At 43.9% G+C, this 144,179-nt stretch overlaps 1 protein-coding gene across 3 annotated transcripts; it reads right to left on the bottom strand.

Annotated features, from left to right (window-relative positions):
• Window positions 1-59,140: 59,140 nt before the first annotated feature.
• LOC121535969 (E3 ubiquitin-protein ligase Midline-1) lies at window positions 59,141-115,069 on the bottom strand. 3 transcript variants are annotated; one of them, XM_041843213.2, is made up of 10 exons: window positions 114,843-115,069; window positions 94,193-94,964; window positions 76,110-76,205; window positions 73,196-73,303; window positions 66,175-66,323; window positions 65,876-66,003; window positions 64,934-65,077; window positions 61,714-61,875; window positions 61,245-61,452; window positions 59,141-60,997 (listed from the first exon to the last, which is right to left on the bottom strand). In XM_041843213.2, exons 2-10 carry the CDS (start codon window positions 94,904-94,906, stop codon window positions 60,649-60,651), a joined length of 2,058 nt encoding a protein of 685 aa, XP_041699147.1. In that variant the 5' UTR covers window positions 94,907-94,964; window positions 114,843-115,069; the 3' UTR covers window positions 59,141-60,648. The 3 variants fall into 3 exon arrangements, with proteins under 3 accessions (XP_041699147.1, XP_041699146.1, XP_041699148.1); XM_041843212.2 differs by lacking the exon at window positions 114,843-115,069 and adding an exon at window positions 103,212-103,496; XM_041843214.2 differs by lacking the exon at window positions 114,843-115,069 and adding an exon at window positions 96,547-96,919.
• Between the last annotated feature and the right edge of the window lie 29,110 nt (window positions 115,070-144,179).

Here is a 144,179-nt window from a genome sequence, read left to right as displayed (position 1 = left end):
TGGAATCCTGGCTCTGCTGCAGTGACTCCTCTATTCTCATTTTCTACTCCCTATTAGTTTGAGGTTTTAAGCTTTAATGTCATCTGCACAAGTACATTGAAAGGCCTTTCTTGCGTGCTCTAAATAATTGTTAGTGAATTGTTTACCTCGGTCTACTTCTTCCTTCAGAGTGGGCTGATGTGCAGTTACAAAGTGCTTAGTTGTCCACTGTTACTTGCATTAAAGAGTGACAGTCAGTTGATTGAAAACATTGTAGACCTCCACAAGTCTGGTTCATCCTTGGGAGCAATTTCCAAACGCCTGAAGGTACCACGTTCATCTGTACAAACAATAGTACGCAAGTATAAACACCATGGGACCACGCAGCCGTCATACCGCTCAGGAAGGAGACGCGTTCTGTCTCCTAGAGATTAACGTACTTGCAAATAAATCCCAGAACAACAGCAAAGGACCTTGTGAAGATGCTGGAGGAAACTGGTACAAAAGTATCTATATCAACAGTAAAACGAGTCCTATATCAACACAACCTGAAAGGCCACTCAGCAAGGAAGAAGCCACTGCTCCAAAACCGTCATAAAAAAGCCAGACTACGGTTTGCAACTGCACATGGGGACAAAGATCGTACTTTTTGGAGCAATGTCCTCTGGTCTGATGAACCAAAAATAGATCTGTTTTTGCCATAATGACCATTGTTATGTTTGGAGGAAAAAGGGGAAGGCTTGCAAGCCGAAGAACACCATCCCAACCATGAAGCACGGGGGTGGCAGCATCATGCTGTGGGGGTGCTTTGCTACAGGAGCGCCTGGTGCACTTCACAAAATAGATGGCATCATGAGGAAGGAAAATCATGTGGATATATTGAAGCAACATCTCAAGACATCAGTCAGGAAGTTAAAGCTTGGTCGCAAATCAGTCTTCCAAATGGACAATGACCCCAAGCATACTTCCAAAGTTGTGGCAAAATGGCTTAAGGATAACAAAGTCAAGGTATCGGAGTGGCCATCACAAAGCCCTGACCTCAATCATATAGAACATTTGTGGGCAGAACTGAAAAAGCGTGTGCGAGCAAGGAGGCCTACAAACCTGACTCAGTTACACCAGCTCTGTCAGGAGGAATGGGCCAAAATTCACCCAACTTATTGTGGGAAGCTTGCAGAAGGCTTCCCAAACTGTTTGACCCTAAGTTAAACAATTTAAAGGCAATGCTACCAAATACTAATTGAGTGTATGTAAACTTCTGACCCACTGGGAATGTGATGAAAGAAATAAAAGCAGAAATAAATCATTCTCTCTGCAATTATTCTGACATTACACAGTCTTAAAATAATGTGGGGATCCTAACTGACCTAAGAGAGGGAATTTTTACTAGGATTAAATGTCAGGAATTGTGAAAAACGGAGTTAAAGTGTATTATACAAATTTTAAAACTAGCATAATTTAAATGTTTCTCCTATAGACAGTGAAGCGTTAATGCATTGTACTTGCCAGGAAGACAACAAATCAACAAGTCTAGCAATATCAGAATGCAGCGTTCATGCAGCCCATAGACGCCACCCTAACTCAGAGCTGTGGCTGTACTCCTTTAGTTCCAATTCCAGTGCATCCTCATTCCTCAGGTCCTGCAGTCTGGTCCTCAGTGCAATTTCCACCTCTGCCTCCAGGGTCGTGACCCTGTCTCTCCCAGCGGATTCTGCCATGGAATTATAAGAGCCAAAATGCCCCCCCCACACACACACTCCCTTATGCTCCTGGCCACCGGGAATATTAGTCTGACCTCAAACAAAATGCCGGTTGCCCCTAGCAGCTGGGTAAACAGGTAATATCCCCAGTTAAACAGACCATAATATCCCTCCCTTTAAACAGAGAGACGTGTGTGAGATTGCCTGATGCAAATGCCACACTCTCCTCTCCCTTTCCACTCAGGGCTCCCATTACACAGTGCAAAGATTGGTACGCTGGTTGGAATAGGGGCTTTAATCATTAATGACGGTTCATGTCTAAGTCGGGCATGCCCCTAAGTGCTATGTTTGGTTTGGAGTTCGCTCCAGAGGGAGGGAGACTAAAAAAAGGATTATCCGTCCCAAATGTGAAAACGAATCTCATCACTAATCTGACTGTTCGCGAGTTAATCTTCTAAATGTTTTGACTTAAACTCTGCATTATTTTTTTGTTATGTGCACTCGTGAACCATGGATTCTGACATGTTGCATAGTTGAATATAGTATTAAAGTGAGTGCTGTATCACTCTCTGTTCCTGTAAGTGAAGCCTGTGGATGTTCTGTTATTGTTGCATGACTGTGCTTTCCTCTCAAGCTGGAAATCAAAAGCGTACAAGAGCCTAGAACAGGTCTGCAGGTTTGGATAGCAAGTCTACCTTGTAGATACTGTATGTGTCTTCCTTTAAACCACCAAAGCAGGTGGGAACAAAACTCACTGAGTGAAGTTTTTTGCAGTTTACTTCTAAGTCCTCGGGTTACATTTTCTCATTTTGTTTAGGCCATGTGTTGAATACAACTGACAGTACTTTTTATCCCATTTGTTTAAGTATTGACTTCTTGTTTGCTTCCTGTCTACGTAAAAAAAAAAAAAACAGGCCAAGACATTTTCATTATTGTTTTAATCTCCCTCCCTCAGCAGTGACATTGCCACAACACGTCCCCCATAATTGAGATCATTGCAAGGCTGGACCGGTGCGATACAGACACATTATAATTGGTGCCGTCTTAAATGATTTCCCCAGTTTAGTATTAATTAGTCCGTATAAGTGTCTCGCTGAGCAACCGCACAGACTTCCTTACGCCTTTGTTTTGGCATTAGCAACTAGACTCCGGTCCTGAGGGATGGGTTGATCTGGTTGAAGATTTTATGGGGAACGGTGGGACGGTGGGGGATTCTTGCTAGGTCAGGGGCAGAGTCCTGATGCAGTTTTTATGAGATGTCCTGCTGTTCGCCCAGGGTGGCCTATCAAAAAAAAATTATAACATCAATAATTGAAGAGAGCAGTAAACAGAATGTGCATGCACTTTCTAGAGATACTGTATCCCTACTTGCCCGGCTGGTGTAAAAGGTAAAATTGTTGATGTGAACCGAGAGTGACGCTTGACTTGGAAGTGCAGTCATGATGTCTTTACACCATTTCCTTAGAAGTATATAACACTTGTTTAAACATGTAATGAAACGTTTCCATGACAACCCACTGCTCACTTTCGAAACGACTGTTTGAACGGCAGGTAGGTAGTTTGGAGGGCGGCAGGTAGCTTAGTGGGTAAGAGCGTTGTGCCAGTAACCGAAAGGTCGCTGGTTCTAATCCCCGAGCCGACTAGGTGAAAAGTCTGTCGATGTGCCCTTAAGCAAGGCACTTAACCCTAAATGCTCCTGTAAGTCGCTCTGGATAAGAGCGTCTGCTAAATGACTAAAATGTAAATTAAATGTAAATGAACGGTTTCACAGGCAGCGAGTGATTCTTCTGAGAATGGCATGGAGAAAGTATGTCAGCTCATGTCAAAGTGTTAGCCTTGGACATTTGATAAAAAATCCCACCGGCCTACTATCTGAAGAGCATAGCATTTAGAAATGGGATAGAATAGCAGTAATTAAAATATGGTAGAATTACGAACATTCAAGGTCGACGTGAACCTTTATCTTCCAACAGCTCAAATGCTGTGTTTGCTGATTTATTTACACATCAGACAGAGGAACACACAGTGGAAGATAAATCAGCAAAACAGGACAGTGAAATTAACTGTCGCTTTTACAGGCATTTGTGATAAGCGTCGTCAAAGGTGTTGCCAATAATTACATAAGAAATAAATAACTAGGAATAACAGCGTCTAACAATAGCTTAATATTTGCTGCTCTAAACTGCAGGGCCTAAATTACCAGATTAATACCAGACACGTTTATAGGTTAAATTTATACACATTGATTTAAAAAAGTGTTTCATATTCCAGTCATTCCTGAGTGGCACACAGCCAAAAGTTTTAGTTATTCTGAGAAACTTTCTCCCGAAACTGTTACTCTGGGAGTGGAAATGTCTATTAACAGATGGACTTGGGGTTTAACGTATTTAAATAACGTCTCAGTGTCTGGGTTTGACCATTCTCCCTCTAAAATATTCAGCACTGTGGTAAATTTCAACTTTACTGTCATCAGGAAATGAAAATTATTGAAAATTATTTTTAAAGAAATCACTCCGGGAAATGTCATAGGTGGACAGAATGTTAACATCACTACAATGACTTTTTGGCAGACTCACTGTGTGGAATACAGATGTGAAAAGTAGTTTTTCACAAATATAATGTGCCACTACCGTGTTGAGAAATGACTGCTTGTTCTGCTGCTGAGTGTATTAGGTATTGAGTTTACACCTTAGGGCCTTTTGGCAAAGTCATGACTAATGGGTCTTTTGTTAAAGGCACCTTGTTGTTCAGTCACACAACAACCATTGTTTTTTGTGCCATCTTCTTAGAATATGGAGAAAAACATTTTGGTGATATACTTTATATACACTGAGTGTACAAAACATTAGGAACACCTTCCAAATATTGAGTTCCACCCACTTTTGCCCTCAGAACAGTTTCAAGGTGTTGAAAGCGTTCCACATGTTGACTCCAATGCTTCCCACAGTTGTGACAAGTTGGCTGCATGTCCTTTGGGTGATGGACCATTCTTGATATGGGAAACTGTTGAGCATGAAAAACCCAGCAGCGTTGCAGTTCTTGACACACTCAAACCGGTGCACCTGGCACCTACTATCATACCCCGTTCAAAGGCACTTAAACCTTTTGTCCAGCCCATTCACCCTCTGAATGGCATACATACACAATCCATGTCTCAAATGTTTCAAGGCTTAAAAATCCTTCTTTAACCTGTCTCCTCCCCTTCATCTACACTGATTGAAGTGGATATAACAAGTGACATCAATAAGGGATCATAGCTTTCACCTGGATTGTATACCAGGTCAGTCCATGTCATGGAAAGAGCAGTTGTTTTGTAAACTCAGTGTATATCTGGAATTGTTTAATTTCTACCAGTGGAGGCTGCTGAGGGAAGGACAGTTGATAATAATGGCTGAAACGGAGCCAATGGAATGGCAACAAACCATGTGTTTGATGTATTTGATACCATTCCACTGATTCCGCTCCAGTCACTACCCCAATTAAGGTGTCACCAAGCTCCTGTTCTACACTGAACAAAAATATAAACGCAACATGTAACAATTTAAAAGATTTTACTGAGTTGCAGTTCATAGAAGGAAATTAGTCAATTGAAAGAAATTCATTAGTCTACGGAATTTACATTACTGGGAATACAGATATGCATCTGTTGGTCACAAAGGTAGGGGCGTGGATCAGAAAACCAGTCAGTATCTGGTGTGACCACCAGTTGCCTCATGCAGCGCAACACGTCTCCTTCACATAGAGTCGATCAGGCTGTTGATTGTGGCCTGTGGAATGTTGTCCCACTCTTCTCCAGTGGTCTATGCATTCAAATTGCCATCGATAAAATGCAATTGTGTTCGTTGCCCGTAGTTTATGTCTGCTCATACCATAATCCCACCACCACCGTGTTCACAATGTTCACATCAGTAAACCACTCGCCCACACGACGCTATACACGTCTGCCGTCTTCCCGGTACAGTTGAAACTGGGATTCATCCGTGAGGAGCACATAAATCGATGGTGAGCATTTGCCCACTGAAGTTGGTACGATGCCGAACTGCAGTTAGGTCAAGACCCTGGTGAGGACGACAAGCTCGCAGATGAGCTTCTCTGAGATGGTTTCTGACAGTTTGTGCAGAAATTCTTCAGTTGTGCAAACCCACAGTTTCATCAGCTGTCCGGGTGGCTGGTCTCAGACGATCCTGCAGGTGAAGAAGCCGGATGTGGAGGTCCTGGGCAAGCGTGGTTACACGTGGTCTGCAGTTGTGAGGCCGGTTGGACGTACTGCCAAATTCTCAAAAACGATGTTGGAGGTGGCTTATGGTACAGAAATTAACATAAAATTATCTGGCAACAGCTCTGGTGGTCATTTCTGCAGTCAGCATGCCAATTGCATGTTCCCTCATAACCTGAGACATCTGTGGCATTGTGTTGTGTGACAAAAATGCACATTTTAGAGTGGCCTTTTATTGTCCCCACAAGGTGCACCTGTGTAATAATCATGCTGTTTAATCAGCTTCTTCATATGCCACACCTTTCAGGTGGATGGGTTATCTTTGCAAAGGATAAATGCTCACTAACAGGGATATAAATACATTTGTGCACAAACATTTCTAGGATATTTTATTTCAGCTCATGAAACATGGGACCAACACTTTACATGTTGCGTTTATACTTTTGTTCAGTATAGATTAATTAATCACGTTAATGATGACTATAGTGTTTTTATGAGAAATATGAATATGAATAAAGTGCCTGCTTTATTAAGTATTGTATATAAATGAGCAAAGAAAAAAATCACTCTTTAATTAGCAAATTCCTTCTAGAAACCCTGCCGTGCCAAACTAACCTTTTGTTTTCCTCTCTCGGCACTCAGAGTCATATCAATGAATCAGGCAAGACAATACTTTAGCGTCTTGGTTGGTTTGGTACCTAAGAAGGTGGACAATGACAAACTGAGCTGAATGATTGGTTCACTGGGTATTCAAATAATGCACAAGTGGTATACAAAATTGCTCATTAATGATTGATATACAGTATGTGACTTGACTGACAAAGTATGTGGATATCAAATCAATTGGACATGTAAACCAAACCTGCAAGCTGTACACAGAGTAGCCTTGGGACTGATCAAAACCCATTGTTTTCATTGTTGAGAATATAGTTTGATAGTGGCATGCACATGAAGGATGGGTCGAACATGTACATCCTTTTCAAAGATATGCATAACACAGAACTATATTAACACAGCATACTATAACATCTGACCAAACCCAATCCCTCCAATGCATACCAGGGGCTGTGGGTGTGACCTAGTGGGTCAGATCCACATGCATAAGTCTGGCTTATCAAGTCTGACTTGACCCGGTTAGTCTGGGGAGTCCCAGTGTAGACCGGGGGACCTGTCCCCTGCATGTCCCTCTGAGCATTGCTCTACTGTGCCGGTCGGCAAGATTACACCGAGGTCATCAACAGTGTGTCTATGGAGGAGCCACCAGCCACTCTCAGAGGTGAGAGGTCAAAGGCGTGTCATAAAGTACTGCGGACCTGTCATTATAGGCCTAGTATAACTCCTCATGGGGGGTTTGATGGAGTTCAGCCGTGTATGTGTTGAGGCCAATAGTAGCTGCCCTGTGAAGTTTTTATATAAACCCCTCACAGGTAGAATCAGCTATGTGATATCATATAAGGTGGGGCAACTTCCGTCTACAAAAAATATATAAATAAAGTATCTTCCCAATATGGCCATATGCACTTCCTGATTTCACCAAGTAGAACATGTTCCTTGATCATCTTTGTTATGTTGTACCTGGACAAAACTTGCTTCAACCAAGGTCGCAAATTGTCAAGAGTCTATAGAGGCAGTCTTAGCAGATTTGAAATATTTTGTTGTTAAGGTCTGTAAGTAGGAAGTCGGCCCGCTGTGTAGCATGATGTCAGGAAGAGGGCTCTGTGCAGGCCAGTCAAGTTCTTCCACACAGATCTCGACAAACCATTTCTGTATGGACCTCGCTTTGTGCACGGGGACGTTGTCATGCTGAAACAGGAAAGGGCCTTTCCTAAACTGGTTCCACAAAGTTGTAAGCACAGAATTGTCTAGAATGACATTGTATAATGTATTGTTAAGATTTCCCTTCACTGGAACTAAGGGGCCTATCCCAAACCATGAAAAACATCCCCAGACCATTATTCCTCCTCCACCAAACTTTACAGTTGGCACTATGCATTCGGGCAGCTAGCGTTCTCCTGGCATCCGCCAAACCGAGATTCATCCGTCGGACAGCCAGATGGTGAAGCGTGATTCATCCCTCCAGAGAACGCGTTTATACTGCTCCAGAGTCCAATGGCGGCGAGCTTTACACCACTCCAGCCGACGCTTGGCATTGCGCATGGTGATCTTAGGCTTGTGTGCAGCTGCTCGGCCATGGGAAGAGTTACATGCTGACCAGATCGCTCGGGCGCGTGCGTCCGCCTGTGCCATAGCGCGCATGTTGATTTTGTCCACTCACACAAGACGCGATCAGGACACGCAGGTTGAAATATCAAAATGAACTCTGAACCAAATACATTAATTTGGGGACAGGTCGAAAAGCATTAAACATTTATGGCAATTTAGCTAGCTAGCTTGCTGTTGCTAGCTAATTTGACCTGAGGTATAAACAGTGGGTTGTTATTTTACCTGAAATGCACAAGGTCTTCTACTCCGACAATTAATCTACAGATAAAAGGGTAAACCGAGTTTGTTTCTAGTAATCTCTCGTCCTTCAGACTTCATCTTCTTTGGACTTCATATGGCGGTTGGCAACCAACTTTAAGGTGCATTACCACCACCAACTGGACTGGAGTGTGGACCTCAGTTCATCTTTCGATCACCCACGTGGGTATATGCTCCTAAAAACCAATGAGGAGATGGGAGAGGCGGGACTTGCAGTGTGTCAAGCTTCACAAATAGAACCAAGTTCTATTTTAGCACCTGGCTACGCAGACACGCGCGAGCAGTGTGGGTGCAATGAATGAAGAACATGTATGTGTACATTTATTTTGCAACGGTCGCGCATGCGATTCAGGTGATGTGGTCAGCATGTTAGAAACTTACCCTGATAGACTCACAGCTTTAATCACTGCCAAAGTTGATTATAATACTGTATGTATTGACTCAGGCGTGTAAATACTTATGTAAATGAGATATTTCACACGACGCGAGCAGTGTGGTCAGCATGTTATTGTGCTGACGTTGCTTCCAGAGGCAGTTTGGAACTCGGTAGTGAGCGTTGCAACCGAGGACAGACGACTTTTACGCTCTACAGCACTCGGCAGACCATTCTGTGAGCTTGTGTGGCCTACCACTTCGCGGCTGGGCAGTTGTTGCTCCTAGACGTTTCCACTCCACAATAACAGCACTTATAGTTGACTGGGGCAGCAGACGAACTGACTTGTTGGAAAGGTGGCATCCTATGACGGTGCCACGTTGTTTGTCACTGAGCTCTTCAGCACAGGCCAATCTACTGCCAATGTTTGTCTACTGGTGTGGCTGAAATATCCAAATTCACTAGTTTGAAGGGGTGTCCACATACTTTGATGATGTAGTATACATTAGAACACAATCATGTTGAAGTAAAGACCCATTTCAACCAATAACAACATCAATATTTAGTTTAGCATAAATTATTTTGCCTTCTGTAAGTTTAAGAAATATTGTCTAGCGTCTTGTCATTCTGTCACCAAAAACCCACATAAGATATTTTCTAATTTCTCTCCCTCATAAGGAGGAAGAAAAATGAAAGTTCCCAGAAGTAACAAGTAAAGGTAGACCTACCAATTAGTTAGTGTTTTTACTGATAACAATTTGGTTTATGATTTATTAAGTGATTAAAACGCATCATTCTATTACAAAATTGGTAACAGAATTACCAAAAAATCTGTAATAGAATGACTGCAATTGAATCGGCTACAATGGGAATTTATAGTAGTCACAAACCACAGCTGAGTCACCTGCTACTGTCCTCCCTTCCTTTGGCATACTGTTATGTTCAGCTCATAACTGTTTCCTTTCTCTTTCTGTCACAAGGTGGTCAAAGCAAGAGTGTGAAAACAGTCTGGACAATCCCTCCCTCTCTTTCTCTCTTTCTCCCTGTCTCTCATCTCGCGCTCTCCAGTTAATGTTACCTCTCCCGGCGCTTACTGACACCTACCAATGAGCCCCCTCTCTTACCATTTACTGTAATCAGCATCCTCACCCACTGAGCACTAACTGACCACGGACTTCCATGGACATTGAAAAGTCTGAACCAATCATAGACGTCTGTTTCACAAGTTTGGACAAAACAGTACAACACAGTATAGTTTAGTAGAGCACAGTACAGTACATTAAATAAAAAGTAGAGTATACCGTAGGTCAGTACAATAGAGTAGAGTTTAGTACAGTACAGTAGAGTATAATTGACTGTATTGTACTGTACTCTGCTGTACTGTACCCTTACTCTACTCTGCTCTGCTCTACTGTGCTCTACTGTGTTCTACTGAGCTCTACTGAGCTCTACTCTGATGTCCAAACTTGTGAAACCATAGACGTCTATAATTGGTACAGATTTAGTTAGGTCCGGACCAACCAAATTTGGTCTTGTTTGGCGGCAGAGCTCATTAGAATAGTAGCCAGTGTGTAGAATAATAACCAAACATGCGGACATTACATGTTTCTACCTTTGTGTACCTATTCAGGATACATCACCATGAATAGAATGACATTCATAATTATGCATTTCTGTATAGTACAGATCAGGGACCCATGATGTCATTCTGTTACCATCACTCTGTTACCGGGTGTTAATCCGCTTCACTTACTGTAGTTCCATAACCAAGAGAGATTATTTTCAAACTCAAGGTGTCATATCATAGCTGACACCCCATTCTTTCTGCAGATATATTTGAATCTTCATTTGGAGTAGATATTTAAGAGTTGTTGGAAAATGTGGTCAAAAAAAAAAAACGGAGGGAGATTTTACCATCATTCTGTTTTCAAACTTTACATCTGCACTGTTATTTTTTAGTAAATGTGTTTTAGTAAAACAAATTGTGGAAATTATTAAATGTAGTCTGGGAGAATCTCAATTGCATACTCCTCGCCTCCTTCTCAAAACCCATTGGAGAAGACGGTCAGAGGGGAGGGACTTCTGGCGTTCTCATCCAATGAGATTCTCGCCTTGTGTAAAGAGTTGTGTGGTTTGTTTAACTTTGCAATCAATGTTTTTTGTTTGGCATAGTTTTAAAGTGAAAAATCAGAGTGTCATCGTTATACTGTGACCGTGGAATCGCCCATACTGTATGTTTGCATAGAGCATTACCTCTGCTTATTAAGCACATATGGAGGATGCATGATATGGCTGTTCCCTTTATTTCTCTCCTTTAACAGTGATTAATGGTGCACTTGAAGACACCTTTGGAAGTCTAGGATTTTTGCCACCTCTCAATCCATCCATCCACCTCTCTCACACTCCCTCTCTCCTTGACTCCCTCTCTCTGTGTTTGATTAAACCACCAGATGCTGCTGTGAATGGGGTGGGGGATGAATTAGATGTGTATACAAATCAGCCAGGTCACCCATGATACAATTCAGTATTCAACGTCCATCCATGTCTGAGGATGTCAGGAGATGACGTGGAAACGGCCACTAGGGACAACAGTGAGAGCTGTTACCTTCAAGTAGATTTAGGTTTTGCTAGGGTGTTGTGGACAGAGGTGGAGAATTTGGATGGTGGAATGGTGTAAGCATCTGCCTCAGGTGCCAAAGATTGCATGTTCAAGTCCAGAGATAGAAAGTTGTTTTTTAGATTTTTGTTTTAAGCCTATCCCAAACCTTAACCCTTACCTTAACCATTCAAAGTTAATGCCTAAACTTCGAAATTTGACGTTTGAGAAACATGGTTGAACGTCTAATTCTGACGTGAGACTGTGAGAGCTTGTTGATACAAATTGAGGTATTTCCACTAAAACCTGGAATCAGGGGGGCAGTTCGTGATGACCGTGGAAGTGGATCGCAACCAAAATAATCCATTACGGCTAGGTTGCCAGACATATTTAATTGCCCTATTTGAGGCGAAAATTACTTTCTAATCTAAACAACAACCATGGCTTCAGATCAGTCTCGCTTTTTTTTTTCTTGCAGCAGTGGTCAAGAGCACAATTTTGTTAATGTGGCGGCCATAAATCTGTGACGTGAGACTGAAGCATAAAACATAATATTCCTATAGGTTCTCTGCTTGGATACTATGAGAGATGGAGGAATAAAACTACAACAACCCCCCCTCTCTTTTGGTAAACAGTTCCAGTCTTAACACACATGGAGAGAAAGGCTATCTAGCCTGGACGGGTCCCTGTAGGAGGGCTAATTGTTGGTTGCCTGCATCGCCGAGAGGATGCTGCATGAAATATTAAGCGAAGCTATTGGGTCGCGAGTCGCCCACGACAGTCGGGCAGATTTATAATTAAGCAGGGGAGGATGAAAGACACAGTGAGAAGGAAGATTAATAAGCAGCGGGCTGGGCCGGCGCCGACTACGCCAAACCAGAGAGACGAGAGTCATTAACCCCTTCCCCCAAGAGCCCCACAATGCACCACTGCTGGGCCGCTAAGAAGCATCGAGAGGGGTTGAGGGGCCATGGGTCATAAAGTCCCAGGATGTTGTCTTCACAGACTATTAAATGTGCCTACTGTCCTTCGTAGTATGTTTCAGGTCATTTCACGTGCTGAGAGATGTGGCGGTTAGCCTTGTTCAACGGGTTGATACAATGGTGCTTATGGTGGTTGAGTTGTTGTCTGGGCTTTGCAGAGCAGTTATGAAAGGGAAACATTTCCAGAAGAGAGAAATGAATACATGGCACTGTAGGCTAGAGGGCATGAGGCTGAGAAACATAAAATATTAACTTGTCAAAATTGATGGGGTAATTTGTTTTCTTTCATTACTGAATTAGTACTGTTTGTGTGTGTGTGTGTGTGTGCGCATGGGTGCACCAAATGTGTGTGTGTGTCTGTGTGTGTGTTTGTTTGATTGATGTCATACTTTCAACAGAGAGACTAGGTCGGGAAATGTATTTTTACTCATTATGCAATCATAATGAAAGTATTTCTCCAAAGAGTCTGCAAAGTTTGCTCCGACATCTCCAAAATTGTATGCACAGCAAAAAAATGACGGCCTGATGCACTCCGTGGAACTCAGCAGTATTTCACCATGTTCCAAACGAAATATATGAAGCCTGAAGCTCTGAGTAAATTTCCAAATCCGTGAAGAAAAAAAAAGAAATTGTAATATACTCCTCTAGTTTGCCAAGTATTTATCTCCTTCTTCACTTTTTTTCTCTCTGGTTGACATCGCAGGCAGCGTCTGCCTGGGCAAAGTGTATGCTTGAAAGACATCCTAAATGGGGGAGGATATAGAGTGTGGCACACCTGCTGAAAGTTATTACACCAGTGACACTAATGTGTAGTGCAAAACTAACATTTCTCTTTGCCGTGTGCCACAGGGAAGCGTTGCCGGGTGTTAATGCGTGCATCAGGGTACAAAGAGGTCTGACTCTGACAACTCCCCTGGGACACCTTGAACGGTAACGCGCCGCCTCTGCCTGACACCTGCCCTGCCACCCCGTGCCAAAAAAGGAAAGTGGAACTACTTTCTGTCCCCGTCCCTGTCCCTGTTTCATTCCAGTAGCATGGCATGCCGGTAATGGGTGCGTTGGAGTGTGCATCCACTGTGATGTTGACATGGTGTAAATGCACAGTCACAGGATGTGGCGCGAAGAGGCAAGTAGGAGCAGGGAAGATCCCCCCCGCTGCTATCTGGTACACTGTATTTGTATTCTGAATTATTTATGCATAAGTAAGCATAATTCGCCCTCAACCGTCAACTTGAGTTTGTGGGTGGGAGTCTCTGTGTGTCTTTCTTTCTGTCTGTCTGTCTGTCTGTCTGTCTGTCTGTCTGTCTGTCTGTCTGTCTGTCTGTGTTCTTTTCTATGAACTTTTTGGAAGTTTGCACTTCTGCCAAGGCTTTGAAAGGGAAATTAAACAACCCTAGTTGGCGTTGACCTTATTCCTAAAGTGATGTGTGTGTGTGTGTGGTGTGTTTGTGTGGCTGCGTGTGTTTACTGCATACACAGTCCTGTCCTGTTATGCTTCATGCTCTACAAAGGAGAGGGAAAAGGACAGAGTACAAAGGAGTCTGTGTACAGGGCCTTCTGTGTCAGCCTTGGACCAGAAACACGCAATTTGCATTCTCTAATTAATGTCTGAGTCCTCTGTGATAGTAATTCCAACTTGGACCGCGGTTAGCTCAGAATTACAAAGACAAACAACCTCAAAGGACAGTGATATTTTCCTGAAAATTTTCTGTTCCATCTCTGATACTATGCATTCTGTAATTGGGAGGCAAAACTTGGGAGACCTTTTTGGCGACAAATATACTCCAATATGGAACTTGTCTTTTGGTGGACTCAACGCAGGTATATTGAGTGTGAGGAATCAGTGTGAAAAAGTGTGACATTTCTTCCGTGTAAGTGAAGATGTAAGGTGGCATTGAACCTCAACTGTAAGGTTAGATGCCAGACTGTGTCTAGATTAAGGCAGGGATTCAATGCAAGGCGTGTTATGGCACAGCACACTATAAAAGACTTTTAAAGGTTATTTACGCTTGAACCGACATGCACAGCGTTTACAATGAATCTGATCTCTGTTAACGTCAAAAAAGCCTTTAAAAGGCCAATTGTCGGCTGTCTAGTGTGTTGTGATATAACATGTCTTGCATTGAATCCCGCCTCTCTTGGTACTGGTATGGTCAATCAGTGTGGTTGAGTACGGTTCCAATGTGTTAAAGCAAAAGAAGGTCGATTTAGTTATTCAATGACCAGAGGGTAATCGAATTGTCCATTGGAGTTCTTTACCACAGACCAATACAACTGAAGAGAAAGACAGAACTGATACAGTCTCCTTTTCGTCCAAGCTATAATATATATGACACTCCTAAGATGAATCACAAACTTCTACTTAAGGAACAATTTCCAATGGTTATCATCTCATTTATCGTAGGATCAAGCTCGGATGCCAGTCATCCCTTTCTTCAACACCTGTGACTGGTTTAGACTGATGGTGATGGGCACATGAGGATTTGCCTGTGAACTGATTGCAGGTGATTGTGTTGAACGAGGAAAGCATTTCATGCAATCACAAACCCTGGAAGAGAAATCATTAGAAGGGAATGATGAGATGATGTCATAGAGTGCAACATATTTGGTTCTCGTGGTCAATGGTATTGGGAGAGACTCTTCACAAAAATGATTTTTTTTCTATCACAGCTGCATATAAAGAGATGTGTTGGGCATTTCCATCTAGAAAGGACCCATGAGCACCAACATGTGACGTTCGATCTCCAGCTGTCCCACAGTAATGAATGTGTCGGAGTCGGGATGAGGCAGCTTTTATATCCTCCAAACACCGGCTTCTTGGGCATTATCACTTAATTAGTATCAGCCAATAATATTACCATGCTAGCACCGCTAACATTACTAAATCAAATCAAATTTTATTTGTCACATGCGCCGAATACAACAGGTGTAGATCTTACAGTGAAATGCTTACTTCCAAACCCTTAACCAACAATGCAGTTTAAAGAAAGAATACCCACAAAAAATCACACAAAAAATACAATATAAAATAATACGAAATAAAAGTAACAAATAATTAAAGAGCAGCAGTAAAAATAACAATAGCGAGGCTATATACAGGGGGTATGGGTACCGAGTCAATGTGCGGGGGACCGGTTAGTCGAGGTAATTGAGGTAATATGTACATTTAGATAGAGTTATTAAAGTGACAATGCATAGATAATAAACAGAGAGTGGCAGCAGCGTAAAAGAGGGGGGGTAGCCATTTGATTAGATGTTCAGGGGTCTTATGACTTGGGGGTAGAAGCTGTTTAGAAGCCTCTTGGACCTAGACTTGGCACTCCGGTACCGCTTAGCAGAGAGAACAGTCTATGACTAGAGTGGATGGAATGTTTGACCATTTTAAGGGCTTTCCTCTGACACCGCCAAGTATAGAGGTCCTGGATGGCAGGAAGCTTGGCCCCAGTGATGTACTGGGCCGTACGCACTACCCTCTGTAGTGCCTTGCGGTCGGAGGCCGAGCAGTTGCCATACCAGGCAGTGATGCAACCAGTCAGGTTGCTCTCGATGGTGCAGCTGTAGAACCTTTTGACGATCTGAGGACCCATGCCACATTTTTTCAGTCTCCTTAGGGGGAATAGGTTTTGTTGTGCCCTCTTCATGACTGTCTTGGTGTGCTTGGACCATGTTAGTTTGTTGGTGAAGTGGACACCAAGGAACTTGAAGCTCTCAACCTTCTCCACTACAGCCCCATCGATAAGATTGGGGGCGTGCTCGGTTCTCTTCTTTTTCCTGTAGTCCACATTCATCTCCTTTGTCTTGATCACGTTGAGGGAGAGGTTGTTGTCCTGGAACCACACGGCCAGGTTTCTGACCTCCTCCCTATAGGCTGTCTCGTCGTTGTCGGTGATCAGGCCTGCCACTGTTGTGTCATCAGCAAACTTAATGATGGTGATGGAGTCGTGCCTGGCCATGCAGTCATGAGTGAACAGGAAGTACAGGAGGGGACACGCACCCCTGAGGGGCCCCCGTGTTGAGGATCAGCATGGTGAATGTGATGTTATTTACCCTTACCACCTGGGGGCGGCCCGTCAGGAAGTCCAGGATCCAGTTGCACAGGGAGGTGTTTAGATCCTCCCTCCCCCACCACCCCATCAAAATAAAAAATAAAAAGTGGTTGTCCCACTGGCTATCATAAGTTGAATGCACCAATTTGTAAGTCGCTCTGGATAAGAGCGTCTGCTAAATGATGTAAATGTCAATGTAAATATAAAATATTTTAGGCCCTCTGTAGCTCACTTGGTAGAGCATGGCGTTTGCAATGCCAGGGTTGTGGGTTCATTTCCCACGGGGGCCATTATGAAAATGTATGCACTCACTAACTGTAAGTCGCTCTGGATAAGAGTGTGTGCTAAATGACTAAAATGTAGTCCCAGGGTCCTTACCTTAGTGATTAGCTTTTTTTAGGGCACTATGGTGTTGAACGCTGAGCTGTAGTCAATGAATAGCATTCTCACATACAGTGAGGGAAATAAGTATTTGATCCCCTGCTGATTGTGTACGTTTGCCCACTGACAAAGACATGATCAGTCTATAATTGTAATGGTAGGTTTATTTGAACAGTGAGAGACAGAATAACAACAACAAAATCCAGAAAAACACATGTCAAAAATGTTATAAATTGATTTGCATTTTAATGAGGGAAATAAGTATTTGACCCCTCTGCAAAACATTACTTAGTACTTGGTGGCAAAACCCTTGTTCTCAATCACAGAGGTCAGACGTTTCTTGTAGTTGGCCACCAGGTTTGCACACATCTCAGGAGGGTATTTTGTCCCACTCCTCTTTGCAGATCTTCTCCAAGTCATTAAGGTTTCGAGGCTGACGTTTGGCAACTCGAACCTTCAGCTCCCTCCACAGATTTTCTATGGGATTAAGGTCTGGAGACTGGCTAGGCCACTCCAGGACCTTAATGTCCTTCTTCTTGAGCCACTCCTTTGTTGCCTTGGCCATGTGTTTTGGGTCACTGTCATGCTGGAATACCCATCCACGACCCATGTTCAATGCCCTGGATGAGGGAAGGAGGTTCTCACCCAAGATTTGACGGTACATGGCCCCGTCCATCGTCCCTTTGTTGCGGTGAAGTTGTCCTGTCCCCTTAGCAGAAAAACACCCCCAAAGCATAATGTTTCCACCTCCATGTTTGACGGTGGGGATGGTGTTCTTGGGGTAATAGACAGCATTCCTCTTCCTCCAAACACGGCGAGTTGAGTTGATGCCAAGAGCTCCATTTTGGTCTCATCTGACCACAACACGTTCACCCAGTTCTCCTCTGAATCATTCAGATGTTCATTGGCAAACTTCAGACGGGCCTGTTTATGTGCTTTCTTGAGCAGGGGGACCTTGCGGGTGCTGCAGGATTTCAGTCCTTCACGGCGTAGTGTGTTACCAATTGTTTTCTTGGTGACTATGGTCCCAGCTGCCTTGAGATCATTGACAAGATCCTGCCGTGTAGTTCTGGGCTGATTCCTCACCGTTCTCATGATCATTGCAACTCCATGAGGTGAGATCTTGCATGGAGCCCCAGGCCGAGGGAGATAGACAGGTATTTTGTGTTTCTTCCATTTGCGAATAATCGCACCAACTGTTGTCACCTTCTCACCAAGCTGCTTGGCGATGGTCTTGTAGCCCATTCTAGCCTTGTGTAGGTCTACAATCTTGTCCCTGACATCCTTGGAGAGCTCTTTGGTCTTGGCCATGGTGGAGAGTTTGGAATCTGATTGATTGATTGCTTCTGTGGACAGGTGTCTTTTATAAAGGTATCAAGCTGAGATTAGGAGCACTCCCTTTAAGAGTGTGCTCCTAATCTCAGCTCGTTACCCGAATAAAAGACACCTGGGAGCCATAAATCTTTCTGATTGTGTCACGTTCGTTGATTAAGTAGTCAGACCAAGGTGCAGCGTGGTATGCATACATGTTTTATTACGAATAAACACTTGACAAAATAACAAACAACAAACCGTGAAGTTCTATGGACGATAACGAAACTAGCCAAACAGAAACAAGATCCCACAACCCAGGCAGGCAAACTGGCTGCCAAAGTATGAACCCCAATCAGAGACAACAAGCGACAGCTGCCTCTGATTGGGAACCACACCCGGCCAGACATAGATATACAATACATAGAACTTCACACCCTGACCAAACTACCTAGAGAATAACAGTCTCTCCAGGTCAGGGCTTGACAGATTGAGAGGGGGTCAAATACTTATTTCCCTCATTAAAATGCAAATCAATTCATAACATTTTTGACATGCGTTTTTCTTGATGTTTTTGTTGTTATTTTGTCTCTCACTGTTCAAATAAACCTACCATTAAACTTATACATTGATAATCTCTTTGTCAGTGGGCAAACGTACAAAATCAGCAGGGGATCAAATACTTTTTTCCCTCACTGTAATTGTTCCTTTCGTCCAGGTGTGAAAGGGCAGTGTGGAGCACAATAGAGATTGCATCATCTGTGGATCTGTTGGGGTTTGCAAATTGGAGTGGGTCTAGGGTTTCTGGGATAATGGTGTTGATGTGAGCCATGAACAGCCTTTCAAAACACTTCATGGCTACAGACGTGAGTGCTACGGGTCGGTAGTCATTCAGGCAGGTTACCTTAGTGTTCTTGGGCACAGGGACTATGGTGGTCTGCTTGAAACATGTTGGTATTACAGACTCAGACAGGGAGAAGTTGAAAATGTCAGTGAAGACACTTGCCAGTTGGTCAGCGCATGCTCGGAGTACACGTCCTGGTAATCCGTCTGGCCCAGCGGCCTTGTGAATGTTGACCTTTTTAAAGGTCTTACTCACATCGGCTACGGTGAGCGTGATCACACAGTCGTCCGGAACAGCTGATGCTCTCATGCATGTTTCAGTGTTACTTGCCTCGAAGCGAGCATAGAAGTAATTTAGCTCGTCTGGTTGGCTCGTGTCACTGGGCAGCTCGCGGCTGTGATTCCCTTTGTAGTCTGTAATAGTTTGCAAGCCCTGCCACGTCCGACGAGCGTCGGAGCCGGTGTAGTACGATTCGATCTTAGTCCTGTATTGACGCTTTGCCTGTTTGATGGTTCGTTGGAGGGCATAGCGGGATTACTTATAAGCTTCCGGGTTAGAGTCCCGCTCCTTGAAAGCGGCAGCTCTACCCTTTAGTTCAGTTCGGATGTTGCCTGTAATACATGGCTTCTGGTTGGGGTATGTACGTACAGTCACTGTGGGGACGACGTCATCGATGCACTTATTGATGAAGCCAGTGACTGATGTGGTGTACTCGTCAATGCCATCGAAAGAATCCAGGAACATATTCCAGTCTGTGCTAGCAAAACAGTCCTGTAGCTTAGCATCTGCTTCATCTGACCACTTTTGTATTGACCGAGTCACTGGTGCTTCCTGCTTTAGTTTTTGCTTGTAAGCAGGAATCAGGAGGATAGAATTATGGTCAGATTTGCCAAATGGAGGGCGAGGGAGAGTGTTTCGAACCCCGTGGCTTTAAAAGTCTAGGGTGGATGGAAAAGAGACCCGTAACATAACTCATGCGAATTAGAATATTGACAAGGAACAGTGAGAACAAAATACACCGACAACCATATGCTACCGTCAAACACAAAATGTTTATTATTAACATACGGTAAACGGTTTGGGAAAAAGGGGCTGAGCTGGACCCAAGGAATGAAACAATAAAGTAAAAAAAATAACTAAACTGATCTTGCCTGCCTCAAGAACCGCTAAGCTTCTACTGCTAACCATACAAAAATACAGTGGGTGGTCCGCTCAGGTCTAACTAGTGTGTTTAGACAAGGTTTTCCTACGGGTAGTGTATGCCCAAGAGCGACTTGCTAAACCCCCCTTTTCCCAGGCACAAACAAACAACATAGGTCCAATATGGACAAGACAGCAAACGAGTGAGTACACAAAAACAAGACACCACAGTATCCATACTCACAAAGAAAAAGAGTCTCTGTCAGAAAACACAACTGACTGGCTTTTAAAACCAGGGGATTTGATATGGTAATGTAAAACCAGAAACAGGTGGTGCAATACAGAGAAATGTCCACTGATTGGTCCACCTCAGCAATCAGCAGACGAACGGATGTCGGACAGGTGGGACACCCCGACGACCACCAATCAGGAAAACAAGGGACACCTGTGATTAGGGCTGAAGCAGAGGGAAAACAAAATACACATACAGGATGCCTATATCCGTAACATAGAGCTTTGTACGCATCTCTGTGTGTGGAGTAAAGGTGGTCTAGAATTTTTTTCCCTCTGGTTGCACATTTAACATGCTGGTAGAAATGAGGTAAAACGGATTTAAGTTTCCCTGCATTAAAGTCCCCAGCCACTAGGAGCGCCACCTCTGGATGAGCGTTTACCTGTTTGCTTATGGCCGTATACAGTTCATTGAGTGCGGTCTTAGTGCCAGCATCGGTTTGTAGTGGTAAATAGACAGCTACGAAGAATATAGATGAAAACTCTTTAGGTAGATAGTGTGGTCTACAGTTTATCATGAGATACTCTACCTCAGGCGAGCAAAACCTTGAGACTTCCTTAGATATCGTGCGCCAGCTGTTGTTTACAGAGGCTGCTGTTCTATCCTGCCGATACAGCATATAACCCGCCAGCTGTATGTTATTCATGTCTTCTTTCAGCCACGATTCGGTGAAACATAAGATATTACAGTTTTTAATGTCCCGTTGGTAGGATATCCGTGCCTGTAGTTCGTCCACTTTATTATCAAGCGATTGTAAATTGGCCAATAGTATCGATGGCAAAGGCAGATTAGCCACTCGTCACCGGCTCCTTACCAAGCACCCCAATCTCCTTCCGCGATATCTCCTTTTCTTTCTGCTGCGAATGACGGGGATGAGGGCCCTGTCGGGTGTCTGGAGCAAATCCCTCTCATCCGACTCATTAAAGAAAAATGATTTGTCCAGTTCAAGGTGAGTAATCGCTGTTCTGATGTCCAGAAGCTCTTTTCGGTCATAAGAGATGGTAGCAAAATAAGTTACAAACAATGCGAAAAAACACACAAAATAGCACGGTTGGTTAAAAGTCCATAAAACGGCAGCCATCCCCTCCGTCGCCATTAAAGTCAAGGGGTCTGAATACTTAGTAATGGCACACGATAGCCATTACTATCGTGTGCTAGCCCATTGCTATGCCATTGCTGCTTTGTATATATTACATCACTGCTATTACTACTGTATATCCAACACTGCCGTCACACTGTTGTAATATATATCCCCTGTTCCATCTTTACTACAGAAAACCACTAACACTATCACTACAACATTTCCACCTAGTCCACTTCCTGTTTGCCATGTGTGTGTGTGCCTGTCTTGAGTGTGGCAAAAAAGTGTGAATTGTAACCCCGTCTCCTACTGGTCCTTTCTGTCCTCTTACCAGGACGCCGAGACAGTTGGACCTTTGGACCTTTATATAAACCGGCACTTCTATTGGTGACCACCACCAGGCGGCGCTCCTTTTCAACTAGGATTTCTGGTCAAAGGGTCTTAGAAAACATCTACCAGAAAGTCCTAAAAGGTATTAGAAATACATGAAAACACAATAATGTTGAATTCATTAATTAATTAATTGCCTTTTGTAGGTTTAAGAAATATTGCCTAGAGACTTGTAATTCCATTACCAAAAATCCACATATCTTTAAAATATTTTCTAATTTCTCTCCCTCATGAGGGAGGAAAATGAAAGTTCACAGAAGTAACAAGTAAAGGTAGACCTACCAATTAGTGTTTTTACTGATATCAACTTTGTTTATGAATTATGAAGTGACTAAAACTCGTAACTCTGTTACCAAATAGGTAATTATTGAAAAAAAACAGCAACCTAATTACTGCTATTGAATTGGCTACAATGGTATTTCATAGTAGTCACAAACCACAGTTGGGTCACCTTCTACTGTCCTCCCTTCCACTGGCATACTGTTAGGTTCAGCTCATAACTGTTTTCTTTCTCTTGTCTGGTGGTCAATGCAAGACTGAAAACAGTCTGGACAACCCCTCACTCTCCCTCTCGCTCTAGTTAATGTCACCTCTCCCGGCTCTTACCGACACCTACCATCACACCTACCCTCTTTCCATTTACTGTAATCAGCATCCTCACCCACTGAGCATCAACTGACACCGGACGTCCATGGATTTTGAAAAGTAGTTGAAATTTGGTCAGTCCGCCCTGGCCGGACCATATCTGAACCAATCATAGATGACTATGGTTCACAGGTTTGGAGAGCACAGTACAGTACAGCACACTAGAGTAGAGTACAATATAACGTACTGTATTATATTGTACTGTACTGAACATATCAACTTTACTGTAGTGTACTAACTTTACTGTGCTGTGCTGTCCAAACTTGTGAAACATAGACGTCTATGATTGGTTTAGATTTGGTCTGGTCCGGACCAACCAAATGTGGTCTTGTTTGTAGGCAGAGCTCATTAGAATAATAGCCAGTGTGTAGAATAATACCCAACAGTGGAGGCTCCTCAGAGGAGGAAGAGGAGGACCATCCTCCTCAGTGAATTTCATACAAATCTAAATAGTGAAACATTACAAAAGTTATCCTTTTTATATAAAACTATACTAAATACTGTATATTCACGTCACTAAATAACTGATTAAAACACACTGTTTTGCAATGAAGGTCTACAGTAGCCTCAGAAGCACTCTGTAGGGTAGCACCATGGTGTAGTCAGAGGACAGCTAGCTTCTGTCCTCCTCTGACTATATTGACTTCAATACAAACCTAGGAGGCTCATGGTTCTCACCCCTTTCCATAGACTTACACAGTAATTATGACAACTTCCAGAGGACATCCTCCAACCTATCAGAGCTCTTGCAGCATGTACTGACATCTTGTCCACCCAATCAAAGGATCAGAGTATGAATTTAGTACTGAAAGCATATGCTACAGCTAGCTAGCACTGCAGTGCATAAAATGTGGTGATTAGTTGACTCAAAGAGAGAGAAAGAATAGTTTAACAGTTTAACAAATGTACTTCTTCCAAAATTAAGGAGAAGTGAGAGAGAGAGAGAGAGAGAGAGAGAGAGAGAGAGAGAGAGAGAGAGAGAGAGAGAGAGATATTTGGTTGTATTTTAATTTTTTTTACTTTCACTTAGCTAGCAAATGCAGCCAGATAGTTTAGCCTACTCAAACACCTGGCTCAAACAGAGAGAGATGCTACGTTAGCTAGCTGGCTATGGCTAGCCAACACTGGAACTGTTCCAAGTCAACGTAATCTTTTGGTTGTATTAATTGTTTTGACATCTGGGCCCGCCGTTGTTACTGCTAAACAGTTTTCTGTCTGTACACTGCACTGCATGATTGTAGCGGGTGTACTAACATGTTAGTTCTTGTAGTTCTAGTTGACTATGACGTGACAATGATGTAGGCTGTGGGTAGCAGTTAGCGGTCATGATATGAAGATTTGGCTTCGAAAGGTTTTTTCGCCTGGTCACAGACAGCTGATGTGTTGTGCACTGAAGTCCACGAGCAAAGGGAAAAGGTGAGGGGAGGAGAGCGCATACAGTGAGGGAAAAATACTTATTTCCCTCAGTATAAAAATACTTATTTCCCTCATTAAAATGCAAATCAATTTCTAACATTTTTGACATGCGTTTTTCTTGATATTTTTGTTGTTGTTCTGTCTCTCACTGTTCAAATAAACCTACCATTAAAATTATAGACTGATCATTTCTTTGTCAGTGGGCAAACATACAAAATCAGTAGGGGATCAAATACTTTTTTCCCCTCACTGTAGATAGTTGCGAGAAGGAATGATATATACAACGAGAAAGTGATCATGCTGTTTTTATGTGGCTGCTATGAAAGTGAACTGTGTTTGCGTGTGATCAGGGGTGTATTCATTCTGCCGATTCTGTTGAAAAATGTTTCTTAAATGGAAGCAAACGGAACAAAAAAGGGGATAAACATACCTGAATTTGTCAAATAGAAACTCTCATTTGCAACTGTTGGACTAATGATTACACCCTAGGTCCTCTAAATGCAGGCAAGAGTGTGCAAGGCGTATTGAATGTGTCACTGTCTGTCACGTTGATTACTACGCTGCACCTACGCTGTAAACTTTCATTCATAGGCTACGTTGTAGCAACCTCAGGGAAAATGTGAGTATCATGTAGTAGCCTAAACCTATCGATGTTACATTGAGCTGGGTGAATGGAATATGAATGACAGTCATCCAATATGCTGTTATAGAAATAAGGCCATGCTCATAAAAAAATAAATATCATCCTCCGTCATCTTAAAACGTCACCGACCGCCACTGAAACATAAATATTCAAAAAAAAAGGATATTGCATATTTCTAACTTTGTGTACCTATTCAGGATACATCACCATGAAGAAGATTATATATAATCATATCCATAATTATATATTTTTGTAAAGTATAGATCAGGGACCAATGATGTAATTCCAATACTGTAATTCAGGATTTAAATCCACTTCACCTACTGTAGTTAAATAACCAATATAAATGTTTTCAAATTCAAAGTGTTATGTCATGGCTGACCCCCTATTCTTTCTGCAGACATCTTTGAATCTTAATTCGGAGCCAGTATTTAATTAACAGAGTTTTTGGGAAATGTGGTCGCATAAAAAACGTAGGGACATTTTACCATAATTGTGTTGCCAAACCCTGCATCTGCACAGTTCTTCCGGTAAATGTGTAGTCATAGCGGAATTCCGTTACCATGGAATTGCCCTGTTGCCATCCTGCAGACGTGTGCATGGAATGTAGTTATCATCACAAAGATTTTGCAAATCCACAAAAGCAGATCTAGGATGAGAAACTTTGTCTAAAAAGATGCAAGAGTGGTTACTCTTCCTTGGCAACAGAAGAGCTCCTAATTATATAATGTATTTTGTTGATTAAGAAACAACCACCCAAACTGGCACCACCTTTGGGCAACAACAAACAACCTTTTGTAGTAAGTCTCTCTTTCTCTCATACCTCTTTATCTGTGGAACTCACTAACTACCACAGCCATTTCTTTCGGTGTGCCTATATCAACACCTTTGAGGTCGTCTCTATCAAGGTGGGGGAGAGAGCAGAGACAAAACTGAACGAACAAGAGTGCAGGAGAGGGAGGAGGTAGGAATGAAAAAAACAGGCACTGTGTGCTCAGGAAAACATTGCATTTTTCAAGCACCTTGCCATCGATTCAGGAAACGCAACGTTCGATTCCCCTGCTGTAGAAAGGCAAGGGGACTCTTGTACAAAACGTGCCTGAGAGAGAAAGAGAAACAGAGAGGTGAAGGGAGAGAAATGGAGATGGAGGAGGATAGATTGGGAGCGGGAGGAAATGTGCCACCCCAAGAGTGCCATCTAGTGGAGCATCCCTCCATCCATCCCTCCATCATCCTCCCTGCACAACAGGACCTCCCAAATCTCTTCTCCTCTCACAAAACACAACTCTCCCCCTCTTGGTGGTCCTCTGGTGGTCCTCTGTAGCTCAGCTGGTAGAGCACGGCGCTTGTAACGCCAAGGTAGTGGGTTCGATCCCCGGGACCACCCATACACAAAAAAAAAATGTATGCACGCATGACTGTAAGTCGCTTTGGATAAAAGCGTCTGCTAAATGGCATATTATATTATATTATTTTGCCTCCCCCCTTCTCTACACATGACAGAATTGGCATGCTTGCGGTGCCCTCTCCTCTGTGATTCACACCCATGTAATGTGATGCATGCCTGGTCCCGTGTTGCTCATTTGGTAGAGCATGGCACTTGCAACACCAAGGTTGTGGGTTCGATTCCCATGGGGGACCAGTATGAACATGTATGCATTCACTACAGTAAGTTGCTCTGGATAAGAGCCTATGCGAAACAAAACAACAGCAGGAGTGAAGGAATAGTTCAGAATGCAGGGCGGTCTGTTGGTTGGTAGGCAGGTAGGTGAAAAGTAGGCGGCTCTGTGGACATATTTACGCCTCATTGTCTTTGTTAGACTTCTCTCTGTGTCTATCTCACACACATTCTCTTGCTTTGCTAGGGATTTGACCTTGGTCTCTCCGTTATCACATGCAAACACAGGCATATTGTCTGTGATATTATTGTGTTGCCTGCCTGTTGGTAACCTGCTGAAGGAGGTTAAGGTCCTCTCCTCCAGCCCTTTCCACCAGAGAACCCCCAGAATATTAACTGATAGGTACCAATAGGCTTAGTAACACTATTAGTATATTATTAGTAATAGGCCTGCTTGGGATGCAATGGGGCAGGCCAGCCAGTGTGAGTATGTGGGTGTGTGGGGTGGGGTGTGTGTTGGGGGAGGGAGGGTGTGAGTTTGTGGGTGGGTTGTGGATAGGCACAAATACACACATGCACCCACACAAACTCACACACGTACACACGCAAACTCACCCTAACACAAACTCAAAAACAGAATAACAGCAGGCAAGCATAGATTATTTTACCCCAAAAAGAATTCAGCCTTTGAGTATTGAATAATGACCTTACATTATATTTTCCCTGAATCCAATAGTAATGAACGCCCATGATGGGACACATAAAGAGAATCCATTCATTCTAGTCCATCGACTGAGTCCGCAACTTCTAAGCTGAAGACTTTCGACCAGACAATCCAGCAGCATCCCCCTCCCACCTTATTCCAGCCCTCTCTGGTGAGATCACACATCAGTCAAACAGATATCAGCAAATGGAGACATTATCTGTCTGTTTTGGCTATGCAACGAGGACGAGAGCATGAGTCGATAGCCATAATGACACATCCATTATTTATGGACAGCTAGCAGAATACCTTTAGACCTGTCACGCCCTGACATAGAGTTTGCTAGTTGGTTTAGTCAGGGTGTGAGTATCTATGTAATGTGAATATCTATGTGTAGATCTAGTATGTTTAGATCTATGTTGGCCGGGTGTGGTTCCCAATCAGAGGCAGCTGTAGATCGTTGTCTCTGATTGGGGATCATACTTAGGTAGCCATTTTGCCTACCTATGTTGTGGGATCTTGACTCTTGTTTGGCTTGTTTGTTTGTGTGTAGCCATTGTGAGCGTCACGTTGCGTTGCTTTTGTTGTTTTGTCATGTGTTAACTTAGTTAATAAACATGTATGCATTCCACGCTGCTCCTTGGTCCAATCCTGTACTCAACGAACGTGACAAGACCAGAGCCTTTCTATAAATAAACTGTGTCATTTTCCCAGATAAACAAGGTATCATGTCCTCACACTTCACACTTCTTTGTAATTTTGGACTATTTCTGTTTCTACGCATTGATTCTGCCCTTGCTAGTTGCTATCTTTGAGTTATCCACATCTCCCCTCCCCCCTCCCTCATTTTGTGGTGAGGCGGGTTTCATTATTCCCAACGAGGAGACATCACAAACGAGGGCTTTCATCTCTAGTGCCGAGTAATTAACTGTTATTTAAAGCGCGGCACCTACGCGTTTCGCCCCATTATCGACCAACCGTACTGAGCTCAATCTGCGTTTCAATGGGAGGCTGGTGAGGTGAATCAGAGAGAGGGAGAGGGGGGGATAAATATATAGAGAGAGAGGGGCGGTGGTAAAGAGAGGGAGAAAACGGACACAGGCAGAGAGTGAGTAAAAGAGAAAAGAGAGAGACAATGAGAGGGAAAGCGAGCGAGAGAGCTACAGGCAAAGCTACCTCAGACCTACTCTGTGTATAGCTTTGCATACAGTAACAGCACAAGGAAGATTACCTCTGTAAGAGGAGCGTTGTTTGGTTTCTAAAGCGTAGCCGTGTTTAGGAAAAGCACGAGGTGTCATCGTGCTCTCTCTCGTCCTCCCTTCCCCCCACGCCTCCCTTTCTCTCTGTCTCTTTCTCTCACCATCTCCTCCTTTCTCTTGCTCTCTCTTTCTCTCCCTCGCTTTGCTTTCTCCAACACCTTGTCTAGCAGGTCTTCTCCTTCTCTCTCTCTCCCCCTCTCTCTGTACAGAGTTGCCTGTAGAATGTTAACACACTCTCACATTGCGATGTCCCTGAAGCGGTTGGTCTTGAGAGTGAGGGTGAGTGGAATGTTAAATGGGCCGCTGCACAATCACTGACGTGTTCCACCTACTGCCTGTTCAATACATAGTGTGTGTTCATGCCTATGGAGTTTGTGTGTGTGTGTGTGTGTGTGTGTGTGTGTGTGGAGAGGAGAAGGATGTATGTGTATGTGCTGCAAGTGCTGGTGGGTGGTGAGTTAAATAGGGTTACAAGAGGGTGGGCAAATGAGGCATCGCCACAGCCTCTTCACTAAGCAGTGTTAATAATGATGAGTGCGGATGAACGCTCGCTCCAACTGAGCTAGGGGCCCAGTGTTCGTGTGTGTCCCTGTGTGTGTGTGTCCTAGTGTATGTGTGTGTGTGTGTGTGTGTGTTGACGCTTCCAATCTCTGACTCAGACTTTATTTCAGCCAGCAACAAGAGACCTCTATTCCCCCTCCCTCCAGTACCTAGCCAAGGGAATCACAGAGAACCAGAGAATCAGTTCAGCTAACAGCTCAGCTGTTGTGTTACCCCCATCATGGATGTTTGTTCAGATGGGTTCATTTTTTATTCTTAAAGTTGGTATCCCAAAAATGCATAGTTTGGTACCTGGGGGGGGGGTACTTTCCAGATTGTGGGGCTTTAATGAAACAGATTTTTGTTTCAGATTCTCCCCCCCATCTGCCCACCCTATCACACCCTTACACACACTCCTTTCCTTTCCCTTACCCCACCTTTCTCAGTTCATCACTATCACAGTAGAATCAGGGTGTGCTCGCCAAGAACGGAATTGTTCTCCGCTTGGCTATAGCTTGTCAGCACTTGTGTCGAGAGGGTTCCAAACAAATACGCGATTACACATCCAATAAAGCTCTCTTGTGGGATAGTGATGAGATAGGCCTAATCCTCTTTGGATCAAAACTCTTTACCGTTAGGTGAGACAAACCGTCTGCGTGGCTGCCGGTGAATATTTGTCACCCTTTTCCCCAAAAAAAGCGTAATCATTTTCCCTATACAGACAAGGTGAGGACTTTTGAATTAATGGGTCTGGGTTGTCACAGAGGCATATGATCGGAACGAGAGAGAGAGCGAGAGAGAGAGAGAGAGAGGATGAAGAAACAGTTCAAGGCAACAGTTTCAGTAGCAGCTCGGCTGATGAGCAAACATCAAAGTAAAACAGCGCTGGTGAGAATGTCTCTGACAGGAACACGACTTTGAGAGAGGCCTTGGAAGACTCTAGCTGCTCGGAACACAGGCCTCATTTAGGTTAGCAGAGGATTAGCTCCAGCGACGAGCACAAGCACAGGAATTAAAATGCAAATGAAGAGGGGAAGATTGCTGAGCGAGGAGAGGAAAACGCAAAAAAATGCTAAGATGGGGACGGGGATACATGCCCTTTAATTGGGACTATTGTTGTTGTCACGCTCGTTGATAGACAAGGTGCAGCATGGTAGGCGAACATTTTAATTCAAATAAATGAACACAGACCAAACAACAAAATACACACAAACGTAAAGTACTGCAGGCTACAAAGCCACTACACAAAACCAAGATCCCACAAACTAAGGTGGGAAAACGGCTGCCTAAGTATGATCCCCAATCAGAGACAATGATAGACAGCTGCCTCTGATTGGGAACCATACCCAGCCAACAAAGAAATAGACAAACTAGAATGCCCACCCAAATCACACCCTGACCTAACCAAATAGAGAATAAAAGGGATCTCTAAGGTCAGGGCGTGACAATTGTCTTCTTGTCCACCCACACCCCCTCATCCCACCCCCGCCCCTTTAAAAAGTGCCTATCACCAAAACGAGTCCCCTTGATTTGCAGGCATATTCTAACACGGCGGTACGCTTTGACTTAAAGAAGTTATGTTTGTTTCAACTTAATGGGAGAACTGAACATCAAGTTTTCTATGCCCTTTCTCCGCACTGTCCCGGAAAAGCAATTATAAAAGTTTCTCTTCTGTTCGCATCTAACCCCGGGCGAAAACACAGCCGCAAATTAATCATCATAAATTGGGTCAAATGAAAGGTCAGAAACATTGCTATCACATCCTATCCTCAGACACACACTCCCCCTTCTAATGTTTCCCTTTTAGAGGATACAGTAGAGGTTAATGAATAAATCGATTGTTTTCATAAAAAGAACCGGCCTCCAACAAGAAGACAAAAAGGCAGTTCTCTCCAAAAACTGGATTTGCATGGGTCAGTAGTATTTGCCTGGTTTGGTAGGAGGGAAATAAGATGTCATGCTTATGCAGCAGTTTGCTTGTTTGGATCAGTGGCCATTGAAGTTAAATGCTCAACCAAAGACATGTACAATATGTTACATCATACACATTGGCCTCTAACAGCTTGGTTTGTCTCTCGGTGTAATCGTTCATGTTTGCTAATGATATATTATGCTAATACTGTATATGTAGTGAACGTACTTCAACTTGTGATGATTGGGTTGGAAAGAGATCATTTTACAGCACAGGTTATCCATGTATCTGTATTTCAGCCCAGTCGTCAAGCCAAAGCCCTGGGTGTCTCAGTCTAAAACACATTCAGAGATTTTCTGTTTCACAAAATGATGGCTCCATCTTTGATCTGATGTGTGTTTCCTCATGCAGCGTAACCGTTGATGTGCAGCGCAGGGTGACAGTATCTGGCCTAATACATGATTGAAGGATTGAGTCAGGGACAGGAAGGGGGTTGTCATCATGTCTGACTGACGGAGGAGAGCTGGCTGACAGGTGTGTTTATGACAGGCAGGCCTCTCGCTCACTCGTTTTCTCTCTCTAACTCAATCTCTCTCTCCATCTTTCTCTCTCCTTCTCCCTTTCTCTCTCCCCATCACTCTCTCCCTCGCTCTCCCTGTCTGGATAAAAGGTGGATCAATTTCACCCCACCTTGGGAATGACAAAAAAACAAATCAACAAAATCAACGGGGCTGTAAATAGAGTGTGAACATACATGCACCCAATTTTCCTTGACATACGGGGACTTAAGTTATGACAGCAGCTTCAAATGAAGTGGAAGACCTCAAGTATTGACTGACATCGGGAACATGGGTCTCAAGCTTCTCTGAATATTGTGCCGATCATATATCAAAAGTATATCACATGCCTATACAGTGCATTCGGAAAGTATTCAGACCCCTTGACTTTTTCCACATTTTGTTACATTACAGCGATTCAATTTTCCCCCCTCATCAATCTACACACAATACCCCATAACGACAAAGCAAAAACAGGTTTTTAGAAATGTTTGAAATAATATTACATTATTCAGACCCTTTAATCAGCACTTTGCTGAAGCACCTTTGGCAGCGATTACAGCCTTGAGTCTTCTTGGGTATGACGCTACAAGCTTGGCGCACCTGAATTTGGGGAGTTTCTGTCATTTTTCTCTGCAGATCCTCTCAAGCTCTGTCAGGTTGGATGGGGAGTGACGCTGCACAGCTATTTTCAGGACTCTCCAGAGATTTTTGATTGGGTTCAAGTCCGTACATATTTTCCTTGATCCTGACTAATCTCCCAGTCCCTGCCACTAAAAAACATCCCCACAGCATGATGCTGCCACCACCATGCTTCACCGTAGGGATGGTGCCTGGATTCCTCCAGACGTGACGCTTTGCATTCAGGCCAAAGAGTTCTATCTTGGTTTCACCTCCAAGCGGCTGTCATGTGCCTTTTACTGAGGAATGGCCACTCTACCATAAAACCCCGATTGGTGGAGTGCTGCAGAGATGGTTGTCCTTCTGGAAGGTTCTGCCATCTCCATAGAGGAACGTTGGAGCTCTGTCAGAGTGACCATCGGATTCTTGGTCACCTCCCTCACCAATGCCCTTCTCCCCCGATTGCTCAGTTTGGCCAGGCGGCCAGCTCTAGGAAGAGTCTTGGTGGTTCCAAACTTCTTCCATTTAAGAATGATGGAGGCCACTGTGTTCTTGGGGACCTTCAAAGCTGCATACATGTTTTGGTACCCTTCCCCAAATCTGTGCCTCAACACAATACTGTCTCTGAGCTCTACGGACAAGTCCTTTGACCTCATGGCATGGTTTTTGCTCTGACATGCACTGTCTACTGTGGGACCTTATATAGACAGGTCTGTGCCTTTTTCAAATCATGTCCAATCAATTGAATTTACCACAGATGGACTCCAATCAAGTTGTAGAAACATCTCAAGGATGATCAATGAAAACAGGATGCACCTGAGCTCAATTTCGAGTCTCATAGCAAAGGGTCTGAATACTCATGTAAATAAGGTATTTCTGTTGTTTAAAAAATAAAAACATTGCAAAGATTTCGAAAATCCTGTTCTCGCTTTGTCATAATGGGGTATTGTGTGTAGATTGATGAGGGGAAAAAAATTTTCATCCATTTTATAATAAGGCTGTAATGTAACAAAATGTGGAAAAAGGGAAGGGTTCTGAATACTTTCTGAATGCACTTTATATCGAGTAACTTTGACTGCCCCACGTTCTTTGATCAAAACATCCAATATACAGTATGTCCAATTCCCCTTTACTCCCTTACCTTGACTACTGCTTTAGAGTCCAGACCATCACCTATATGTAAAGTGTATTGTAAAGTCAACTGGGGCTGTAAGGACATTAACATTCCACTCAATAAATATTGATTTTGACCTTGCATGTGTTCCCAGAATACAGGCATGTGGTCTATCAATAATGCCCATAAAACTGGGCTAATGCACATTAGTAATGGAAGATGTCAATCAGACCCCGAGATCCCCACTGCCAAGTTAACAGCAGGTGTTATCAGTTATTCTGTAGAATGTACCGTTCATGTCAACTAGCTGTCCAGGTGTCCAGGAGCATTGCAAAGGGCTGCCGTGTGTATCACACACCACACATCCCTCCATGCTCGAACAATGGGAAGTGTGTGATGAGGTTATTCTTCTGTGACAATCGAGGGCAGACAGCTTTTCCTCTAAGTGTTTGGATATGCCTGGACATGACTCCACTTACATTCCTTTGTTGTCCTCCTTAGTACTTTATATTGTACGTTAAATGAAGTGTCAGTTGCTGACCCTTGACATAAATACCCCTCATTAGACTTGAGAATGTCCATTGACTAAATTCTCCAAATGACTCCTGGTGGCCATGCTAATTGGTTTGGTGTGCGCTCGTCGCGTTTGCTGCCAACTGCTTTCTGTCGAGTCGTGGAACTTGGCGTCGCTGCACGCGAGTTGGACAACAGGCCCGCGGAGTACGCCAACAACATTTGATTCATTGGCAAGACTTGCTATGGAAATGCAGAGAAAGGGAAAGGGAAAACTGTGAAGCTGAGGAGAATCTGAGGAAACAGCTCAAATAGGATCCATTTAACTGTCATACTTTTAGCTTCGGACTTTAAAGAATCGATGACCGAGAGCTGCTCCTTTGGAATCTACATGAAAATCAATAGCTATCGACTTGAATTAATTCCCACATCTCTTTCCCCTATTTTCTTCTCTAATAATTTCTACTGATTGGCTTTCCCTCAGAGGGAAAAGCTTTGAAACCTTAATACGTCAATTTCTGGATGATTTACATGAGCCTTCCCATAGCTTAAAAAATGCCCCACCATTTTCCCATAAACTGGCGAAGATGCGTTCTTAAGTGGCAGCATATCAAATACCAATCTTCCAACTGGTCTGCTGGATAGAAAGCCATGAATGGGAAATCCTCAAATAGCCCTGGCATACTAATTCGGGTTGATTTGTATGTATTCTTCATCTGTGTAATAGCTTTCGCTTTGAGCCATGGCATTGTGGCCGCCATTGTTCTAAAGCCCTGATGTTAGGTCAATCTCCAATGTAAGCCGTATTAAGCTACAGAAAATTAAGGTTTGTGGGCGATGTTATGATGGGTGCAACACTCCTCAGAGAGAAGACAATGTACAGGAACATAGCTTTTCATCTCCAACGTTTAAAAGATAATCTAGGTGGGTGCCATTTTTGGAAAGTGGTCTAGGCATTTGTCAGGTCATTCGGTACAATTCTAAACAGACAAATGACTCATCTCTAGCAAAGCATCTCCAACACAAATCAGTCTTCCAAAATATAAATCACTCTCAATTGATAAAATGGGCACTTACTGGAAAGTCAGCACCTTTTCAGACGAGAGGCAGGATGCTTTACTAGATGCAGCTGTAACAGGGTGAAGATTACCCAGTTACTAGGAAGCCATTTTAAAGGGGAACAGTGCCCACTGATTTCGGCAGATTTTTTGGCTTGCTCCTCAAGAAATGCTGGCGGTCATGACAGAAGCCAAACAAGAGTTGGGTTTGGTGTGTGGTTTGATGGGGGTGTTTCGTGGGTGTGTCCTTGCCACCACCAAGACACACCCATCTGTCAGAACCTTGCCCGCAACGGTTTTCCCCCACTCAATCACAACAAAGAAACCTCCTGCAGGTTGAGTTCAATAACTACAGGCAGATGTATGGTGAGATGCCAGAGGAAGCTTTGAATAGGTCAGTAGCCTACAGAGTGATATGAGTAGAACGCAATTGCTGAATTTGTACAGATATTCTAAACCAAGTGTTTTGATAACTTTCAAATGTAGTAACAGGTCCATGTAGAATATACAACCTTTACATAATACCATAAAAGCACTGTTCTGATAATATATCAATGTGCACCTTTCACCTTTCATTGTCATTCCCAGCTGATACAGATACTGATGCCTATCTGCATTTTGTCTGGTGGTAATGGGGCTACCTTGGCAAACATGTCAGATTGGTCATACTGTCATGTGTGGTGTCCCGTATACAACAGGAGTTCCCTGATCCTGATGCAGAATACACTGGGTTTCTCCCTTCCCATATTGACTGATACCATTCACTTCAATAATTAAAAAAAGACAATACAAGTGAAAGTTCTGTGTAGTAAAATGTTTATGCTCTCTCCATTCAGAGATGTCAGTATCAATCCTGTCTGTCAGTCAGGACTCCATCACATCATCTTGCAAGTCTCCAACTGCTGGCTCCATAGATTAATCTGTGAACACATACACACATAGTCACTGTTCTATTACCAATGGCAGCTAGGATAGCTGATGTCTGACAAACAAACATATACTATGTTGAAGTTTGAACAGGTCAGACTAAACCTAACTAATTCTGGTCTCCCCATCGACAACCGTTGGTGAACAGGAAAGAGGTGAGGCTGGAGGTAAGGTCTTTGCCAGCGCCCCATTGATGGGCATGGCAGCGTCGATAAGCTCCTGGCCCCTCATCAAAGATACTGGTCGGTCATACACAAAGACACACACAGAGCACTGATTACATTGTCAGTGATGGTTATGATTAGCATGGTGGAACCAACCTGGTCGCTGCATTCACCTTTCTATTTCACTTCAGATATCATGATATGTGAAGTGAAATAAAATGGTAAATGCAGCAATCAGGCTGGTTCCACCAGGCTAGGTTCTGAATGTGAATTGGGACAAAACTCTAAACTGTTTTGACCTTTGACAAGGTCAAATGTCACCAAGCAAGTGTCCTTCCTGTTCCATTTATAGCCAAGTGGCAAAATATAAGTCAATTGATTGAACTATATAATTATAGTAGCCTATATAGGCCCATGTAGCCTCTGCATGTTTTAATGCAGTCATCTTGGTTTTCATTTGAAGCATAATTTTATCCTTCACTTGTTTGTAACAGTTGCAAATACTTTTCAACTTTGTATTTGTAGTTAACTTCATTCTGAAGTTATCAGCAGTCACAGTCAGACAGCCTAAATAAAGGGGGGGAAAGCATCTAGCGATGCACTTTCACTGCTCTACGAGTAGTCTGGATCACTCCTAGATGTGCAAAGGTTTTTAAGAGCCATGTTTTTAAGAGCCACGTTGCTAACGAAGGCTCTGGGAAACTACTTGGCTAATAAAGATGCATCGTAAGAAGGTTCTAACGATGATCTTAACGCTACGTAGGCTCTGGGAAACAAGGCCCAGGTCAGGGAGAGGTAGCCAGCGGTCAGACTCCAAGCTGCCATGCCTCGCTCCTGGAAAGGTGATTATTATTAATTTTTTATTTTTTTAGTTATTGAGCTTCGTTGTTAAAGTGATATTAAGGTAAAGAGTATTAGTTGTTGATTGGCAACTTGGAGACCAACCAGGTGAAGCAAACTTTGTTTATATTGTATTTCATGCTGTGTACTCTTAAAGCGGAAGGCTACAGTTTACATTTGTCTAGAGCCTTACTGTTTAGTACTTGTAATTATTGTGATTTAACTTTGCAACTTCTGTGGCTTCCTCGCGTTTGCTGTGCTAGTTTGCTGTGTAGCCACTGAACCTGAGTGCTGTCTATTCACTAGAAATCTACCGTGTTCTGTGGTATACCTATAAACTTCGGCATGTATCTAACCCACATAACTTAAATTCAATATGTCTACTAGATTTTGTGAACCACTCAAGCTTTGTTCCTTTTTATTGAAACTGTAATGACCGTGGAATAAACAACCTATTTTGTAATTCTGTGGTTGTGATGTGTTTCTGTGGCTTTGTACCCAGTTCATGTCTACATTGGCCCTGCCCTATCCTTGCAACCTGTGGGCGTTATGCAGCTTTTCTCATTCAGAGGTGAGGGTTTCCCAAACTTGGTCCTGGGGCCAATTTTAATAGTGGGATGAAGTGAGGGCAGTACAAGTACCTCTGACACAGTGAGTCACCCATTTTTAAAGATGGCGCAAGTACTTTATAAGAGAATAATACATTTACACAAGAAACACAAGAGCCATATTTTTCCAAAAGGCCAAATTTGAACAGAAAAGAAAGACTGGGTATATACCATTCTGTATGGCTAGGGCATTTACAGAATGCAACGATGCAACTGCTTTTTATTGGATAAACTGTGGTTGCCAAGGTGACAAACTATGATTACGGCAATTTGACCTCACTTGGTCAAGCACTGGGATTTTGCGGTTCAATCCAACAGCCATCGACAAGGGTGACAGTTAAAATCCTAGATACAAGGTCAATTACAAAATCACTGGGTTAGGTTGGATGTTCGGAAGCTGTCCTTCTCAGCAATAAGGCCTTGATGCTGAATACACTTTTTCTGAGCTTTTCCATTATATCCTCTGCCCTGTGCTTGGAGGCTCTCTGCAAGCCTTTGTTTGGTTCTGTTCATTCTGTAGTCAATGGTCCACAAAGTGTATTCATTAGCAGTATGACGTGTGCAGTTTGGTAGAACTCTTCCAGTCTGCAGTTCAAAGCTTGTGAATAGATTCATGAGGTACAGGCCTTCATTGAAAGCATGTAATATTGGCCTTGTTGTGATACAAGGTGTATGAAAATGTATTTATTGGCAGTGTGATATTTGGTGCCATTTGGTAGAATTCTTCTAGTATATAATTCGAAACTGGTAAAAAGACTGCTGCGGTATAGTCCTTCATTGAGATCAATTAGTATTAAATGGTCCACATTAAGGGCAACACCAGCTGGACCGAGAGCACTATGATTCAGTGTTTTACCAGAGACACACTGCACAAATTCTCCAATTCATCTACTCTCATGCTAACTGTTCCCTAATTGATCCGTTAGATGCGAAGTGGTGGCAAGCAGGTGGATGGACCCATTCCAGAGAAAGTTAAAACCACCGAAAATAAATAAATGAATCTGTAGCAATAAGCACTATATGGACAAAACGCAAATCCATCATTGTAACATGACATTTTTGTGGTACATAATGGTTAACAGGGAGTGACAGAATTATAAATCACATACACCATTTGAGATATCTCGCCTGGCATGACAGTAAGTCCTGAGAATCAGCGAATCATTGTCCTGCCTCTCCCTTGGCATACCAGAAGCCTCAGTAATTATAATCTTACTGGACACATTTTTTTTCTCCACGCCACAGAATCTGCAGCGACAAGATAAGTGTAGGGCCTTGTAATTGTGCGATGCCCTCGTCTTTCCAACCCTCAGATAATGGGTTTGCGAAAGCCTTTTGCTCATTAAGCCGCTTTTGTTTTTTTATTGGTGTGGGTGGGTTGATTCTTTTTCAAGAGAATCCCAGGGGTTTAATGTCATTCTATAAACAGAGCAGTGGCAACTCTTTCCGAGCCCTTGTCCTTAGATATCAAGGGTTATGTATGTGGCCATAAAAGGCTGCCATATTTACCACAGCCCAATCTCACGCACTTACGATAACGGCCCAAAGTACTCATTGGAAACTCTACTCAATTCTTAAAGTAGACAGTCCAAGTGGTGCTCAATAACGATGATTTCCAGACATATTAATAATACTAACACAAAGAGAAAATAACACAAAGTCCCTCAATAGTCTGGCAAACAGAACTCATTAGTTTTTGTCCTAAATTGGGCAGTTGAGAAATTGTGTCTGCGAAGCCTATTCATTTATGAGCGTTATGAATCTGTGATATTACCTAGAAGTAAAGAAGATAAAATGACTCTTTGGTGGAAAGCAGAATGACTTCAGAGAATGTGAGCTATTTGCAGTTATTTCTAATCCTCCTGGTTTGGGATGATATGTCGTAACAAGTCCAGCAGGCTTGGAATACTAAATGAAAGGATTTCTAAAAGGGATCTGTGGAGAAAAAACTGATTTGCAGCACATCTGTTATAGGTGTAATGCTGAAAGCAACGTCCTGCCAAGAGTTCATGACAGGAAAGCTACATCATCACTTCCTGTTTGAAACGGCGCCCTCATCTTTTAGAGAGACCCTGACTGTCTTTTGTCCTTCGTTAGCTGCACGTCTCTTTCTTCCTCTTCCTGTTATGTGGTAGGCCCATGCTCCAGTCTGCAATGTGGAGTGGCTACGGCAGCTAGTGTAGAAACTCAGGCTACAGCAGCATCAATCCCGAGCAAACAAGATTAAAGCCATGAGTCATCATTTGGGCCACGGGGTGCGGTGACCAAAGACCCAGGCCCCCAGTCTATTTCTCTATCCGGGGGAAGAGAATAGCCTATCCCATTTCTCTCATCTCTCAGTCTCTTTGAGGTTCAGTAGAGAGGGTAAGCATGACCAATCACACACAGCTAACCCCCTCCATCCCCCTTCTCTCTCCCCTCTCCGCCTGCCTCCAATCCTATCCCTTGCCCTGGGCTTCGAATGTAATTGCAGCTACTTTTGGGAGGGCTCATCTGCAGAAAGTGCAGGGGATTTTGAGAAGTGGGGTACATTTGATAGAGAGAGTGAAGGGAGCAGTGGAAAATAAAGTTATGCCTGAAAGGTTTGGAGTTTTTCAAAATGTCAAGCTGAATTTCTCAGTTGACGCAATGGATGTAATGGCTTCGGCAGGAAATGACTCCCAATTAATTTATTTCAGACAGATGCACTTATAGTGGTCATTTAAGCCTCAGCTCTTATGCTGCCTGTCAAAAGCTGAAAACAACACATCCTTTCACTATGGACTGGAATACTGCCACTGTGTCCTGCAGATAATGATAGCTGCTGGAATAATCTGATAAATACTGTATAAATGCAATATGAGTGACTGATCATATTTTCGTCCACGGACAAACGGAACTTGTGCACAGCTAAAAGTGGAGGGAAATGTTTCCTGTAATGTCTTATTAAAATTGTATGTTAAAATGTGTGCATAAACATTTGGTCTCATATCTCAATCTAGCTCATCAGTAAACAAAACTGAAGTAGTTTAATAATTCCACTGTCTGATCTCTTCTAAATTAAACCAAACCCACTGACCTGTAGTCAGCTAAACAACCCCACCCACCCTGCCCAAATAAACAGCATACACACATTGAGAGGCTTACTTTGAAATAAAATGCATTGTCTGTAGGAAATGGTTTGATCAGCCATGTCAAATACTGATCTGAGATCTGAAGGGCGCCAGGCCTGGGGACTGGAGCTGATTCATCTTTGCTCCACTTCAAATAGCGGACTCTTTCCTCAGAGGTTCCACTGCGCATACAGTTCACAGATCTGTGGACTGTGTCGCTGAAATCAGCACATATTAAAGGAGCTCTGTTGACTTTGATGCCCAGTTCCAGACCTGTTTTTGGTGTGTTTGTGTGTGCATTTGAGAAGAGGTGCTGTAATGAGGGCTCGTCACAAGGACATTTTTGCCTGGTTGAGGAGAAAGTGAGTTACAAAGAAATGAGAGAATCTAGTAAAAAAAACTGTGCAGAATCTTCCCATGTTCAAAAGCGTGTGTGTGTACAGTGTGTGTGTGTCTTCTGGTACCCCCTCTATTTAGACTGCTTTTCAAAGGTGGATGTGTTCTTTATTCTGTCTTTGCCCGTGCCCCGGCCACAAACTGGTCATTCCAATTACTGAGTAACTGCAGATCATCTCACCGGATATATAATGATAACAAATGGATGAGAAAGAAATCAAATGGTCATATATTAAAGTTTACCCTCTAGAAGTTCCAATGACACTCATCTTATTGTATATCCTATTCAATCCCTACCTCTTTATGTTAACTGCTCTTAGTGGTTTGCCCATTTGAGACTTGTATTGCATACAGATGTAGCATTCGATCACCCTGTTCCAGGAGAACTTTCCTGCAGTGCAGGAAATGTAAAACGTGTACTCTATTTGAGGTTTTAAAAAAGCTTCTGAAGTTCTTAATTACCACTTTAGAAATTTGACTTGATTTCCCCTTATGAAAAATGTATCAACCCCTACAAAATCTACATTTCCTGTTGCTGCAGGATTATTTTCCTGCTGTAGAAAACTGGCTCAAATTGTGATCCTACATCTGTAGTAGGTGCTTCTGGATACATGTGTGTGATTGACAAGCTCTCCTCTGACTTGACATGAGTGAACCAATGCAGGGCCCTGGCTAGTTCAATAGTACTTCATAAAAATCAACCAACATGCTGATCCATACATGCATATACATGCATATTACAAAAATAGGCCTTATTTTACTTAGCTGTGGATGTCAGTCGGTGGCTCATTGAAATATAATCTCCATTTTCAGGCAGAGTTAAAACATGTTCAAACCATATTCAAGATTTACATTATGGAGATGTTTGGCTTCAGTTATTTGCCAGTGGAGGGTTTTGTTGAACTCAGTGACGGGGGAGGTTCAGAACCACGGACAGCACCACACAAGCCTGACTGCCGATTCTCAATGTTCAAGGCCCCTTTTCACAAAGAATCTCAGAGTAGGAGTGCTGATCTAGGATCAGGTCCCCTCTGTCCATCTAATATTATTCCTTATTATCTAAAAGGCCAAACTGATCCTAGAATACAGTCATTAAGTTTCCTGTCATCACCTGCTTCAAAAGAGTAAAGTCATGTCTGATGACTTCTCAACTACTTTCCATATACTCAAGGCGTATTAGCCATGCTGGATCTCTTATGTCAAATGTCTTTGAAATAGAGAGCCATTTACCATCATTAATTTCAACAGTCACTCATCAAGACATGGATATGTATTGCAGCAACAGGTATCTTGTTCTCTGCAAAGTCCTGAAGAGTCACCGTAATAAGAGTCTCTTGCTTTTACCAAAGTTACACATCAGTACAGCATCTCAAATCCATAGAGGGTTTCCCTCCCTAGGTTGTTATGATTCATAATTCATCTGAAAGTTGCTCAACACCTTCATTTTGGGCCCTTCCTCCCATAGCTCTACCTTCTCTCCCCCTATCCCTCTCTCCCACTTCATTTCTCTATTTCTATCCTAGACTCACATTTCTTTTACTACACTCGGTCTCACTCTTCTCCCTCTCCTCCGTGTTTGATTGGGGCATATTTGCATTTTACAAATAGTACTGGTGTTGCCATACACACACACACACACATACTTACGTACACACACAGCCCATCCTCCCTTGCCTGCGTCAGATGCCCCAGTTCCCCTTCTCACCTACACAGGGATCTTCTCACGTCGACTTCCTTTCCCTCCGCTGGCGGCCTACTTCCCGGTTCCCTCCAGTCATGTTTGACGTATTAAGGCTTGTGGAAATATTTGCACATTCCCTGCTTTAACTGTCAAGGATTATTCTCCAACGATGTTCATTTTGTAATAAGAATTAACGTTACATTTTTAAAAGGACCCGAGTCCCACTTTGCTATTTACATTTTTCTTTTGAATTCGGTAGTCCTATTTGACTCTGAAGCGCGTGCCAAATTAAAAAATGTCTTGAGAAAAAAGTCCCAAATAAAATACCTACGAAGCAAATGAAAGCTCTGAACTCTTAAGAGGTGTGTTGTGTTAGAACAGGCTGTTCTGACAGGAAAACGTAGCAACTGTATCATGCTGATAGGAAAGACCCGGGGTTTTGGTACTACATAGACAGTTCCCAGAAGACAGAAGAAGAGAGCACGTCCTCAGCCCAATTAACACTCACATCATTTCCAAACAGCTTCTTTTGAAAGACTACTACAGCTAATGTTCACCCCTGATCTGCCATGGTTAAACAGAAAAGAACAGGATGTTTCGTTAGTGCCAAGTTCTGGTGACGTTTGCCTGCTAATGAATACCAATTAGCTGGTGAGGAGGAGGACGTGACGTCGAGTACCCACATGTTCAACTCCAATTTAAGACACATCGTTACAGATACTGAGTGCCGTAGTTCTTTTACTCAGTGTTGCCCATTTACAGTGAGGGAAAAAGTATTTGATCCCCTGCTGATTTTGTAAGTTTGCCCACTGACAAAGAAATGATCAGTCTATAATTTTAATGGTAGGTTTATTTGAACCGTGAGAGACAGAATAACAACAAAAAAATCCAGAAAAACGCATGTCAAAAATGTTATAAATTGATTTGCATTTTAATGAGGGAAATAAGTATTTGACCCCCTCTCAATCAGAAAGATTTCTGGCTCCCAGGTGTCTTTTATACAGGTAACATCTCAGTGCTTGAGGCGTCACTTCAGACCACCTGGTTCGATTCCAGGCTGTATCACAACCGGCCTTGATTGGGAGTCCCATAGGGCAGCGCACAATTGGCCCAGCTTCGTCCGGGTTTTGCCGGTGTAGGCCGTCATTGTAAATAAGAATTTGTTCTTAACTGACTTGCCTAGTTAAATAAAGGTAATATAAAAAATTAAAAATAAAGATTAGGAGCACACTCTTAAAGGGAGTGCTCGGCCTGGGGCTCCATGCAAGATCTCACCTCGTGGAGTTGCAATGATAATGAGAAGGGAGAGGAATCAGCCCAGAACTACACGGGAGGATCTTGTCAATGATCTCAAGGCAGCTGGGACCATAGTCACCAAGAAAACAATTGGTAACACACTACACCGCGAAGGACTGAAATCCTGCAGCGCCCGCAAGGTCCCCCTGCTCAAGAAAGCACATATACAGGCCCGTCTGAAGTTTGCCAATGAACATCTGAATGATTCAGAGGAGAAGTGGGTGAAAGTGTTGTGGTCAGATGAGACCAAAATCGAGCTCTTTGGCATCAACTCAACTCGCCGTGTTTGGAGGAGGAGGAATGCTGCCTATGACCCCAAGAACACCATCCCCACCGTCAAACAAGGAGGTGTTTTGGGGGTGTTTTTCTGCTAAGAGGACAGGACAACTTCACCGCATCAAAGGGACGATGGACGGGGCCATGTACCGTCAAATCTTGGGTGAGAACCTCCTTCCCTCAGCCAGGGCATTGAAAATGGGTCGTGGATGGGTATTCCAGCATGACAATGACCCAAAACACACGGCCAAGGCAACAAAGGAGTGGCTCAAGAAGAAGCACATTAAGGTCCTGGAGTGGCCTAGCCAGTCTCCAGACCTTAATCCCATAGAAAATCTGTGGAGGGAGCTGAAGGTTCGAGCTGCCAAACGTCAGCCTCGAAACCTTAATGACTTGGAGAAGATCTGCAAAGAGGAGTGGGACAAAATCCCTCCTGAGATGTGTGCAAACCTGGTGGCCAACTACAAGAAACGTCAGACCTCTGTGATTGCCAACAAGGGTTTTGCCACTAAGTACTAAGTCATGTTTTGCAGAGGGGTCAAATACTTATTTCCCTCATTAAAATGCAAAGAAATTTATAACATTTTTGACATGCGTTTTTTTTATTTTTTTTATTCTGTCTCTCACTGTTCAAATAAACCTACCATTAAAATTATAGACTGATCATGTCTTTGTCAGTGGGCAAACATACAAAATCAGCAGAGGATCAAATACTTTTTTCCCTCACTGTAAAACCCATTTGTGCCTATAATTGCATAGAAAGTGGACACTTTGCGTTGAAAGTGCATAGAAATGAGAAAAACAATATAGCAAAACATTCCCTGGGTAGTGGTTGCACTTCCTCATTTCAGGTCATTTTAATTTTAACATCACTTGAAAATGCAGAACCACAAACTATACTTTCACTTTCATCTTAGACTCTCCTTACTACTTTTAACTTTCTCCCCAAGCAAATGCTTCTCCCTTTCAGGTCACTGTGCATAGGATGCATACCCAGACATAAAATAAGTGAATTTCACCATGCCACAGACGGACGGATGGATGGACAGACTTGCCATGCTCCACAGTCTACAGAGACTGAGATATTTATTTTATTTTTTATTTCACCTTTATTTAACTAGGCAAGTCAGTTAAAAACAAATTCTTATTTACAATGACGGCCTACACACACTGACAATGTGATGATTTACCACCACCACACTGTGAGAGCCAGTGTGGGCTCTTTGTTGAATTTTTTCACTCACTCCCCTGTTTCTCTTTCATTCTTTTGTCTCTTTTCTACTAGCTGGATGACCTACAGAGCTGGCAGGCGTTGAGCAAGAGGGAAGTCAGTCAGGATTGGAACAGAGAGAATCCTGGAACATGGAGACAGCGGTGTGGTGTATAGAGTGGGGAGCCAGATACTTTTTACTCCAGCAGGGCGTTGTCAACACAGGTTGGCCCGACACAGGAGTCAGTTTCAGAGGTTGCCTAGGCAATGAGGCGGAAGCAATTTTTGCAAACTCCGTTGTAAAGAAAGACAGCGAAAGTGACTTTGGGTTGTTGACAAGCTCACGCAAAGAGTGGAGGAGGAGAAATCTGCCAGGGTCTCAAGAGTCACAACATTTTAAATTGACCTACTACCAGGACTGACAATATTTATAATCACCTTGGGAACGTTTAAAAATTTTTTAGGCGCAGTGTGCCAGAACAAAGTTATCTAAAAAATGAATTATAGTCTACCAGTCATGGGGGAATAAATAAAAAAATGCATGGAAGAGTGTGTTGTCATTCGACATTAAAGAGAGAGGTTCCACTGAAATGGAAAATTACAAATAAGTGAAGAACATTCAGAGACACATGAAGAGAGCAGGAATGAAGGAGGGATAGCAGATAGAAAGTAAAGGAAGCGGGGTGCGTGTAGATGAGGAAGGAGGAATATTTTCACCCCGATGGGTTATTTCTTGTCTGATGAACCATTATCCTCCTCCCCATGTCTTTAGCTGCCGGAGAGGAGGCTACTATGAGCTCCAGAGAGAGGCAGTGATTCAGAAAGTGCTATGTGATCTAAATGCCCGGGCTTATGTCACAGAGGGAGGAGGGATGAACATGGCAGCGAGTAGTGTTTAATCGGGAGTTCACCTCTCACTCATAGAGACTCATGCAGTAAACATCCACGGGTGTTGGGAGATTGGGAGAGCCTTGTGTGTGTGTTGTCACTCTATATCTTTACCAGCTGTGAGGAATGGCGACGGCTTGGCCATCCTTCCTCATCAGATCAAATGAGGACGCGGCCTGGGTAGTGCAGGCTGACTGAGGGGAGGACGGCTCATAATACTGGCTGGAATGGAGTCAATGGAATGGTATCCAACACGTGTTGGACACCATTCCATTGACTCCATTCCAGCCATTATTACAAGCTGTCCTCCCCTCAGCAGCCTCCACTGGGCCTGGGGTATGTCCTAATACTCTAGAATGGCCTCTTATAACTGTGTTGTAAACTGTTATTATGAAATCAAGTGAAGTGATAACTAATTTATAGATGCCGTACTAAATGTAGGATCTTATATATTTTGTTGCTATGACGTGGACTAAAATGTAGAAAAACTCAACTTTCTGCATGGAATGTACACCATGTACAGTACATAGATATTTTCCAACACATCATATCAAATAGCAATACCAGATGAATGGTCACTAGTCAACATTAACAACAGTCCATTTTTATTTTTTGTCCCCTCATGCAAAAACTTTCTCAGTCTTCATTATGAGTCTTCGAAGTGCCCACACAAGTTGAGTGGGTGCAGTTAACTTATAATTATGGGGACATCGCAGAAACATTTCCACTGATAAAGTGTCACTCAACAACCGTGTGTGTGTGGGTGGTCAGGTTATTAGAACACAATAGTCTTCCGACCATCCGCACCACTCCTCCAGACAACAATGTAATGCAGGTAGAAGCTCCTTGAACCTTCAAGAGGAGAGTGACTGAGAATCCTGAAAGTACTGGAAGAAGCACGGTGTTGTGGTGATCAAACGACTCAATTCAATCCTGGAGATCAGTACTCTAAGAGTTCCTGTCACCTAAACTGCTGACGCGGACAAACAAAGCTTTGTCAGCTATTGTAGAAGAACACAGAGTTCTTCCAGACAGACTTACAGCTGCTGATGGTGCTGCTGCTGCTGTTGTTGTTGTTATTGGGCTGCAATAGAAATAAGGAGAAAGAGATGCCTTTTTATTTCAGGGCTCCATAATATGAGAGATGGAACTAGCTATTCCATGTTTCGGCCTACAGGCACTTTATAACTATTAAATGAAGTAGTTATCTTTCATGTATGCACGCATGACTGTAAGTCGCTTTGGATAAAAGTGTCTGCTAATTGGCATGTATTACATTATATATTATGCTGGAAGATAACTTTTATAAATATTCTTCCATTAGTGTGCTATAACCACTTGGTGAGATGAGGCCTGAGGAAGTAAATGTAACACAGCATCCTTTTGGTGTGTCTTATACGCTGGTGGATTGGTTCACTTGTTCTGCCCTATAAAGTTGATCCTCCCTTCGGGTTCTTCACACTCATCATATTCTATTTTCTAAAGAGGTTCTCACACACTCACAACTAATCACCCATGCTCCAAAAACAAATATAAATATCTAATATTATTATTTTGTTCTATTGAGTGAATAATGCATACACCAGCTAAGTTCATTATCTATTAAAGAATGTATGAATAAAATCTATAATAATGATAAATCTTTGCTTATGATGCTATTTATGAGCATTATGTCTGACTGGTACAATAAATAGGGTTATTTAAACAAGCAATTGAATGGTGGAAAAATGTACACACTGGCTTGTATTGTAAGCACCTTCCCATGGCTTTTACCTACAAAGCCTTGGTATTTAATTGGAGGAGGAGGGACTGTGAGTGGTGTTTAGCACTTCTAAAGTTGACATAATGTTAGCGTCAGCATGCTAAAAATAAAAAAAACAGCAAACACACACCCCCTGTCAGAAAAAATGTAATGGCTGTTCTATTCAGTTCTTTTTATTATCTGCTTTTGCCATCAAGGCGTTGTTTACAAGACAGCTCCTTATTGTATTTCCTGATCTTATCCTTTGGCCCTCTTTCATTTCCTCTTACCGCTTTTCATTTAGCCTTGCTGGGAGTGAACGCAGCAACTCCTCTGCCAAGACCAGCCAGAGCCACGTGCTAAATATCCTATAGCAAACTGACGCTTTTTCTCCTATTTATTGCTCTCTTTTTTCCCCCTCGACTGATAGCTAGAGGAATGGTTTCTCCAAGGAAATACAGGAGCTGCCAAAGAATTCATTGAATTTGTAGTTCAATTGATCCCTTGGAGGCTGGTGGTTGGTTGGTGCTGGTGGTTCGGGGAGGAAGGGGGGGAGGGAGGGAGCCAGGGTTAATATGAAAGGCCAGCTCTGGTTGTCCGGAGATTCTGGTTGAAAATAATGCAGCAAAGTCTCAATTTGAATAGCTTCTTCTCAATTCTGCTTCCTCCCATGCCAATCTATTTATATAAAAACATTGAAATGAGAGGAGAATGAGGACTTTTATTGGGTGCTAGGGTTTAGACTAGAGGACTATAAATAGCCAGTTCAGCTTACAATTTCAGATTTAGGGGTTTAAGATTTCTCACGGTATCCTTCCACCCGCCCTTTCTTTCCATGGAATTGTACTGTGTGTCAATGAAACATCATATGTTCATCATTCAATGGTAATGTTAAGGTGTTGGACAGAGAGGTGCACAGGAGCATGTCAGGGAGAATAATGCCTCACAGTGTTCGGCATACCTCCGTTATTTAAATGATGTACAGGTAACGTCTCAATCGGAGTGCATCTTTGTCGAGGCTGAAAAGGTGGAGAGTCTATGTCTATGTTGCAGCGGTTCCTAAAAGTGGACCTTTTGTCATCCAACATACTTGATCATTACAGAGATGAATACTGGCCTTTGTCATGGTCTAGTGATCACTCACCTACTGTAATAGCTGCACAGTGGACCAAGATTCATCCGGCCATCGATTTTGAACTTCTGGTCTCCGCCGCTCGACCTTTGGTCCAACCATTAGGTTTGCATTTTACAAAGAGTCCATGGTCACATTCACTTACCTTTGACAGAGCGTCAACAGGAGAGACTATCAAACTATTGATCCCTAATACCCTATCTACATACGGTCGATTCATGGCACTGTTGTGATAAGTGCTTTCATCTGTTTTGATAACTTTTACATTAATTCAAAACATTATTCAACTGTAGACAGAACTATACACCTATAGTGAGAATATACAGTAAGAAGAAGTCGAATCCCAATGACATTTCACAAGATCTCAGCTTTAGATCCCCATGAATTAGTGATAAGCCCTTTCATCTGTTTTGATACCTTTTCTATTAATTCAAAATATCATTCAACTGTAGACAGAACTATACACCTATAGTGAGAATATACAGTAAGAAGAAGTGGAATCCCGATGACATTTCACAAGATCTCAGCTTTAGATCCCCAAATTATGATCATCCCTAAGAAGAAAGTCTGAGGTTAAAAGACTTCAAACTCGTCCAGGCAGAGGGGTGGAGAGATGGACTCGGGGTGGAAATCGGCTTCCACCTCCCTCTCGTGGATTTGGCAGGCCTACAAAGGGCTACCTGTGAGGCTCTGAAATCCCCTCTCTGTGCTCTGGAGTGTGAGTGGGCCGCTGTTGAGCAGCTCACTCCAATTCTACAGGTTGATTGAAGGAGTGATGCCTTTGCATCCCCTGTTGTGTTGCTGGCTGACTATTTCAACAAAGTGCTTTAAAGTATCCTCCTCAGGACCCCTGGAAATCCCTGTCAATCTACAGGTCAGACACGTGGTGAGAAGCATATCAGAGACTATGGTAAAACATGCATAATCACACACACACACACATACACACACACATGCACACTCACATAGAGAAACACACACACGCACACACACAGAAGCACACACACAGGAATGCGCAGACATTCACACACTAATTCAGAGAAACACACACTGATTTTGTGCACATACATACACATAAACACACACACAGGCACACACACACGTACACACACCCCCTTCCATAGACTTACACAGTAATTATGACAACCTCCGGAGGACGTCCTCCAACCTATCAGAGCTCTTGTAGAATGAACTGACATGTTGCCACCCAGTCAAAGGATCAGAGAATGAATCTAGTACTGAAAGCATAAGCTACAGCTAGCTAGCACTGCAGTGCATAAAATGTGGTAAGAAGTTGACTCAAAGAGCGAGAAAGACAATAGTTGAACAGTTTTCAACAAATTAATTTGAAGGAGAAACAAGAGAGAGAGAGAGAGAGAGAGAGAGAATTTCGTAAATTTTTTTCACTTTCAGTTTCACTTACTTAGCTAGCAAATGTAGCTAGCTAGTTTAGTTACTCAAACACGAGGCTCAAACAGAGGGATGCTATGTTAGCTAGCTGGCTATGACTATCCAACACAACACTGGAACTCTTCCAAGTCAAGGTAAGCTTTTGGTTTTATTCATTTATTGACACCGGGGCCTGCCGGTCTAACTGCTTACTGACTATACACTGTAACGTTACTGCAAGATTGTAGCAGGTTTACTAACGCATTAGTTATATTAGCTATGTTGACTAGGACGTTACTTTAGCTAATATGGGGACAACGATGTAGGCTGTGTGTAGCGGTTATGACATGGTTTGGCTTGGAACGTTTTTTTCGCCTGGTCACACAGCTGATGTGTTGTTAATTGAAGTCCAGAAACCAAGGGAAAAGGTGAGAGGAGGAAAGTACATAGAGGCTAGAATGAATACAATGTGGCTGATATGAAAGTGAACTGTGTTTATGCGTGATCAGGGGTGTATTTATTCCACCGATTCTGTTGAAAAAAATGTTTCTTAAACAGAAGCAAACGAAACGGGGATACAAATACCTGAATTTGTCCAATAGAAACTCTTGTTTGCAACTGTTGGACTAATGATCACACACTAGATCAGCTAGATGCAGGCAAGAGTGTGCAAGGCGTTATTGAATGTGTCACTGTCTGTCCATGTGTCACTGTCTGTCATCTCAAATTTTTCTCTCGACCTGTGTGCACCTACGTTGTAAACTTTCATTCATAGGCTAGGTTGTAGCAACCTCATGATGGGTATAGGGAAAATGTGAGTATCATGTAGTAGCCTAAACCTATCGATGTTACATTGAACTGGGTGAATGGAATATGAATGACAGTCATCCAACATGCTGTAATAGAAATAAGGCCATGCTCATGAAAAACAAAAATCGTCCTCCCTCATCCTAAACAGCACTGACTGCCACTGGTTTAGAGATGTAGTCTAATCGTGTCTATCTACTGCTCAGTATCTTTGCAGAGCAGTTAGTCCAGTTACCGTACACCACAATGATACAATATATAGATAGTATCAATGGTATTTGGTTGCAGTCTTCCATAGCGAATGTAGCTGGATTGCATTGCTATGCATCAGATTTATAATTCAAGGTGTGCATTGGAGAATCTCTCGATTTATGCACGTCTCACTGGAGCCTTGCTGACCCATAAAATCACAAAGCCAAATGGATATTCAACTTAACCAACAACCCCGGGTTGTTTGTATCACTCCGGCATGCAGTCAGCACACTAACTGCCGGGAGTGAATGTTGACATTCATATGCTAAAAGCCATGATTTCACCTGCAGGAAGGAACAAACATGCAGGGTTGTGAATATGGAATGGGTTGAGGGAAGCCTAGAGTAAAAACATGGTGGATATGTATTTTATGACAAAAATCCACACCGGAGGGCTAGGTCTCGGTTTGGAGTAAGAATGGGAGCAACGGAAAGCATGCGTGACCAACCAAATGAGAACAGGAGACCCTGTGTCTTGTTTTGCATTGTCTTGCATGAGCTTAGTCTCTGCTGCCTCTGTTTGGTGTTAGCTATCTGCACGACAGTGTTGCAGAGATCGAAATGAGGCCCCATGGTGCTCCAAGCCAGGTTTTCCCAGGCCACTAAGCATCCACTTGGCTTCATTCATGTGTCCACAGCACCCTCTGGTGTTCGGATGTAGAAATTGTATAATTCACTTTCAACTCTCAACTCACCTGGTAGAACATGTATTTTCTTCTTGCCTCTCATGAAGAGAAGTTAAGGGATGTTATATCAAAGCAAATCAATATGCATTTCCAGCCAAAGGAAACTTCTATTTTGGGTTTGTTTTTTAATTTAGAAAATATACATTTTTTGCAAGTCATTCCTCCTCAATGGCAAACTCCAGTGGAGTATTGAAGAACAACAATCTTCTTGATGTCAAAATCAAAGGCAATTATGACAACCTTTGTCATGTATATGTCTGAAAAATGGTAATATTTGCATAATTTCCAGATGTATTTAAAGATATTGCTTTCAAGCATCATCGGGGGCACACTGCCTTCCTTCCAGGACATCTAGAGCACCCGGTGTCACAGGAAGGCCAAGAAGATCATCAAGGACCTCAGTCACCCGAGCCACGGATGGTTCACCCCGCTACCATCTAGAAGGAGGAGACAGTACAGGTGCCTCCACCCAGTACTCTCCCCTGAACCTCAGTCACTGTTACCAGCCAACTACCACCCAGTTCTCTACCCTGCACCTTAGAGACTGCTGCCCTATATATATAGAGTCATTGAACAATGGTCACACTGGTCATGTTTACATACTGTTTTACCCACTTCATATGTATATACTGTATTCTAGTCACGGCTCATCCTATATAACTACTGCTGTACACACCTTTCCTATTCATATACTGTCCATACACCCCATTATTCAAGCAATAAGGCCCGAGGGGAGTGCCTGGATACAGCCCTTAGCCGTGGTATATTGGTAATATACCACAAACCCCTGAGGTACCTTATTGCTATTATAAACTGGCTACCTACGTAATAAGACCAGTAAAAATACATGTTTTTCACTGTCTGATATACCACGGCTCTCAGCCAATCAGCATTCAGGGCTTGAACCACCCAGTTTATAAATACATTTATATTCCGGACTCTGACATTGCTCATTCTGATATTTCTTCATTTCTTTCTTTTAACTTTTGTATTATGTGCACATTGTTTTGTATTGCTAGGCATTACAACACTGTTGGAGCTAGAAACCCAAGCATTTCGCTGAACCTCTGATAAAATCTGCAAATCTGTGTACGCAACTGATACACTTTGATTTGCTTCGATTTTTTGTATTAAACCTCACTCTATCATTAGTTATTCAATGATAAATTGTCACATGTAAATGCTGGGTGACTGCTTGCATATTTGGTCATGGTCAGGCGTCAAATCAGATTGCAATCTGTGACGTCTATGGGAATGACGTCTGTGTGATGCTGTAGGAGACAAGACACTAAGAGTAAAACATATTTGTTTCAGTATGTTTTTAATTATACACACACACACACAGACAGACAGACAGACAGACAGACAGACATATAGATATACCCCCCATAATTTGCAAATAAATTCATTAAAAATCCTACAATGTGATTTTCTGGATATTTTTTTCTCATTTTGTCTGTCATAGTTGACATGTACCTATGATGAAAATTACAGGCCTCTCTCATCTTTTTAAGTTGGAGAACTTGCACAATTGGTGGCTGACTAAATAATTTTTTTCCCCCACTGTACGCACACAAGATACCCCCCCACCCCCTTCACACACACACAGATGCATCTAATCCTAAACGGTCTGGCCTTCAACACAACAGGGACAGCAACATACCTTTTAAGTGTCACCTGGGAGAGTGCCACTTCCAAATCTCTCTCCAAGGGGACTCTGCACAGGTAATCCATAAGCAATTAGCCTTGCGATGTGCCCCGTCATATCCCGTCCCCCTGTGCAAACACACCTCTGCTTGTTTGTTCAACCTACTGAGTCACAGCGTCTCACAGCATCTCTCTGCTATCTTAACAATTTTCAAAGCCAGTGCCGTTTCAACCTGGTGTGACGTAACTGAGGCTTTCTGTTTTTCACCATTGGACACTAGTGTACCATTCGTTGTTGCTCGGCTACCCTCACCATCTCAATTCCCAATGGATCTGCTCTTACTTTTTAGATTAGGGAAAGGGTAGGGAAAAGATTGAAACACCTAGGTAACGCGTTGCCGCTGGTGCAGTGACCTTTAAAATTATGGCTTTCTCGTTTTCTGTCGCTCGGCTGCTCAAGCTGCTTTTTTTAAAATACTTGAAAGCACAAAAGCCCTTGCAAATTTGGAGTGCAATAAATTATCATCACTTAATTAGCTGGTGCAGTGGTAAAAGGGTCCAAGTTTGTTTCACCCTCAGTGAAGATTTCAGGATTGAGGGGTGCAAAATAATTAGATTATCTTTGCTGTCAGGATAAAATTGCTGACTATTAAGAAAGGATGGAGAGACAGACTCACTGGCTGACTGACTAAATATGGGAAAGAAAGAAAGAAAGAAAGAAAGAAGAAAAGAAAGAGAAAGAAAGAAGAAAGAAAGAAAGAAAGAAAGAAAGAAAGAAAGAAAGAAAGAAAGAAAGAAAGAAAGAAAGAAAGAAAGAAAGAAAGAAAGAAAGAAAGAAAGAAATGAGGCAGACACAGGCAGTGAGTAAAAGAGGAGAGAAAGAGAGAGAGAGAGAGAGAGAGAGAGAGAGAGAGAGAGAGAGAGAGAGAGAAAGAAGCAAGGAAGAGAGGAGTGAGTTAGAGAGAGAAACAGCAAGACAGACAGAGAAAAAGAGAGTGAGAGAGAGGCGAGACAGAGTCCAAAGCTTTACATTGAGTGTATTTGTGAGCTGCCTCTTAATTGAACTTGCCCAGTGGGGATGTAAGAGAGTGGTGCAGACAGATACAGGAGCTGTCAGAGCTGCCTCAACCAAATGGAGAGAGGGCTGGAGGACAATATGATTTAAGGTGAAACGAGCGCATCATTTGTCATTCTGACCCAGCTCTCAAAGAGCTCCCCCGCTATTCTCAGTTATGATTAGGTCTGATGTCTGATCATCAGAACTATTATGCTGTTAGATTACAGACCTGATACCCTCCCAGTTCTGATTAGGCTTGATGGAAGGAACTATTGAGGATATAATATTTATACATGGCCTGTGTGTATGTGCGTACCTGTGTCTGTCTCAGTGTGGTGTGTAATTGGAAAGGGGATATCTCTGTGTGTTTTTATTGGATGAGACTGGGAGAGCGAGAGGAGAAAACAACAACAGATGGTTGAAATATTGAACGCACACTGAAACTAATACATATTATCAGTCATGACATGACGGCAACAGGATACTGGTCGGGTGAGGTTGTGTTTCTCTAGCGGGAGGTAAGCTTGGCTTCTTATATGGTGTCGAGTAAAGCTTAAACCATGTATTTAGATTGTAGGTAGGTATTGTAGTTAGGTATTGTATGTAGTTTATCTAGGTAGTTATTGTAGGTAAGTATTGTATTCGGCTGAGCCCGGTGAAGCACGAGGCTAGCTAACCCACTACCTGGACCAATAAAACTAGCTAGCTAGCGGGTAGCTACTGGTAACTATTAGCAACTGTGGATAGTTGTTTCCAATGTTATTTCACGCTTAAGAGTACCTGTAATTATGCCAGCTAGCTACCTACCATTCAGCTGTTTTTTCTAACCTCATTATCTGAAGCATTAACATTAGGTAGTTAGTAGCTACTGTACTCGAAATATAGCTAGCTTGTTGCTACCTGGATAGCTAACTAAACAATAGCTGGAATGACCTAGCTGTAATATTTGGAGACGCTTTCTCTCCGTTGGGACAGACGCGAACTGGCTGAATCGATTCAGTGGCTAGCTTTGCACTTAACTGGCTAACAGTAGCTACTAAGGGTAAGTTATAACATGCATTTATTTTTGTTTTGTTTTTACATACTGGTAACCAGAGTCGTTCAAGGGAATTCGGGACATGGGTGACGTTAGCTTGGCTCTCTCTGTGTTTCGTGCCATGGGAGGAGGGGTTGGTTCGTTGGCAGAGAGCAATGGCTAGCTAGTATGCTAACTATTCTAGCTAACTAACTGGCTGAATAAGTTGACAAAGTTCTTACTCAAACTGTCAAAACTAACCCAAAACTTTACACAACGTTAGATACGGACACGAATGATCTGTTTGGCGTGTTAACACACTGGTGAATAAAATAGGAGTCCCCATTGAAGTCAATGATTTGTCTGTTCTATTCATTCTATGTCTATGCATTTAATGCTATCCCATAGGCAAAATCCAGATAGATAACTTTAGAAAAACTGGGCCCAGGGCAGTAGGATTTCAATCTTCAGCTTTAATTGCTTCCCAGCCCTCATGTGATCGATCAGCGGCACAGCGAATCAAACTTCAATTTATTACACGGCAGGAGCAAAAGATTGTGTAAGAGGAATCAGCACGCTTTTGATTAGGATCCAACGTTGATTACTGGAACAGCTGTAGTCAGTGACTTAATAGGATATTTTCCTTAGTTGTTTTCTTTGTTTATGTTATAGTACTCCAAATTCACAGATGTTGTTTTGATCAAGTACAATCTATATGTGTCAGACCATTGTGGATACCTGGACACCTGTATCAGAGATATTAACCCTAACCATAACCCATACTAAGAGCCGGACTACACAGATTCAGTTGAGCATGTGTGGTCCTATTGTAATTAATCATCTTAAAATCACTACCCCTGACTGTCAGACATTGGCACAAGACTTTCTATGATTTTTCCAAATTATGTTATTGATTATGGAAGTACTTTCTTTTCACATTATACTGGCCTCTGCTGGCCATTCATGGAGTTGACTGGATTTGACATCCACAGTCGATGTAATACTTTTTGTTTAAAGAAAAGAGTATCGTGTGCCATAATGTAAAGTATACTTATATGGAAAACTTTTCGGTTTCTATTCCTTTTAATACATGACCAGTAATATGGGTGCCCTGTTGAAATGTGTGTAGATGCCTGTTATACAACGAAATAGCCACACCAAACCAGACAATGTTTATCTAATTGAATGAAGGCAGTTGATGTAGACATTTGTTTTTGTTATTTTTCCTATTTCCTTCTTATCAACTGTCCTTCACTTCCTGTGTCTGTAGATTGTGATTCTGTGCAGTTCTCTCACGGGTAGCTAAGACTCCTGGTGTGTTGGCCAAACAGGGGCCATGAGGGAAATGTCACAGCACTCCTGCTAAGTCATGACCTCCACTGAACAGTAATTGATGTGCAGGGTCACTGTAAGTTCATGAACAACAGACATTCACGCACACAGTCACATATCCATGCACACATGTATACACGCACACGCCTGCACTCACAAGCATGCATGCATGCATTCACACTCACTCATGCACACAGTTACAGTGTGGAAAAAAAGTTTTTAGTCAGCCACCAATTGTGCAAGTTCTCCCACTTAAAAAGATGAGAGAGGCATGTAATTTTCATCATAGGTACACGTCAACTATGACAGACAAAATGAGAAAAACAAAATCCAGAAAATCACATTGTAGGATTTTTAATGAATTTATTTGCAAATTATGGTGGAAAATAAGTATTTGGTCAATAACAAAAGTTTCTCAATACTTTGTTATTTACCCTTTGTTTGGCAATGACACAGGTCAAACGTTTTCTGTAAGTCTTCACAAGGTTTTCACACACTGTTGCTGGTATTTTGGCCCATTCCTCCATGCAGATCTCCTCTAGAGCAGTGATGTTTTGGGGCTGTCGCTGGGCAACACGGACTTTCAACTCCCTCCAAAGATTTTCTATGGGGTTGAGATCTGGAAACTGGCTAGGCCACTCCAGGACCTTGAAATGCTTCTTACGAAGCCACTCCTTCGTTGCCCGGGCTGTGTGTTTGGGATCATTGTCATGCTGAAAGACCCAGCCACATTTCATCTTCAATGCCCTTGCTGATGGAAGGAGGTTTTCACTCAAAATCTCACGATACATGGCCCCATTCATTCTTTCCTTTACAAGGATCAGTCGTCCTGGTCCCTTTGCAGAAAAACAGCCCCAAAGCATGATGTTTCCACCCCCATGCTTCACAGTAGGTATGGTGTTCTTTGGATGCAACTCAGCATTCTTTGTCCTCCAAACACGACGAGTTGAGTTTTTACCAAAAAGTTCTATTTTGGTTTCATCTGACCATATGACATTCTCCCAATCCTCTTCTGGATCATCCAAATGCACTCTAGCAAACTTCAGACGGGCCTGGACATGTACTGGCTTAAGCAGGGGGACACGTCTGGCACTGCAGGATTTTATTTCTCAATTTGTCTGTCATAGTTGACGTGTACCTATGATGAAAATTACAGGCCTCTCTCATCTTTTTAAGTGGGAGAACTTGCACAATTGGTGGCTGACTAAATACTTTTTTTCCCCACTGTACGTATGCCATCACATACACACACAAACACACAGCAAGTCCCTACAGCTTTTCTACCGGGGGACCAAAAGAGATGTCATTGAAAATCATGTCATCCTAACAGTTTCCTGGGCTGGTGGAAGAGCTGCCTCTTCAAAATCACTGTACCCTCCCACTGGGCACAGATGTCAGTTCAACATCTATTTTGGATTTACATTTGGTTGAGTTGTCAACTAACCTGAATTCAATGTGAAATCTGGACGGCAGGTAGCCTGGCGGTTAAGAGTGTTCGGCCAGTAACTGAAAGGTTGCTGGTTTGAATCCCCAAGCTGTCTAAGTGAAGATAAAAAATCTTCCAATGTGCCATTGAGCCAGGCACTTAACCCTAGTTGCTCTGGATAAGAGTGTCTGCTAAATGATGTGAAATCAATCAAAGATTTCACCCTGTCATTGAATTCAGCATACACAATTCAATTACTTTTTGCAAGTCCAATCAGTTTTTCACGTCATCACATTGAATGTTTTAGTTGAAAGGATGTGGAAACAACATTGATTCAAACAGTTTTTGCCCAGTGGGATGACAACACTGTGACACTCAGTGGAGTACCGTTTTAGGTCAAATACATACATGAAGGACTACACACACACACACACACACACACATACACACCTTCCCAAACACTGTTGTCAAACATGTATGTTAGTTGTAAGAGGAAGGACCCCAGTCAGTTGTATTCAGTTCTTTGTTGTTTTGTCTGAGGCTCTGGTGGGTAAGGCCAATATTGCCCGGTCACACCGTTGCCCCTGTGAACCAGAGACAAAAGCCTCTAGCGGACCAGGAAGAGGCCCTGTTGTCTACAGGAAGTTCTCAGGATAAATTCTCTAGTTTGTAGGCTAAACTTAGACATAGATGGCTGGTTGGGTTGGTTTATGTTGGGAAGGCAAGGGTCTAGAAGGAGAAAAAAGTATATGCTAGGCTACGTTGACGGTCGGAAATGCACAAAGACCTGTGGTGTATTGCTTAAGTGATATTTACGGCAAAGTGTGTATGTGTGTGAATAAAATATACAGCATAGCAGGCAGTAAACAAGTTAAAATGTATCTCTCTTTATTGAACCTTTGACAATCGACAAATTCTACTTCATATTTGTACAGTGACACAAGCATTCCGATCCTCTTTCCTAAAATATTGTCCACAGGATTCAAACATACAACTGAATTTTTGTGGTAACATTAAAGAGTACATCATCGCTGCATCCAATAGAAGGAAACAGATAACCCCAAACCACACCTAAGAGACACATTAATGAGTGAACCAATCCTGAACCAAGATGATCTGTAAAATATCAAGATGGTCCTTCTTTTGAAAGAAAACAGAGTTAAAGAGAACATAATATGTTATGTACATCATGGAGTGCCTGTGTGTAGTGGCGAGATGTATCCTACAACGTTTGAGTTCATGGTCACTGGGTCATACAGTGGTCAAGCTGTGGCTAGTGGTGGCATCGACCTTGTTGAAATAATGCCTGAGTTTGTACGTGTGGTGCTTCCTGATGACATCACTGTATGACATATGAATGACAAATGCCCAGAGGCATGGTTGTTGTCATTGGAATTTACCTCCCAGCAGCCACTGGACCTGAATAGAGAAATTATTGTAATAGTCTTGTCCTCACTGTACCTAACAACAAAGTGGAAGTGTTTTTCAGTTCAGGTTTGTGACAACTACTAAGGACAATAGGAATTTAGTATTCACTCAGGAGAGGACAAAGTAGTTTGCATTATTTTCATGGATGAAAACAGGATTTGGAATAGACCTGAGAGAGTCTCACAAACATGCATGGCTGAATTACAAAGGACCTATCCCATTGCAAAACATGAAAACAATTGAAGACACAATTTGTTGTGTATCCCTGCTTGTCTAAAGTGCAACGGTACTTTTACACTTGGGGGGTTAAGGTACTGTAAGGAAGAAAGTAATGATGTTGTCTCAAAATATGTATAATTTACACATTAATGTATTAGGCCACAATACTTTTCCTAGATTAGAAAGTAACATCGATAAATTACATCAAAATAATTTCCCTACATTTGTAAATGTCTCCTATCCCCGGTAAACTGACCATAAATAATGTATGAACAATGTGTAAATGCAACGGAAAATGTACATATTGAAATGTATCTAGGCTATTTTCTTACACTTAAATAATTCATATCTATTATATAAGCACAAGAAAATAGTAGGTAAAGACATTTAAATGCATTGCTACTTTGGTTCCATAATCATGAAGGTGGGAGTTGGGCAATGCTATAATTCACAAATGTACAGCTACATAGCTCTTTCCTTGTTTCCCATCCCAAACAGTGGTCTGTGGTTGAATCAAGGGTGGTCTGTGCGATTGACGTTGGCCCAAGGGGTGGTCCAAAGTGCCTAAAATGAAATGAGGTGGTAGCATGACGTGTTCTGGGATGATTCGAGAATGAAGACGTCCTTTGCTAGTTCATGGTGGCCCAAAGTGCCTTGGAAGTGGCTTAACCTAACCTAACCCAACCCAACCCAACTTAGTCTGGTTTGGCCCGGTGGAACTCTAGTTCTCAGTCCTGGGTTTCCAACCCTTCTAGGTGTTCGGGGATGGGCAGGCCCGTGAGGACAGTCAGACACTTGTTCCACACGTTGAAGACGGGACACACGGGCTGGGTGAAGGACACGTGGAACGTGTGCAGGTGTTGCGAGCCCACGGCGTCGTAGAAGGTAAGTGAGCCGGCGTCGTAGTCCAGCAGGACACCCACGCGGCGCAGGTGTGGCGATGGCTCGATGGCCAGCTCCTTGCTGTTGTGACGCACCACCCACGAGTTGTTGCAGCGGCACAGGACCCAGGAGGCCGAGTTCTTGCCGATCCACTCGTGCTTGGGGGCCGACTTGTAGGCGATGCCCACCGCATACCTGCAGAGAAATAAGTAAGAAGACTGTTAGCCAGCCTCTAAAATCAAAACACTTCAACACTTCTTACATGTGCATTGAATCTTTCTCTGTCTACATTCTATAAATGTGCCTTTAACTGACTTACAATGTGCCGTAACATGACCACCCCTTTAGCTCTGTCATTCCTATCCAGACAGATCCAACAGGCCAAACACCATGTGGTTCAGAGCAAGACATCGGTCCATCAGGTCTCCCAGGTCTAACTCACCATGTGCTTCCTCCAATCAGGGCCTCCCAGTAGTGACGTCCGCTGTCGATGTAAACGTTGCCGACGACTCCGTAGCTATTCTGGCTGGTGAAGCGCTCCTGGCCGTGTCCCTTCTTCGATGCCGTCTCGTCGCGCTCCACCGTCAGGTTGTCATGGGAGACCTTCAGCTTCTTGTGGGCGGACTTGGGGTCCAGCTTGAAAGGTTGGCCTGGATGAAGAGGACAGAGAGAGACAACATGGTTACGTTAGCAAAGGGCTAGGATAGGATAGGCTATGAAGGCAGCAGCTGTATGTATGGTGTCCATATTAGGACACCATCCCCGACATGTGATGCTTTGCTAATATGGACACTGTAATAATACATAATATGGTGTCCATATTAGGTAAGAATCACAAGATACTGTGCTTCTTTAAAAACGGCATGTTATAATGCCAAGTTTCCTTATATCGTAATGTATGGAGCCCTTACTGTTGGTTTTGAGTGTTCCTGGCTCACTGCTGCGGGCACCCGCCTGGTTGATGGCTTTGACGATGAAGATGTACTTGGTGCCGCTCTGCAGGCCGTGGACGGTGTAGTGGTTCAGCTTGATGTTAGGCACGATCATCCAGCTGTCTGCAGAGTTACAGAGGCCTGGGATGGAGACACAGACGCACAGTTCCAGTGTTGTCATGCATACACATTCAGCTATGCATTGGTGCGTATGAGTGAATACACAAATGGCTCCGTTTGCACACACGTAGTCACATGAACACACACAGAGTGGCTATAACAGACCCACAACACAGAGTACACAGACGTTGTTGTTGAAGTATTGTGGCTTTGATAAACTTTGAAAAGCAAACATCTTCAATTAATTAGGTCACTCGTAAACTGCTGTCAGGCACAATTCCATGACATAAGCAAAGTTAATTGTCACATAATGAGGAAAACTTTGCCTGCCGCAGAGACAGCCAATCCTCAGCCAAGGTAAGTATCATACTTGGACCAAATACCACCATTCACCATTTAATTAAATCCATATTTCCCCAACATATTGCATTTTTTGTTCTTCAGTTAGCGAAGTCTTATCTATAATTTGAACGAGGTCTAGGTTTGAGTCTGTTTGTGTTAGGGAGAGGAGGAAGTAGATGAATGTGTTCCTAGGAGACCAGAGCTAGAGGACAGAGAGGAGTGGTCCAAATTCCACTATCAGTCATTTCCTCAATCTATTCTATTGCCTTTGATCATATCCAAGTGAGAGGGGGAGGATTCATTATCAGTGTTCAGACAAAGCTTCTTGTCCAATATGATTTTGGTATCAGAGGGTGTAGTAAACATTGAATTATGGGGTGATTTGTCATACAAAGTAAATTCATTATGAAAAATGTGAGTGATCTTCAAAAAGCCACGGTCAGCCAGAATGCAACATAGCATTATGACATTAATATTGATAAATTTATAATCATCCAACACATTCCCTTTCTATTGCGATTCACTCTACTCTGTTGTTTCATGTGGTTACTGTGGGCGTTAGGAGGTTGGAGGTCATTCACATCTCAATGGCTGTGCTATACATGTGATAGGTATATACTAAACTGTGCTGTGCCACATTGATGCCCGCAGGCTTAACTCTCTGACAGAGTGGCCATCATGCTGAGTGCACAGTGTATTCTCCGTAAGATTTATGCGATATCTTTTTGTGTGCGAACCCATTACACCTTTTTGTCCGTCCCTATAGGCTACCATGTCCCATCATACCCCATCATCATGTCTAACGTGTTCTGAAGGCTGCTGTGCTGTAAATGTACAGTGCACTGTGAATGTACAGTACATTTGCCAATATTTTAAATGGAAACGTGCCATTCTCATCTCACACATGGCAGCCATTTTGGAACGGAGTGCCTGCCACACATTATTTACATTAGTGAGAGAAAACTCAGTCAGTTATTCAATTGCCCTGCAAATAAATGACCCTGAGTGAGACCCTATGGGACCAGTGTTTGCCATCACCCCTTTCCTCTACCGTGTTTTCTAAGATGTGACATTGTGACAACACCTCAGCCTCAGCCCAGAGCTTAGACCTGGTGATTGGATGTGAAACTAGAGCGGGAAGAAAACATAGCAGAGAGGAGGAAGTGGAAAAAAACAAGTGTCACATTGGGTTTACAGCACCCCTCATGAAAAGTGATGATGTTGGTAGACTTGAAAAAAAGAAAGGCCCTTAGAGAGTCTTCTGCTCAATGGGGCTCCAAACACAGCAACTGACACAATTGTTATGTTCAATTATCATTCAAGGGTGAACATCTATTATACATTTATGTTCATTCATTTTGTATATCGGTATCGAAATACATTCTAAAAGGCATTCAACTTGAGGGCACTGGAGTTTTCAACATGATTTAAGCATGGAAAAAGCCAGTTTTGCAGCAACACTGGTGATGTATTGCAATACTAAAGCTATAGTTCTGGTAGTGTTCAGTTTCTTCTCTTTTTTTGTTGCTAAAATGCTACTTGATGTTTGAAGTGAAGTGAGATGCTCACAATAGGAGACATATCATATCCTATTTATTCTCAAATCAATTCAAATCACATTTTATTTGTCACATACACGTGTTTAGCAGATGTTATAGCAGGTGTAGCGAAGTGCTTGTGCTTCTAGCTCCGACAGTGCAGTAATATCTAACAAGTAATATCTAACAATTCCACAACATATACCCAATACACACAAAACTAGTAAGGAATGGAATTTAAGAATATATACAAATATGGACAAGTAATGACAGAGCGGCATGGACTAAGATACAGTAGAATATTATAGAATAGAATACAGTATATACATATGAGATTAGTAGTGCAAGATATGTAAACATTATTAAAGTGACTAGTGTTCCATTTCTTAAAGTGGCCAGTGATTTCAATAGGCAGCAGCAGCCTCTAATGTGCTAGTGATGGCTATTTAACAGTCGATGGCCTTGAGATAGAAGCTGTTTTTCATTCTCTCGGTCCCAGCTTTGATGCACCTGTACTGACCTCACCTTCTGATATCTTATAACCTTTTTTGCTAGCCATCCGCTTTCATCAAACCACACTTCTCCTTCTGTTCTCTGAATCTAAGAAGCTATATTTCCCATCCCCTGACCTCATTTTATATTGCTTGCCCAGTGAAGTATGCATGAGTGTGGCTTTCGGCGTGATCCGTGGGGGAGGAGGGCTCTGAGCACTGATTCGTGTTATGACTGTAATTCGAATCAGCTAGACTCCCTCCCTCTCTCCTTCCCACTCTGTCCCCTTTGACTCTGCAATAAATCAAGCTGAGATCCTGAGATTTGAGCTCACCCCATTGGCCCTAGTCAGGCTCGGTGAGAAGAAACACATGATTCAGTTTTGATTCTTGAGTCCTCCAGCTGTTTGGCTTTCCACTTGATTTTTCGCTTGGCTTTGAGTTGGAAAATACTAGAGTTATCATCAGGAGAGAGTTCTGTGAGAACAAAGCGTTCTCTCAAGGCATTCTGTGGACTTACTAGCACCATTGGCTTGCCATGTGAAGATACCATTGTGTGTCTGGTGGTGTGTCTTGTATGCCAGAGGGTAGTTTAGCTTACACCCTGATACATACTGACAACATTGGCTTGACCTATGAAGATAGTTGTGTGCTTGGAGGTGTTTCTGGAATGTGTGACTGTATTTTTGCCTACACCCAGATACTTACTGACAACGTTGGCTTGACCTGTGAAGATAGCATACTGGAGTTCATAGGAAAGCACACTGAACTCGTCGTCTGAGGTCCAGTGGACGGTGATGGTGTCGTACGATGCAGTGCAGAGCTCTTCTCTGATGCCCGGAGGACTTGGCGCTAGATATGGGTAATGAGAAATTAGAGAAGGGTAAGAATAGAAAATGTTATGCATGCTCTGGCATAACAATGAAATAACAGTGGTTCACCTTTGAGCGTGCAGTTTTACAGGAGGACTTTTAAAGGAGGACTGAAGGCTAGTGACTTATATTGATTGCCAAGATTTTGCTTGCTAATGATCATTTATAGCCTAGATAATATTTCAGAGGTTGACAGTGTGATTTAGCTGATGACATCTTTTGCTCTCTTCCCCTCCCTAACCCTACTCTCTCTCTTCTCTCATCTCTCTCTCTCCCGCTCCTGCTTTCTCCCTCTCTCTCTCTCTCTCGCTCTCTCTCTCTCTCTCTCTCTCGCTCTCTCTCTCTCTCTCTCTCTCTCTCTCTCTCTCTATCGCTCTCCCCCTCCGCCAGTGAGTACACATCGATGACTCAGAGTGATTCTCTTAGTGAGCCAGCCCTCAAGCGAAGCCCTCTGCCATCACAAAGACCAAACAAGAATCTCTTCCACAATCTCATATAAATCTATTCATATGATGTATCATTTTTTTTGTACTGCAATAACATTGACAATTTTGACATTATGTCGATGTGGAACTTTGAACCCCAGTTATGTTGAGTGCATATATTGCCAGTGCTTTGATATAGTAGACATCATGATACAAAGCAATATCACGATATAGGCAACAATATCACAGTATATCACGATATTGCCAAATTATCACAATCTATCGCTATTGAATTGAACTATCACTATTGGCGCCCACCACTACTAGTAAGCAGAGCTGATTGTACTCTGTACCTGTGAGGTAGTCCAGGCTCTCCAGCAGCTTTTTCTCCTTGGTGAAGTCCAGAGCGAACGTGTCAAACGTGTCCGTCAGGTTGATCTCTGGAATCAGGACCTGAGAGGAGGCGGTCGCCATGGAAACCCTAACACAAACACATATCCCAGAGGGTTTAGTTCACAACTATCCCACTATGTTGCACATTTTCATAAGATGCCAGAGGTCATGTTGGTTGACTGTGAATTCCCAATGGTTAGTCAGAGAGCCTGTGTTTGTAGTGAACTTCTACCACGCCCTCCGTGCTGGCTTGGCTCACCTCTCGGTGATACTCTTGGCGGTCTGGAGGAAGCGGGCGTGGTCCGTCTCCTTCAGGGTCTGGTCGGCCTGGGTGATGAGGGCAGAGGACCTCTCGATGCACTGCTTACAGTTGGAGATCTGCTGAGCTAGCTTCCTAATCCTGACCGCCTGTAGAACAGATAGGACAGAGGGGGGTTAGAATGGGTTAAAGGTGATTAAATTAATCCCACGTCAGGGATGGTAGAGATTTAGCCCAGATTGGGCATTTGGGATCCTATCCAGATGTTTTTTGCTTGTTGCTTTCTCTTCACCTAATGAGAGGTTTAGAGAGAGTGATTGAGGGCAGTGAAATGTGGTTGGTTGGATGTTGTATTTATGTCAGAGACACTACCCTCATCAACATTTTCTGACCCACTCTAACTAAACATCTAATCTTTGGTTTCATTCGAATGTGTATATTTTTGTTGCAATTTTCTGGTATTTATATGAAACAACTTGTCACCCATATCCTATATCTGGACAATGCCAGAGGTGTGGGAGCAGGAAAAAATACAAAATTGTCTCTCTATCGTCTCAGCGGCAACCACCCACCATAAAGGATTTCCATTTAGGCAGGTTTCATTTCCAGCCGAAAGATCAGAGTGTCATGAGCCCTCTCACTCCACCGGGTTACCACCTTAATTGGTTTCCACTATCTTCCACTCTGCTCACCTCCCTCTCTCTACTCAGCCTAACTAGCTCCACCTGTCCCTGCTCTGCTCGGCTCTAATTACTCTGCCAGCTGCGCTGCATTACCCACTAACCTCTCCCAGTATTTAAGGCCCTGTCTTTCAGCTCTCCGGTGTCAGATCGTCTGCAAAGCTCACACCCGGAACCTGTTTGCTCGCGCTTCTGGCTCACCCTGGTTTTGTGACCCCGGACCTGCCTGTTTATTGGATACTCTTCTGCCTTAGGAGATCCAGACCTGCTTCTGCCATTACGACTCCTGACTACTCTTCAATCCCGGTAACTCTGACCAGCCTTCTGCCTTGCTACTACGTATTTTGGATTCCCTTGAACTGTACTGCTGCCTGGTTTCATTCCGCCCTGTTGTGTCTGTGTCTCCCCCAGGACTTCTGGACCACCCACCACCGGCTTCATAGGACGCATCGCTGCCACTGGGGGGCACAGACCCAGCGCATTGGACGGGATCCCTGTTACCCCTGGAGCCTTCATTCACTCCCTACTTCCCTTTTCCCTTAAGTTTAATAAACTTTCTGGTGTGACGCAATTGTGGTCCTCTGGTCGTCTGTCTGAATCGTGACAGTACGATCTGACCATTATGGACTCAGCGCACACTTTCCCCGACATGGAAACCGATGAGCATGAGCAGCAGTTCCAGCAGCAGCAACAACAACTCGCCATGCTCATTCAACTCCTCACCAACCTTACCCCAGCCAGTCTGCCCACCAGCCCAGCCCCCGAGTTACCTGCCCCGGTCATTGCAGCCGCTGCTCCGAACCCAAGATTGGAAACCCCGAGCGGTTCAACGGCGATTCAACCCAGGTCCGGCCATTCCTGACTAGCTGCCGACTTCAGTTCTCCTTGCAGCCAAGGACCTTCGCCACGGAGGGGGCTAAGGTTGGGTATGCCATCACTCACCTGACGGGCCGAGCTCGACTCTGGGGAACAGCAGAGTTCGAACGTCAAACCCCCGCATGTGCAACCTTCGACCTGTTTGCTGAGGAGATGCTGAAGGTGTTTGACCTGGATTCACCCACCGCAGAGGCGTCTCGTGAACTGTTCAGTATTCGACAAGGCAGACGTACAGTCGCAGACCATTCCATCGACTTCCGAACCCTGGCTAGACGAAGTTCTTGGAACACACCACCGTTGGTGGACGCGTTCTTCCATAGTTTGGCTGACTATATCAAGGACGAGTTGGTCTCCCATGAACTGCCTTCCACTCTTGATGAAGCCATCGCACTGACTGTCAGGATCGACAGAAGGATACAGACCCGTCGTCGTGAGAGGGGGCGCCAAGGTCCACCTACTACCGGCATTCGGAGAGATCCGACTGGGCTCCTGTCATCTACTGCCACTCACCCAGGTCAGCTTGATCAGTCTGAGCCTATGGAGATTGGGCGAGCCTCCCTCACTCCTGCAGAGCGCCAGCGCCGCTCACCTCAAACCTCTGCCTCTATTGTGGAGGTGATGGACATCGTGTGGTAACCTGCCCTTTAAAGGGCCGAAGCTCACCGGGCGTAGGGGGAGTCCGGTCGAGTTCAATGACCATCCAGTCCTCCGACCGCAAACCCCTGCTGCAAGTTCACCTCCGCCTCTCTGACTCAACTCACACCCTGGCTGCTCTGGTGGATTCTGGCGCCGAAGCCAACATAATGGACGTCAAGCTGGCACGCCAACTGGGACTGGAGAACCTCCGTTTGACACCTCCTATTCCTGCCCGGGCACTGGACGGACACTTACTCGGATCGGTCACTCATGTCACGGCCCCGGTCTCGATGGGTCTGTCCGGAAACCATCAAGAAACTATCCAGTTTCACCTGCTCCCCTCTCCAGGCCAACCCCTCATCCTGGGTTACCCATGGCTCCGCCCGGCACAACCCTCAGCTCGACTGGGTGACCGGGGTGATCAGGGAGTGGGGAGAGGACTGCCACCGAACCTGCCTGCTTGCTGCCGCACTCACCCCTCGGCCAGTACCTACTAACTCCGCTCCGGACCTCTCCAATGTCCCAGAATGCTACCATGGTCTCAGAGAGGTGTTTAACAAAGCAAGAGCCACATCTCTGCCCCCTCACCGACCGTACGACTGTGCCATCGACCTCCTCCCTGGAACAGCTCCTCCAAGGGGTCGTCTTTATTCGTTGTCTGCTCCTGAAAGAAAGTCCATGGAGGACTACATCAATGGCTCTCTGTCCGCAGGATTAATCCGTTCATCTTCATCTCCTGCTGGTGCTGGCTTCTTCTTTGTGGGGAAGAAGGACGGATCTCTTCGCCCCTGCATCGACTACAGGGGACTCAACGACATCACAGTGAAAAACCGTTACCCTCTGCCTCTGCTCACCTCTGCTTTTGAGTTGCTCCAGGGAGCCACTGTTTTTACCAAGTTGGATCTCAGAAACGCTTACCACCTAGTGCGGATCCGGGAGGGAGATGAATGGAAAACCGCATTCAATACACCAACAGGCCACTACGAGTATCTGGTTATGCCTTTTGGCCTCACCAATGCTCCTGCTGTGTTCCAGGCTCTAGTGAATGATGTACTGCGGGACATGTTAAACAAGTTTGTCTTCGTTTACCTGGATGACATCTTAATTTACTCCAGAAACCTGTCTGAACACACCCGCCATGTCCAGCAAGTCCTTCATCGTCTTCTGGAGAATTCCCTCTACGCCAAGGCAGAGAAATGTGAGTTTCACGTCAAGACAGTGGCCTTCCTGGGGTACATAGTGGCAGAAGGAAGTATCCAAATGGATCCTGCCAAAGTATCAGCAGTCACTTCGTGGCCAGTTCCGGAGAACAGAAAGAAGCTGCAACAGTTTCTGGGGTTTGCTAACTTCTATAGGAAGTTTATCCGGAACTACAGTACCGTTGCTGCCCCTCTCACTGCTCTAACCAGCACCAAGCAACCCTTCACCTGGACCCCAGCAGCCGACAAAGCCTTCAGTACCCTCAAGGTGAGGTTCACCTCCGCTCCCATCCTCCAGATGCCTGATGTGGACCGGCAATTCATTGTGGAGGTGGACGCCTCGGATGTGGGAGTTGGTGCTGTGATTTCTCAGTGGGCTGCGGAGGATAGGAAGCTCCATCCCTGTGCCTTTTTCTCACGTCGGTTGTCCCCCTCTGAGTGCAATTACGACATAGGGAACCGGGAGCTGCTGGCTGTGAAGCTTGCCTTGGAGGAGTGGTGTCACTGGCTGGAGGGGTCCACCATTCCATTTCTCGTTTGGACCGATCATAAGAACTTGGAGTACATCCGCACGGCCAAACGGTTGAACTCCAGGCAGTCCCGCTGGGCCCTGTTCTTCACCAGGTTTAATTTCACTCTGTCATACCGGCCTGGATCACGCAACACCAAGCCAGATGCCCTCTCCCGTCAATTCCAGAAGGATGACACCCCCTCCAAGGACCCTGTGTCGATTCTGCCAAGTCCCTGCATCGTTGCAGCTCTGACCTGGGCTGTTGAGGAACAGGTGCTGGAGGCTCTCCGTAACCAGCCAGGTCCCAGCACTTGCCCAGCTGACCGCCTTTTTGTCCCCGAAGACCTGAGGTCCCAGGTCATTCAGTGGGGACATGACTCCCGCCTAGCTTGTCACCCTGGCTCCACCCGCACTTAACCTGCTCGCCCAGAGGTTCTGGTGGCCCTCTCTGAGGAAGGATGTACGGGAATTCGTCCAAGCCTGCCCCATCTGCAACCAACACAAGTCGTCCTGCCAGCCCCCAGCCGGATTGCTGCAGCCCCTGCCTGTGCCCAGACGTCCCTGGTCTCACATCGCCCTTGACTTTGTCACGGGGCTGCCCCCTTCAAGTGGCATGACCGTCATTCTCACCATCGTTGACCGTTTCAGCAAGATGGCACACTTCATTCCCCTCCCCAAGCTCCCAACCGCCAAGGAGACCGCCCAGGTGGTCCTGGAACACGTCTTCCGGATCCACGGACTGCCAAGGGATGTTGTTTCTGACCGTGGTCCACAATTCTCCTCCGCTTTTTGGAAGGAGTTCTGTCACCTGCTGGGAGCCACAGTCAGTCTGACTTCCGGATTCCATCCCCAATCCAATGGGCAGTCAGAGCGGGCTAATCAGGAGCTCGAGAAGGCACTGCGATGCATGACTTCACGCAACCCCCACTCCTGGTCGCAGCAATTGACATGGGTGGAGTACGCACACAATTCTCTGACCTGCTCTGCCATCGGTATGTCCCCTTTCCAATGTGTTTATGGATACCAGCCTCCTCTATTTGCCAGCCAGGAGGAGGAGGTTACTTGCCCATCTGCACTTGCTTTTGCCCGTCGATGTCGCCGCACCTGGTCACAAGCCCGAGCCACACTCCTCAGGTCCGTTGCCAGCTACACTACCGGGGCCAACCGTCGGAGAATTCCTGCTCCCACCTACCATGTTGGTCAAAGGGTGTGGTTGTCATCGAAGAACCTGCCACTCAGGGTGGAGTCGCAGAAGCTGGCACCTCGGTTCATTGGCCCATTCCCTATCATAAGAGTGATTAGCCCAACTGCTGTCCGGCTCCAACTGCCTAATTCCCTGAGGGTGCACCCCACTTTCCATGTGTCTAAGATTAAGCCCATCCATGAGAGTCCGCTGGTCCCTGCTGCGCCTGGTCCTCCTCCTCCACGGCTCGTCGATGGTGGTCTGGTTTACACCGTCCGCCGCCTGCTTCGGTCCAGACGGAGGGGTAGGGGTCTCCAGTACCTCATTGACTGGGAGGGCTATGGACCTGAGGAAAGGACCTGGGTGCCAGCTAGTCGGATTGTGGATAGGACTCTCATCACCGCTTTCCACCAACGGCATCCTGATCAACCTGCAATCCGTAGGGGCCGCCCCAGAGGGGTCCCTAACCGTCCGGCCCGCTCGGCTTCCTGTCCTGTGCCTGATCCTGTCTCGGGACCTGTCCCATCTCCCGACCACGGCCCTCCGGCTTCCTCCGAGGATGAGGACGTTCACTCGGACCGTTCGGAGGAGTTCTAGCCCTCCTCCGGCTCCCCTCCTCCCGCCCGGCGTGGTGTTGCTCTTGGGACTTCTGGGGCCGTCCCTTGGGGGGGTTCTGTCATGAGCCCTCTCACTCCACCGGGTTACCACCTTAATTGGTTTCCACTATCTTCCACTCTGCTCACCTCCCTCTCTCTACTCAGCCTAACTAGCTCCACCTGTCCCTGCTCTGCTCGGCTCTAATTACTCTGCCAGCTGCGCTGCATTACCCACTAACCTCTCCCAGTATTTAAGGCCCTGTCTTTCAGCTCTCCGGTGTCAGATCGTCTGCAAAGCTCACACCCGGAACCTGTTTGCTCGCGCTTCTGGCTCACCCTGGTTTTGTGACCCCGGACCTGCCTGTTTATTGGATACTCTTCTGCCTTAGGAGATCCAGACCTGCTTCTGCCATTACGACTCCTGACTACTCTTCAATCCCGGTAACTCTGACCAGCCTTCTGCCTTGCTACTACGTATTTTGGATTCCCTTGAACTGTACTGCTGCCTGGTTTCATTCCGCCCTGTTGTGTCTGTGTCTCCCCCCCCCCAGGACTTCTGGACCACCCACCACCGGCTTCATAGGACGCATCGCTGCCACTGGGGGGGGCACAGACCCAGCGCATTGGACGGGATCCCTGTTACCCCTGGAGCCTTCATTCACTCCCTACTTCCCTTTTCCCTTAAGTTTAATAAACTTTCTGGTGTGACGCAATTGTGGTCCTCTGGTCGTCTGTCTGAATCGTGACACAGAGCTAAACTGCCTCTATGGCCCTTCTACTTAAAGCCCCGCTCCTGACTCAAGTCCTGACACGAGACCAGGAAGGAAGGAAGGAAGTCCCGCCCTTTAGAGAAATAGCAGGAACCTGGCTTCTGACTAACCCTGGAGAGCTATTGGTTCCAACGCCAACAGAAATACAACAAGGGAACTGAAGCGAGTAAAAGTCACACAAAGAGTGAAGTTGTTTTCATTTCCTCTCTGACTACAAATAGTTAGCTTTGAGCGAACTCCAACTCAGTCAGTCAGTAAAAATAATTGAGACATGCCCTGTAGGTCAGACATTTGGATACATAGGCATGGTCCAATTCCCCTGGTGACCTTGTGCAAATGTTCGCTTTGCATCATAAATGAACAGATTGGGAGTAAACAGACGGTGGATTTTCCAACAGCTCCAAAGCAGACCCCGAACAGAAGGCGAGAGACATTTACCCTTCTGTTATTTTACTATTACATTCCCTCACAGACCATACAGTTCAGACTGCAGCTCAGAGAAAGTGCAGAGGATTGTGTGTGTGTTGGATGGGATCCAGTTTCAGACCCATGGCCACTCCTGGATCTTACCTTTCCCTCCTTGATTTTGGTCCCAATGATCTGTCTCCTTTGCTGGATGATATCAATCAGGAGGTCGCATTCTTCCATCAGCTTTCCCTCCTGCCGTGATGCATTGACCTGAAAAACACAAATGAACCATAATTAATCTGTCTGATAATTCATAGCCTCATGGATACCATTTGTATGTCTGTGTGCAGTATGAAGGAAGTTAGAGGTAGTTTTGAGAGCCATTGCTAAATAGCGTCAGCGCAATGCCTGGAAGTCTACAGGAACACCAGCATATGGTTTGCACTAACGCTAGTTAGTAGTGGCTCAGCATTGGCTACCTCTAACTTCTTTCATACTGCATGCAGAGACAGAAAGATGGTATCCACAAGTTCATCTGACTCTGGCTATGTCGAAAAACGAATCTCGCAGTATCCCTTTAATGGTTTATAATTATCAAAATGTCTGACCTACAGGGCATGTCTCAAGGCTAGGAATTAGAAAAAAGTAGAAAAACAGATTAATTGCCAGAATCTTGCAGTATCCATTTAAAGCTCTAGTTCAACTAATGCTCATTCAGATGTCAGTTGGTTTTGCGTTGCAAATAATAACCTATGGGTGAATGAATCAATATTGAACCACAGTAACTTAATGTGTGTTTGTTTCTGGCTACTACAGAAAATAAGGAATGCCTGCGCCTGTGTTTTGCTGAGTCTAACAGTGCTCAATTCTATGTAGCATTTGGATCAGTCTACAGATCGGTGAGTGCATGCACGCTCAGGTCCACTTTACTAGCCACAGACCTTTGAAATAGATGCCTCTTTGGTGCCCGTTTTTATGTCCTGGGGAAACACAGATTTCACCACCTGGACAGGTTTCGACCGAAGCGAAGCGAAACGTGGTGTGGGGAGTCATGAAAGAGGGGATTGTTTGAGCGTTGCCAGGCCAACGAGGTGTGTTAAGGTCACTCCCTGGTGTGGACAGGCTGTTTATGATATGAAAGGGACTCATTGAAACCCACACAGATCCGTTTTTTCAACGCCAGTAATTAGGTTCCTTTGCCCTGTGAGTGGGTTTATCTACTGTAAATTCACAGGGTTTAGAGGAGATCATGGGTGAGGGCCCCCATCTCTCCCTCTGATCTATGAAATATTTGTGGATTTTAGGTCTAATGAACCATCTATGTACTACAGTAGGAGCTGGATGTTAAGTGAGGACATACAGTATTCCTCTTAAATCATTCTAGCATCTCTTGAAATCTTAGATTAATTAGATTAATAATTATTAATTAGCCCCGCTTTTCTGTCTCTTTCTCTCTCTCCCCCATATACCTACAAATACAGGCAAACAAGCATACACACACACATGCTGTTGCAATGATGCCATGACAGCGTCATGAGTACACATGGCTGACACACATCCTTTAGCTGTGGGCTCAGCCTTTGGCCATGGCAAGGGAGCGTGTGATGGACATGACAGATAAGTCTTTGGCAGGAGCATAAGTGATTCATTTAACCTGAAGGAGATGCGTTTCTGGAGAATTGCACTTCAAAAGAGCTCAGAAACTTTTAACAGAAGGCGGATTTGCTTTAGAAGGCTTTAAAATATTCAGTAATCTCTCCAAAAAAGTACACACGCGTCCTGTGTACTCTCTTTAAGTGCTGAGAAAGGGTACCTTTCCACTCCTTGCACATTTATGCACAGTGATGATGACTATACTAAAAAAAACGAATTGTAATCCTTTGGGTGGATATAGTGAATTAGAGTTTACACTCGCAGCAAATTAAAATCTACAGATTTAATGAAGTTGCTTCATGAGTTGCACAATAATTCTGCAGCTCATTCCACATTCCTCAATTATTCACGCAGATGACTTTTGAAAAGTTGATTCACTGAGCACAAGCTGCAAACACACACACACACACACCACACAAAATAAATAACAGAAACACTCGAGAGTTAGCCTGTACAATCATTATTTAATGGGTGGAAGTGTGTTTAAAAACCATGTACACATTTGTTCTGACCTACATCCACCATGAAAAAGAGGTCAGATATTTCCCCTCTTTCTCTCTGATGCATTATTTAAATACATCAATTTTGAAAGGACAAGGTTTGTGGATTTTAAAAGGCTAAATGAAATTTCCAAAGTGGACTCACAAGTGGACCTGTCCTCAAATGTTGGCACCCTTTTAGTGTACTGGTTACAGTGTCCATGGAGACATAATACAATCTCTGTTTAGAGCATAAGTCAAAAAGATTCAGGCCATGTAATTTTAATTTCCTTGTCTATCCATATTTGAGATGGTTGTTAGAGGCAGAATAGCTAGCCTGCCCTTCCACCATGGGGCTGTAACTCTTTCCTCTCAGGCACTTCTAATTTGAATCATCACAGATCAAGAACAAGTGACTATGGACAGAAAGGCTTAATCCAGAAGAACCTTCATTAAAGAAGTGGCACAACCAATCTTTTGTCTCAGTATTGATACATAAGTATAATCTGATTGTATTGCACATGCACACATTTAAATTGGACATGTATATAACATTTTTGTGTTACTTGACAACTCAATGATTAGTAGCCTACATATCAGGAAAATACTGTGCATTTTGAAATTGTAGAATATGATTCTATGTACAAATTCAGATGGTCAAACTCAAGCAGAGACAGGAGCATCTGTTGCCACATAAACTACTTTATGACTGACAGATCATGACATGACTGACATGACAACATTAGCATAAGCATGTCAGGGAAATCATAATTCTTCATTTGAAATTTGACATCAATACAAAAATTGTTGTTTTTCTCTGAGGTGAACAGCATACAGTAAATTGGGCTTGCATCACATGCACTATACTAACTAACTACAGTATGCCCCTTGCACGTGCACACATCCCTGGACTCATAGCATGGTCAGTGACATAGAGCACTCACCTCTACATGTTGACAGGTTTGGATCAACTTTCCCATCAACCCCTCCAACTCATTGTTCCTCTTGACCAAATGACTCAGGTTGGAATCCAACGCTTGCTGCAAAAGAAAGAGAAAAATACTATTGAAGACTTGATGCCTTGAACAAGGAAGACAAAAGAGAAACAACAGCTCTTGTCCTTGTTTTTCATACGAACAAGAATAGAAGAAGTTGGTTGAATTGCACAAAGCTAAAAAGCAACCTACCATACTTTCAAAAGAAAATAAACACAAAACCAAGCTGATGAAAAGGTGTCGGAGGTCCTACATTGCTGTTTTAGAGAGAGAAAGATGATAAAGCCAAAACAGAGAAGCTTCCTCCTCTCCTCCTCCTCCTTCTCCCTCGCTTCCTCCCTCTCATCCTCCTCCTCCCTCGCTTCCTCCCTCTCCTCCTCCTCCTTCCCTCTTCCCCTTCCAAAATCTCATCCACAGTTGTCACATTCGCTTTTGGATGATTTGGACACTAACCTCCGGGCGCTGCCCCTGTCCCTCGTCCCGATACCGCCTCATCCTGACTACTCAGTCTCCGAGCAGGACTCACAGCCTAACACGAGAGCCTGAGCCAGAGCCTGAGCCACTCCGGAAAAAAACTAACCAATCCATAAACCCGGCCGACCGGCAAATGAAGCGTCAAAAGCTCATCTGACAGCCCATCTACCTATCAAAGAGTCTTTATGTAAGCTGTTCTTTCTGACATTTTTCCCCCCTTTTGCCCTTCCTATTCTGCCTAGAAACAATCTGTCCTCTTTATTTCAACATTCTATCATATTATTGCCCAACCGACCATATTTAGCTACAATGTGATGCTCAGTAGGGATTCAATGGAGTTGCCCCATGGGTACACAGCGTAAACAACAGATGAGCCAGGCAGGAGAATTAGGTTGGGGGGGGCTTACCAGTCTAATGGATGGCCTTAATACGACGATGACATAAAAAAAAAAAAAAACGTTAAGGACCATAGGGGATGGCATGATCAACGGGGGTGTAAAAATAACTGAACCCGTGGAGGAAAACAGCAATACTACAAGGACTACTAGCGTGTCTTCTTGCTTGAATGGACATACTGAATAGGTATCACTGGGAACCAAAACCATAGTTCAGTCACCAACTAAGGGGTCAAACAGTATGCCCCATGTGACTCCCTCCATTATGTTCTCTTCAGCATATTCAATCTAATGGGCGATTGAAATTGACGTTAATACAATGGAATTTGTCCCCCACGGTCCTGAGAAGATTAATTCAAATGTCCCTGTTGTAAATTTGTATTAGGGTCAGGAGAAATCACTCTTGATCTCATGTATTTATAGCCCATAGTCTCAACTCATTGAGTTTCAAGTGGAAACAAGCTGTCACGATCGCTGAAGGAAGAGGACCAAGGCGCAGCGTGGAATGCGAACACACTTTTATTTTTAATGATCACACGAACAAAGCGATACGTGACGTCCTTGGCAATAGACACTAACCAAACACGGAACAAAATCCCACAAACACTGTGGCAAAACAGGCTACCTAAGTATTGGTCCCAATCAGAGACAACAAGCAACAGCTGATTCACGTTGCCTCTGATTGAGAACCACACCGGCCAACATAGAAACAAATGAACAACCTAGCACACAAAACACATAGAAACAACCCACCCTGGCTCAACATAACAGAGTCCCAGAGCCAGGGCGTGACATAAACCGAACAGGGGAGGGCCGGGTGGGCATTCCTCCTCGGAGGCGGTTCCGGCTCCGGGCTTGACCCCCACCCTCCAACAAACCCCCCATAGTGCCCCTGGTCCGGTCTGGCCCTGCTGGCTGGATCTGGACTGGACATCGGTGGAGCGGATCGCTCAGGCTCCGATGTGGAGCAGCTAACCTGACCAGGCACCGGTGACCCAGGCACGGGCTGTGCCGGACTGACGACGCGCACCACAGGCTTGGTGCGGGGAGCAGGAACAGGCCGGACCGGGCTGACGACGCGCACCACAGGCTTGGTGCGAGGGGCAGGAACATGCCGGACCGGGCTGGCGACGCGCACCACAGGCTCAGTGCGAGGGACAGGAACAAGCTGGACCGTACTGGGGACACACACCACTGGCCCTACGCGGGGATCAGGAACGGGCCGGACCGGACTGGCAACACACCCCAGTACCTCTCGCCGTGCCTCTACATTCTCCTTCCCCCTGCTGACCAGTGACTCCCGTAACCTGGCGGCGTCCTTTGCCAACCCGCTGAACCACTCTATCCCGGCCTCCTGCTGCCCCGTCGTCCACGGCGTGAGCCCCCCCCTAAAAATGTTCTGGGCGTCTCTCCTCCCCGTGGGCCAGGCCTCCATAGAAACAAATGAACAACCTAGCACACAAAACACATAGAAACAACCCACCCTGGCTCAACATAACAGAGTCCCAGAGCCAGGGCGTGACACAAGCTCTGGGTTGAGGAGGATATTTGTGAAGTATTTTCTTCTTATTTACCTCGTAAGAAGTCAGAAGAAGTCAGAGTATCAGAAGAAATATGAAAGAAGCATCTGTTACACATCTTGGGACTGTTGGACAATGAATAATGTATGACTATGTTGGGGTGATCCAACCCTGTTGTCTGTAAATGTGTTGATAGAGTAAATGAGATCCACTGAGAGATAAATCATGTGGACAAGAACTCTGTTGAAAGACCTTTGGCTGTATGGAGGAAAGAAAGGTCTGTCATGGTAGAAGGAAAGACTCATATTAGGCAGGAGACACATGGTCGACATCAAACCCAAATAACAGCCTATCCATTTACCAAATAGACTAGTTCCCTTCATTGCAGAATATCAGTAGCCACATTTCAGTAGTTAACATTTCAAACTGGGAGAAATCCCTGGTCATTAGTGGAAGGGTATATATGGGAAACTTTTGAGATTCAAATACAGTTCTATAAAAAAGTGGGCTACTCCTGAGTGTGGTCAGATGACATTGAAGGCAGTTGCAGGGAGTTCTACAAAGGGAAAAGATTCTAACGTCTTTCCTTCAACATCTGTATCTAATCAAGAGAAAGCTACCACTAACCAAGCTTTCAATGGCTTCTTGCTACTTGACCTTCTAAGATCCCTGTAAGAACCCTTTACTATGAGGGAAAAACATTTACTATCCAATATTTGATCATATCTATTTTGGAGGAACCACCAATGGCATCTAAAACACTATTTATGTGACACTATCACAGCATTTAGAGAGCTGAGGACAGGCAAGGCTGTTTTTATCTTAATGCACAAGTCAACCTATAATTTATGCGTGTGGCTTGTAAATAACAAAAGTATTAACCTCTTTGGATGTCCATTTCTATTCCATTGTTTGCCTTTGTTAACGGCGTGACTCAGAAGGACCAGGATCACGACTTCGCCCTTTTCTCCTTCTGCCATAGCCCGAAGTGAGCATCCCCCTAAAGCATCCCCCCTAAGATGCGTGCGTCCTAGGAGGCCTACCATCTTCACACCTCTGAGTAAAATGAATGAGTCATTGCTATGGTGTGTCAGGTCCTGTACCTTTATACTGTTAACAAGGTCACTGATAAAACATGGCGTGTGACATAACTCCTTCTGCATCCTCTACACGACGGTAACTAGGCTGTTTTTTGTGCTTTGCCTGGCATTTAATTACATGCAAGCATATACCTGGATTCGCTGGTCAGACACTGATTTGAAAAATTAACAAAAGCTAGCAGACAATGGCCCCGAATAACTACATTTCCTATCATGTCAATGCCCATTCCCCAATATTACATAACACAATACCAAACTTCTCTGAGCAAGACTTCTGTTAGGAATAGTAACAAGAAACATGTTTTATCCCTGTTTTATCTCACTGTGTGTGGTATTGACTGACATGCAGTGATGTTAGACATAGTTAGCCTCAGGCAGTGATGTCATGGGAGTAGACCGATTATCCTATACTGTTCCTACACCACTGTCTCTTTCCTCATAGGCAGGTGGGACATTGTTTTCCTGCTCACTCTGTGTCTGGGTGTCCCTGAACAAGCAGTCTAATCCTCTGAAAAATGTCTGTCATCACACATCACAACTCCCTCTAACCTGTTGTTGCAGCCAGGTCACACCAGATCCACTTCAGTATTCAACGTTTGTCCAGGACATCGGGAGATGCCTTCGATACCGTCCACTAGGGGCAACGTGAGCACCTATTACTATCTAGTAGGCTGGCGGCTTGATAGGGTGTTATGGGTTAGGATAGAGGAAGGGCTTGAACTGCAAGCTACGGCTCAGAGGATCACGGTTTCATTCCCAGTGCTAGGCACTCGTTTGCATTGTTTCTGTTCTAACCCTATTCCAAACCTTAACCGTTACCTTAAACAGTCGGAATGAATGCCTAAACTTAACCGTTACGTTTGTTTTCTGTTTTATCCCTTTGAGATCAACAGTTGCAAAAATGCAACGCTGCCTACATTGCATCACGTACAGGTCCTAAACAAAAAAATTATGTCAAACACTATATGCATCTCCTTAGACACATATTTATATCTTAGTAGTATTTGTTGTGTGTCAGTATGATTAGTTTGGCATCAGTAGCCTCTGGAACATTAGAAACCTGTCCACTCGACTGAGACTGCACTGGTCCCCTACAAAAGCATATGTTGGTAGCCATCCATGCAAGTACATGACTTGAACAATGTTTTGCTGTCTTCTCTAAGATGTAGTGATTGTGTAAAAAAATATATAAAAAAATACATTCTGAACCCAAGCTAGAGGTATTTTCTAAATGTTGCAAAAATGCATTATTGGGCTTAAATGGTTAAACGGTTGCAACACTGAGACAAAGGGCCACATTCTTATGAAGAGTTTCGTTCTAAAATCCACCAATTTTTTACATTTGTGTTTTATCATAAGAAAGTATTACTTATGGGTACCTTCATATGTGTGCAACATATTGCTGTTGTCAGATGTTAAATTCATAGATTTTAGATGTTTCTAAAAAAAAAAAAATGTTGTTGTTGCTAAAAGCTAAAAATCCATTGTTTAGCTGGAATGGAATGTTCATATCCTTTATATTTGACTGTGATATATGTTGTCTCACCTAGGTATCTTAACATGAATACACTAACTGTAAGTCACTCTGGATAACAAATGTTGATGTCACAAATGTATCATTTTTACAGTTCTTTAAAAAATAAAAGTTCTTACAGAATTCCCCTGCCGAGGGCGCTGTGGGACTAATTTCCAGTATGTGTTTCACATTTGACTGTGTAAAGCCTAGCAGAACTACTTATTTATCTGAGAGTGATATATAGCGTTTTGGAATTAAACTCTTCATATGTTGATAGACAAGTAAGAGATAGACAACCAAATAGGAGTAACTTTGATGTTGCCTCTACAGATCAAAATAATAAAAATGTATATCTTTAAAATAAAATGGTTTATGAGGTCAGAATACTGCCATTGATGATCATTCATTTTATGGTAAAGATGTAAGATAGGAGGTTATCTCATCAAATTAACCTTGTAATGATCTGACCCTTTTTTTCAATTTTTGCCTAAAATGACATACCCAAATCTAAATGCCTGTAGCTCAGGACCTGAAGCAAGGATATGCATATTCTTGATACCATTTGAAAGGAAACACTTTGATGTTTGTGGAAATGTGAAATTAATGTAGGAGAATATAACACATTAGATCTGGTAAAAGATAATACAAACAAAAAAACATGCCTTTTCTATTATTTTTTTTGTTCCATCATCTTTGAAATGCAAGAGAAAGGCCACAATATACAGTGGCTTGCGAAAATATTCACCCCCTTGGCATTTTTCCTATTTTGTTGCCTTACAACCTGGAATTAAAATGGATTTTGGGGGGGGTTGTATCATTTGATTTACACCACATGCCTACCACTTTGAAGATGCAAAATATATATCCACCATTCCTTCAATTCTGACCAGTTTCCCAGTCCCTGCTGATGAAATACATCCCCACAGCATGATGCTGCCACCACCATGCTTCACTGTGGGGATGGTGTTCTCGGGGAGATGAGAGGTGTTGGGTTTGCGCCAGACATAGCGTTTTCTTTGATGGCCAAAAAGCTCAATTTTAGTCTCATCTGACCAGAGTACCTTCTTCCATATGTTCGGGGAGTCTCCCACTTGCCTTCTGGCGAACACCAAATGTGTTTGCTTATTTTTTTCTTTAAGCTGGTTAGACCGTAAACTCTCCTTCCAGACTCACATTAAGCATCTCCAATCCAAAGTTAAATCTAGAATCGGCTTCCTATTTCACAACAAAGCCTCCTTCACTCATGCTGCCAAACATGCCCTCGTAAAACTGACTGTCCTACCTATCCTTCACTTCGGCGATGTCATTTACAAAATAGCCTCCAACACTCTACTCAGCAAATTGGATGTAGTCTATCACAGTGCCATCCGTTTTGTCACCAAAGCCCCATATACTACCCACCATTTTGACCTGTATGCTCTCGTTGGCTGGCCCTCACTACATATTCATCGCCAAACCCATTGGCTCCAGGTCATCTATAAATCACTGCTAGGCAAATCCCCGCCTTATCTTAGCTCATTGGTCACCATAGCAACACCCACCCGTAGTATGCGCTCCAGCAGGTATATCTCACTGGTCATCCCCAAAGCCAACACATCCTTTGGCCACCATTCCTTCCAGTTCTCTGCTGCCAATGACTGGAACGAACTGCCAAAATCTCTGAAGCTGGAGACTCTTATCTCCCTCACTAACTTTAAGCATCAGTTGTCAGAGCAGCTTACCGATCACTGCACCTGTACACAGCCCATCTGTAATTAGCCCACCTCATCCCCATATTGTTATTTATTTTGCTCATTTGCACCCCAGTATCTCTATTTGTACATCATCTTCTGCACATCTATCACTCCAGTGTTTATTCTAAATTGTAATTATTTTGCACTATGGCCTATTTATCGCCTTACCTCCATAACTTACTACATTTGCACACACTGTATATAGATTTTCTATTGTGTTTTTGACTGTACGTTTTGTTTATCCCATATGTAACTCTGTGTTGTTGTTGTTTTTATCGCACTGCTTTGCTTTATCTTGGCCAGGTCGCAGTTGTAAATGAGAACTTGTTCTCAACTGGCTTACCTGGTTAAATAAAGGTTAAATAAATACATAAATAAAACATTTAAAAAAGCAATGGTCTGTGGAGTGTACAGCTTAAAGTGGTCCTATGGACAGTGTGACGACCCTCCCACTCTGTCTGCCGTATTCTCTCTTTGCTCTTGTTTCCTTATTAGGATGCCGGTGGGCGGAGTTGGGAGGGTCGTCAGCTACATGGGAAACACCTGGGCCGGGTGTGTCCCAGCATAAATGGACCTCTTCCACATTCATTGAGGAGACTCTCTCCAGGCAGATACTTTGACTTTGGTTGTGGTATTTTTTGTGGACTTTTTGGTTGTTTGATTTGGCACCTCTCAACACTTTTCCATATTACATTTATGCAAGCGAACACTCACTTACACTACTGATTACTGATTACACACCCCATCGTTATTTGAGTTAGTTACTTTAGTTAATAAATATATACTTTAAGTATTCCTTGTCTCCACGTGTCTCCCTTTTGTTACGAACTTGAGCCGGTTCGTGACAAGTGGGGGCTCGTCTGGGATCTTGAACTGGTTGTGTTTGGGAGAACGTGGAGTTAATGTCCAATTCTGTAGGTTTTTTTTTGTAAATTTTGTTAGTTTGGTTGAGTTTGATAGGCCCAATATTGGTTTCCTTTGGGTTGTGTACTGCGTTGGAGGGAGTACATTGGTTAGTTTCCAGTCCCTGCCCAGCCTGGAAACTCTTGCTCTACTCGCTGTTGGGGCATCGGTCTGAGGAGGTGAGTACAATCGGCTGTGTACCTCAGTGGGAGATTGGGTAGGGTAGTGACATTTTCTACCCGGAGCTATAGCTTTTTCCCCTGATAGGCTTAGTGACGTGTTTTGTTTTGGGATACGTTGGGCATGGTTAAATGTTTGTTATTTTTGTGTGGTGTCTGTGGACTGAGCAGTTGTCTCGGGGGCACATCCGTGGCTTGGTGGAATCTACCAGCGTGCTGGGGGGATAAATTCCTTGACAGCGGGCTACAGTGCGTAATTACCCACCGCGAATCTACACGAAGACTAGGGTTGAGTTATTGTAGGTTATGGGGAAGCTCCATATCCCATCTCTCTTCTGTGGTGCTCGGTGTGATTGTCATTTCTCTTGTGTCTGGTGTGCTCAGCAGAGGGGTTGAGCAAGATTATTATGATATATATATATATATATATATATAAAAAAAAATTCTTGATTATGGCGTCTAATGTAGACGAGTTCATTCGCTTTCCATCAGAAGAACTGTTAGAATTATGTACTAAAGAACAGCTGTTGAAGGTTGCTGAACACTACAAGGTTGAAATTAGTGATAAACGCCTAAAAAATTCTATTAGGTTAATATTGAAGGCCAATTTGATGGAGAGTGGTATTCTGGATGTTACCACTGGGGCAGCCTCTGCTGAGGACACGTTGTCTCCCCGATATGTTACAATGACCGCTCCATCGGTTAGTCATAGTGGTCTTCTTTTTGAACAGCAGAAAGAACTGCTTCTGTTACAGCTAGAGCATGAAAAAAATGGACAAAGAGCTAAAATGGAGCATGAACAAGCTAAAATGGAGCATGAACAAGCTAAAATGGAGCATGATCGTGTAAAATATGAAAGGGAATTGGAATTTAAACAGGATATGGAGCGTGCTAAAATCAAGCTGCAACAAGAGCGACTAGAGTTGGTTAGAGAAGGAAAGCTCTCAGGGGAGAGTTTGCTCTGGGAAGGTGACCCAGAGTTACCTAGGGGTCGTTCCTCTTTTGGTCGTAATCCAGACACATTTGATGTTGTAGGGAATTTACGGTTGTTGCCCCAGTTTAATGAAAAGGACCCGGAGACATTCTTTTCGTTGTTTGAGCGTGTTGCTGACGCTAGGAGTTGGCCTGATTCTGATCGCACTTTGATGTTGCAGTGTGTGCTGACTGGTAAAGCGCAAGAAGCATATTCAGCTCTTAGTGTAGCAGACAGTGTTAGTTATGAGAAGGTTAAAACGGCTGTGTTACAGAGTTATGAATTGGTCCCTGAGGCTTACCGCCAACGATTTAGAACTTTAAAAAGGGATGATCAGCAGACTCATGTTGAGTTTGCGCGAATATTATCTTCACAGTTCAATCGCTGGTGTTCTGCCTCTGCAGTTATGACTTTTCAAGGGCTGTGTGATCTGATTATGTTAGAACAATTTAAGGACACAATCCCTGATCGTATAGCGACGTACATTAACGAACGAAAAATAAAGACTGTCACTGAAGCTGCGGTTTTGGCAGATGAATATGTGTTGACTCACAAAAATGTTTTTGCAGAACCCCGTATTCGGAGTGAGTGGGGGCGTTCGCAGAGATTTGGGCCGCGCTCGCCGAGATACTTCGGTTCCCGGGCAGAGTTTCATTCAACTAGGGTTGAGCCTGATACCCGTGGTAAAACTGACGTTGGTCAAGAGTGTCACTACTGTCAAGAATTAGGTCATTGGAAAAATGAATGTCCGATTCTTAGGTCTAGGGGTAAATTCAGTACAGGTGCTTATGGTAAATTGAGGCCTGCAGCGTTAGCCGCGCCTGTTCCACATCAGTTCACTCCTGACGCATTGTCTCATGCCCAGAGCCAGGTGAAGGGTTATATTGATCCCGACTATTTACCTTTCGTTACGGAGGGTTTTGTGTCTATGGTAGGAAGTAAGAACCTAGTGCCAGTAAAGATCCTAAGAGACACAGGTGCCTCTGAATCATTTGTGTTGGAATCTGTGTTACCCTTCTCTGCTGAGACTGATTCGGGGAATAGTGTTCTAATTAGGGGAATAGGTTTGAACACTCTGTCAGTTCCATTGCATAAACTGATGTTGGATTGTGGACTGGTGAAAGGTGAGGTTGTTGTGGGGGTGCGTCCTTCATTGCCTATTGAGGGTATTGACGTGATCCTTGGAAATAACTTGGCTGGGGAGCGTGTGTGGCCTATCGCGTTTCCATCTTTAGTGGTTTCCACTAAGCCGTCAATTGTAGGGATTCCTGATGAGAGTGAGCAGAATTTCCCAGAGGTGTTTTCTGCGTGTGCAGTGACGCGTTCTATGATCCATGACGACCTGGTCACGGAGCTGGCTAACGAGAATACCATAAAGAAGTCTGTTACTGTTTTCCCTGTTATCCCGTTATCTGTATCCCGCTCCGATTTAATCGAGGCGCAACGGACTGACCCTACATTAGAAGAGTTGCGGGACCAAATTGTGCCTGTGGAACAGTTGGGAGATGTCGCACAGGGCTTTTTTCTCCAAGAGGAGGTCCTGATGAGAAAGTGGATGTCTCATGGTAGTTGTTTTCTGGGGGAAGCGATTAGTCAGGTTGTGGTACCAGTTAAGCTTCGTGAGTTGGTACTGACAACTTCTCACAACGAAGTTGCTGGGCATATGGGTGTGAGAAAAACCTACAATCGCATATTACGACATTTTTTTTGGCCAAGATTAAAGAGGGATGTTTCTGATTTCATCAAAACTTGTCACACCTGTCAATTAACTGGTAAACCTAATCAAGCTATTAAGCCGGTACCACTGTTCCCTATTCCTGTACTCAGTAAACCTTTTGAGTATCTGATTATTGACTGTGTTGGTCCTCTGCCTCGTTCCAGAAAGGGTAGTAATTATTTGTTGACTGTGATGTGTCAGACCACTAGGTTTCCTGCTGCCTATCCTCTCCGGTCTATCACGACTAAGTCTGTGTTAAAAGCTTTGACTCAGTTTTTCTCACTGTTTGGAATCCCTAAGGTCATTCAAAGTGATCAAGGATCTAATTTCACCTCTAATCTCTTTGGACAGGTTCTCCAACAACTCCATATTAAACACAACTTGTCTATCGCTTATCATGCCCAAAGTCAAGGAGCACTGGAACGTTTCCATCAAACGCTTAAGTCTTTGTTGAGAGCTTATTGTACTGAGATGGATAAGGATTGGGGGAGGGGGTTGCCTTGGTTACTGTTAGCTGCTAGGGAGGTTTCACAGGAGAGCACAGGTTTTAGCCCAAATGACCTAGTGTTTGGACATAGGGTGCGTGGGCTTTTATCTGTTCTCCAGGATGACTGGAAGTCTCCCGAGCCTCCTCAGTCCCTGTTATCATATGTGTGTGATTTTCGGCGACGCTTGTATGCCGCTGGTGAAATGGCTAAAGAGAAGCTATCATCTTCACAGGACAGGATGAAGAGCATATATGATCGGCGAGCTGAGCCTCGTCACTTTAGTCCAGGTGATCAGGTTCTGGCTCTGCTGCCAATTGTTGGTTCTCCTTTTCAAGCCAAGTTTCAAGGTCCATATACAGTGGTGCGCCAGTACACTGAGCAAAATTATCTAGTTGCCACTCCAGAACGGAGGAAAGCACACCAACTGTGCCATATAAATTTGTTAAAACCCTATTATGCACGTTCCTCTGAGACTGAACAGGGGGAGTCTACAGAGGACGGTAAGGCTGTTCTTTTGGCTGATACTGTTTATTCCCTGGATTCTGGTCATGCTAGGTCTGTGCAGGACTAGGAAGATGTTTCTGGTCCCGACGATTGCATACTGCAGGGTAGATTGAAGAATTCAGAGACACTGGAGATTTTAGATAGCCTTCTTACTCATCTACCTGTTGATGGGCGGAAAGAGATGGTTGGTCTGATTCGGAGATTTCCAGGGTTGTTTTCTGATACACCAACACGTACAAACTTAATAGAACATGATATTGACATTGGAGATGCTGACCCCATTCGTCAACGGTTCTATAGAGTTTCTTTAGAGAAACTGCGTTGTCTGGATGCTGAGGTCAGGTACATGCTGGAGAGTAAAATAGCAGAGCCTTCTTTCTCCAGTTGGGCTTCTCCCTGTATCTTGGTCAGTAAATCGGATGGAACAAACAGATTTTGTACGGACTACCGTAAGGTAAACGATGTCACTAAGCCGGATTCATTTCCTCTTCCTCGGATGGAGGACTGCGTTGATCAAGTCGGCGCAGCTAAGTTTGTGAGCAAATTTGACCTGTTAAAGGGCTATTGGCAGGTGCCACTGACGAGTAGGGCACGTGAAATCTCTGCCTTTATTACACCTTTTGGTCTGTACTCGTATTCGGTTATGAGTTTCGGGCTGCGTAATGCGCCTGCAACTTTTCAGCGACTTATGAACAGGGTTGTCTCTGGTCTGGCCGGGTGCGCTGTTTATCTGGACGATGTAGTGATATATGCAGATACTTGGGAGGAACATCTGTCCCGTATTCAAGCCTTGTTCGAACGTCTGGCTGCGGGTCGTCTCACGATAAATTTGGCTAAATGTGAATTTGCTCAGGCGACTGTTACATACCTTGGAAAGGTGGTTGGGCAGGGTGAAGTGCGTCCTGTTCGGGCTAAAGTGGTAGCTATTGATGCTTTTCCACTACCAACTACTAAAAAGGAACTGATGCGTTTCTTGGGAATGATTGGGTATTATCGTGGTTTTTGTAGGAACTTCTCTACTGTGGTCGCTCCCTTGACAGATTTGCTGAAAGCTAAGGCTGTGTACGTATGGTCTTCTCATTATCAACAGGCTTTCGAAAATGCAAAGAGGTTGCTTACTTCAACTCCGGTACTGGCTGCTCCTCGTGTGGATTTGTCATTTACCTTGCAGGTGGATGCTAGTCATGTGGGGGCGGGTGCAGTGTTACTGCAAGCAGATGTGGCTGGGGTTGAGAGGCCTGTTAGTTTCTTTTCCAAAAAGTTTAACCATTATCAGTTGAACTATTCGGTCATTGAAAAAGAAGCATTAGCACTTATATGGGCGCTACAACACTTTGAAGTGTATGTTGGGTCGGGTGTAGTACCTATTGTGGTCTACACCGACCATAACCCTCTCACATTTTTGAGGTCCATGAGGTGTCCTAATCAGAGGATAATGAGATGGTGTTTATTTTTACAATCCTTCCATCTAGATGTGCGGCACATCCGGGGGACTGATAACGTGATTGCTGATGCGCTCTCTCGTGCGCCCTGTTCATGAATATTGATGTGACCGACCAGTGTTTGATTTTGTCATGTTCTATCTTTCCTGTTTGTCCCCTCCTAGTCTTGTGTTTTTCTTTCCTCTTAAAGGTTGCTTCCTGTGTAAAGGTTGCTGAGGTCTGGAGAGGAGGATGATGGGTGGGGCAAGTGGAGGGGTGAACATGTACAAATTGTCGGTTTGGGACGCAGGGGCTGGTACGTTGGTCCGGGGTCCTTGTTGGTCCCCGGTCTTATGGGGGGGGGTGTGACGACCCTCCCACTCTGTCTGCCGTATTCTCTCTTTGCTCTTGTTTCCTTATTAGGATGCCGGTGGGCGGAGTTGGGAGGGTCGTCAGCTACATGGGAAACACCTGGGCCGGGTGTGTCCCAGCATAAATGGACCTCTTCCACATTCATTGAGGAGACTCTCTCCAGGCAGATACTTTGACTTTGGTTGTGGTATTTTTTGTGGACTTTTTGGTTGTTTGATTTGGCACCTCTCAACACTTTTCCATATTACATTTATGCAAGCAAACACTCACTTACACTACTGATTACTGATTACACACCCCATCGTTATTTGAGTTAGTTACTTTAGTTAATAAATATATACTTTAAGTATTCCTTGTCTCCACGTGTCTCCCTTTTGTTACGAACTTGAGCCGGTTCGTGACAACAGATACTCCAATCTCCGCTGTGGAGCTTTGCAGCTCCTTCAGGGTTATCTTTGGTCTCTTTGTTAGCTCTCTGATTAATGCCCTCCTTGCCTGGTCCGTGAGTTTTGGTGGGCAGCCCTGTCTTGGCAGGTTTGTTGTGGTGCCATATTCTTTCAATTTTTTATAATGGATTTAATGGTGCTCCGTGGGATGTTCAAAGTTTCTGATATTTTTTTATAACCCAACCATGATCTGTACTTCTCCACAACTTTGTCCTTGACCTGTTTGGACAGCTCCTTGGTCTTCATGGTGCCGCTTGCTTGGTGGTGCCCCTTGCATAGTGGTGTTGCAGACTCTGGGGCCTTTCAGAGCAGGTGTATATATACTGAGATCATGTGTCAGATCATGTGACACTTAGATTGCACACAGGTGTACTTTATTTAACTAATTATGTGACTTCTGAAGGTAATTGGTTGCACCAGATCTTATTTAGGGGCTTCATTGCAAAGGGGGTGAATACATATTCACGCACCACTTTTCCATCATTTATTTTTTAGAATTTTTTTTAACTAGTTATTTTTTTCATTTCACTTCACCAATTTGGACTATTTTGTGTATGTCCATTACATGAAATCCAAATAAAAATCAATTTAAATTACACATTGTAATGCAACAAAATAGTAAAAATGCCAAGTGGGATGAATACTTTTGCAAGGCGCTGTAATATTGCAGTTTAGGCGAAATTTAGATTTTGGCACTTTTACGTGCGTCAACTTTCTCTTTATCTCACTCAGTTTTCCATTTCTCCTGTTTCATTTTTCCCAACCTGTTTCTGTCGGATATAAACTCAGTGATTTTGTTTACGGAGAAAGGCAAGCAGCTTTGAGCTATTTACTGTCACTTAATGGACTCCAGGCCTTCATGTGTACACCATGTGGGAAAGTTGCAGGATCCGTTCTTGAAGTCCATCTGCATTAATTCCATGTAATTTTGTGCTATTAGTTTTGTTGACATCAAATGTATACAAAATCATTTATATCACCGTTTACCCTCTATTTGCAGTGTTCATGATAAACGTAACCTTTCTCCTGACACCGCTATGCTGCGTAACATACTGTACATGATAACACTTCAGAAACAGTCAATGCTTGTGTTGTCTGTGGTCCATCCCTTGGCCTAGACCCTTGAGACACAAAGTCATCTGCATGGCCAGTCATAGATCAGAGGCAAGACAAAGGGTCATGACCGTGTAACAGTATGACTCAATTACTCCAGGGCATGGAGGAAGAAATTGTACTGGGGCTGAGTAAAGTGAAGAGTTGTGGCCAAGCCAGGAGCTGTGTCATTGGGGAGGGGAGGAAGACAGAGGACAGTCAAAGGTCTTTGCTTAGCTACTACTTGTTTATCATCACTCTGCATTGTTAGATGACCCAGATCCATGGACCTCTGATGCTATTATGAACCATTTCCTCTCTCTGTACGTTTCCGTGAAATTGTAATTTTATCTCCCAAAAGGAAAGGGTGTAGCCACAATGACCTAGCCCCTTCACAGAGGCCCACTGCCACCACTGAAAATACTGCAATCATAGGACTGTAATTTCCCTTCACGCATTTGGTAGCTCAGCGTAATATTCGTACATGTTCAATGATCCTTAATGTTTTCTTTCCTGAGCAAAGCTTAAAAGTCGAATCAACACTGCGTGAATTTTACATGGTGTGGTGCAAATGGTTCTGTTAGTAGTGACCTACATCCGAGCTTCGCATGCCCTTACAAGAGTGCTTTCATGACTTATTAAGATGTTAATAGCTTTGCCGCTACGCTTCTTTAAATCTTTCAAAAGGTGAAGTGAGAGAGATTAGACTACAACACCAGGCCTTTTGATGTAGGTCTGTCACAGAGTGAGAGTATTAACCTATCATAAGCAAATCCTGGGTTGTGTTCATTTGGCTCCAAACGGAAGAAAACTGACTGAAACAGGGAGGGACTACCTGGACTTAAGAAATGCTCTTGTTTGTATTCCATTCCAAAATGTTTTCCATTGCGTGCCCTAATAAACACAACCCTGGTTTTATACTGGAGTCGAATATTCCCCCAAAGAAAGATCCACGTCAATGGACATACACAAGCATGTTCTTCCTCTAGGTAGAAATGTGTTTATTTTGCAGTTGCAGTGCACACATGTGGTATTGCGTTGTCACTGCATCAGGAACTATCTCCATTTTATAACCAAGAACCCAAAGCCTCAGAGCAAGTCTGTAATCATGCACCCAGGTACCCATTCTAGTTTTGCGGGGGGCGGCATTTTTTGGACTCACCTAGGGCGACAGCACGGCAAGGACCAGCCCTGCATTCTTACATGATTGTGTTCCTCTGGTATGCTCATTTGTGCAATGTGCAATGCCCTTTAAGCGCAGAAGATCCATGAGAAATGCATGTATACCACTATGAAATTATTCAGTGTACTAATTGGGAGATCCACTGACCTTAATATGAATGCATCTGTCTGTGATAACGCATACATAATATGGAAGTTAGGTAGAACGACACTGTAGTGTAGAATTAAAAACCCTCTATCAATGTGTCATTTCTCTGAAAAACTAAAATAGCCAGTGCTTAATTTGAGCTGGATCCTGCCAGAATAGGATCCATCACCTCTCAGTTTTGCCAGGATCCGGTAGCCTACCTCTCATGGCATGACATTTTGTTTTTCACTGTCTGCAATACATACTGAACATAATAGTCAGTGCTTAATTTGGCCCGGATTCTGCCGGAATAGGATCCGGCACCTTTCAGTTTTGCCAGGATCCGATAGCCTACCTCTCCTGGCATGAAACATTATTTACACCATTGCAATGTAAAAATTATAATAAAGGAGATCACTCATTGGATGAGTCAGTGAAACTGGAAAGATTTTTTTATGACTATCATTTCTTCCTCAGATTGTACAATATGGTTGCGTTTAGACAGGCAGCCCAATTCTGATATTTTTTTCCACTAATTGGTCTTTTCACCAATCACAACAGATCTTTTCACATCAGACCTTTTCAGATTTGACTGGTCAAAGACCAATTAGTGAAAAAAATATCAGAATTGGGCTGCCTGTGTAAACACAGCCTTTGTGTTTCTCCACACACCTAGGCCTAGGCTATTGATGGATTCAAGACAAGGTTGTTTTTATTGATCTCAGATTATCAGTTTGTCAGTGTCAAAGTAGGCTGTCATTTCGATCATTTGTGTTGTATTAAAAATGATTCTGCTAAAGTCACCAGTCATGTAAGTGCCTCTACTCTACTGTTCTATGCCACTAGGCAAATGTGATGCTTTATTATAAAGGTGTTTTTTTTATCATTCATTCCGGTACCACAGAGCCCCCCAGGTCATCCCCCTCTCGCGCTCACCTTTTGTTCCGGAACCTCCCGATTTACAAATTAAGCACTGATAATAGTTACATTTTACCTTTATGTGTTACTTCTGTAATCAGAACACACAGGACATATCCCTTGGACCAGATTGCAAAAGATGCCAAACTGAACATCAGTGATCACACATGGCCTTCTCTCAAATCAAACTCTATTCTTAATTTGTCCTGCAAAATCCATATTGGACACCTCCATCAAACACCACACTTCTGGGGACCACCATGCCCAAACAGACACCCTTCTTCAAATGGCAGCAGGCCCCCATCCGACAGCCCTCCTGAGTGGGCTTCAGCTCCCCCCTGAGAGAGGGTTTAATACCAGGCCATCTCCCAGTGGGCCCTCCCTAACTGCCTCTAACACGGCCTACAAGTCACACTCAATTAAACCAACCCCACCAAATGGAGCAATTACCACTGTTTAACCTCACCCTTCTGGAGGCAGCCATCTTCCCCATCACTAATGAGCCCCTATTTTCACACTGCCTGCACAGGAGAGATGCAGAGAGACCCTCTTGTCATTTTGGGGCGGTGCGGGACTAATACTAATTGTATGATTAGGACGCTTTAATGATAAAACAAAAAGATGATAACATAATTTTTGTTGGAAATCTAGGCTACATGGTTAGTAAGGATTATGGTGTACTCAAAACAAAATATAGTAGCTGTATTTCTTCACCACAACATTACACTTACAAAGTCACACCTACGATTACGAGTGCACAATTGGGCATCTTACTTTCTCACTCTTGTCACTTCACACACAGCTTTCCACAGCTCCTCACTTCTCGCTTTTAATTCTTTACACCATCACACACATTATCCACAGCAGTTCTGATGCCTGCAGTTCTAATGCCTCCCCTCCTCAAAACAACATGTCCACCAGCAGAGCATAGCAACCAGGTTCATGCATACATTTAAAAAAGTCATCCCTTACCTTGAGTTTCTCGTAGCGGTCGCTCAAGGCCGCCACCTGGTGGTCTCGGTGTCTTCCCACCAGTTTGCACAGCGAGCAGATGAGCTGTTCGTCGGTGACGCAATACATGTTCACTTTCTCCTCCTCGTGCTCCAGGCACTGCAGCCCCCGCAGGTGGCAGTCCGGCATGGGCTCGATCAGACGGTGGCCCGTGAACGGCTTCTTATTAGGGTGCGTGGCTCGCAGGCACTCGTCGCAGTATGACACCTCGCACGTCACGCACGTCTTGACGGCATCCTGCGGCGGGTCCTGCTCGCAGAACTGGCACTGCACGTGGCTGGGCGGCGTCCCGGGGCTGGTCATGGCGGCGGAGGTGGGGACCAGGGCCAGGGCAAATCGCCCGCCGTCCTCGCTAGGGGAGTTGGGCCCGCTGTGGGGCAGCAGGGCCAGGGGGCCGGAGGAGGCGGCCCTCTGGACGCGGTCGATGATGTTCTGGAGGGTGACGTTGCGTTTCAGTCCTTCTAGGCCACGCTGCGGACTGAGAGAGATGACATAGCGGCAGGTGGGGCACTGGAAGGCTCCGATGGACTGGACAGGCTCGTTGGAGGCGCAGTGGGATACCAGGATGCGATGGGCACAGCCGAAGCACAGGCTGTGGGCACAGGGCAGGAGCAGTGGGTCCTCAAAGAGCTCAAGGCAGATTGGGCAAGTCAGCTCTGACTCCAGCGCGTCCATCCTCTCAGGCGGAACTCAGGCGCAGTGTCAGCGAAATCCAGGTTAACTGCTCAGCTAACTGGAGAGGTGGACAGAAAGAGTTTGGGGTAAAATGAACAGTTCAGATAAATACACGTGTGAATGATTATGTAAAGAGTTGACTGATCATTTTCATTGTCATCAGATTAAGTACTTCAATGAAAATGAAGCGATAAATTAATTCAAGAAAAACGTGGAGTATTGAGCTATCAGAGCTTGTATTGTTTAAAATATGGGTGAGGTCATAGAAATGAAGCAAAAGTCTGATGTTAATAAACAGAGGACAGGAGTACCATTTACGTTAAACATGTCTGCATAAGTCAGATAATATTGTCTCAGTAATGGCAAGCTGTAACACACTGACTGACGGTGACTCAGAGCCCTTGTCAAAACCAATAAGGAGGGATGTTTTTTTACTTCTACCGAAAACCTGGTTACACAACTCAATACATTTGGCAATATACATTTGTATAGAATTTTTGTAGGCCTCCAGGTGGGTTATCCAATCCCCAATTGATGCTGAATGCAGATAATCACTCATCAGAACAGAGAAAACTCAAACTTGCTCCCCCACAATGCTGTCTAGACAGGTCAGCTAAACACTCATGCCATTGTCTGAGGTGGCGGGTGCCAATACTCTCCCGACGCCATTCCCTTCTCTCAATCCTGCTGCAGTGAAAATGTACCCTCAGACTTCAGGTTGGGTGAATACAGCAAGGGGCAAATTATTTTCAACAAACTGATGCTGAGCAGAGCACATGAAATAGGATCTGTCTACCTGGCAATACAATGATTTTACAGTTACCCAAAACCATTATGTGATTTTACTTGACCATGTCAATGCTGACCTGATCAATTTGAACCCTTCTCCAAAGTCTAGTGTCAATAACTGAGTAATCCTTCAAAGTCAGTGAATAATCCTTCCTCTAATCAAGCCCTTTTTCCAGGGATGTCCCTGAGTGCAGTATTTTCAACAACTTATCTGTCCAGCCAGTACAGTACTATACATCTCTCTGACCTAGTTCCAAGTGGGACTAGACTGCTACGCAACACCACTCCCCTACCCCTCTAGAACTCTGACGGACACAAATCTTCTTATTTAGTATGGCATCATCTCTGAATTCCTCTGATCAGGGACATTGAGTTCACTGAATGTCAACCGCAGAATGGTTGAACCTTAGGGCATCGGACAGAACCTGTAGTGACCAGACACATTCATTATTAAGGATCATACATTGTGTAATATTGTAAGTCACACGTTTGAAACACGTACACCCAACTTGCCTAGATTAATTGACCTGATACAGAACTGAATAAATCAAAGTAGCACACATCGTACTAACAATGACTTAGCTATCACAGAGACAACTGCAGTGACCTAATGGTTTCTCTGAACTCTGTGAACAAATCGGTCCCTTGACTTCGGTGTATGCCATTATAGTATGCGACTGCATGTCAAAGTGTCTGCCCTCACCCTAATAACACGAAATAAACCATGAAACAGCTGAATAGATTCCTCTGTTAAAAGTCCAAAGCAAGTGGATTCCCCGTCAGACTTTGCCATGGTCTTTGCCCTTCCTTAGCACGCGGATCCCCTGTTAGCCTACCCACTCTTTACCTACCGATGGATCTCGCTCCTGTGCACTCAACATCGCAGACATCTCTGCTGAGGCGGAGGACGATGCTACGGAATCAGAAAGACAGGCAGCAGGGAGCTCAGAGGACAGAGCCCTGAGCACGGAGACACAGCGGGGTAGAACATCGGTCCACAGCAGGCATCGCTCTGCTGCCTGCTTCTCCCTTAACCTCCTCAACGCACACTCTGAATACGCAGTCGTCTAGTGTAGCTGCCAACCAGCGTTTCACAGGAGTTTCACAGGAGCCATAGAGGCACAACAGGAAAGGACAGAGTTGTCCCGACAATTCCAGGAAAGTTAGCGAGTGAGAGCGGTTCACTCGAGCGGTTTGCTCTGTGGACAATCCCACTTCACACGAACACTGAACACCTCCGAACACACACTTCTGCCAGTGACACCGCACTCTGTCGGACCTCACAGTGGAGGTGAGGGAGGGAAGGAGGGAGAGAAGAGAGGAGAGGAGAGGGGTATTTTCCTCTCTCTCCCTTCTGCTCATTTATAGCTGTGGTCCAGTGAGAAATCAGATGTAACACATCATTAAAATACTGTGTGAAAATCAGATATGAGGGATACATATTGTGTACACTGGGGGGTACACATACAGATAAAAAAAAAATATTTGCGTAAAGTTCTATGACATGTAATTGGTTTAGACCTCTGTGAAAAATCGACTGTGATGACCTTTCCAAAGGGCTAACCAGGGTTAGCAGTTGAACTGAGTCTGAACCGTTAAGATCAATAAAACAATGTGTGGAGTTATGTTAGTGTGCTGATATGCCTGATAGAGCGAGAGAGTCACAAGTTGAATTACAGTATTCTCCATCTAAACTTGTAGTTATCGTGGCCGAATACTGACCGGGCACGCAGGGCACGTGCCCAGGGGCCCTGACCTTCAGGGGTCCCCTTTGAATTTGTTAGTCACTCACTCTAGTATATATCTCTTCCCCATGGCAAAATTAGTAGAATCGCAAGACATTTTTGTGAAATTGAAAAATATTCTCTACGCACATGACAGAAAGTGTAGAATTGCAGGATATTTACTTTAAAACTAAATTTCTTCTCTCCGCCGTCAAGAGACATTTTTTGCTCACTTAAGGCCCTCAAAAGGGGGCTTGTTTTCATGATCTTGGGTCCAAGGAAAACATTGAGTTTCTCATTTGGGTCCCATGTTGAAAAAGTTTAAGAACCCCTGATTTAGAGCACTATGCATATCCCCTTGTGTCTCTCTGGATATCTTGTCTGTGTGTGGAGTTACTGGTTGTATCTTTAATTCAACTCAGTTACTAGAGGTTGTGGCTTTTTCACTCTCTTTGATCTGCAACCATTTTTGCAGATCCTTTTTCTCTCCAGTTTCTAAAAACAGCCACTTCATGAAGAGTGGATAGAAATATGAAAGGGCAAGACAATATATTGTATAACGGTGCAAAGATCAGACGCTCTGAGACACAAAGGGAAAGTATTCGATTGGAGATTGGTTAACGCCTTCAAGCTACAGTACATTGAAATTGGATGTAAAAATAGCCTTTATGCTATCATAGTAAGCTTACGTCTCAAACTGAATGTTTGAAGCTAGAGTAGCCAAACAAAATACCCCTTATTCAATAATATGTGGTCAATAATTTATTTAGAAAAAATCCAAGATTCCCTTTCAGTTCGGTAAAGGGAGATCCCATAGAGTGGATGGCATTTTATAATCCCACGCTTGTTATCCCCGAACAACTGAAACTTAAAATAGAATAAACAAATAAATAAATAAACCAGCAGAAAGCTGCTGTAACAAAATGGAGGGGAATATTGTCCATCCGGTGGCTTGACATGAGCGACCGTGGCATCCCACGGAGCGCAACGCTCAAAGTAGGTCAAAGGCATTGACCCAGCTAACATAATCAGTGTGTATGCGTATGCACATTCATTTCCAAATGAACTGAGACGGGCGAAAAAAGAGAGGAGATGCACAAAGTGTTTTGGGGCAAGAGAATGAACCATTTATAGGTAGTGTATCAGGACATAATCTATAGTTTCCAAACCAGGGCCCAAAATATATTATTTTGTTCTAGCTACCTAGGACTTTTGTTTGCTTCTCTCCAAACATGTTTAATAATCTAACAGCAGATTAGAGGATTGGCTGTTAAGAGCGATAACAATGTCTTTCAGACACACAAAGTTGGCTCATCTGAGATTAATCCCTGACCCTAAAGTTTATTCCAGGAGCTGTCCCCTCCCCCTACAATTTACCTCAATTTATAGATTTTTTTATTGAGCATGTAATTGGTCTTGACACCACCCTTTGAACCATAGAATAACATTTGGTGGATGTTCATGCCCTTGATGTCTGCTTTTGTTGTCAATATATACTGTAGGCATATTTCCAGGGTCATTGTTGAGAGTGTGAAAATATCCACCACTAAATGGCTATTGGATCCTCTGATCTTGGCATAAAAATGGATTTGTCACAGCTACAGCTCCACAGCCCCTCCACTGTTCTGAGAACCTAGTGTCTCTCTCTCTCCTTCTCCCCATGACCGTTGCATGCAATGCCCCCCTAATCACCTCTAATGACCGCCCAAGACAGTACGTCAGACTCATTAGCGTTAGCATTTAGCCTCTCGCCCCCCCTCACTCTCAGCCTGCCTTTCTTTGTTTCGGCCCCAGACACCCTGCCCGTTTATCCATAATCCGCTCCTGCCACTGTGTCTGTGACCAATCAGAGTCTTTCATGTTGGGGATCGGGTCAGTCACGACTAATGGGATTGGACGCTGTGTTTGAGGCTGGGGTGCGAGCCAGGCGATTAGGGGGGGACCCGGAGCCCTAAACTGTCACATCTGACTCAGGGGGGTCTGTCTCTCTGGCTATGATCCTCATCTCCCTCCCCACTCCTGACTGACCCAGATATGGAATAATAATAAAACTGTTATAAAAAATTAATTTGTGTTGGGGACATATTGGGGAAGAATGTGTTTGTATAACAGTGTTTATAAAGCCGACAGGGCCAGATGTAAAAGTTTCAATGACGCGTGTGTGTGTGTGTGTGTGTGAGTGTGTGTGCGTGCGTGCAAGCATGCGTATGTGTGCGTGCGTGCGTTGCGTGCATGCTTACATGTGAGTGCATGTTTGCACAGCAGGTCTGCATATGTGAGGTTATGAGTTTGTGCAGAAAGTGGGAGTGTATCCAGTTTACGGTGGAGACATCCTATATGACCTGTGTGATGTAAACAGTAAATAATGCCTTCATCTATAATGCATCATACTGTATAGGATCGTTCCCCTCTCCCTCGCTCCACTCCCTTACATCACAAGACAGATGACGAGAGAGAGATGTCTTATGAAGCTAGTATGTGTGCATGTTTTCGTGATAGTGTATTGAATGTGTGTGTGTCTACCTTTCAGAATATCTGAGACTGTTAATGTGATTCTGTGATACTGTTCAAGGCCCAGCTTAAGTGTCAGTCAGTGACATGGGAGGAGAGAGGGGTCAGGGGTGACATATGCCTCTCCACTCATCAGCCAGTTCTGGCAGAATCAAAGACCCAGTGCCGGGGGGAGAGAGTGGGAAAACTTTACCTGGCGTCTGTGGAATGTTATATGGAGCTCGGAAGCATACGGTACTGAGTTTAACAGTCCTAGAGGTCAGAGGTGGGAATGTAATAAAGGTGTGTGTGTGTGTGTGTGGGTGCACTCATTTGTGTGAGTGTGTGAATGCACCTGTGTGTGTGTGTGTGTGTGTGTGTGTGTGTGTGTGTGTGTGTGTGTGTGTGTGTGTGTGTGTGTGTGTGGGTGCACTCATTTGTGTGAGTGTGTGAATGCACCTGTGTGTGTGTGTGTGTGTGTGCATGTGCGTGCATGTGTGCTTCCATGTGTTTGTGTGTTAGTGTGCCTATGTGTGTGTGCACCTGTGTGTGTGTGTGCGTGTGAGTGCGTGTATGGTTGTCTTATCTCTGTCACACATCATCAACTCATACTGATACCCTTTTCTACCAGCAGAAGATGTCGCTACAGACCGCAGATACAGTCGTGGGATTGGGGGCCCTCGTTCTGACATATCAGTAAGACCACAGGTCATTGGTTGCTCCATCAGTCACACCACAAGAGGCTGACCCCAGGTTATCTTTGGCATGCTTGAACTGACCTGGTAAACAGTCATATAAGGTCATAACAGCATACATAACACCCTACACATGGATCAAGTTAGAAGCTATATGAAACCATATGGGAGGTATTTAAAAACAGCCTATGTGTAAGTGATATCTGTTTATGTATCACACTTCAAATACTCCACCTTTTATTGCGTTTTCTGTGCATTGTTCTAGTAAAAGACATAAGCTGACGCACACCCAAAAATGTTTTGTAGAAGTGCTGAGTAATGGAGAGTAAACTACAAAAAGAAAGAAAGAAAGAAAGAAAGAAAGAAAGAAAGAAAGAAAGAAAGAAAGAAAGAAAGAAAGAAAGAAAGAAAGAAAGAAAGAAAGAAAGAAAGAAAGTTGCACACTAATTATGCTCCCAAACATGTAATGGTTATAGCAACCAACGTTTCAGCACGTAGTGCCTTCTTCTTCAGGGTTTTCTGCGCAATGTACCATGCACAATGCACAAGCTATTATCTTGCCTGTTTTAATACTGTTGTTTGTCCATTCTTGTGATATGAATGTGAGGACTGTTAAATTCTTCAGTTTATACATGAAAATGATCCTCAAAATTACTTTGTAAAATGTTTCAAGAAAGAACGCTCTCTGGTGGCAACAATGCAGACTTGCAGAAAGACACATAGTTATACATTTGAGCATCTGCTTCTCTGGATCTTGCGAGAGAAGGCTCTCATCATCCCACATTCCATAATTTTCCCCCAAAATGGCAACCACCAAACTAAAGTCACACTTTTCCTATTTCAATTGTTCTCGCTCTACTGTGCCGATTGACTATGGCTGAAACTGCATTCCGGTTCACATGACTTCCCTGATCGAACAGGCAGAGCCAAAATCCCAAACAAGTCTCTCATTGTCAAAGGCTCAATGCAGAAGAAGTTACCATGGAAATATTGTTCATGCATCTATTGGACCAAATAATCAAAGAACGCATAAGCATTGGAGCAGAATAGAGAGAAAAAAATGGTTGTGGCTCATTTCCTGCTGGGAGATACCCAGATTGCAATTAGCAAACAGCACAACTGTGCTCAGAACTGAGCAACTTGAGATGTGTTATGTTAAACTGAAAAATGTGCCACTACTATCGCAAAGATAACAGCTAAGTCACCATCCATCTAATTACCTTATATCAACAAGACACACAATGCTGTTGTTGCTATATTTATGCCCAGTGACAAACACAGAGCGAGTCACAGTGACTCATTCCAACAGTCTGTCATGTCCTGTGGCAGGTCAAAGTGGCCTCACGAGAGCTTATCAGACTATGATCCTCAAGCACTCGTCTCCACTGATCAGGTTGACTGTGGACCGCTTTATAACAGGGTAACAAAGCATCAACCACATCTTGAAATCACAGATCTCCCTTCATTATCAAAGAAAATAAATTATCCCAGATCTGTTTGTGCTGTCTGTCAACTCATATGGTCATTGTCATGCCAAACATGGACAAACAGATCTGGGACCACGGGAGAGAAGGCTAGAGGAGCATCTCTGTGCCTTTGACCCACAATACAGTAAGTGAAGGGAAGTGACCATGATAGGTTTGTCCTTAGGGACAGGAGTCCACAGTGTCAAATGCATGCTTGGCTGGAGAGGACATGTCGCTGAATGGCAGATGTGATCTCATCAGTATCACACCATGTTGACAGCAGTGTGCTAAGGGTATTTGGAGGAACTCGGAAATACATAGCATAAACAAACACAAATACACATGTGTATACACACACATGCAGGTACATGCAGGTACACACACACACACACACACACACACACACACACACATGCCAACCTCCCAATTGCCATCCCACCCATGCCGCTCCCATAGTCAGTGTGTCAAATTCTCTTCAATTATTTATTTAGTTTCTCACACCACACTAACTTTGTGAACACCCCACCGATATCTCTCACCCACTCACATAAAGTCTTCTAAGAGGACAAAAGCTCATCAGCGTCCCAAAATTAGGTCACATGAAAACGATTGTGGAAACGAACAGAGGCGTCGCTCCCTGCACTGATACCATCACAACATGCACCCTTAGGAGTCCCACTGTATTCCTGCTGTCCAAAATATTTAACATATCACAGTCCCCTCATTTGAATATGCAAAGCACTATAACAACTACTTATGTCACAACCCCAAACAGCAAGCCCATTCTAGTCTCATAAACACAAGAACACAGTTGCTGAAGTAAAGTGTATCATACTCAAATTCTACAAATGATCAATAGGTTATATTGATACAGTAGAATATTCACTTAAGTAACTGCCTGTGGTAGTCCCATCTGGAAATGTTGCACATTTAACCTCATAGTCATACGATCATCAGCTCTATAACTGTAGTCCCAGTTAATGATGATGAGAACTCATGTCTCTCTGTGATATAATCATCACTAGATATATAGAGCTTTGGAGAGTACTCCTGATGACCCCTGCTTTAAGTAACCAGAGACCCCTCAGCCTCAGGGACCACACAACAACATTTCCACACAATCAATCACAGTCCTCCTTACCTGCCACATGGTTAAAATCCCATTGTCCATAAACAGAGTGAAATAAGAGGATAAGAAGAAATGGAGAGAGCTGAACTGAGCTGCTGAACCGTCAGGTCAGAAGAGCCCCTTCCTTCTCCGTTACAACAGACCAGCTGCAGCAGAAGCAGCCCTGCTATAATCCAGTCCGACTGGGGGAACTTTGTGTCAGTGTGCGTCTGTCTCTGGCTGTCACATCGCCTCTCGTGGCATATTTCCTTGCACCCTAAAGCCGCTCCTCTCCCCAGCCCAGTGAGAACACGCAGGCAGAAGGAGGGAATCTAGCGCACCGCTCCGCCTCCGCCTCCCCCCTCCCCTTCCCCCTCCCCCTCCCCCTCCCCCTCCACCCCTCCTGTTCCCCTTCCCCTCCACTCTGTATTCAAATATCTTTGTGGGCGGCCCTGTTTTAGATGAGCCAATTGGGAGATAGCTAGAGTGGGGACAGCCCACGCTGTGCAGTCAGTGGGTACAGTACAGTATGCCTGTTGTGGGATTATGGCAACTGAAATTAAAATGTGTCACTCACCGATCCTGGTTTATAATCTTCTCGCCTTCCTGGTATTGTCCCATTTATAATTTTCACACTCTTTGCAATCTTGCCAAAGCTCTGTCGCTCTTCGTCTCTCTCTTGGTATCTCTTGCTCTCTCTTTCTCTCTCTCTCTCTCATTCTCGCGCTCTCTTTGTCTTTCTCTCTCTTTCTCTGTCTCTGTCTCTCTCTCTCTCTTTCTCTCTCTCTCGCTCTTTTTCTTTCTATCTTTCTCTGTCTCTCAAACACACACACACACACACACACACACACACACACACACACACACACACACACACACACACACACACTTGCAAAAGTTAATTGAAGCATGCTGTTTTCTCTACCCAAATGAAAGAAGATTATAGATTCTGGCCCCAGTCATTTACTTCTGGAGACAAGTAGGGCGTCCTACAAAACGTGTAGAACCCAAAAGAGTTCTACATGGAACCCAAAATAGTTTGACATGGAACCCAAAAGAGTTCTACATGGAACCCAAAAGATTTCTACATGGAACCAAAAAGGGTTCTCCCTGGAACCAAAAAGGGTTCTCCCTGGAACCAAAAAGGGTTCTCCCTCAACTCCCGCTTTATATTGAGTGACTCACTGAAGTGTTTCACTTCTGGTGAACATGACTTATGCCTTTATAAGACTTTGTAACGAGGATGATCAGCAATCCTTCCTTGTTTTCTTACTCAAGGGATTGTGGGTAGATGAGGGACATGGAGTGAGCTGACCTTATCTTGGGCCACATTCCCCCATAGTCACTTGTAATGTCGCTCGAATCTGCCACCTCCACTAAAATCAGTGCCTTTCAAAGCAAACGTATTTGGAAGAAGAATGTAACATGCTTGTATTAGTCAGAAAGAGTTTAAGTTTAAGTTCTTGGCTGATTGAAATGAATCAGGGCACTTGGCTAGTTAAGCACCCTGATCGTGGCAGTGATTCTGGCTCTTATTTTTAGAGTTGGAACCGGATGAGTAAGGTACAGTTTAAAAATGTACTTCTTAGAAAGACAAGAAAATCAATTTCCATCTGAGGTTAGTTTTAGACAAGAGTTGAGCTTTTAACTGAAAAGTTCTTGTATCATCCCAAAATATGTTTTTATATCAGCTAAGCACGTTTGATGAAACATGATGTATGGTCTGCATAAATGCAAAAATACATATATTATTAAGTTTTAAGACAAAGGCTATGTAGCAGGTTTGAGCAGGAGAGAGGTTTCTCTACCTTTGGGAAAAACACTACACCAGAATAGACTCAGTAAAGAAGTGTCCATCTCCAGAGTAAGATGATATCCTCCATTTCCCTTAGAGGGGTGCCTGTGAAGTAAAGTAAAAAGAAAATCAAATAAAAGCCCTGCTCTCTTTGCAACCTTTTGAGAGCTGCTGCTGCTGCTGCTTTGGGATGTGCTGTTAGGAGGAGAGGCCTCTTCACAAAGCACATGAATACCCACAGCACAGACTCTTTCTTTAATTAAGCCCACAATAGACCTCCAGTCACAGAGCCTGGCGGGAAAGCGCCCAGCTCACTGTAATAACACAATGCATGCCACTCAGCACACAGGCAGAGCAAAGTGTTCTTCAGACTCCTCAGTGTTCAAGAGACTCTTATACAAGTCAAAAAGGTCATTTTAAACGAGGTTGCTCCTTGCGTCCTCCAATCAAAAGGGTTGTATTCATTGATGGTGTGCTTCTATTCTTTTCTCTCTTCTTCCTGGAAGGACTACAATAGAATTGATACAGGGAAGTAATATCATCAACCTACACAATGTCTGTAAAGTCATAGTGTACAAAGTAGAAATGGCAGCTCTTTCATCCAGGTGTGGACGATTATTGCGGTTGAAATGGACAAAAATGATTACCACAAGCTGTTATTTGGGGTTTCTCTACATTTCTTTCTAGGACGTGTTTTGGGAACCTTGGTTTTAACGTGGTGGAATGCTTGGAATGTTCAGGAGATTGCCTCCTTTCTCTAAGTGAGCCCATTAAAAGGATAAGCCTGACCAGGGCTGTAACCAGATCATCTAGAGGGCACTGGTGTTATGGATAACAAACACACACACACTCCCCTCTTATCAACATCTTCTATCTTCCTCCCTAGTCGTAACATCTTTACCACTCACATCTATCTTGACTCCCTCCTGCAATCAACTGGTATGGTCTGACAGTAGAGCTCCTACTCATGTTAGTGGTAGTTTAATAAAGCTGAGTGGAAATCTAGAGCTCTCTGCATAACTTTGTTGACAAAGAACTCACAGAAAAAGGAGGGCATTTTAATGAAAGTATGTGTCTGGCTCGGGGCCATCACTCTCTAAGGTGTCATGGCCTCCAGGCAAATCCCAAATACGTTTCTTCACTTGGTGACCTTTGCCCCTTTAACTGACTTCAGATGGGCCTTTAAAGAGCGGTTTTTACTATTTGTAGTGATATATATGGCAGTGTTTGCATTTGGTATCTCAACACTGGCACCTAGACACTGCTTCGCGGGATGGCCAAATGTTTTTGATTTAATCACCAAGATCCACAAGTATGCCTGGCTGCGTGGTACAAGGAGACACAGAGAGAAAGGACATTTATCAGCTGAAAGGACCAGATATTCTCTTTTAGCTGTGTTATGTTGTTCAAGGACTTTCTATGAGTTGGCTGTGGTTGCTAGGCAATAACCAATAATAGGACACAAACTGATTGAAATGACCGCTCAGGGACAAATTAAGAGGCCAATAATGACTTTCTACCAGGGGACACAAACCAGTAAGATACAGGAGATGAATGGAACGAGAACAACAATATCTTTATCCTCATGAATTGTGTGGTTTTATCTAATGGTTCAGTAGATGTCCTTCTGCTGAATCTAATCCAGCGGTGAACAGTGCAGTGCAGTGAAAACAGTTTGCGGTGATGCTGGAAGTGTTGCCAAACACAAACACACACACACACGTCCCTCCCTCTGCGCTGAACTCAGCTGTCGTTCTCTGTCACACAGGGGAAATCCAGTTCACACACACACATATGGGTACACGCACACCCACACACACACACACAACACTGGCATGTCACACAGCATCACCATTTGCTCACAGTGGGAACAGTATTACAAAGAGGCCTCAAACTGTCAAACACGTCCTCTCCGGTCTCTCCCTCAACCCACCCATCACTGACACCAGCTAGGCTCCGGCAAGGACCTAACATACTGAGTGAAATAAGGTTTGGACCCTGTGATGGTGTTATGTGCTATAATCCTTTACATCCTCAATCTAGAGACATAAATGTGGTCCTCTGTAGCTCAGCTGGTAGAGCACGGCGCTTGTAACGCCAAGGTAGTGGGTTCGATCCCCGGGACCACCCATACACAAAAAAATAAAAAATAAAATGTATGCACGCATGACTGTAAGTCGCTTTGGATAAAAGCGTCTGCTAAATGGCATATTAAATTAAATTAAATAAATACTGTATATGTTACATTTATTTACTATGACCAACTCACATGGATCACAGTGGAACTGCGATGTGCCAAACCCATTACGACGGCCAGCTAATCCTTTTTAGCATGCATCGTATGTAGGCACTAGTTGTCAAGTGCCCATGTAAGCTGTGACGCTTGACGTTATTAGAGATGAAATTATTAAAGAGAGAAATTATATCTAATGAGTGCTTCACTCATATCCAGTGTGGGGAGTGAGCACTGGGGGTTTGTTCAGCCAATCTGAACGTATAAGACAGTTATAACACGTACTTATAATAAGTCAAAGTGTATGAAGACGGATGGGAGCTTAAGGTGCAGACTCTGTTCCCAGACGGGCTACCACCTATACCATACGCCCCCGCCAGCAACATCACACTAAAAATATCCAGGTGTACAAAAATGCACGTTTAAGAATAAGTCATGAATAAGTCAGTCACTCTAACGTCGCTGTTCCCCTAACAGTGGAGCTAGAAGTAATGCAGTGTATAATGTGACAGCCCGTTAGGGATAGATGTGATTTATCTCTCCTTTAAAACAGAGAGCAAGAGGTCTATTCCCTCGGCTAGCTCAGAACTGGAATATCTCACTTCGCTCTTCGCTAATACGAAAGTTATGTATCATCTTTAGGTATCAAAGGCAGAGAGACGGGAGAGACGGCAGATAAATGCATAATGGGGCTAAGAGAAGAAGGCGTAGGAACATTCGTCAGAGTCATGCATTTTACATGAGTGGACACGGGCTAGCTATGGCAGATTAATTTAAAATGGTGATGAGCGACCATTAGGCCAGGCTGTAGTCATGGATCCTATCAAAATCTTGAATGACTAATTTCCCTTTAATTTTCCATTCACCTTCTAAAAGTTCCGAATAGGGTCCAAACTAAACAACACGTTTTAAGGATCTCAATGGGAAGTCATACATTGGGTTTCTTTCACCTGAAATCGATTTAACCCTAAACAGTTAAAGGTCTGAAAGGCCCAATGCAGCAGTTTTTATCTCAATATCAAATCATTTATGCTGGGCTATCATCTAGCCTAGCTTGAAAAAAATATGCTCTGTTTTATAAATGCAGTGCAATTAACTGAAAACATCATCCAATCAAATATTCAGTTAATGCCAACAACTCCATCAGCGCCTTTTGTCAATGCAACATTTTCTAAAATCATGTTGGCACAAAGCCTAACATCAACCAGATCAAATCAACAGTGTGCACTTGAGACACAATAACCCTACATGATGGCGTTAGGTCCTTGTAAGTCAACTCAGATACTCAGATTAGGCTAATACTGGTACTGACTGAAGTCAATGATTTGCCCTGGGTCTAATTCAAGACATTCAAGCCAAAATACATTTGCAGTTATCAGTTTCTGCTATAAGATCTCTCTCAGGCTGTTTCTGCTCTATATTGAAGGTGTCAACCGTGTTATAGTCAACAAACCTCCACAGCAGCTTCCTATCATGTCCCTGTACACTCAAAGACTGACATTGCACTAACACTTTCATTAGATAGTGATATGAATCCAGCCTTAGGGTAAAGTCATTGACCATTTTGTTTGTGGCAGGGTCATAGCTGGTTTAATAGCCATGACATTGAAGCTGAAGACAGGTTTGCACAACACCATCCCAGGGGTAAACATACTACTACTGTATGTCCTATGCTACTGTCCTCAGCATAGAGCTGGAAAAGGGTGGCCACTGCATCTTTCCCAAGCCGTCAAACTTTAATGAGTAAGTGCGGGTGGTAGAATAGAACTAAATATCCACCATCCACCACAGTAAATTGGTTTCGCTTGGTTTTCTCAAGCCTGTCTTTGCTAAGAGGTACGTTCCAGTGTCATGTCTGGTCACGCGGAACACAAACCACCCTTCACACAGTCCAGTAACCCCACAGTGTAGAAGAAAAAGGCCCTCACAAACAAACCACTTTTAGTTCTATTGAAAACTCCAGCATTCTTGACTGAAGTGGGAAACTGTGTGATGTGGAGGAGCCAGAGAATGGCTGCCAGACACTGGAAGCCACAGCAGGGGGAGAGGATAGATTTTCAGCAGGAATTTGGGAGACTGGCTGGCCATGAATAGATCTGAGACACTGCTGGTCGCCCATGCCAAGGCCTTGCTTGGAAACGGTGGTGTTTCTACCATGGCAACAAGGAGTTGGTTTATTAAAATCGGACCACAGTAATTAGACTAAAGAGGGACTGTGCTGATGTGAACTCGCCTTTGCCTTGTTGACCACTGTGAACCAGTGTGGTATCTTCCCTTAAGGCTTTGACTAACAACATATAGCAGTCTATGTAAAGGAATATCTGGATCATTGATATAACTAATAGGTCAGCTTGGGTACAGAGGTTAAATGTCATCATTTTTACATTTGAATGAGACCATGTTGTCGTTTGAACTGAAACTGATCCCACCAAAGTAATACGAATACATTCTCCATTTTGTTTTTAGTGTTTGGGGGATGGCCATGACTTGCTGATAGAGTTTATTTGACAAGTATACAAAAACAAAGCCTTTGTATAACAGCATCACTTTCTCTGTGTTTCTATGTCAACGGTCTCAGCAGTGTGACCAACCACAGCTCTGTTCCATGCCTTAGGTCCAGAACTGTCACTCCTGTCACGACTGCCTCAACTCTGCATGTCAACTAGCATCAGGGATTTTCTGAAGAGAGGGGCAGACTGAAGCTATTTATAATTTTATATTCCTGCAGCAACAGGAAATGTGAATTATCATGTAGATTATAATTAATGGAAATGTATCGAAGGGGTTGATACATTTTTCATTAGGGCAAATCAAGTTTGACATTTTGAAGTGGAAATTGCAAACTTTAGAAGCCTTTTTAAACCTTGAATACACTACAAGTTCAAATTTCCTGCTATGCAGGAAAATTCTCAGCAACAAAACAGCGATCAAATTAAGATCCTACATCTGTATGTCTGAGCCCAGGCAGTCCCATTTCACATTTTCTCTCAGAGGACAAACATTAGCTTGAGGTCAACTAAGAAAGTACATATTTTCACAAGTGAATAAAGAGTTCCGGACAGCTATCCTACCTTTCATCAGTTTCCCAAGAGAATATTACCTTCTTGACCTCGAAATGTTAAGAAATATTTCAGAATGTATCTTATCACTCCCTTGGGACTAGCTGATGGTGTTACATGTTTAGATGAGGGGGTGGAAGGAGGAACCAGGCCCCTGCACCAATACACTTATCCTGCCATCCAATATTTATGTTAGGACACAATCTGCCATGCTGTAACAATGGACCCAGGGCAGAACCGTGTGAAAAGTAGAGAGCAGCCACACAGACACACAACCAACAATGAATATTAAAACTTAGGTCGTACCCACCAATTCTGATGTGCACTCTGTATACATGCCAAGCATGTGTATTATTGATGTTTATAAACTGGGTGGTTCGAGGCCTGAAAGCTGATTGGCTGACAGCCGTGGTATATCAGACCGTATACCACGGGTATGACAAAACATGTATTTTTACTGCTCTAATTACATTGGTAACGAGTTTATAATAGCAATAAGGCACCTCGGGGGTTTGTGGTATATGGCCAATATACCACGGATAAGGGCTGTATCCAGGCACTCTGCGTTAGCCACGGTATATTGGCCATATACCACACCATCACGGGCCTTTTTGGTTAAATGTATGTACACTGCATGGATTATTCATCAGTCGTCCTGACTGAAACTCACTTCAAATGTCCTTGAGTTGCACTGAATCGACATACTCTTTAAAAGCATCCTACATAAACTCAACAAAAAAAGAAACGTCTTCTCACTTCTCGCGTTTATTTTCAGCAAACTTAACATGTGTAAATATTTGTATGAACATAACAAGATTCAACAACTGAGACATAAACTGAATAAGTTCCACAGACATGTGACTAACATAAATGGAATAATGTGTCCCTGAACAATGGGGGGTCAAAAGTAACAGTCAGTATCTGGTGTGGCCACCAACTGCATTAAGCACTGCAGTGCATCTCCTCCTTATGGACTGCACCAGATTTGCCAGTTCTTGCTGTGAGATGTTACCCCACTCTTCCACCAAGGCACCTGCAACTTCCCGGACATTTCTGGGGGCAATGGCCCTAGCCCTCATCCTCCGATCCAACAGGTCCCAGATGTGCTTAATGGGATTGAGATCCGGGCTCTTAGCTGGCCATGGCAGAACACTGTCATTCCTGTCTTGCAGGAAATCACGCACAGAATGAGCAGTATGGCTGGTGGCATTGTCATGCTGGAGGGTCATGTCAGGATGAGCCTGCAGGAAGGGTATCACATGAGGAAGGAGTATGTCTTCCCTGTAACGCATAGCGTTGAGATTTACTGCAATGACAACAAGCTCAGTCCGATGATGCTGTGACACATCGCCCCAGACCATGACGGACCCTCCACCTCCAAATCGATCCCGCTCCAGAGTACAGGCCTCGGTGTAACGTTCATTCCTTCGACGATAAACGCGAGACAAAACTGTGACTCGTCAGTGAAGAGCACTTTTTGCCAGTCCTGTCTGGTCCAGCGACGGTGGGTTTGTGACCATAGGCGATGTTGTTGCCGGTGATGTCAGGTGAGGACCTGCCTTACAACAGGCCTACAAGCATTCAGTCCAGCCTCTCTCAGCCTATTGTGGACAGTCTGAGCACTGATGGAGGGATTGTGCGTTCCTGGTGTAAATCGGGCAGTTGTTGTTGCCATCCTGTACCTGTCCCGCAGGTGTGATGTTTGGATGTACCGATCCTGAGCAGGTGTTGTTACACGTGGTCTGCCACTGTGAGGACGATCAGCTGTCCGTCTTGTCTCCCTGTAGTGCTGTCTTAGGCGTCTCACAGTACGGACATTGCAATTTATTGCCCTGGTCACATCTGCAGTCCTCATGCCTCCTTGCAGCATGCATAAGGCACGTTCACGCAGATGAGCAGGGACCCTGGGCATCTTTCTTTTGGTGTTTTTCAGAGTCAGTAGAAAGGACTCTTTAGTGTCCTAAGTTTTCATAACTGTGACCTTAATTGCCTACCGTCTGTAAGCTGTTAGTGTCTTAACGACCGTTCCACAGGTGCATGTTCATTAATTGTTTATGGTTCATTGAACAAGCATGGGAAACAGTGTTTAAACCCTTTACAATGAAGATCTGTGAAGTTATTTGGATTTTTACGAATTATCTTTGAAAGACAGGGTCCTGAGAAAGGGACGTTTCTTTTTTTGCTGAGTTTATAATGACAACCCAGTGGAAAAGGGTCACGGTAACATTTATGATTAATTTGTAGTTCAATGTTGAATTTACAATTAGGCCTTGAGGAATGCAGTATCCTGGGGGTTTGAAAGCGCTTCGGCCCAAAATGAAAATTCCACCCAAAACCACTAATTCCTATAATTAATTCCTGTTAAATAACACTAACACATTTTTTCTTTATAATACAGTTGGTAGCAACGTGAAAATCGTGGAAATCTGTCAACTACAAAACCCACAATGCAATACTCTCTCTATGGGCTGGCCTGCAAACATAGCTACACACAATAATACCAAAGTCAATATCAGCATGTGAGTAGCTAGTTAGCTGTAAGATGGAGTCAATTTAATGTCTACAATCTCACAATGTTCAACCTGCAGATCGATGTGCTTCGCAGACCTACATTCACAACGGCACCATGCAATGCACCCTGGACTAAAGAGGCAGACAAATAGGAGAAGTGTGGTGGACCCCCTGTTGAATTACACATTTCTCAAGGTAGGAATATCGCAAAAATATGATCAAAGGCTCATTCGAGAGAAGACAACCTCCCAAGTTATGACATGGGCCAGTATTGAAATCTGACATGTATGTTTTAGCGATCTAAATGTCATATTCCTATTAACTTCCAGTGTAGTGAGAGCGGCTTTATCGCAATGCTATGTCATACCGGCTGTATTTCTGCCTGCTTGAACGGCAATAGCTTAGATACCCATGAAAACATGAAATGACCCCAGGAATTGATAGTACATCGCTCAGAGATGCACAAAAACAATATTACATTCAAAATGGGTAAATATTTCCTTCATCTATAATTTATCAAAAAAGACCAGAAGTTAGGTCAGAATTGTATGTGTGGGTGTTCCTTTGTTGTTAGGTAGCCTAGGGGTTAAGAACGGTGGGCCAGTAACCGAAAGATCTCTGGTTTGAATCCCTGAGTCGAATAGGTGAAAAATCTGTTGATGTGCCCTTGAGCAAGGCACTTAACCCTTATCCAGTCTCTCTGGATAAGATTGTCTGCTAAATGACTTTATCTTTTATTTTTATTTATTTTTTTACTTAAATGTAATGTAAATGTTTCCTATCAACTACAAAAAAATTTAAGACTAAATTTATCCCAGCTTATTTGCAGCTGTTAAGAAAAAGCCTGTCAGGTGAGATAATTCTAATTAGGTAACGACAACATGGTTCTGCAGATGTGCAAAATGAAAACCAGTTGTCCTTGAGCACAGTTAAAGGTACTGCCCTCTAATGTACCCTGTACATTCCTGTATTAGATTGTTATATAATTTAGCAGTGAGCAAGTCATTCAAGTGGTATTCACACAAACCCTGATTCTGACAAACCTCTGAAGACAAATCTCATGAAAATCTCTTGAAAAAGGCACAAGATATGATTGTTTTTCTTATGTCACCATCTCCAAGAGTATTTGCCCTTTTTAGAGTCCTTCTGGCTGCTGCCTGTGAGCATACAAATAGGCCAAAGCATTATTCCAACGAAACAAAGATGGGACATTATATTGGACGTCAGTCAAGACTGGTGGTCAGTCAAGACTTCATCTGAAAAATGTCCTCTGCATGAAAGCTAACATGATTTGGATGTTTGTTTCAACATGCAAAGCAATTGCCTCATATTTCAGCCACTGTAATAGGACATCCAATGTTTAATTGAGATGAATGTGTTATACTGTTCTCAATCATTTTACTTCAAAATTAATCAGCAATGTAATAGGTTTATGTATTATTGAATCTATGGTATTTGTGGTCTCCAATGGATACTGTACAATCAGTCACTTTGGGCTCCCGAGTGGCGCAGCGGTCTAAGGCACTGCATCTCAGTGCTTGAGGTGTCACTATAGACCTCCTGGTTCGATTCCAGGCTGTATCACAACCGGCTGTGATTGGGAGTCCCATAGGATGGCGCACAGTTGGCCCAGCGTCGTCCGGGTTTGGCCGGTGTAGGCCGTCATTGTAAATAAGAATTTGTTCTTAACTGACTTGCCTAGTTAAATAAAGGTTAAATAAATACATGTAAAAGTTGTTTTTGGACACACATTTGCATATTGTTACCTCAAAGTATTTGTACTTTTATTTACTTTGTCTTACTGAATCTGAATAAATTTGAAGTAAATCTCAATACCATGCTCCAGAAGTCTATCCCAGTCCAAGTCAGACCCGAAGAGTGGAAGCCACAGACAGAATAACAACAACTTCCACATGCAGGTGCCTCCCATGCCCAAGTAAATGGAGCAAGCCCCCAAAACACACCTCCCCATGTGTGACCAAGCTTAGTGCATCAGCATCTGCCACTAACTAAACAAACTCCAATAACCCACAAGGATGGACCTGAACAAATGAAGAAGTACTTACATTCAAGACTCTTTCATGATCCTCCGACCGAGAACAGACAAGCATATGATGACCAACCTTGGAAAACAATGAAGCACGGGCATGAGAGAGAGAGAGAGCGAGAGAGAGAGCGAGAGAGAGAGCGAGAGAGAGAGAGAGAGAGAGAGAGAGAGAGAGAGAGAGAGAGAGAGAGAGAGAGAGAGAGAGAGAGACGGAGTCACGCATCCAACGGGCACTCAAAACACAACATGAGTGATCAAGCCTCCACAGTGACTCTCTCTCTCTGTTGTTCTCACCCCTCCTCTCCTTGTCCTCCCCCTCCCCTTCCCCCTTTCCCCTGACTCGTACTTGTCAAGTTGCTCAGGCGAGCGTGAAACAGGCTGGAGAGACCAGCGCTTTGAGTGCTTTATCCTGTGGTTTGGACCTCTCTTCCCATTACGCGGAACGTTGAGCTGCCTGCTCCTCCACTACTACCCCAACCTTCCTTCTTCCCACTGTCCCATTCCTTGACTTCAGACTGGAACACAAAAGAGCGGGAAACCTCAGGGGGGAGATGCTACTGATTGTGTTGACACTTAGCATACTTGGCGCCAACGGTTTGTCTCGCTACCACTATCATTCTCTCTCATAGACCTGGTGGAGACAGTGAACCAGCTCTTTCCTACATGGGCTTGATCCCTTTTAATTAACTTGTTAACACTGAACATGTACCCTGTACTTCTTATAAACCTACTTATAAAACTAACTGTGAACTGTTAAAATACACTTTTTTTAAATATGTATTTTTGTGAAGTGTAAACTTGACTATACCTGAATATAAAGTGTCAACTCCCTCAACTTGAAGTGTGGGTATCATGGGGTATTCCAGACAGTCCTTGAAGACAGAGGGATCAGCTGGGGTTTTCTTTCCATTCAAACACACAACAGTCTCCCTTGTTGTTCCTGATGATGATCAAGCTCTCTATAGCGTTGCCCACTGACTTGGAAGATATGCTATTGGCTCTGGGTAAATCTAGACCTAAATATTTTTGCAGCAGATTGAAGGATTTTGGAATTACAAGTATTACACACTCTGCCCCGGCATGCCTGCAGTTTGGTTGACGATGGGGGTTCAACATTATCCACCAGAGCTTCAGTTTAATGTCCTGTAGTTCTGGAGCGAGATCCAAAATGACCGCTTTAGACATCTGGGAAAAGCAATAATATTTTGTACCCCCTGATGACACAGGCTGGGGATTTGAATTACCCTTAGCGGTGCCAGCAGTGCAAAGTCAAGCTGCAACAAGACAGCCCAATTTCCCCAAAGGCAGGAAGTGAAACTGATTTCACTAGTATCCCTCCACCCACACGTTCAGACACATGAGAGATAATCCAACAATGTGTTCAGTTAGATTACAATTGGTTCAATCTTATTCCAACAAAGCTAACAGAATAGGCCCACCCAACACAAAACTGTTATTTTCATAATAGGGTTTACACAGTAGGGATGCAACATGGAATCTGATGCTGGATCAGTTGAGAAGTACGCTAGTGGCTAGCTAGACAAAGTCGACTCCCTAAGATTACCATCGGGCCAGTGATTCTATTGCTCTGATGCTAAACAAGCAGTATAAGCGAACTGTGGTTAGAGAAAAGAGATCATTGAATATAGCTGGACAAAAACTCTTCAAAGAGGCAAAACCAAGATCAGTAATGCCAAGGTAGTGGGTTCGATCCCCGGGACCATCCATACACAAAAATGTATGCACGCATGACTGTAAGTCGCTTTGGATAAAAGCGTCTGCTAAATGGCATATTATATTATTATTATATTATGGTTAAACTGGGGGGAATGGAGGTTCACCACCTATGGATTTGCTGGCATGAAACAGTGAAAGTTGAATCCTAAATGAAGTAACTTCTCATGAAGTTCCTAAAGGAAGTAAATGAAGTAACAGCAAAGGACAAGATAGTACACTTGTACTAGGGTTGTTAATCTCAGAGTGGTGGGCAGGGACAAATGATTATTTAGGTCGCCAATCCTTATCTGCAAAGCCTTTTAAAGCTAGTATCAACGACATGCTGTTCTTATCTATATTACAGCAGCAGTAGAAGAAGTCCTGCTGAGACTGAGCCTGTCCTAATATGGACACCAGGCAGCAGTCATCTCCTGGGCAGAAGAATGATGGTCTCTCAGAGCTGCTTCAGTAATACATAGTGACGCCAAAAAACACAAAACCCAGGGTCACCCAGTAAAAAGTAAGAATATAGCATCCCTCCAGTGAATTGCAGTAGTTTGTATACAAGTGAATGTGACAGGTTCACTGTAATACAGCTTGCTTTGGTACAGGTCAGCGGTGGGTCAAGTTTAAAACATGACTCTCCAGCACAAATCTCAGGGTCAAGTCTGTATCAGAGGAATGGATGGGGAAAAGCATCCACTGGCAATGCTGTTACCTCCAAGCCATTGAACAAAGACTGCCTGATCACGACATTAATGCTTTGTGTCACAGTATACACAACAAGATTTCTGCATGTGGAGCAACACAAGCCTTCATAACGGTGGACCATCTTCACCATCCTCCCCTCCATCCTCCTCAATTCCATGGGCTCTTATGTAATATGGGGTCAGAATCAAAGATGGAGATGGCTCGTATAGGACAATACACAAATCCATCCAGCTAAACACTGTCCCTGAGGGTGTATCTTTATTAACTGGGCACCAATGGAATGGGATTGGAAATAATCCAGAAAGTATTTTCCCTTAAACTACATACACTTTACACCATAAATTGGTGAATTATTTGCGGTATATATTTTGATGGCTTGTAAAGAATAGGTCAAATTTCTTTATCATGATCATTGTGTCTATCACTTAAATTAACTAGAATGGCATGGCGGAATGCATCATGCACTTGATTGTTAGAGTTATGAAGCAGTAGCCAGGAAACTGCTAGTGTGATTGTTAACTACGGTATTGCAAGTTAAAGGCAAGATACTTAGCACTTTAGCTTAATATTGAGATATACAACATACATCTCAAGACCATAGAACAATGCTAACCAACGACCCAGTCACCCATGTCAGTGGCCATGAACTGTACAGTGAGGTACTGTACATCCCAACAGAGTCATGTGCCAAGATGGAAGCCAGCGTTGAACTCCATCAGTCTCTGCCCATTTAGTCAGTGCAGCATGCCTTGCTGCAGGCTCTCCAGTACTTCTGGAGCTTCTGTCATTCGTAGGACTGCTTCTCCTCCGAGCCTCCTAGCCCGCCAGGCGATGCCTCCAGGCTTCAGTGTGGGCGAGGATGGGGAAGAAGCATGTCACGACCACTTACCACCTCATGCCACTGCGACTCTCAGCAACCTTCCATTCCCTTGACCCCCGGTTGGCTTTCTAATTAGAGTAGGCCAAGGCAGCTGTGAGGCAAGGAGCAACCATGGGAAGTGACCTGGAAAAATTATTCATTTTTCTCTGCTGCCCCTGAGGGGTTCGCAGGGCAGGAGACCGGGTGGGGGTGGATGCAGATTGTGCTCTGAACTTTACTGTGTTGTTCCAGACAGAAGCATATATTATTATTATCTACACATTCAGAGGACCCTCCAGGACCCTGAAGCGTCCTCACAGCATAGTTTTACTTGGATTCAGTTTGGAGCCCCCGCTCGCTCACTGTGTTCTACAAGCGATTTCTCGCTATTTGCTTCTTTGGGGGGCATGCTAATTTAATTACATTCACTGCCTGTTCCAGAAGGCCAAGAACAAAATCAACACAATTAATGAGTGATTCCTTTTGGTCTTTGTTCCTCCACAGTTCAGCTAGCTCAGTACTCCCCCAAGCCCAAAAGGATTAGCAATTATTATTTTTAACTCAAATCCGCCTCTGTCATTTTCATTTGCTAAGTATAAAGGAAATACCTCCTTCACAAGTTCACAAACTCTTTAAAGTTTAAGCTCTGTGAAAAGGGAATTTGTATGCATGAGATTGAGTGTAAACACCAAGGTCTTCGTGGACTCTGGAATGCTGTCATAGTCATAGCTGATGATACTGTATCTCTTCCAGGACAGCTCAGCATGCAGATGGATTTTTCAGGATGATTTTCTGACTGAATAGACTGCAGATGGCCTCCATCTCCCATGTGCCACTTCATTGCATATTGGGGTTAATTAGCTAGCGAGTGCAATGATATGGAGAAGAGAAACCATCAGACGTGGATGGATGTAGAGACTACTGGGTCGTATTCATGAAAACAAATGTTTCTTATTGAACACGTTCAGGTAGTCCCTCCCTGTTTCAGTCCACTTTTCTTCTGTTTGGTGTCTAATTAATATGACCCTGCTGTGTGACCTTCAAATGAACAACATGCTAGTAGTCCACCCTGGGGATAACGTATATAATATGTTAACCATTGTAGCTACAGGCATTAGTGGAAACTAGGTTATGACTGTATATTTCCATCATACTAATTAATTTATGGGACGATTATGGCAAAGGACACAGATTGAACTGAGAATACGTAACTATGGTATTAACATACATATTGTTTTATATTATACAGAAAATTGCAACCTTTGACTGGTGCAACTTTTCGGGAATAATGGATAACACTTGGATTCCACATCTGACATATTGGACACATACTTGAACACACTTGGACACACACACACCGGGAAACAACTGTGTGGTTAAGGGCAATGGTGCATTAAAGAGATGCGCTATCCAGGCCCTTTTCCATCCCTGGAGAGGATTTGTGTAATTTCTAATTCCATGTCTTTATTGGGCCCATGTGTGCCACACACATCCACAGAGCCATCCGTGACACCACTGCTACACATCAAGCCCGGTAGTAACGTCACTGTACTGTAACACACCCTGCATTTGCTTGGACCACTACTACACGCTCTGCAACACTATATTGTAATACCTCTGATTGGAGTGGTAGACTGGTGGAGCACTGTCCATCAGATCACTGACACACATGTACAGATGTGGGATCTTAATTTGCAATGCAGGACATTTAAAACGTGTAGTGTATTTGAGGTTTAAAAAGGCTTCTGAAGTTTGTAACTTCCCCATAGAAATTGCAGACTTGATTTTCTCTTGCAAAAAAATTTATCAACCCCTTCAGACATTTCCATTAATTATAATCCACATAATAATTCACAATTTCTGTTGCTGAAGGATTATTTTCCTGCTGTAGCAAACTGGCTCAAATTAAGATCCTACATCTGTAGCCTATGGACGGACCACTACCGCACCACACATTGTCCACTGTCGTACTATGGATAAACATCATATTTGTGATAATGTCACAACAACACGGATATAGTTACTAATAGTCAGTGTGTGTCTCCCAGTGGTCTTATATCAGTGTTTAGTGGTGACATTAACTTTACCACTGTGGTCTTTAGGCTAATCTGTAGTCCACTGGCTCATGGTTTCTAACCTTTGAAAGGTCATTGGTTGGATAATCGTCTCGGACAAACAATGTCCTGGGACTAAGGTCTTGGAATGTCAACTTCAAGTTAGAATGCATTCTGATGGGCAGCCAGGACCTTTCCATGGGAGACTAATGGCAGCTAGAATAAATAGAATGTGTAGTTGTTTCTCTGCTGAGAGAGAGAGGGATGGGGAGAGAGAGTGGGGAGGTATAGAGAGAAATAAAGGAGAGAGAGTGAAGAGGGAGAGAGAAACAATTAGAACTAGCCCTGATTATATTATGCTTTCAGTTTGCAATAACAGCAACTGTTGAGCAGGTAGCATGACATCTTTAAAAATAAATCTCCTTGCCGTGTTTGTGAATGTCTGTCATCCTCTCATGCTCCGCCACATTTAACAAACATGTATCTTGTATTTGTCTCATTGATTTCACCACATACTGCACAATAAATGTGTTCACATGCAGTACGGTACATGCCAAGACATTGTTCATCTCTCTTGAGAAGCACACAAATCATTCATTCTATGTTTCATTGTTTCATCGGAATAGGGAAGTTGTTTAATAAAGTGTTTTCACAGGCCTCTATAGGTTTTAGGAACACAACAGACCCCAGGTATGGAAATGGGAGTATCAGGTTTAGTCATTTCCTGTGAATATGTCAGCACATACCAGTGGCTGTTTTATATGGAACATTTCTTATGATTGGACAGCACATTGAGTTGAGCTGGATCATCAAAGATGGAAGGACTACATTTTGGGAAATTGAGAATAAACAATGGTGTGAATCATTTGAAGAGGGACTGTCATTCTACTGCATGATCTGAGCAATGACCTACAATTTGATAATGTCAATTTGAAACTCTTGTCATTCGAAGGTAACCGCCCTACTTCATTCACTTCTCATGGATAGTGCACCACTGATGAACTATTGTCATCTGGGTATTTCAAAAGAGAACATAGACAGATTGTGTTCTCTGAACCCCACAAAGAGCATAAAGAGGCTTTCTATATTTCCTCTATCAGATGCGTGTATTTCTCCCGAAGGAGATCATGTCGAGGCCTCTTCAAATAAAAGGGGAAACCGCAGCATCCACTTTTGTCGATGCATATTTCATAACCTCTCATTTTATATATAAATATATATTCTTATTTGGCCAAGTGGGTCCCTGAACAATGCGGTTTTAGCTCTTAGGAGGCATTAAGAATAAGCCTTGCACTCTCAGATGAATAGTAACAATCACGCTTTGAAGGAATGAAGGGAATTGAAGGCTTTCAGAGCCACATGAAAACTTAAACACATCTCTGGCACATTTTTTGTTTAGTGACTAAAGCCAGCTCTCAGAACGAGGTTTACAGAGAGATACAACACTAGATTTGTAATCTTTTTTGAATGTAATGGATTTATAAATTGTTCCACTGTGTGTTACTTGCAATGTGTGTCAACAGCTACAAAAGTGCATATGTTAACACAAATGTCCCACTGTGCACACACTTGTTGAATCAACATTGTTTCAATTTAATTTGTCCACGTATTGTGACGTGGAATCAAAATGGAAAATACATTAGATTTGAAAAACATAATCAACCAGTATTGTTTTCACCTCATTTCAACCAGGGTTGTAAACATTGAAATTAGGGTTAAATTTCAACTTAAATACATTGACTTAACCCTCCCGTTGTCCTAGGGTCAAAATGACCCGCCACTGTGTTGAACCAACTTTATTTAATTTTTATATTTTTGGGATCATTTGTGAGAAGGAGGCAGTGAGACTTTAAATAAAGTATCACTGCCTCCTTCTCACAAATGATCAAAAAAATATAAAAATTAAATAAAGTTGGTTCAACACAGTGGCGGGTCATTTTGACCCTAGGACAACGGGAGGGTTAAAGAGGAACTTTGTGATTTGGTTATTGAGGCCCTTTATCTACTTGCCCAGAGTGTCAGTATAGCTGTAGGTGGGTGTGGTGGTGGAATCAGGCGCAGGACGCACAAAGTAAGTCCAAAAGACTTTAGTGGTTAGCAATAAACACAGCACAAAAATAAATGCCCTGAGGCGAGAAACTCCGCACGCAGGCGAAATAAAACGGGCGCACTAAACACGTGCGACAAAATACTCCAAACACAAATGGAGAGCAGCTCAACCGAGCAAACTGTATAGACACAAGCAATACGCACGACAGTGAAAACAATCACACACAACACTAGACAAACACAACGAGAACTTATAGGACACTAATTACACTAAACGATAACAGGTGTAACAACAATCAGACAAAAGCAAACGAACATAGAAACATGCAACGGTGGCAGCTAGTATTCCGGAGACGACGAACGCCGAAGCCTGCCCGAGCAAGGAAGAGAGGCAGCCTCGGCCGAAACCGTGACAGTACCCCCCCCTTGACGCGCGGCTCCAGACGTGCGCCGACTCCGGCCTCGGGGACGACCAGGAGGACGCGGAGCAGGGTGCGTCGGGTGCCCACGATGGAATTCCGTCAGGAGAGACGGGTCCAAAATGTCTCTCCTCGGCACCCAGCACCGTTCCTCCGGGCCGTACCCCTCCCACTCCACTAGATATTGGAGACCCCCATCCGACGTCTCGAATCCAAGATGGACCGCACGGAGTACGCCGGTGCCCCCTCGATGTCCAATGGGGGCGGAGGAGTCTCCCTGATCTCACTTTCTTGGAGTGGGCCAGCTACCACCGGCCTGAGAAGAGACACATGGAACGAGGGGTTAATACTTTTATACTCAACAGGTAGTTGTAATTTGTAACACACCTCGTTCAACCTTCTCAGGACTTTAAATGGCCCTACAAACCGCCGACCCAGTTTCCGACAGGGCAGGCGGAGGGGCAGGTTTCTGGTAGAGAGCCAGACTCGATCACCAGGTGCGTACACCGGTCCCTCACTGCGGTGGAGATCGGCGCTCGCCTTATGACGACGGAGGGCCCGCTGCAGGTGGACGTGTGCAGCGTTCCATGTCTCCTCCGAGCGCCGCACCCACTCATCCACCGCAGGAGCCTCGATCTGGCTCTGCTGCCAAGGTGCCAGAACCGGCTGGTAACCTAACACACATTGGAAAGGGGTTAGGTTAGTGGAGGAATGGCGTAGGGAATTCTGGGCCATTTCGGCCCAGGGAACGTACCTGCCCACTCCTCCGGCCGGTCCTGGCAGTATGTTCTAAGAAACCTACCCACATCCTGGTTCACACGTTCCACCTGCCCATTACTCTCCGGGTGGTAACCCGAGGTGAGGCTCACCGAGACCCCCAACCGCTCCATAAAAGCTCTCCAGACTCTGGAGGTAAATTGGGGACCTCGATCAGACACAATATCCTCGGGTACCCCGTAGTGCCGGAACACATGGGTGAATAGTGCTTCGGCGGTTTGCAGGGCAGTAGGAAGGCCCGGCATAGGGAGCAAACGACAGGCCTTAGAAAACCGGTCCACAACGACTAGTATAGTGGTATTCCCCTGTGAAGGAGGAAGGTCAGTGAGGAAATCCACCGAGAGGTGAGACCATGGTCGTTGTGGAACGGGCAGGGGTAGTAACTTACCCCTAGGCAGATGTCTAGGCGCCTTACACTGGGCGCACACCGAGCAGGAGGAAACATAAACCCTCACATCCCTCGCCAACGTGGGCCACCAGTACTTGGCACTAAGACAGTGCACTGTCCGGCCGATACCAGGGTGTCCAGAGGAGGGTGACGTGTGAGCCCAATAGATCAATCGATCCCGAACCTCGAGCGGAACGTACTTCTGACCCTCCGGGCATTGAGGTGGACTAGGGTCGGTGCGTAACGCCCGCTCGAGTTCAGCATCGACCTCCCACACTACCGGTGCCACCAGACAAGACTCCGGCACTATGGGAGTGGGCTCCATGGACCTCTCCTCCGTGTCATACCGCCGAGACAGTGCGTCTGCCTTACCGTTCTGTGACCCAGGGATGTACGTGATCTTAAATGTGAACCGGGTCAAAAACATATTCCACCTCGCCTGGCGAGGGTTCAGCCTCCTCGCTGCCCGGATGTACTCCAGGTTACGGTGGTCCGTCAAAATGAGGAAAGGGTGTTGAGCCCCCTCAAGCCAGTGCCTCCACACCTTTAGGGCCTGTACCACGGCTAACAGCTCCCTGTCCCCTACGTCATAGTTTCGCTCCGCCGGACTGAGCTTCTTGGAATAAAAAGCACAGGGGCGGAGTTTAGGTGGCGCGCCGGACCGTTGCGAAAGCACGGCTCCTATACCGGCCTCTGACGCGTCCACCTCTACCTGAAATGGCAAAGAGGGATCCGGATGCGCCAGCACCGGGGCCGAGGTAAACAGGTCCTTCAGCCTCCCAAACGCCCTGTCCGCCTCGGCTGACCACTGCAGACGCACCGGACCCCCCTTCAAAAGAGACGTTATGGGAGCTGCCACCTGTCCAAAACCCCGGATAAACCTCCGGTAGTAATTCGCAAACCCCAAAAACTGCTGCACCTCCTTCACAGTGGTTGGCGTTTGCCAATTACGCACGGCTGACACCCGGTCTACCTCCATCTTCACCCCTGACGCAGACAACTGATAACCCAAAAAGGAGACCGACTCCTGGAAGAACAGACACTTCTCTGCCTTGACATACAGGTCGTGCTCCAACAGCCTCCGCAACACTCGGTGCACCAGGGCCACATGCTCGACTCGGGTAGGCGAGTACACGAGAATGTCATCTATGTACACGACCACCCCCTGCCCCTGCATGTCCCTGAAGATCTCATCCACGAATGATTGGAAAACTGAAGGAGCGTTCATCAACCCGTATGGCATGACCAGATACTCGTAATGGCCCGAGGTGGTACTAAAGGCTGTCTTCCATTCATCGCCCCCCCTAATGCGCACCAAGTTGTACGCGCTCCTGAGATCTAATTTAGTGAAGAAACGCGCCCCGTGCAATGACTCCGTCATGGTCGCAATCAGCGGGAGTGGATAACTGTACTTCACCGTGATCTGATTGAGACCACGGTAATCAATGCACGGGCGTAACCCACCATCCTTTTTCTTCACAAAAAATAAACTCGAGGACGCAGGGGAAGTGGAGGGCCGTATGTATCCTTGTCTCAGAGATTTGTCTATGTAAGTCTCCATAGCTCTCTTCTCCTCCTGAGACAGAGGATACACATGGCTCCGTGGGAGCGCAGCTCCTGCCTGGAGGTCTATCGCACAATCTCCCTGCCTATGGGGAGGCAACTGCGTCGCCCTCGACTTACTGAACACAATAGCCAAATCCCCATACTCAGGGGGAACGTGCAATGCGGGCACCTGGTTTGGACTCTCCACCGAGGTAGCCCCTACGGAAACGCCTAAACATCGACCCACACACTGGGCAGACCACTCCATCAGAGCCCTCTCCTGCCACGAAATAGATGGGTTATGGGTACTCAACCAGGGCATGCCCAGCACCACCAGATACGCAGGCGAGTCGATCAGAAATAGCTGGATCATCTCCTGATGACCCCCCTGCGCACACATCCTAAGTGGCGCCGTGACCTCCCTGATCAAGACCGCACCCAATGGACGGCTATCTAGGGCATGAACGGGGAAGGGGACGTCAACAGGGAGAAGGGGAATCCCTAAGGCTAAACAAAATTTCTTATCAACAAAATTCCCAGCCGCGCCTGAATCTACCAGCGCCTTATGCTGGGAATGAGGTGCTACCTGTGGAAAACGCACAGGTATACAGAAGTGTGCAACAGAGAGCTCTGGGTGAGTGGGGCGCCTACTCACCTGGAAGGACTCCCCAGTGCGGGACCTGTCGTCTTCTCCCCTAGGAGGCCATCCCCAGCACCTAGCCGCGGTGTGTCCTCCCCGACCACAGTTGGTGCAGGAGATGGACCCCCTCATAATCCGACCCCTCCTCTCTCTAGCGCCAGCGCCCCCGAGCTCCATGGGGCACGGCTCGGAGGCGCTGGAGGGTGAAATGGACGGACCCCCCTCGGGACGTCCATGGGTAGCTAGCAGGGTATCCAGCCTGATGGACATGTCGACCAACTGGTCGAACGAGAGGCTGGTGTCCCTACAGGCCAGCTCCCTATGGACGTCCTCACGTAGACTACATCAGTAGTGATCGATGAGAGCCCGCTCATTCCACCCTGCATCCGCAGCTAGAGTACGGAATTCCAAGGCGAACTCCTGGGCACTCCTCTTCCCCTGCCGGAGGCAGAACAGACGCTCCCCCACCGCTTTCCCCTCCGGGGGATGGTCAAACACCGCCCTGAAGCGGCGGGAGAACTCGTCGTATGTGATGGTGGTAGCGTCTATTCTCCTCCACTCTGCGTTGGCCCATTCCAATGCCTTACCGGAAAGGCAGGAGATCAGGGCGGACACGCTCTCGTGTCCCGAGGGCGCCGGGTGCACGGTGGCCAGGTAAAGCTCCACCTGGAGAAGGAATCCCTGACACCCGGCAGTGGTCCCATCGTAGGCCCTCGGGAGCGAGAGTCGAACTCCTCTGGGTTCCGGAGCGGGAATGGGCTGACTTGCCGATGGTGCGGGCAGGGAAGATGGCGGTGGAGGTGTCCCTCGGGTCTCCCAGCCTCGGATGGTGGTGATCACCTCCTGCAGTGCGGACCCCATCCGCAGGGTCTGGTCATTCTGCTCGCGGACCCTGTCCTCCAACGTCGCCTGTGCTGCTGCGGCTCCTGCTGATTCCATTCGAGCTGGTGTGTGATTCTGTCAGTATAGCTGTAGGTGGGTGTGGTGGTGGAATCAGGCGCAGGACGCACAAAGTAAGTCCAAAAGACTTTAGTGGTTAGCAATAAACACAGCACAAAAATAAATGCCCTGAGGCGAGAAACTCCGCACGCAGGCGAAATAAAACGGGCGCACTAAACACGTGCGACAAAATACTCCAAACACAAATGGAGAGCAGCTCAACCGAGCAAACTGTATAGACACAAGCAATACGCACGACAGTGAAAACAATCACACACAACACTAGACAAACACAACGAGAACTTATAGGACACTAATTACACTAAACGATAACAGGTGTAACAACAATCAGACAAAAGCAAACGAACATAGAAACATGCAACGGTGGCAGCTAGTATTCCGGAGACGACGAACGCCGAAGCCTGCCCGAGCAAGGAAGAGAGGCAGCCTCGGCCGAAACCGTGACACAGAGTCAGATTATCTTGTCGATACCATTTTTATGTCTCTGTGTCCAGTATGAACAAAGTTAGAGGTAGTTCCGCAAGCCAATGCTAACTAGCATTAGCGCAATGACTGGAAGTCTATGGTTATCTGCTACCATGCTAGAAAAAACAAAATGGTATCTACGAGTTCATCTGACTCTGGGGAAGTAGATAAAAGGCCTTATTGCCAAAATCCCGAGGTATCCCGTTGAAAGTAGACTCAGTGATATGACATAGATGCAGAAAGTAATAGCATAGTGGGTCACTTTCTCCACCAACTAAGAGCGTTGAAGCGCAAGGCTCAACTTCTCCACTGTTTTGGTGTCGTGGCTACCACAAATTATGACAACTGACTATTTCATTGACTTTCGAACAAATCATTATTTTCGTTCATTCATGTATTCCTTCCTTCACTTGTTTGTTGTGGTTGCCATAGCTGTTTATCATCGAAACACAACTTACCCTATTTTTGTTTTCACAATTCCCTGGCAAGATGGCTACGCTGCATATCAAGTGTCAGTCTGGGCAAGAAATGTGTTTTCGTGAGTTCAGTTACAGAAATTGCTTATGGCAGATTGAGACTGCTATACCAAAACAACATTCCAGAAATACTTTGTTAGATGTATAGAGATTCAGCCAGCTGAGATTGATGGTATTCTTGCACACACACACACACACACACACACACACACACACACACACACACACACACACAGAGAGAGAGAGAGAGAGAGAGAGAGAGAGAGAGAGAGAGAGAGAGAGAGAGAGAGAGAGAGAGAGAGCGACACACACACACACACACACATCCAAGTCAATTATGTTTACAAACATGTTGTGAGAGTGCATAAATAGGTTAACATAAGCTGATTTTAGGTCAAAAGGCCAAGTTGAAAGTGTTTTCAATCAATCAATGTTTGCCTAGTATTTTGCCTAGGATGGTCGTTGATCCCGCTCGCTCTGGACAACTTGGGATGGCATAGTGGTAGTTACATACATTCTGCAACCTACTATCAATCAACTTTATCAACCAGCATCCACAGGGCTGTAACTGTATATTGTTACCTCTACTGTGCACTTGAATGAATCAAATTATACTTTTAAAAAGCTCCCAGTAAAGAATTTTATTTGAACAAGCTGAAGATGTGTGTATTTTCCCTTCACATGGAGATGTAATTGTCAGATGTTCATTGGAACATGTTGCACTCTCACTAGAGGCAGAAATACCCAGGCCTGGTATGATACAGTGCACTCCATTCCTCTAAGAAATGACATCAGAGTTAGCATTGAGGGCAGCTGGGACACGTCATACTGTACTGTGGACTGGACCATTGGAGCAAGGCAAATGAACTCATCCAGAGATTATGCTCAAATCTGTTTGTGGAGAACGAAGCAGCTGTTAAACAAACTAATTACCACAGATAATGACTCTCAGTTTTCAGAACAAACTCTGTAATTTGTAACACGCACACGAACACACACGCACGCACACAGTCGTGGTCAAAAGTTTTGAGAATGACACAAATACTCATTTTCACAAAGTCTGCTGCCTCAGTTTTGATGATGGCAATTTGCATATACTCCAGAATGTCATGAAGAGTGATCAGATGAATTGCAATTAATTGCAATGTCCCTCTTTGCCATGAAAATGAACTTAATCCCCCAAAAAAACATTCCACTGCATTTCAGCCCTGCCACAAAAGGACCAGCTGCCATCATGTCAGTGATTATCTCGTTAACACAGGTGAGAGTGTTGACGAGGACAAGGCTGGGTATCACTCTGTCATGCTAATTAAGTTAGAATAACAGACTGGAAGCTTTAAAGGGAGGGTGGTGCTTGAAATCATTGTTCTTCCTCTGTTAACCATGGTTACCTGCAAGGAAACACGTGCCGTCATCATTGCTTTGCACAAAAAGGGCTTCACAGGGAAGGATATTGCTGCTAGTAAGATTGCACCTAAATCAACCATTTATTGGATCATCAAGAACTTCAAGGCGAGAGGTTCAATTGTTGTGAAGAAGGCGTCAGGGCACCCAAGAAAGTCCAGCAAGCGCCAGGACCGTCTCCTAAGGTTGATTCAGCTGCGGGATCGGGGCACCACCAGTGCAGAGCTTGCTCAGGAATGGCAGCAGGCAGGTGTGAGTGCATCGGCACGCACAGTGAGGCAAAGACTTTTGGAGGATGGCCTGGTGTCAAGAAGGGCAGCAAAGAAGCCACTTCAATCCAGGAAAAACATCAGGGACAGACTGATATTCTGTAAAAGGTACAGGGATTGGACTGCTGAGGACTGGGGTAAAGTCATTTTCTCTGATGAATCCCCTTTCCGATTGTTTGGGGCATCCGGAAAACACCTTGTCCGGAGAAGACAAGGTGAGCGCTACCATCAGTCCTGTGTCATGCCAACAGTAAAGCATCCTGAGACCATTCATGTGTGGGGTTGCTTCTCAGCCAAGGGAGTGGGCTCGCTCACATTTTTGCCTAAGAACACAGCCATGAATAAAGAATGGTACCAACACATCCTCCGAGAGCAACTTCTCCCAACCATCCAAGAACAGTTTGGTGACGACCAATGCCTTTTCCAGCATGATGGAGCACCTTGCCATAAGGCAAAAGTGATAACTAACTGGCTCGGGGAACAAAACATCGACATTTTGGGTCCATGGCCAGGAAACTCCCCAGACCTTAATCCCATTGAGAACTATGGTCGATCCTCAAGAGGCGGGTGGACAAACAAAACCCCACAAATTTTGACAAACTCCAAGCATTGATTATGCAAGAATGGGCTGCCATCAGTCATGATGTGGCCCAGAAGTTAATTGACAGCATACCAGGGCGGATTGCAGAGGTCTTGAAAAATAAGTGTCAACCCTGCAAATATTGACTGTTTGCATAAACTTAATGTAATTGTCAATAAAAGCCTTTGACACTTATGGAATGCTTGTAATTATACTTCAGTATACCATAGTATCATCTGACAAAAATATCTCATAACACTGAAGCAGCGAACTTTGTGAAGACCAAAACTTGTGTCATTCTCAAAACTTTTGACCACGACTGTATTTTTCCTGAGTCACAGTTTCCACTGTATGTCCAGGCATTGCGCCATGGTTCCTCAGCAAAGTTCCACTTTCTCAAATGGGAGGAGATCCATGGAACTCTACCCTGGACTCCACCCTGCTGTTGGACCTGGGCACAGCTTAGTGCTGTCTCTGGGCATGCCCACGGAGAGGGCAGGGGAGGAGAGGACCAGATGTTGATGAAGTTATTTCTGGCTTTGGCCACCATAATCTTGCTATTTGTAGATGAATGCAAAAAGGGACACACTTCAGTTGACAGCACCCAAAGTGTTGGCAATGTTTCCTTTTGTTGTCAATCTTTGTTTTGACTTTGGATCTTTTAGAAAACAACACAAACAACAATATGGCTAACTACGAAGTCATACTACACCCAGTGCTTGACTTAGGATGAAATAAGTGCAGGAGCTGTCTTTTTCCAACTCAGTCCATTAGACTACGTTCACCGAAATTCACAAATGACAATATGCTATAGAGAGCTCTGATTATTCACTGTTAATGGTTCATACACCTTTTCGATGACTTCTCAATGACTTTTAACCACATTTTCATGACTATTATTATAGCCTACCTGGAAAGTTAAATATTATTGACACTGGAAGGCTGCTGTGTCTGATCCCATGTAGGCCTACCATCTCCTGCTGTTGTGCCCTTGATCAAGGCACTTAACCCCCCACAAAGTAAAACTGCACTGTTAGCCACATGTTGTCAACATGTGGTCAACCCTCCATCTGGAGAGCTCCTAGGTGTGCAGGCTTGGCTTTTGATCCAGCCCTGAAACACTGGTCATCAAGGTCCTGTTGAGCAGATTATGTTTAAGCTATAATGTGGTTAGACAAGGGCTTGAACAAAAGCCTGCACACCCAGTAGCTATCCTGGAGGATGGTCGCCACCCTTGATATAAAATATTGCAACATTAGGCCTACAAGCAAATACTTTTGTCTTTGTAAAATTATTCCTTAATTCAATGAATCAGGGATCAAATGGATAAGGTAGGCTACTTTAAAGCAAGGTATCTAGACATGTTGTATATAAGGCTCAAATATACATGTTTCAGCAAGTTATTTGTAATTTAGGCTATTCTTAGAATATTTGTTTGTCACGGGTCACTACTTCACAGAAGAGCCGTTTGAACATAAACTTTTTTTTTAAATCAAAATGCATTTTTTGGCAGAAATGCCTTCTCGAACATATGAACTTCCATGTGCCTTAATAAAAAACGTGTATGCCATCTGTAAATACGAACACAATTGTTAAATTACGAACCTAGTTGGTTTAGCCAAAGAAAAAGACAGCAACCTTCCCGCTAGCCATTATTGGCTGAGATGATGAGTGGGCTGGACATACTGAAAGATGAGTTTGGATTGGTCTGCTATATAGCACGCTTCTGTCTATTTGAGCTGGTCAGTATGTCTAGGTAATACTGTCTAATGCCGCATTTTTTTTATGTATTGTGTATTAAAACTGCATAAGTGTTGCTCTCCACTTTCTGGAGGACCGACTTTTGAAATCAGTGGAATTCGAGTATGATAGCTAAGGAGATGGAGAAAACACCTGTCTCTGGATTACATTTTCAAACTAAGGGAAACCATGGCATCTGACAGGAGACGTGTCCATCCATGAATGATGTATACGGGTAAGATAGTCTAGCTAGCTACATTTTCAGATATTAGACATTTCTAATTTTGACAGAAAGAGCCATTTGCTTGGCTCGTTAGCTACCTGCAGATTCATGTAGGGTAGTAATGTCATGAGTTGTAATTATGGTTCATTGTTTACCTAGCTAGCTAGCTACATGTCTTAACAAAAGACTTCACTATGCAAGTAACCATTTCGGGTGCATTCGTAAATTCAGTCTGGCCAGAGCACAGAATAACTGATGAATTTACGAACGCTCAACACCCGTTGAATATAGCCAGTGTCAGTTAATGTCGGCAAAAGAACGTAATGAAATTGTTGCCTGCAGCACAGTTACAGTCACCAATGCTCTGGATAACATGAAAACGGCCTAACCAGCTCTGCTAAAGCGAGTAAAATGGTCAGAGTGGGGTATTCTCTCATTTTGTGTCTGGAAGTAGCTAGGAAGTTAGCCAGTTAGCATGGGTGCTTGACTGCCGTTGTGAGGTCAGAACGTTCGGATCAACCCTACTCATCGGCCAGAGCGTCCGATGTGTGCTCTGAACGCTCCGAGAGCAACACGTTTTGAATTTACAAACAGACAATCTGACAGCACAGTTGCAGTCACCAACTCTCTGGATAACATAACAGCCTCACCAGCTCTGCTAGGGCGAGTAATGTTCAGTGAGCTGTTCTGTGTCTGGAAGGAAGTAGCTAGCAAGTTAGCTTGGGTGCTTGACTTCTGTTGTTAGTACAGAACGCTCGGATCAACCATTAAAAAGATGGGTGAGGCTAAAGCAAAAATCTCACATTTGGACTCATCAGACCAAAGGACAGATTTCCACCGGTCTAATATCCATTGCTCATGTTTCTTGGCCCAAGCAAGTTTCTTATTATTATTGGTGTCCTTTAGTAGTGGTTTCTTTGCAGCAATTCAACCTTGAAGGCTTGATTCATGCTGTCTCCTCTGAACAGTTGATGTTGAGATGTGTCTGTTACTTGAACTCTGTGAAGCATTTATTTGTGCTGCAATCTGAGGTGCAGTTAACTCTAATTAACTTATCCTCTGCAGCAGCGGTAACTCTGGGTCTTCCATTCCTGTGGCGGTGTTACGACTTCCGCCGAAGTTGGTGCCTCTCCTTGTGCGGGCGGCTATCGGCGGTCGTCGTCACCGGCTTTTTAGCTGCCACGATCAACGTTTCTGTTTTCTATTTGTTTTGTCTGTATTGTACACACCTGGTTCCCATCACGTTAATTTGTTTCCCTATTTAACCCTCTGGTTCCCTCATGGTGTTGTGCGTGATTGTTCTTTGTTTGGTGTTTATACTGCTGTGAGCTGATGTTATTTCCCTGCGTGGAAATTAGATTTGTTGTTTTTCGAGTGAAGTTTGTCTATTACTCAGTTCTGTGTCCTGCGCCTGACTCCGTCCTACTGCTGCACACCGACGCTTGATAGGCGGTCCTCATGAGAGCCAGTTTCTTCATAGCGCTTGATGGTTTTAGGGACTGCACTTGAAGAAACTTTGAAAGTTCTTGAAATGTTCCGGATTGACTGACCTTCATGTCTTAAAGTAATGATGATCTGTCGTTTCTCTTTGCTTATTTTAGGTGTTCTTGCCATAATATGGACTTGGTATTTTACCAAATAGGGCTATCTTCTGTATACCACCCCTACCTTGTCACAACACAACTGATTGGCTCAAACACATTAAGAAGGAAATAAATTCCAGTAATTAACTTTTAAGAAGGCACACCTGTTAATTGAAATCCATTCCAGGTGACTACCTCATGAAGCTGGTTGAGAGAATGCCAAAAGTGTGCAACGCTGGCTACTTAAAGAATCTCAAAAATAAAATGTATTTTGATTTGTTTAACACTTTTTTGGTTACTACATGATTCCATATGTGTTATTTCATAGTTGTGATGTCTTCACTATTATTCTACAATGTAGAAAATAGTAAAAATAAAGAAAAACCCTGGAATGAGTAGGTGTGTCCAAACTTTTGACTGGTACTGTATATATATATATATGAGAGAGAGAGAGAGAGAGAGAGATGTACATATATAGAGATGTGTATATATAGAGAGAGATGTAATATAGTATATTCTAAATTATATGTAATATAGTATATTATAATATATTTCTGCTATTTGATTCGCTCAGTATGTTTCCCAGAAGTTGCTATTTCTGTCCCAAAACTGACAAAACAAACATATACTGGGTTAGATTGTTGTATTGAGTAATCGTGTAATTGAGATAAAACATTCAGTTTGAAATAATGAATACAAATTAAAGATAAGTGAACTGTTTGTCAACTACGATCAGTCAACCAAAGTAGACAGTACGCTTAGCTCGCCCCTGAGAAAAATCCAGCAGCATCTGCTGAACCACGATTGTCTGAACCACTGTTATTCCAATTCAATTTCAATGCAAATCATGTCCAACAGTAATATCCAAAAGAACCAAAATACAGAAAGCAATATTCTGCATTAATTTCATACAACTGGCCCGTAGTGCATTAGTCGCTTCATGTATTTTGATAGGATACAATCATTACATAACCAATGTGCTTTCATTATTATAATGATGCATTATTCAAACATTATTTGTGTTCCTTGGAGAAAATAAAATCTGGGCAAAACCAAGTCCTGATCTTGTCATGTACACCTGTAACATTAGTAAACAGATTTGTGGGTTGCAGCATATGAACTTATATACATATTAATCCATGTTGAATATTTTAGCCCTGGACAGGAGAGGATCATGAATGAAAATAACCCCAACAACTGAAGTTCAATGGCAACGCACAGAACCTACTGTATATAAGCCTTAGCCCTCCTACGCTATAGCCATAAGTAATTCATAAGAAATCTTTATTTCAGTATAGCTATGAGAGAGAAACTGAGAGAAGCAGTGAGGAAAAGTATTTGGAACTTTGTCAACACAAAAGGGGAAAAAAGCACCAGCTCTGAAACATTCATGTGGACAGGACGGAGCGTGGTGATGCCTCACTCTTTTAAAGGAAACAGATTTCCTAAAGGGGAAGAATTAAGTCATGCTTACACTGCACTGTGTACATAAATCATACACCAACTAGGTTACACACAGTATTCACACATTGTAACCATACCTGTATAATGGGTGGCATTAGAAACTTTCTTCAATTTTGAAGAAAATGCTTTTTTTCTCTCTGAAATGAAGAAGGAGTAGGATGGATCCTTGGGGAACATCTAATGAAGCCATCCACTTAACGACTGTAAAGTTAATTGTCATGTTTAATGATGCAGGGTTTCGCTCCAGCTCTACGCACAGTAGAACCACATAGAGGGAGAAGAGAGAGATCAATTAAGAAGAGGAGAGAGAGGAGAAAGGTGGGAAGGAAAAGAGGGAATGAAACAGGAAGGAAGAAAATATAAAGTCATTGCCTGACCTGTCCAACATGGTGGACTAGAGAGGCAAGATACACACTTGTGTATAGCCGATAAGTTCTGACCTCACGTGTCTTTCCAGAAAATAACCACAATCTATCTTACCGTTATGCCACAGTTCCACTCAACAACTGTTAAGTACCGAATCAATATTTCACAGAGACAGCTGAAGCTCAGACCTCTCCAAACAATAGAATAGAACAATAGATGGCCATCAGGCATTGACCTTGCATTATTCATTCATTCTCTCCTCTCCAAGTAAGACACATCACAAAAGGGGATGCAACTTACCAAACTTCAGATAAGTGAATCTCAACATGCATCTTTCCTATCCACAAAAACTTTGTGGCAATTTATGATGTTTCAGGCCATCTACGATCACTAGTCTACCCAGGAGACTGAGTGAGAGGCCTTTGAAACACATTTTTTGTGAATCTTATTTATTCAATCTAACAATAGACATGGAGTGGCGTACAACTACAGAATTGGCATCCAGGCCAAAAATGCACAGTGGACCACGGGAAGAGATTTTAAGGTACCTCAAAACACATTCCGCTCGTCTCTTCAAGTGGGATTCATTGAAAGTTCCTTTTTAATACGCAATTTGGTATGGTGTTAAAAATATGTGCAACCGTTAAACTGGTCTAAGTAGAGCAGATCTGTATCTCTCCACTTCAATCAAAAGATGCTCAACAAGAACATCAGCAGAGCATTCTCATTAATATGAGAATGAGTTATCTAAATTAGAAATGGACTAATTATATTCTAGTACGGCAGTCAATCTTAGCGAGTGTTGCACCTCGACATCCAAAGTCATTGAGAGCAGAAAAAGTGAGTTGTTCTGTAAAGAGGAAGAGTGAGGGAAAGAAAGAGAACATATCACCTGTTGGACTATATTAAGTAGTATAGACTTAAAAGTCAAGTTTGTTCAATCATTTCAACCCGTTACCCGCACAACTGATGTCAAATATGTCTGTGTTAAAAAACATACAGTAGTGACTATACTTATGGCTGGTCTAGATAGCATACAATAGCTGATCCTTAAACGATTTGCCTGCTGCTATCTGCTGTGCAAAGTGAGTTCTCACAGCAAATGGTGCATACCACTCCCAGCAGTCCTTTTTACAGACAGGCTCACTGGGAGAGAAGTACAGTGAGAGAGAGGAGAGAGGAATGTGAAGGAGAGCCAAGGATTCTGCTTTTCTATTACAGATCATAGTGCCAAGGCCAAATTCAGTTCCTCTCTGCCCCTGCTCTCACATGCTTAGGAACGTTCAGAGAATGGTTTACATTGACGTTGTGTGTGTGTGTGTGTGTGTGTGTGTGTGTGTGTGTGTGTGTGTGTGTGTGTGTGTGTGCGTTCATGTGTGCTCCTGTCTATGTGTGTGTGTGTGTGTGTGTGTGTGTGTGTGTGTGTGTGTATAGGCCTAAGATGACCATGCCTGTCCTCTGAGTCTTTTATTCAGCAAATACACAGCCAACATATCATCAGACCTTCTGCTTCAGCTTAATTACTACCTGCTCTGAGAGCCCATAGTTATGTGGTTAGAGGCAGTTGTGCCCAGAACAATCTGTACACTCTTAGAGAAAAAGGTTATATCCAGAACCTAAAAGGGTTCTTCAGCTGTCCGCATAAGAGAACCCTTTTGGAACCCTTTTTTCTAAGAGGGTATACTGTAGTTTAGCTTTGCCCCATAGACACACACTGAGCCAAGATCATGTTTTACTAACTGCAAGGTCAGCAGGAGGTACCACATTGTCCTCCAAAGCGGCCCTGTCATTTCTAATTATTTTTGTTCACTTTTAAAATATATGTTACTTGCCAGAGAGTTGTGGTTTTATTGTTTCTAAAGCCAACAAAAACAACCCTCTCTCAACATATTCTAAAAATGTTTAGAGAGCAAAGGCATTACTGTTATATCTGCTGTTATTCTCCTGTCTTATCCGGTGTCCTGTGTGAATTTAAGTATGCTCCCTCTAATTCTCTCCCTCTCTCCTTCCCCTCCCAGAGGACCTGAGCCCTAGGACCATGCCTCAGGACTACCTGGCCTGATGACTCCTTGCTGTCCCCAGTTTCCACTGTTCTGCCTGCGGTTATGGAACCCTGACCTGTTCACCGGACGTGCTACCTTGTCCCAGACCTGCTGTTTTCAACTCTCTCTCTCTACCGCACCTGCTATTTCAACCTCTAAATGCCCGGCTATGAAAAGCCAAGTGACATTTACTCCTGATGTACTGACCTGTTGCAACCTCTACAACCACTGTGATTATTATTTGACCATGCTGGTCATCTATGCACGTTTGAACATCTTGGAGAAAAATCTGGCCTTAATGGCCATTTTCTGTTATAATCTCCACCCGGCACAGTCAAAAGGGGACTGGCCACCCCTCAGAGCCTTGTTCCTCTCTAGGTGTCTTCCTTGGTTTCTGCCTTTCTAGGGAGTTTTTCCTAGCCACCGTGCTTCTACATCTGCATTGCTTGCTGTTTGGGGTTTTAGGCTGGGTTTCTGTATAGCACTTTGTGACATCTGCTGATGTAAAAAGGGCTTTATAAATACATTTGATTGATTGATTGATTGATACTGTGAGTTCAATGAATAAGGGGAGGAAATGTGTTGATGGTCTATCTTAAATCCATGCAGACATAACTGAGATTTATTTTACAACCATTTTGCACCTGCTATATCAATAATGACAGTTGAAATCAAAATTCCATGTTGAGTGACATCATTTCCTGTCAAAATGGTGACAAGAGATCCAGAATGCTGTCCCACTGTTACTTACTTTCCGCTGAACCGATCATATAAACAAAGTTATGAAAAAAACTGCATCTTGAAACAACTGGTTTCCCTTCTCCTGAGGCATGCTGGGATTAATATCATCTCTGAAACAGTGTTGCCTCTCACCCCGGAGGTTACTAAGAGCAAGGGGATCACAATCTGTCATAACACCTTATTCTTCCTCTACTTCCCATGTGCGACTATACCGTCATTGCAGAACTCCCCTCACCTACCCTGAAGTAACATAAAGGTGCTGTGAGTCATGAAGTACAATACCAACCCTGGGGTAATATGCCTGCTACTGATACGATACAGTACCGCTTGATTTTCCATATCTACAATAGTTTTTGCAGACGACGTGTTAGAAATGTGTGAAAAATATGTTTTGACAGCTATTACATGTAATACAAAACTGTTCTTTACCAATATGAGTATAGAATGGTATCAGATGGAGAGAGGACCCTAAACCCCCCTCAACATATTACATAGATTATATCTATATGCTTTTTAATATCCTGAGTGAAATGTAATACGTTATGTGCCTTATCACGTCTGTCTGGAAGCTAGCCTGGGGCAAGGAGAGGAGAGGATAGGAGAGGAGAGGAGAGGAGAGGAGAGGAGAGGAGAGGAGAGGAGAGGAGAGGAGAGGAGAGGAGAGGAGAGGAGAGGAGAGGAGAGGAGAGGAGAGGAGAGGAGAGGATGGCTTATCAAACATCATTTCACTAAGCTTATTGAAACCTGGTAATGTGGGGATATGTAGTTGATACTCAGCACACAGTCTCCATACGCTTCAATGGGTGAATGATGCCTTTATTGGGGCCAGGTGATGGGGCACAGAATGTTGCAGGATGTTTTAATAACCATATAAACCGATAGCTGACTGTACCTGTCTCTAGTTACCCTGACCTTCCTGTACCCATACACTTCCATTCGCTCATATGTCAACATAGCTATGCGAAACATTTCACGGAGTATGTCTTCACATAAGGGCTGCGTCCGAAATGGCTGCCTATTCCCTATATAGTGCACTACTTTTTTTACCAGGGTCCACAGGGAATAAGGAATAGCCCACTATATAGGGAATAGGCTGCCATTTGGGACACACCCATGCAGTCACAGTTCTTATAGGAGAGAAACAATATGTCTGTCTCAGGTCCGTTCACACCATGAGCCAAACTGTCTCCATTTGGTTTGCTGCCAGTGCAGCTAAAATGGAAAAATAGGACAGCTTACTCATAACAGTCTGTTCGCTCTGCATGCAAACATCTGGACAAATGAGTAGTGTCAGAGTTGCAAGCCCTTTATTTCACGGATGTAGTTGATTCATTCATTTAATGGATTTTGACTGTTGGATGGCATGTCCTTTGCACAGTGTCTGACTTGATTATCCCATGGTGAAAATGTCACGTGAGACATTCCATTACTGTAGATTAACATCATATTAAAGTCATACACAACACATGTATGCGTATGTGTTGACATATACATACAGTACATGAACGTATGAAGACATGTTTGTAAAATACCAGAGCACAGGCTCTACAATCACAGGCAAGAATTCCTCCATAAACTAAACGAAAAGAGACAGTGGTTGTAGGACAGATTTCACCTTTGCAAACAACATGCAGACACTTCATTAAGGGCAGATCCCAGCTGTAGCACATCACATTGGCAGTTGGCACAATGTTCGCATTGGGGGATGTTAGTTAGCGCCATCCTCCCTGCCAGAAGTAACAATCTCCTAGCGAGCATCTCCCTGCTGCTGCCCCGCTGGAGGGACCATTCAACCTGATTGTCACAATCAAAACAAAACAGGAAATTGCACTCAGCCAGTCAGAAGCATCAAGGCTGTCGCCGAGGAAACCGATGGTGCAGTGAAACAGAAAGATACTGTACGTGCCCCTGATGTGACGAGTTGCTTATCAAATTGGCTTATCACATCTGTTCATCCAACAGAATACATGGGAACACTCTTGAGAGTGTCAAGATGATTGAGGAATGTTTTCTATCAGTTATTTCCTCTACAATATCATGCTGGCATGGTTCATAGACTTGACTGTGAACTGGAATGATGTAGAGGAGAGATTGACTGCATCACTACTTGTCTTTGTGAGAAGTATTAAGATGTTGAAAAGACTGAACTCTCTGTTCCAATAGCTAACACACAGCTCAGACACCTGTACAAGACATGCCACCAGGGGTCTCTTCACAGTCCCCAAGTCAGAACAGACTCTGGGAAATGCGCAGTACTACATAGAACTCTCCTCCACATCAAGTAACTCAAGCGAGCAGTAAAATCTGATTTAAAAAAAACTAATAAAACAACACAGACGTGGTCAAAAGTTTTGAGAATGACACATATACTAATTTTCACAAAGTCTGCTGCCTCAGTGTTGATGATGGCAATTTGCATATACTCCAGAATGTCATGAAGAGAGATCAGATGAATTGCAATTAATTGCAAAGTCCCTCTTTGCCATGAAAATGAACTTAATCCCCCAAAAACATTTCCACTGCATTTCACCCCTGCCACAAAAGTCAGGGCGCCCAATAAAGTCCAGCAAGCGCCAGGACCGTCTCCTAAAGTTGATTCAGCTGCGGGATCGGGGCACCACCTGTACAGAGCTTTCTCAGGAATGGCAGCAGGCAGGTGTGAGTGCATCTGCATGCACAGTGAGGCAAATACTTTTGGAGGATGGCCTGGTGTCAAGAAGGGCAGCAAAGAAGCCACTTCTCTCCAGGAAAAACATCAGGGACAGACTGATATTCTGCAAAAGGTACAGGGATTGGACTGCTGAGGACTGGGGTAAAGTCATTTTCTCTGATGAATCCCCTTTCCGATTGTTTGGGGAATCCGGAAAACACCTTGTCCGGAGAAGACAAGGTGAGCGCTACCATCAGTCCTGTGTCATGCCAACAGTAAAGCATCCTGAGACCATTCATGTGTGGGGTTGCTTCTCAGCCAAGGGAGTGGGCTCACTCACTTTTTTGCCTAAGAACACAGCCATGAATAAAGAATGGTACCAACACATCCTCCGAGAGCAACTTCTCCCAACCATCCAAGAACAGTTTGGTGACGACCAATGCCTTTTCCAGCATGATGGAGCACCTTGCCATTAGGCAAAAGTGATAACTAAGTGGCTCGGGGAACAAAACATCTACATTTTGGGTCCATGGCCAGGAAACTCCCCAGACCTTCATCCCATTGAAAACTTGTGGTCGATCCTCAAGAGGCGGGTGGACATACAAAAACCCACAAATTCTGACAAACTCCAAGCATTGATTATGCAAGAATGAGCTGCCATCAGTCAGGATGTGACCCAGAAGTTAATTGACAGCATGTCAGGGCGGATTGCAGAGGTCTTGAAAAAGAAGGGTCAACTCTGCAAATATTGACTCTTTGCATAAACTTAATGTAATTGCCAATAAAAGCCTTTGACACTTATGGAATGCTTGTAATTATACTTCAGTATACCATAGTAACATCTGACAAAAATATATCATAACACTGAAGCAGCGAACTTTGTGAAGACCAATACTGTACACACACTTATTGTAATGTTAAGGTATTGTGGATTTTTGTATATTGTAATTTGTAATAATGTCTTGTACGTTGTATTGATTTATTTATTGATGATGTAGGCTGTTGTTGTGTTTTGTTGTTATGTAATTGTTTTAACCCTGTTTGGATCCCAGGAAGCGTAGCTGCTGCTTTGGTAGTAGCTAATGGGGATCCTGATAAATACTAAATACTGGCATGATGGGTGCAGAAGGCAAAACTAGCTGCATAACTTTGTTTTTTTTACTTCAATTTTGGACCTTCAAGTTGCATAGTTGCATCGGAATGTTCGAGATCTGTTTGCATATACTTTGGCTGTCAACAATGGCTGCCAGAGACTACTACACTTTGCAGCTCTAGGCCAGTTCCAAACATCTAGCAGTTCTTCAATCTCTCTGTTTCAGTACAGTAAATGCATTGGGAAGGCTAAATGAGGTTTGAGGATTGTACCTCCACTTCCTCATTTCAGTAGTTACGGGGTAACATCCATCATTTAGCCCTGAGCTCTGGACAACACCATGATGACCAAGGCCTGAAGTCACTATTGTCACGCTTAACGGCTGCTGACAGGGGTGATCAACGACTGAGAAAGGTTGTCAAGGAAACTGTGCATGACGTGTATGACATACTGTATATGATCTATGTCTGTCATAGTTCTATGTCATCTGTCATAGTTCTATGTCATCTGTCATAGTTCTATGTCATCTGTCATATAGCATGTTGAGCATTTGGGTGCTTTGTTTGTTTGCCACCTAGAAGAACGTCATTTATCATACTATTTCTCAGAGGTAGAATATTGTCAGACCTACTGTATGATCCAGGTACAATAGATGTTACCCCAACCTACTCTTACCATTGGAAGGTTAAAATAAATCTGACCTTAGATCAGTTCTTTAGGTAAATCCGAATCGCTTCACTATGCTTATAAATGTGATCTGAATCAGAGTCAAATGACCAGGTACAGTAGATGTTTCCCCAACCTACTCTTACTATTGTGAGGTAAAATGCAAAAGTGACCTTAGATTAGTTTATAGGTGTGAATCAAAGCCAAATGATCATATAACACACTGAGCCAAAAACCAAGAACAACACAGGATGGTGTGTTGTTGATTGCACCCAGAACATTCAATATGTGTTCAGGTGAGAGAGACAGGAAGGACATACCTGAGTGGGCCTTTTTATTTTCAGCATGCTCACACAGGCCTGTTCCATACTGTAAGGGCCCCTGACAGGCTTTGATCGGACAGAGCAGGATATGGAACACATGTGCTTTCACATGGGGAGTGATCACAGCTGTTTCAGGGCTATCGGTGCTGAGTTGGCCTCTTACTCATCAAGGGAGAGGGTGTGTGTGAAGGGCAAGCAGGGTGTCTGTGTGTGTGGGGGGAGGGGGGGTCACTGAATGGTTTGATGAGCATGAAAACGATGTAAACCATATGCCATGGCCGTCTCAGTCACCGGATCTCAACCCAATTGAACACTTATGGGAGATTCTGGAGCGGCGCCTGAGACAGCGTTTTCCACCACCATCAACAAAACACCAAATGATGGAATTTCTCGAGGAAGAATGGTGTTGCATCCCTAAAGTTCCAGACACATGTAGAATGTATGCCAAAGTGCATTGAAGCTGTTCTGGCAGCTTGTGGTGGCCCAACGGCCTATTAAAACACTTCATGTTGGTTTTTCCATTATTTTGGCAGTGTGTTGTTCCCTTTTCTCCCATTATCCTTTGTTGTCCATGGGATATGACCATTGATGTAGTTGAATGGGAACATTTAAGGCTTTTCTTTTCATATATATATTGATGTGACATCAAAATGCTGTCAAAAACATGGACACATTTTGTGTGTGTGTGCGTGCGTGCATGCATGTGTGCGTGCGTGTGCGTGCATATTTGTGTATGTGCATGCTTCTGCTCGTATGTGTTTGTGAATGTGTGTGTTTGCATGTGCTTCCATATGTACCGTACAGTATGTAAGCATCAGTGTGAACATGTGTGGTCCATGTTTGCTCCGTAACCCCCGTGGACAAATCTGACAATGTTAGGTCGGATGGAGCACTTTCCCTCCTCCTCTTCCTCCTACTCCTCCACCCCTCCTCTTCCTCCCTTCCTTCCTCCTCCTCCTCCTCCTTCCTCCTCCTCCTCCTCCTCCTCCTCCTCCTCCTCCTCCCCATCTTCCATCCTCCTTGCCTCCCAGCCCCCCTGATGATGTGCCCATCCACTCTGGGCACTGTGGGCATCCAGTCAAATCAGAGTCCCTCCCTGTCCCAACCACCACAACCTCAAACATGACGCAGATGAGCCAGTGGTAAAACACAT

The sequence above is a fragment of the Coregonus clupeaformis genome, chromosome 29 (assembly GCF_020615455.1).
Source record: "Coregonus clupeaformis isolate EN_2021a chromosome 29, ASM2061545v1, whole genome shotgun sequence".
NCBI lineage: Eukaryota > Metazoa > Chordata > Actinopteri > Salmoniformes > Salmonidae > Coregonus > Coregonus clupeaformis.
Note: the sequence above shows the minus strand (reverse complement) of the source record. Positions and strands in the feature narration are given on the sequence as shown.

Coding starts and splice junctions, on each gene's coding strand:
- LOC121535969 (XM_041843213.2), bottom strand. CDS start 94,906: ATGGACGCGCTGGAGTCAGAGCTGACTTGCCCAATCTGCCTTGAGCTC. Junction 65,078..65,875: donor GAGCCTGGACTACCTCACAG/GTACAGAGTACA, acceptor ACCCATATCTAG/CGCCAAGTCCTCCGGGCATC. Junction 61,876..64,933: donor AGGTCAAGCCAACGTTGTCA/GTAAGTATCTGG, acceptor TCTCCATCCCAG/GCCTCTGTAACTCTGCAGAC.